The sequence below is a fragment of the Canis aureus genome, chromosome 25 (assembly GCF_053574225.1).
Source record: "Canis aureus isolate CA01 chromosome 25, VMU_Caureus_v.1.0, whole genome shotgun sequence".
NCBI lineage: Eukaryota > Metazoa > Chordata > Mammalia > Carnivora > Canidae > Canis > Canis aureus.
Genome location: NC_135635.1, coordinates 33,909,013 through 34,034,092, shown reverse-complemented (window position 1 = coordinate 34,034,092; position 125,080 = coordinate 33,909,013). Strand labels below are relative to the sequence as shown.

Sequence of the window (125,080 nt, the reverse complement as noted above, 5' to 3'; positions counted from 1 at the left end):
TCAATAGACAAACAAACAAAAACCTTCTCCATAGCAAAAATCACCATAAGCAAAATAAAAAACAAATCATAAACTGGGAGAAAATATGACCCATACATATGACAGATAAAAGGCTACTAACTCTACTATATAAAGAACTTTTTAAACTTTAAGGGAGAAAAGAGATAAAAATTACTATAGAAAAAGAGCCAAAATTAAGGAAGAGGTGATTCATGAAAAGAGACATATAAATGGCCCTAAATATATGAAAAGGTGTTCAACTTCATCTATAGTCAGAGTAATGCAGGTTAAAACAGCAATGAGGGGGCACCTGAGTGGCTCAGTGAGTTAAGTGTTTGTCTTTGGCTCAGGTCTTTGGCTCAGGTCATAATCCCAGGGTTTGGGGATTGAGCTCATCGGGGAATCTGCTTCTCCCTCTCTCTCTGCCCTTCCCTACTCCCCCTACACCACTCTGCTCGTGCTCAAATAAATAAATAAAATCTTTAAAAAATAGAACAGCAATGAGATATCATTTTCTATCTGTCAAGTTAGCAAAATTAAAAAGCTGGACAATATATTCTGTTGATAAAGCTCTGGGGAAATGGCACTTTTTATTCATTGTTGGTGTGAATCCAGAATGGTACCAGCCACAAGGAAAATTGGCAACATTAAAAAAAATTATTTATTTCATAAAAGATACACATACCGACACAGAGGCAGAGACATAGGTAAAGGGAGAAGCAGGCTCCCTGTGGGGAGCCCGATGTGGATCCCAGGACCCCGTGATCATGACATGAGCCAAAGACAGATGCTGGAACCACTGAGCCACCAGGTGCTCCAGAATTGGCAATATCTAATGTTAACAAAACTATGTGTGCATTTATCCCTTGACCACAGAAATCCTACTTCTAGGAATTTACCCTGAAGATGCGCCTCCAACAATATGGAAATATATATGTACAAAGTTATTCACTGCAGTGCTCTTTGTCATCATGAAATCCTGGAAACTACCTGAATCTCCAAGTGGAGTATTTGACTTAAATATGGCACATACAATGGGGTACTGTGCTGATGTATAAAAATAAAAAACACCAAATGAGGGAGATTTCCATGAACTGGTATAGAATAATTTCCAGGAAATATTAACTGAGATAATGGCAAGCACAAGAGAGGATATATACTATGCTATCTTTTGTGTAAGAAAGAAGGGCAAATAAAACATACAAATATTTGCTTATTGTTACCAAAGAAACACAGAAAAGATAAACCAAAAAATAATGAGGTTGATTACTTACTGGAGGGAGGGGATGGAAGTGATTCAGGAGGGAGTGACACTTCTCTGAGAACAGTGTTTTTTGTATAGTTTTGACTTTTGGAAGCATGTTAATAAATGTTATACACATTCAAAAATAAAATTAAAACAAGATGGGGAAGGAAAGAAAAATCTAAGATGGAAAACAAACTGAAACAAATGAAGGCAATTGTATTTCATATAAACACTACAACCACACTGAAGGGGGAAAAGGAATAGAAAGATCAAATGCAAGTAACTCATGGCACAATGTTTGGCTACTTACCTTCTGTTTTGGATGAGGTTGAGTTGGGGGAGAATTGCAACCACTCCTGAACTCCTTTTAGTAAATATTACTTAATTCATCTTGTGGTGCATGTGTCAGGCAGTTTTGAAACATTTTGGATATACTGGGACACTGGGCAAATGGAAATGTGTTAACGCTGTTGGGAGCTGAATTCCCAAATGAGAAAGTGACATCAAAATGTAGAATGGGAGAAGGCAAGAAGGAACCTTATTGGTGTAGACTGGACTTAGAGGCATCAGTGGAAATATATGCACATACACACATATATCTATATAAATACATATGAATATATATGTACATATTTGTGTGCATGTGTGTATAATATGTATGTGTGTGTTACACTTGTATGTATATATGGAAATACATGTATATTTTTTCTAGTTTTGTCTACTTGAAAGGGCCTAGAAGTAAAGACTACCCACTAGCAGTGAGCACCTAACACTCAAATCTTGGCCTCTAATATCAAAAGGTCCTCAAAGAAATAGCCAATCCCAGAGATGGGACAAGGTAGTTACAAGATGAACTTTGAACATTAGTCCAGAAAGTAAAGTAATGCTTGAAAAAAAAAATGATGAGGGGCATTTCACAAGGGCATAGCAGCCACCCTGAAAGGATCTCTACTGGTTAAATCTGGTACAATTTTTTTTGAGCACCAAAACAATTAACTACAGTACTGAATGATAAACCATTGGAAGAAAACGGGAATCAGTGGGTCTATACTGATAGGGATAGGTACACATACAAATAAGGAACAAGGGAAGGCTCTTGCTTACTGAACAATGCAAGGAGCTGACTAGTAAATGTGGAGAGCATGCTGGAATTGAAAAAAATCATCATTTTGCAATTATTATGGAGCCCGTGGATGTTAATTTATGTGCCAAAAGCAAAACAAAACAGGTTTCAACCCAATCATTAATGCATGCTCAATATAGGGGAAAATTTTGATGAGAAATAGGCTATATTCATGGTCGTAAAGTGCCTCCCTACACATTGCTCATTAATTGCAAGGGAAAAAGTAACTGTACAGTAGAGAAATTAGATAACCCTTTGGCCAGGTGATTAAAATTGACGACCAACAACAGGCAGATGGATATCATGCATTTCTAGAGGTGAGACCCTGAGAAGAATATTGCATCGCTTATGTAAGATTTGGGTGGCAACTGTATGAGATGAGCCTAAGCATGAGAAAACATTGAACAGATCCAAAATGAGTAGCAGTCTATTAAAAAAGTTGGACTGTATTCTTTAAAAATGTCAATGTCACGAAAGGCAAAGAAAAGCTAGGGAAATAGTCCAGATAAAGGAAATTAAAGAGGCATGACAATGAAGGTCAATACCTGATCCTGGCCTGGATTCTGTCCTAGAGGAAGAAAAACTTAAAATAAAGGACTTTATGGAGTCAACAGACATAATTGGAAATCTGATGGTTGATTAAAGTATTATATCATTGCCAAATTTATAAAAGTTGATAGCTGCATTACCCTTATGTAAAAAAAAAATTTCCATTCTTACAAAATACACAATAAAGTAGGAGCAAAAGATTGTGATGTAAGGAATTTGTTATTGGGATGTTTAGAAAAATTTAAGTATAAGAGAATAAATGATAAAGCAAATGAGGTAAAATTGTAACTATAGGTAAATTTGGGAAAAGGGTAAATGACTTTTTTGTATTATACTTATTTGTGCAATTTTCCCATACATTTAAATTATTCCTACCTTCTCCCCAAATAATTACTAAAAGTGTCTAGAGATCCCTAAACAATTCTCAACTATGTTTTGGGAGTAGATATGAATATATCCAGACCTGGTGTTAGATCCTTTTGTGACCAGGGCTTTTGTCCAGATGTGACTCTCAGTCTTAATTTCTATTCATGTTTTGTTTATTCTGTTATTGCTCATTAAGGAAAGTGGAACGACTGTTTCTCTAGTTCCACCTGGTTCATTTATGGGGGCAGCGAATATACCTTACTCATCTCTGAAACTCCCGCGGTGCCAGAAACACAGATGCTTGCTCAGTTCTCATTTGCTGACTTGAAAAGAGTTGAATAAGACCAGATTGTTCTGGTATCTGAAGCATCTGTGGGCAGATCTGGAGAAAAACCTCTTCAAAGTCCAAGAGAGTAGCCTAGGTAGCAACAGCTCCAAGATCTTCCCCTTTGGATCTGGTGACAGGGGTATAAACAGAACTGAGTGCAGAGTTTAATAGAAAAAGTCCTTGTAGCAGGCTCAACACACACTCCTCCACCCACACCTCCCCAAATACTCCCATCCTAATCTCTGGGGCCTGTGAATGTTAATTTATATGCCAAAACCAAACCAAAACAATACCAAAAAAGGACTTTGCAGGAATGATGAATTTAAGGACCTTGAGATGGGAAGATGGTCCCAGCTATCAAGATGGACCCTAAATGTAATCACATGTATCCTTATAAGAAGGAGGCAGAGGGGAGTCTAGACACACAGAAGAGGACAAGGCAACGTGGCCGTGGAGGTGGAGACTGGCATGATGTGGCCACAAGCCAAGGAATCCAGCAGCCACTGGGAACCGGAAGAGGCAAGAAGGATGCTCTCTTGAGCCCTCAGAAGGAATGCAGCCCTACTGACACCTTGCTTTTGGCTTTAGTGGAACAGCTTTCAGACTTTTGGCCTCCAGAAATCTGAGGTAGTAAATTTCTGCTGTTTTAAGGCAGCCACAGGAAACGAATGCAGTGGTAGAAAAGGAAATTACTTTGACTTTCATCCTCACCCCCACCTTATACACAAGACTCATGGGAAGGCATATCTTCTCTGAGCCTTGTTGCTTTTAATTTATAAGAGAGACATTGAATACGTAGGGGTTCTGTGAGTAAGGAGCAAAGGTCCAAAAGATACCACCTCTTCCTGCAAGCCTCTGTTGCCTGTGATACATAGAGATAGGTGGTTCTCAACCTTGCCTTCCTCCCCTGATCCATTCAGACATCACAGGCATGACATGATCCAAGCCAACTAGATGAATAATTCTGCCTTTTGTCTTTTTCTTTCTTAATCCATTGTTTGGCTGAGAAAGAATCCAATTCAATGTTTTTTTTGTTTTTTAAAATTTTTTATTTATTTATGATAGTCACACAGAGAGAGAGAGAGAGAGGCAGAGACATAGGCAGAGGGAGAAGCAGGCTCCATGCACCGGGAGCCCGACGTGGGATTCGATCCCGAGTCTCCAGGATCGCGCCCTGGGCCAAAGGCAGGCGCCAAACCGCTGCGCCACCCAGGGATCCCCAATTCAATGTTTTAAAGAAAAAAATCCAGTTGCATATACCGATTAGTCATATTCTCCTTGATTAAATTCAATATGTTCAAACTCCTCATGAGTTATAATAATAATATAATATTCTGTCATTATTAATAACATAATGCAGTACAGTATAATGTGATGTAATACACTATAATATTGCCTACCTAGTATCTATGGACTACTTACAATGTTCTGTGCTATGGGCTTTTTTGTCATTGTCTCAATGAACAGTGAGGTGGGTTTATTAACATTATTTTATCCACAAGGAACCTGAGGAGATGACTATACAGATTGCTGACCCTTGACCTTCTGATAAGTTACAGCAGGACTGCAGTTTTCAGGGGGAGTTCTGTGCAAGTAGAAGTACCGTGGCCCGGACACAAATTCTGTTCAACTTACTAGGATGACTGAAAAACATGGCAGGAGTTCAGAGAAGGTGACTCTCCATGGAGGCAAACTGAGAGTGGACAGGCTTGCAAGGGAGGGATTCCAGGGGAGTTTGGGGTCTGAGTCACCAGTGACTCCAAAATAACTGCTAGTTTTGAGTGGTAAGTGCTCAAGCATGTCTGCTCAAGGTTACAACCATCTCTGGCACAGTGTGGCTTTGAGACAGCCCAGGAATAGGAGTTTTCTCTAATGTAGGTCATTTCCAGCTTGGCTTTGAAGAGTCCAAACCATCTGCCTTCTCTACTGGGTGAATGATAGAATTTTTAACATTTGGATGTGATGTTACTCACGTGGCAAATAATTTAAACATGCATGGATTGCATTCCTACTTGTACTCAAGACTGTTTATAATATTCTGGTTTTCCCTCTTGATCCAAGAAGTTGCTGGTACTATGGGGAAGAATAATGGGCTAGATTGCTCTAAGTGAAATGGAGTTGCAGGGTCAGCACCAAAACTCTTAGATAAGTCATTGAAACTCTGGACAAATCTCTTTCTTCATCTTTAAATTTGTTAACTTAAAAAAAATTTTTTTTTATTTGAGAGAGAGAACTAGAGTAAGCATAAGCAGGGTAAGAGGCAGAGGGAGACACAGACTCCTCATTGAGCAGGGAGTCTGACGTGGGACTCCATCCCAGGATGCTTGGGGGTGAATAAAACCTTCTTTCTTGCATCATAAGACTGTCATCAAGCTAAAATGAAAAAAAAAATAAGCTTAGGAACTTTGGATTTAGACAGATCTTGGTTCAAATCTATTTCTTCCTTACAAGTTGTGTATGACTTTAAGCAGGTTTATTCAAAATCTCTCTGGCCCTGAGTTTCTATATCTGAAGAGTAGAGTTAATAACACCTCCCTCATAGGGTCTTAGAAAGGATTAAAGGAGGTAACAAATACAAAGCATTTAACAGTGCCTGGCACAGAGTCAACATCTAATTATTGGAAGCTATTATTATTAATAGTCCCAATTGACATAAAAGGAATTTCAAAGGGTAAAAGAAAGTGTGCCATATATTAGCTAAAGTAATAGTGAATGCAAGGCTGTGAAACCTAAAAATGCCTTTGAAAATATGCAAGTATGTTTTTATTTCCTAATGACAGTGAGCAAGGCAAATATGCTGGTTCAAACCATTAGCTGTAGACATAGAAGTATGACCAAGCCCTGATGATGTGCCCCCCCCAACCCCCAGACATTGTCCACCTCTACATAGACTTCATGTACTCCCATTAACCTTGGCATTTTGTGAAGCATTTTATACCATGAGTAATTTGATATGCATTTTCTCCTATTTCCTCTTAAGACTATAAATTCCTTGAGACTAAAGACAGCATTTTCTCTGTGACCATAAAGACCTGCAGGGCTTGGTGAGGATTGCGTGGGTGTTCAATATATAAGGTACTAATTGGTGCCCGAGTGCGGCAAGGATTGTTATGAACTTTTCCACCCAGTGTGATTCTGGGGAGTTGTGGATAGTGTGTGTGTGTGTGTGTGTGTGGCGGGGGTTGGGGGGGGTAGTATTCAGGGAGAGGTTAATGATTTGCCAGGAAAGCACACATACTTCTCTCTTTTGGGCCTTACATCCACAGTGGCACGAATTAAAGTAAATTCCAAAGCAAAGCAAAGAGGATTGGTTATGCGTCCTTTCTTTCTTGTTCCAAGTACTGCCTTTCGTTAGTTTAGACGGAGGTCTGTGTGAGCTCTGACACTCCCCAGCCGTGGGAGCTTGGCTATGTCATTAGGTTCCTTTGAGCTTTAGTTTTCTTACTCTTAAAATAGGGGTGACGATATCAGTTGTATTTACTTCCCAGGGTTGTTATAGCATCTGATGAGATAGCACACATAAAAGCTATGCACACTGTAGAGCCTGATCCACAAGCTTTGGGACACACAGGTACTATTATGATGTCACTCACCTAGGGGCATGGGTCCTTATTGGTGGCTCTTTGCCGAGAGATGACAGCTATATTCAAAGTATCACATGCTTCCTCAGCTTTCAGGAGGCACTGCTGTACAGAGCAATTCAGGGGATGTACTCTCCCCTCCAAGTGGTCCTAGTTCTGTTCACAACCTGGGCTGTCCATTGCTCCAAAACAACCCAGACCCAGACCTGGCTCTCCAGAAGCAGACAGGGATGTGCTCAGATATGTTCCTCTCACTCCAACACTCGTGTGTGTGCACTGACTCGTCCCTGTTTTGCCCAGGGCCCATGTGGCTATGGGCGGGCATCTAGGTGGCAACTGGTTGTGTTTGGGATGTGTTGAGGACCAGAACAGAATTTCCAGGTGGGAAGGTGACTAGTCCCTAGCTGTTCTGGCTTCCTGGGGGCCTTCAGGGTCTCCCAAAAATATATCTACCCTGATGCTTCCCCTCTCATTCCACATTTTTGCCAGATTTTTCCTTCTAGGTTCTTTGATTTAACTCACCATGCGGGTGACCCACTTGTACACCTGGTCCATGGAATTTGAAGTGTGAACTAACTTATGATAAAATAAGCTGCTGATGCCACACAGGCCTCTTGTCTGTGCCTTTTCAGACCCCTCAGGAGAAGGGACACTATCAGTTGTCACCTTGCTTCTCCAGGAGATTTCCAGAAGAGGGAGGTCAGTCTGAGGTTGGTTTTGCCTGTCCCCCCTGGCGAACAATAGGCATGGAGTGTCTTAGGAAACATCTAGGGGCTTCCCTGCTTATGTTTCTCATGACTTGATTCCTTTTCACCAGCCCGTCACCCTCATGGGTAAATTTCCTTCCTGCCCCTCTCTCCATCTCCTTTCTTTACCTGGAGGACATTCCCTGGGCAATAACCAGAAGGGGCCTTGGGACCATGGTGCCCTAGAGGTTTCATGTGGACAGTTGTGCATCCTGAAGCTCAAAATGGTGAGGCGATTTTGTTTAAGCCCCGGAGCCAAGCAGGAGACAAGGTGACCCCAGCCCAGGATTCCCTGTTTTCCTACACTGCACGGAACAGAAGCTCCTCTTTGTGAGCATCAACATGTCACAAACCAGAAGGAACTTGAGAGAGAGCTTTTGGCCTTGGTCTTCGGATGGAGGCAGCATCTGCCTGGCACCCAGACTGCATGAGGCTTTATTTACTTCTCTTTTTCAGATGACTCTCTTTTCTGAGATCTCTTTCCCTCCCTCCTTCTCTCTTTTTTTCCTCTTAATCCCTCCTTCCCTCTAAACTGTAATTCAAATAATTACTTTAGTCCCTAGCTTGCTGATGGTGATGCATTTTCTTTAAAAAAGATGTATTGTGTTGTATTTTCTTTCTTTTTTTTTAAAAGGTTTTATTTATTCATGAGACACACACACACACACACAGAGGCAGAGACAGGCAGAGGGAGAAGCAGGCTCCCCATAGGGAGCCTGATGCAAGACTTGATCTCAGGACCCCAGGATCATGCCCTGAGCTGAAGGCAGATGCTCAACCACTGAGCCCCCTCCCACCCCCCTGGTGCCCATGATGTATTTTCTTTAAAAAAAGGAAAAACACAAAACAAATAGAGCAGCAGTGCAACACCAAAGGACAACACATCCCCAACCAACACTATTTCCCCCAGGCACATAGGGACCCGGGGCCAGGTCCCTGCCTGTCCCTTCCACCCTTCCAGTCTTCTGTTTATTTTGAACTTAGATTCCTTCACCAAGTCTTCTGGGCCCCACAGAACACCCTGTTCAGAGAGCTCAGTCACTTCTCCACCCTGCTGCCACAGGCCCTGGAATTCCAAGTCAAACAGAACTTTCCTGCCTTTTCCATTCAGCGTGACATTCCTGGGCTCATTTCCTTTGCTGGTTGGAGCTCACAGACAGGAAAGTGGGGCAGTCCTGGGAAAGAACAGGCTCAATCACCACAATGGAAATGATGGAAAAGTAGATACAAAGTGTAATCCTTGTAGTTACAAATCATTACTAGGATTACTGTCTCAAAAAAAATCTTGTCTATGCAAATTTAAAAATAACATGCTTGGAAATGTTTTAAAACCTACACAAGTCATCTGGAAGCTTAGGGGCTGTGTTCCCTCTTTCTGGTGACCAGTAATTTAGACCCGAAGCAGGATTCTTGAGAGTGAGAGGATGTGTTATTAATAAGGACACCAGTGGTCTTCTAGCTTGTACTCAAACTCCTTTGCTGGGACTAGGTAATGCGTTTGTCTTTGCAGAGCTCTGAGCATTAGCTAAAATAAGCTTCATTGCCCTTATGTAAATTCTTCCCTTGGGAACATCAGGCAAGGTCTCATCCGTCTTCCCAGGAGAACAGATCAGGTATCTGAGGATAGCTCTTCTGTTTTCTGAGTCTGTTCTCTAGGCTAAATATGTCCAGTTCCTTGAGCAATTCCTTATTTGGTATAGTCTCCTGTTCTTTCAGCATCCTGCCTGTTCTGAATGAGTTCCACATGGTCTGTATTTGAAAGTGTCTGCCCAGAGCTAGCTCAGTGTGGTCCTCCTTCCGCCTCCAGCAATGAGAGCTCTCCATCTATCCTTACACAGCAGCTTCTTAGACTCGAGGAGCAAAGGCTCAGCAGATACCCCATTATTTTCTTGAGGTTTCTTTTTACGTACTTTCCTGGGCACTGTGGATAGGCTTGGTGTTCACCAACATTGAGACCAGAGGTACAGAACGCAGGAGTATGGGGGCTCTATTCCCACCTGAGGTGGTCTTTTATGAAATGGACAGGATTACGTATGTCACCTTGTCTCTCTTTCTGGCAAGAGCTTAGTTTCCAGAATTAGACTACTTGGATTCAAATTCTGTTGTATCACTTACAAGATCTTCACATTTGAGCAAGCTACTTAATCACTCTCTTGTCCCAGCTTCCCCATCTGGAAAATGTAAAATAAAACTGTTGTCATCAGGATTAAATGGAAGGTACTGAGAACAGCATTTAGCCACGTGGTAAGTCTCACCCATGCTGTTATTATTATGAGAGTTTTTGCTCTTCAGCCCTCCTTTCCACCCCCCCCCCCTTGGAGCTGTTGGTCACTCTTGGGGAGGTTTTCTGCAGCAGCAAAAACTGCATGTCAACTGAGTGCTTCAGGCTGAAAACTCACCTTCTGCCCTCGAGATTGTAGGTGTCTCTGTGGGAGGATAATGACACCCAAAGCCTGTCATTAATCCCTTTCAGGTTCCCAGGACCTTTCATCCTAAAGGATTCCAAGGCCCTTGACTAGAAGAAGCAAAAGCACTCATTAAAACATTAACATTTGTGTGGCAGGTACAACAAGTGATTCGGATACAGCACTGCATAAAATTGCTTGTTATCTGAAAGTTTGGTTTTAAGAGGTGAGTTATTTCAAGTAATCTCTAAATTTCAGTGTATTTAATTCAGAACTTCACCCTGAGTTCCCCCAACGTTTCTTTTCCCTCCAGCAAACTGGAGACAAGGCTCTGAACATCCCCTCGAGCTCTGTGTCCTCAGAGAGGGCAAGTAGAAGGCACAGGGCAAAAGAAGAAAAATGCAATAACAAAGGATTCTTGTGAATAATAGAATAAATCACACAGGGTGAAGAGAATCGGACCTTTCATCTTCAGATCACAAAGCTATTTCTCCTTGACATATCTGATATCTGCTGCCTGGTATAATTGCACTTAATTTATAGAGAGAGTATTTTGACTTGCCCAAGGTTAGAATTTCACCTCTTGGGCAGAAACAAACAACAATCATATGTTGGTTCGTGCAACCAGTCCTATCGTTCCTGATTTTTTTTTTAATTTATTTTTTATTGGTGTTCAATTTAATTAACACTGCGGTGTTCATTGATCACGGGTGTGCTGGAGGTCTGCTCTGGTGCCTTCTCTGGACAGTGTGGTTGGCACGGGAGTGACCTGGTAGCAAGGAATGTGGGGGTTTGTCACATGCACAATCATGAAGGGCAGAAGGCTGGCTCGAAGTCTAGCTGGGTGGCATAACAAATCCTTCACGTACTGGTGAGCGAAAGTGATGGCAAAATCTGTTTCTGATGTCCCATGCGAACACTCTCAGGTGTGTCATCTGCTGGAAATAACCTGAACCTATCTGCACGGATCTCATCACAGTGCAAGCTTTTAGAGGCAAGTGTTTCCATCTCCAGTGGCAGCAGATGGCTTGGGTTTTCCTCTTGCCCTTCCCCCCATGCATGGCTGGCCAGTTTGGAGGTGGCAATGGACCAAGCCGGCTGTGGTGTCTCACTGTCTCTGACTTCTTGGGTTTGGTGGCACATTCTTAGCTTTAATTTCCGGTTCGTTTAGGGAGAAGGGAAAAAGAAGTGAATGGACATTCAGTGAATGCTTATGTTGAATCAAAAACATTACAAACGTGATTTCACTTAATATATGGGGTTGTAAAGTTACCTGAAAGCCCTGTTTTGTTTTTTGAAAATCCAAGTGAAAGAACATGGTGGGTCATGAGTACTTCAGACCAGAACAGAAAAGGACAGAAGATTCTCTTTGTAGGGCCTCTGCTATTCTCTTTACTCATAGGAGATGAAAATACTGAGATGTCAGATTCTAACATTGATAGACTTGCACATGTGGGCGCTTTTTGAGAGTGCCAATCCTCACTTGCACGTTTGTGAAGTGATAGATTCATATTACTTTGTGGGCTATCATATCCAATGACAGTAGCAGTTTGGATTTGTACTGGGGACTCTGTAGAAACAACTTAGTGTATTTAGCATAACTAATTGAGAGAGCCTTCTCAATTCTTTACTAACCATGTGTCTGAGATATGTAACCACTGGACAAGGAGGCCATGACCAAGGTACCTCTACCACCCTGTATGATAACAATCTTGGAGAAAATAAACTGCCTGATACCACAAATGTGTATAATGATGGCAATAGCATAACAACTATTTGTAGTATTGACTTGATTTTGGTTCTTATTGCTTTAGTTTTGCTTGTGCTCAGAAGAGTTATTGCTTGCTAGACATAATAGCTCAGAATTTAATTTCATTAACATCTTTTTGAAATAGAGGCCATGCTTTGTGGCCCAGAGATCCCAGGAGCAGGGCAAAGATTTGACTATTTCCTGTGGGTGGGCAGACGATTTGTTCCACATGACAAGTTGCTGGAAAAAACTTGTATGAATTATTGCAATTTGCTTTGCATGTATACATAGTTAAGTCTGTGTTTAATAATACACTTGATGCAAATATCTTATGAACATATTAATTGCTAAATCAGCCTTTTAGATAAGTCCAATGGGCTGGCCATCCCATGAAGAGTTCTTATCAGCTTGTCCTCTCTTCAGGCTATAAAGCCCATGTCACAGAGACAGTAAAACTGATGAAAAGCAATTAACATTCTTTCCTCTTGACTTTTCTTAAGCCTCTCATGGTAATAGGTATGTAGAACAGTGGTATATGAGACTCAATCAATTTACAAGTGTTCACTGGTCATCTTTACCATAAGTATAGATGCCCGATCCAGAAGAGGTGGGAGATATGATTCCTGTCATCAAACACTAATAATCAAGTCAGGGAGCTAAAAATAACAGTCAAGAGGTAAGCATAAACATTTTTGACAGTATGTATAAATTATATGACTAACCTCTGTCCTGATACCTATTTGAGAAGGTCAAAATGGAGACAAATATGTAGGGAATTGAGGACGTTGTAGAGTTTGTATTGTTAATAACAATGATTAGTAATGGAGCACATTGGCATTTACAGTGAACTCTTTTTATAATCCCTGTACCATCTCTCTGAAAGAGGTAGTGGAAGGAATATAAATTGTTGAGTAAATATGCAAAGTGGTCTAGATGATACCTACACGTGAAGTGGGTTACACTAGAGAAGAGGAATCTTGAGCTTAGGAGACCCAAATCTTTTATAATGGGCAGTAAGCCTTCTTGAATTTTGTTCCAAAGGGAGACTCTATCTTCCAAATCTATTCAATATACAAATTACCTTGAAAAGATAAATCTGGAACAGACTAGTCAGTGCCTCTCTCATAAGACATGTGAACTTAGGAGAGACTCATGGAGAGTTGTCTTTTAGCTTGCTCAAGGTTGCTCACCTAGTTAACATCAGGGCTATGGTTAGGAGCAAAGTAGCCAGATAAATATAATGATCTCACTGGTCCCTTGTTTAAGACATCAAACTCAAATTTGTCCCAACACCTGGGACCAGCCCTTATCCTGTTTGCTTCTGGCTCATATGAGGCATCCATCATAAGTGATTGGGTTCTGTCTTTGTCCCATGGGCCAAGCCCCAGTCTTGGGCTCCATTCTTGTGATATTTCTTGTCTTGTTGCTCAGGGCTGAAGTGCCTGCCTTGGCCCTCCACTGAGTTCCACTGTCCCAGAAATTTCTTTGCTGTATTCTGAGTCACTCTTGGCCAGCATCATGCCCAGACCTTTGTATCTTCTATTTCACCATACATGATCCAGTTGTCACACTTGCAGGAACTTCTTGGTGCTGATCTGCCCACCAAGACATTGATCTGTCACTCCCTCCATAGGCCCAGTTGAACTTCAGATACTTTCTCCTATAACATCTACTCCTGTATGCTTGCATGAGCCATTCATTCATTGTGTTTTGTTTCTGCGTCATGTCCAGTTGCTTACTTGATTTCATTCCAGTAAGAGAAGGAGTTTGTTTTGGGAAGAACAAGGATAAACGTCCTAAGCGGAGTGCTGCAGGGGGATGAGTATAGTGTATCAGCCCCAAGGCCAGTGTGATTAGAATGGGAGGAAGAGTGGCCCAGAAGAGACTCTGGCTGAAGAATACCAATAGAACAACCAACTGAATCATAGAAAATCACAAGGCTTCATGGGAATGTGCACAAACTGATAGAACATGGGTTTGGGGATCAGATAAAACTGGGTTTGAATCCTGGATCTGCTATATACTCGAGCATGACCTTGGAACTTTTGGTCTATGTCTCAGATTTCCTCATCTATAAAGTCGTGGTAATAACATGTACCTCATGGGGCTGTGATGAGGATTGTTAATAATAAAGATACGACATCTAGCACTGTGACTTCAATTTTTAAATGCTCAACGAATGGTAGCTGTTATATATTTATCATTATGGAATGTTTGCCCTGGAATAGACTATAAATCTTCATCTAACTCTCTAATTTTAGACGTGAGAAAAAGGAATGAAGCACAGAGTGGTCAGCAAAGTAACCCATTTGCCCAGCCTTCTTAGCTAGTAACAGAATCTTACTCATGGAACACTTATTTATCAAACAGTACTTGATACTATGCAGTCAGACATTTATTAGTTGGTGACTTTGCTGCAAGCAGTCGGGAGCATCCTTGGGAGGCACAGACTCTGGGTTTAATTCAGGCTTGCCCTATGCTGGGGGAACTTTCCTTTTTAGCTACAGACTGTCTAGATCCTCAAAACTGCCTCACTCTTTGCTGCCACTTTGGACCACTTCATTCAGCTTATTCCTTTTTTTTTTTTTCATTCAGCTTATTCCTACCCATCCTACCCATTCCTACTTAGTTTAAATGCCACTTTCTCAGGGAAATCTTCCCAGATCTCCCCAGTGAGGCAAGGCTGCCAGTCATATGCTCCTATAATGCCTTGTGCTTCTCTTTCATGGTGTTCCTTGTGCTCTGCTGACCTCATCAATATCTGTCTTTCCTCCTAGAGATTTCTTTAAGAGCTGCAGTTAGTGGCACTTATTCTCTGGGACATTCCCAGAGCTGGACAGAGACCAGATGCTTAATGCATGTTAGTTAAATGATTAAATAAGGCTTGCTAGCTGCAGTTATTGTGCCAGAATTTTGGAGGTGCTGTTTAGAATGTAAAACATGCTCTAAAAATGGGACAATACTGGTCTCAGAATAAAGGAGAATTTTTCCCAAGAAAGATATTAGAAAAATTATACTGATATGTACATATTTATGTAAGACACCTGCATACACACGAGCATTTTGCAGTGCCCTTATTTTTCTCATTTTACCTTCTAGTGACACTTCATTATGGAGTCATTTGGCCTGAGGACTAGCATTTGGAAACTACTATGTTAAAAGTCAGAGTCATTAATTAACTGTAGCAATTGCTATTGCTCCACATTGCTAAGGAAAGCAAACTTCAGAGTCCTGAAGGTTTTCATGACAAATGTACCAAATATACATCCATCTTTTATTTCCTCTTGGTACAATTTTTATCCCTATTTGTACTTTTTTTTTTTTAAGTGAAAACTCCACCTCATCATGATGGCTTATTTAGTTTCAGGGCAATGCACACAAGGGAGATAGTGGCACATAGAGAAAAAGACAATTTCTCTGGGAAGTTCCATTTAGCCAAAGTAGAACATGACCCTCCTCTAGCAGCTGAAATCCCTTTGTGGGTTTATGGTGTCTTCAGATTGTCCCAGTCCTGCCTCAGGATGAGAACAAGGGAAGCATGCTTAGGAAATGGGATATAGGGCCACCATGTATAGCTGTGCAGTCTGTGGCCTGCCAAGAGTCCCCAGCTGAGAGAGGTGGGCTCTCTCATGAAGCTATGCATCCTGGTGGGGACTGGCTGTGCTAGGAGGTCAAGGCCACATGTCCTAGGCCACGAGGAGAAAGGGCTGGAGGTGGTGGCATTTCAGTGAGATCATAGAATATTTTGGTGTAGAGGACATGAGCTTTGCTGTCAGAGAGACATGGATTTAAATCTCTGCTCCACTGCTTACTGTGAGCCTTTGGGCAAGATTGTAAGCCTTGGTTTCCTCATCCATAAAACAAAGATAACAGCACTATCTATTTCATAAGATTGTTGGAAGGATCAAATGAGATAATGTGGGTGCCACTAAGCAGAGTGGCAGGGCCATATTTAGTGCCTCCTGCACCTATGTTGGTCATTGGTGGTATCAAGATGCCCATGACCATCTGGGACATACTTATGGACAGAGAACTCATATATACTTTGCTCTTTTCTCCTTAGCTCACCACCCTGTCTCAACTTTGCCTCCCCTTAATGTCCCTGCCAATCTCATTTACTAAAACCAAAAACCCAAATGCCATCCTAGACTTTTCTCTCTTCTTCTCCTTCTGACATTGAGGTGGTCACTAAAGTCTATCAATCCTACCAGCTTAATCTCCATCTCCATCCCTTATTTCTGCTACTTGTTCCAGAACAACATGCAATAAATTCCTTTCTTGGACAATGGCAGCAGCCTCAATGGACTCCCATCCCCAATCTTTCAGAAAGGCACATCTGATCTCATGTACTCCCTTGCTTAAGACTATCTCTGTTTATCTACAGGATAACACCCAAAGTTCTTTGGGAATAATTATGGCTCTGCAAGACCTGGCTTGTCTCCTCACTGCTTCTACCTTGATTTCTGTGTTCCAGAGATACTTTCTACAGACTCAATGGCTTCACGGTTTTTTTTTTTTTTTTTTATCTCTGTGCCTTAAACATGTTGCTCCCTTTCCCTGGAATGCTGTTAATAATGATGATAATGATGCAGTGAGGGAGGATGATAATAACAGCCACCATGTATTGGGAATTTACAATATACTATTTTCGGTACTTGGTGCTTTACGTTCATAATCTGTCTCTCCCCAACCTTAGTCACCTGAAGGTTGACCTAAGGTGGATGAACTAATCAAAACCAATTACAACTTTTTAAAATATATTTTTAATTTATTCACACAAGTGCTTTGTTTGTAATCCAGAGGGCATGACTTTGCCTGTGTCTCTTACCTACAGGGGGAACCCACATTGGCGAGTGTGGTAGCTGGTGCTATGCCTCTTATTCATTCTTTTTTTTTCTCTTTTAAATAGACTTTATTTTTTAGAGCACTTTTAGATTCACAGTAAAATTGAGTGGAAAGCATCAAGAGTTCTCATTTACTTCCTACCTCTCCTTTTTTGCCTCTACTACTATCAGCATCCTGCACCAGAGTGGTACAGGTATTACAATTGATGAGCCAACATTGATACATCATTATCTCTCAAAATCCATGGTTACATTAGGGTTCATTCTTGGTGTTGTACATTCTATGAATTTTGAGAAATGTATGATGACATGTATCCATTTTTGTAGAACCATATAGTATAGTTTTACTGCCTTAAAATCCTCTGTGCTTTGCCTAGTCATCTTTTCCTCCCACCAACCCCTGACAACCATTGATCTTTTTACTATCTCTATAGTTTTATCTTTTTCAGAATGTCATAATGGAATCATACAGTATGTAGCATTTTCAGATTTTTTTTCACATAGCAATATGCATTTAAATTTCCTCCATGTCTTTTCATGGCTTGATAGCTCATATCTTTCTTTCTCTCTCTCTTTTTAAAGATTTTATTTATTTCACAGAGAGACAGAGAGACCACGGGCACAAGCAGGGGGAGCAGCAGCAGGTAGAGGCAGAGGGAGAAACAGGCTCCCCGCTGAGCAGAGAGCCCAACACGGGACTCCATCCCAGGACCCTGGGATCATGACCTGAGCTGAAGGCAGACACTTAACCAACAGAGCCACCCAGGCATCCCGAAAGCTCATTTCTTTTTAACATTAAATAATATTCCATTGTTTGGATGAACCAGAGTTTGTTTATCCACTCACCTACCGAAGGGCATCTTGGTTGCTTTCAGGTTTGGGCAATTATGAATAAAGCTGCCATACACACCTATGTGCAGGTTTCTGTGTGGACATCCATTTCCAACTTCCTTGAGTAAATGCCAAGGAGTGCGATTGCTGGATTATTTGGAAAGAGCATGTTGAATTTTATAAGGAACTGTCAAACTGCCATCCAAAGTAGTGGTACCATTTTGCATTCCCACCAGCAGTAAATAATGGTACCATTTTACATTTCTGTGGCTCCATATCCTTCCCAGCATTTGGTGTTGTCAGGGTTCTGGATTTGGGTCATTCTAATTGGTGTATAGTGGTATTTCATCGTTGTTTTAATTTTCAGTCACCTAATGGCATATGATGTTGAACACCTTTTCATATGCTCATTTGCCATCTGTCTATCTTCTTTGGTGAGGTGTCTGATCAGGTCTTTTGCCGCTTTTAAAAATCGGGTTGTTTATTTACTGAATGTTGAGTTTTAAGAGTTCTTTGTATATTTTGGATAGGAGTCTTTTATCAGATGTCTTTTTAAATATTTTCTCCCAGGCTTGGGTTTATCTTCTCATTTTCTTGAGCTCCTACTCATTTTTAAAGCACAGCTCAGAGGTCATCTTCTGTGACACTGGGCCTATCTCTTCTCCTACCCAGCAGTTGGTCTAGATTGACTTTGCACTGTCGCTGTGCCTTTTACAAACATCCATCCTCATGTAAATATTTACACAGCAGACTGTGGGATTCTTGGGGAGAGGGTCCCATGACTCATTTTTGCATTTCCAGAGCAAAGCAGAGTGTCTGGCGCGAATGAAGCACCCAATATGTGTGTGTGAACTAAATGAGGTGCCAGATGAGGACATACATGCACAAGGCACCCTTGTCTCTCTCAGAAGCACGGGGTGGGGTGGGTACTATTCCTTTAGCAGCAGTAGTGAGAAACACGTTCTGCGAAGAACATTTTGGTCTAGGCTACATTCCGTCTTCATCTGAGCACAGGTATTTTTCCCAGATTCCAGATGCAAGCCATCCAGTCCCCACCAGAGAAGCTGCAATTGGGCAAGAAACTGAATGCCCTTCCCACTCACAACAGGAATGTTTGTAAAATGCTCTGAGGTGTTCTGTGGGCAGGAAACCTGTTCCTCGGAGGCATGCAGTCTTTCAGAATGTATCCCAACTCAACATTTCCCGCTCCTCTTTCCATGTCTGCATGTCTGTAAAGCTAGAACTCTCACTCTGAAGGAATGATTTACCATTCTGTCTGCCTCCAGAAAGTCTCTTCTGGTTTCCTGAACAGAGCTCCTTGTGCATGTATATGTGCATGCCTAGGTGGCAAAATTCCTTGTGAATTCTTTCACGGGTCAGAATGCTGCAAACATTAACATCAAAACTCTTTATTTACTCTCTCTCCCCACCGCACCCCCACCTCCACCTTCCTTCTGCTTTTCTCACTTCTCAAATGTGCTTCTCTTTCCTTTGGCTTGCAGTGTTTTTGTAAAACTCTCCCCTGTCTGACCCATCTAGTCTTTGGTATTTAGCTCAGAATGTGTTCCATTATGTTTAGGAACAATTTTCTGTCAATGGGGCTTCTATTGGGAGCAGACTGCATCCAGAGTTGGGTGAAGCCCTAGGGGAATGCAGTTGGGAGAAGAAAGAACTTTCACATGATTTATAGGCTTGTGACTGTTTCACTCATAGACATAAATGCTGAGACATTCAGATGAAAAGTAGAGAAAAATCCTGTAAAAGATCACCAGATGTTTTGTCTGCAAGACTTCAGGCTTTTGATGTTAGGAGGGAAAAACATGTGAATTCCTGACTGAATTTTGCAATTTTCACAGGGCATTTTAGGGATATTTAGATTTTAGTCATTATTAGCATTTCGGATCAATTTAAGGAAAATACAATGTGATCAAGGATTGCAGGCTTATTGTAAACACTCCAAGTAATGTAGAAGTCTATAGACTAGAAGCGGAAATGTCTTCTGTCTTTTCTCCTTCCCTCCAATTTCACTCTATTCTGAGTCACGAGTTGAATATGTATGCTTTTAGGCACTTTTTCTGTACATTTGTATACAACATAGTTCTATTATTATTTTTTATGTAAATGGTAATTTTATACAATGTATTTTGTAATGTCTATTTTTTCTGTGAACAACAGACCTTGGAGATCTTCTATGTCAGTATAGACAGCACTACCTCATATCGTGTCACTGCTGAAAGGGTTCTGTCATTTACTTAACCATTTCCTCAAGGAGGGGTGTTTGGGTTGTTTTTTTTTTCCATTCCTTTCTTATCTTTTCTATTTTCTATTTTAAACAAAAAAGCAATAAATATCTTTACACATATATTTTTTCATGAGTGTATTTTTGTTGTATGTTATCAAGCTTTAGAAATTTTTTTTAAAATTTTTTTTTATTTTTTTAATTTTTATTTATGATAGTCACAGAGAGAGAGAGAGAGAGAGAGAGAGGCAGAGACACAGGCAGAGGGAGAAGCAGGCTCCATGCACCGGGAGCCCGACGTGGGATTCGATCCCGGGTCTCCAGGATCGCGCCCTGGGCCAAAGGCAGGCGCCAAACCGCTGCGCCACTCAGGGATCCCTAGAAATTTTTTCTTATTCCAAATGAAATTAAAAATCCTCTTTTATACATTTAAAAAATTTCAAATTGGGGATCCCTGGGTGGCGCAGCGGTTTGGCGCCTGCCTTTGGCCCAGGGCGCGATCCTGGAGACCCGGGATCGAATCCCACATCGGGCTCCCAGCATGGAGCCTGCTTCTCCCTCTGCCTATGTCTCTGCCTCTCTCTCTCTCTCTCTGTGACTGTCATGAATAAATAAATAAAATCTTAAAAAAAAAAATAAATAAAAAAATAAAAAATTTCAAATTGTTAATTTTTTTACTGTTCTTGAGAGTTATATGTATTTTAAAATTCGTTTTAGGAGTCTTCCCCCAACATTTTATTATGAAAATGTTCAAGCACACAGAGAAGTTGAGAGTTGTGCAGTTTAGGGGTGCCTAGGTGGTGTAGTCAGTTGGACATCTGACTCTTGGTTTTGGCACAGGTCATGATTTCAGGGTCATGACCTCAGGGTCATGACTACGTTGGGCTCTACAATCACTGCAGTCTGCTTGAGATCCTCTCTCCCCTCTCCCTCTCTCTTTCCCCCTTGCTCTCTCTCTCTCTCAAATAAGCAAATTTAAAAAAAGGAACTGTGTAGTTTAAACATCCATATACCTATTATCTATACTGATAACATTTTTCTATATTTACTTTATCATATATCTTTTCATCCATTTGTTCCTTTATTCATTTATCAATCCACCTTATTTTTGTGCATTTTGAAGTGAATTGCAGATATCAGTACACTAAATATCTCAGTTGCTTACCAACAACAGGATTTAATGTTTATTTATAGTCTTTATTATTTTTTGAGGTAAAATTTACATACTGCAAAGTGCACACATCTTAAGAGTATGATTCAATGTAGGGAGTTTTTATATATTAAGATTAGTCATCTTTCTCTCTATATATATATATGTCTTGCAAGTATTTTCTCCCAGTCAGCCTCTTACTCTTTAACTTTGTTATGATAGCTTTCACATATGGAAATAGAAAATTTACATAGCCAACCTATCATTAATTTTCTTTATGCATTCTAGGTTTTATGTCTTGCTTAGGAAGACTTCTCCCACCTAATATTACTTTAAAAGTTCTATATTTTTTTAGTGCTTTGATAGTTCTAGTTTTAATTTGTAAATCCATATTAAATGACATTTTTGTGTGTGTGTGTGGACCCTAAAACCTAACTTTTGCATTCAGAAAATCAGTTGTCCCAAAGCTAAACACTCTTTTTAGAATTATCTCCTATAATCTTTGGCTGACAGTTTCCTTCAAATCTTGGAAGAAACTGGGAGAGCAAAGAGAGAAAAGGCAGTAAGACTAAGTAGGCAGGGGAGAAGGGGATAGAGAGAGATAGGATGACATTTGTAGTGAAGATTCTAAAGGTCTTGCTGCGATTTTTCTGCAACCACCGAATGAAGTTATTTCTGGCATAAAAGAAAGTGTTAAGTCAAATGTTGGTTTTCAACAATATCTCCCCAATAATATTATTTTCTAACCAAAACAATATGGTAAGATGATTCAGGGCTTGGGAATTACATAAAGAGCAGTTTCTGGATCATCTTAGCCGGGACATCTGTGAAAAAGTTGGAGTCAAAGATAAGAAGTTTGTAAAATACGAGCTGCAGCATTAGTGATTGATGAGTCTGTAATGAATGGAATGAGAGAGAAGGCAGCAGTTGAGAGCAGGCAAGTGGAGGATCTGGTTTGCACCTTGCTGACTCACTTTTGCAGTAGGGACAAGCCAGCCTTTGGCAAGGGAGTATGACTTGGGGTAAGTGTTGCCATTTGAGAAACAAGGGAGCAAAAGCAATTTGGATATGTAGTTCTTTTAAGAACATATCTGGAATACTTCATTCAGTCTTAGAATGTGTTACTGTTATGTAGGGAGACATAGTGAATCAGAGAAAGAGAAGAAATTACTTGTAAGGCTACATGACAGTAATATATGCACAAGCATTTTGTTAATTACATTGTGTAAAACAAAAGCAAATTCTTTCAATTATTACAATAACTTAGAAGAAAGTATAATTTTTTTTGTTCCATGATAAACCATTGTAGGCATCAAGAGAACTGTATGTAAGGGTTCATATATATCATGCTTTTCTCCTAACCCATTATCTATTTGTTCAGGATCTACTCAGAAGATAATATTATACCATAAGACCTAGCCATTTCACTTCTTGGTATTTATCCAAGAGAAATGAGAGGTTATACCCATGCAAACACTTGTACATGGAAATCCATTGTAACTTTATTTGTAATATCCCCAAATTGAAGCAATTGTCCATCAACAAGAGAAAAGATAGGGGGCACCTGGGTGGCTCAGTCCGTTGTACCTTCAGCTCAGGTCATGATCCCAGGGTCCTGGGATTGAGCCCTGTATTGGGCTCCCTGCTTGATGGGGAGTCTGCTTCTCTCTCTCCTCCCTGCTTGTGCTCTCTCTCTCTATCCCTCTCTCTTTCTCTCTCTCTCAGATAAATAAAATCTTAAAAAAAACAAACAAACAGTGAGAAGATAAATAAATGTGATATATCCATACAATGGAATACTATTTAGCAATAAAAAGGAATGAACTCTGATACACTCAACAGTATGGAATAAATCTCAAAATAATTTTACCAAGTGAAAAAATCCAGGCAAATGCTTGGGGGTAATGGGTATGTTCATTATCTTGATTAGGGTGATGGTTTCATGGATATATATATATATATATATATGAAAACTTTTCAAATCATACAATTTAAACAGTGTATTTTATTGCATGTCATTATATCTCAATACAGCTGTTAAGAGAAAAGGTGATATCAGAAGGTGGCATTTTCACCTTGAAAAATATAATATTTTCTAAAAATTCAAAATTAATTTTTTTAAGCAAGTGACATTTACTACTGCTCTTAGTCCACAATTTGATGTAAAAAAATCTAGTTTATACCATATACTTTTAAAATAAAAGCTTTTCAAGAATTTTTCTTAGAGTTGAAGCAGTCTGTGTTGATCATGTATGAGACAAAAAAAAAAAAAATGAGTCAGAGAGAACCATAAGAGGTTTATAAAGGCATCTGTTCACCACCACACTCTTAGGGTTAAGGAATTAGTTTCTCCAAAGGGAAATTATAGAAGCTCCATTGCCATAGTCAAGAAAATCCAACTGAACAAAGACTCAGCTTAAGAACAGAGCTCAAAACTTGTAAATGCTTTCATCCAAAGATACAAGCTTTTTCAAGCACCAATTAACCAAGTATCACAGCATGCTGGGACCAGAGGGGTACAATCATCACTGCTGTTACAGACCGAGAGTTAGAATTCAAAAGGGCTCAGCCAGCCTGCCCGAGGTCACCTGGTGTGGCCCCTGCTGACTCAAGGGTGAGGCCTGAGTTCTGCCTCCTGGTTCCCTTACTTACTCCAACCAACAAAGAACTCTCTGGCCCTAGACCGGCCTGTGGAGGGGGAAGAAAACTTAAGTCTTAACCAGTTTGCTTTGGAGCCAAGATGGTATGAGAGGCACACCAAGGGTGGGATCCAATGGTTCAATGCTAATCTCATTTCCTCACTTCCTCCTTATTTTGAGCCAGTTCATTGCTATCTTTATTGCGTTCTTTGTGAGTGACAGAATGTATTATTGAAGGCTAAATGATTTCTTGGTAAACTTGAAATCAGGTTTTTCACCCGTTTGCTTTGTGTTTTCAGAGAGCTGTTTAGCACAAAGTAGAGATTCTTTCCACTCCAGGGAAACTGAGAAATTCTCAATCCTACTGAATTGCTTATGCAATAAATTTGGAGTCTTTGGGACCCAGAGAGAAAGCGTGTTAGACCCAAAACACCAGCAAATGGGAGATCCATTTGGCATATCCTGGGAGTGGTTTACTTGTGAATTTTGAGAAATATTATAGTCAGGGGCTCCCCATCCTTCACCCTTTTCTGGAATGTGAGCTCTGTTGGCTTTACCTCACAAGTGTGGAGGAACCAGTTAATTTAGATGTGAGATCCTATGATCAGCGGCAATCTTTTCCTGGATGACATATGGTGAGAGGTTCTAACCCAAGTAAGACTCATTTATTATGAGTTTCTGTTGTAGCTTTCATGGTAATACTTGACTTATCTGGGAATTACTCATTTAGCAGGAGCAGCCATCTGAAGCACAGCTGAGAAACCAGAAGGAAGCAAAAAAAGCCTTTGTGTGGCCAGTATGGGCATCAAAAATTCATAGAAGCTACTTTGCCTTTTTTACTTACTTTTATTTCAGGCATGACCTAATAAGCTTAATTCTGATTTAGAGCAGATTACAGTCAGTGCATTAATTGGGCAGGGAGGAAATTTAGAAACCTAGAGAAGAAGTTGGCAACTTTACAGTGAAGGAGGAGACAGGAGAATTGTACGAATAAGAATGCAAAAAACAATCTGAGATGAGGCCAAAGAGCTCTTTGTAATTCCAAAGCCCAAGAGTTCATTTGTTTCGGACAAGAAAGTCTGATATTGGAGGTTATGTATTTGTTCTACAAATACGTATTGAGAGCCTGAGTACTCCACCAGATACTGGGTATTAATGCTAGAAAAGGTTCTGTCCTTCCAGAGGGTAATAAAATACGTTGGGTTAGTTTAATTTAGGAAAATAGCGAATAACACAACGTATTTAGAAAGATTTCCATAACAACGAAAAATGTTTAAATGATTTGATTCCCCAAATTTTAGGCTCCAGGAATCTGGGAGGATCAATTATGTAGAACAGTTCATTCCCCATTGGACGTAATAAATGAAGCCTTAATTATATTAGCATGACATTGTTATTAGTTTTATATTAAGAGCAGTATGCATATGTGTTATTTTCTGAAGACACAGATGTCTGCTTTACCCTTTAATTATTGCCAGCTCCTGTGACATTATTTCAGCTCAATTAAGGCAGCCAGCTACTCCTTGGGGTGAGGACACTGGGCACAAACTCGGGTGTTTGATGATGAGTGGAGGTGACAGGTTTGAGGGAGGAGAAAGTAAAGAGGTAAAACAGAGGTGCAAGGGGCCCTCAAGGTTCATGTTTCTAGAGGACAGTCATTTTGCCAACCTGTCTCCTTACCTCTCTTCCAGTCCCACATTCTAATGGAGAAAAATAAAGCTCCAAAGGGAATAGATTTAATGGAATTAGAACAGGGGGTGGGGCTGCCTGGGGATGTACTGTGCATTTAAAATAAAACAAAACAAAATGCCTCTTGATTGCCAAGTCCTTTTGACTGCCAAGGCAGGAAATTTCTGCCCAACTGGAAGGGCTGGTTGCAGAAATCCTTGAGGGCCTTTCTGGAAAGGCTGGAGGAGGTGTGACTGAGGGAGAGCTCCTCTGGGCATCCACAGTCACCTGTAGCCTGGTCGAGGTAATGAGTCAAGTATACCAAGGGTGTCAGGGCTGTGAGATGAGTCTGACCCAGCAGAGGGGTCGGGTCAGAATGTGACCATGTTCAGACAGGATCATCTCAGTGTCAGAGAACTGGGCCCAGGAGGCCAAAGATGATTGAATTAAACAAGTAGTATGGAATCAGAATGAGAGCCAGCATCAATCCACAGGTGAGGCCTCTCCTTATCCAATTTACTTTGACTTCCACCTCTTCTGTGTGTATTTCTCATCATTGTACCCTTAATACCTGGAACAGCTCCTGGCATGAGGCTCAGCAATGTTGAACGAATGAATGAACTTAGGTTCATTCATTCATTGCTACCCTCTTTGCTACTCTCTTACCATTATAATAAACTATTTTTCTGAAACTACTTGCCATCCCTGATTTAAAACACACACACACACACACACACACACACACCAAGAAACAACGGAAACAGTTCTCTACCCTGCTTAAAATTTCTCATACAATTAGATCCAAGGAAATTAATCAGATGCTAAAATTGGGAGAAATTGGGCAAATCATCCCCACATTATTATTGCTCGTTACTTCACAAAAGTTTCCGGAGAATAAAAATAAATATTTACTGTTGTCTTAGTAAAGAGTTTGGTGGTTTACCCTTAGTAATGAAGTGTACACTCAGAAGTTTATGGTTAGGCAAGTTTTACCGTGAGCAGTGAGCAGTCTAATTATAAGGAAGACAAACAAGCATAAATACACATAAGTGCCTCTCTCATCAAAACAACCTCTAGGCAGAGCTTCTGTTTTGAGGTTTCTGAATATCCCCCATCTTTTAAATATGGTATCTAGGATGTCAGTATGTTCTAGGTCTCTGCATTTATGGAGGTAGAATGATGGCTCTGCCTCCTTAGAGCCTAAACTCTGAACTCACAGGTAAGCAGACCCTATCTTTCCCTACTGCTCTGTGGACAGCGCTACTCAAAGAGTCCACAGAAGTCAGTCCACAGATGACTACTAGCCCATCACCAGTGAGGAACTTGCACCAAAGCTTAAAACAATGGTGTCACAAACCACACTGTTAGGTTCTGTTAACATTCTTGAAGATGACCTCTAGATCAAAGGTTGACAAACTTTTTCTGCAGAGGGCCAGAAAGGAAATATGCTAGGCTTTGCAGGGCAGTCTCTATCACAATTACTCAATGTTGCTGTTTAGTAGTGCCAGAACAGCCATAGAAAACACGAAGGGTATGGCTGTGTTCCAACACAACTTTTCTTTTTCCCTCCCCTTCTTTCTTTCTTTCTTTCCTTCCTTCCTTCCTTCCTTCCTTCCTTCCTTCCTTCCTTCCTTCCTTCCTTCCTTCCTTCCTTCCTTCCTTCCTTCCTTCCTTCCTTCTCCTGTGTCTTTTGACAAAGATTGTCACAGGTGTGAAATGTTCAGTGGGGGAGATGTGGCTTGGGGGTGGGGGGAGGGGTTGTAATTTAGCAACTTCTGTTCTAGATGAAGGAAGCTATTCGTGATTATATTCTAGTGCAGGTTTCTTGAGTACCACTGGACTGGACAACCTATGAAGAGCCATGTCAAGTAGGATCCCAAGTCCATCCATCTGTTGTCCGTGAGACCACTAATGCAGGTGTCATGCGGAGGGTTATAGTTGCTCTTCATGGATAATGGTTTTATAAGAATAAGCATCTACCCCTTGGAAACATTGCATTTTCTTCCAAACTCACCAATGGCTTGACCATCACTGCGAAACTTATAACTTCATTTAGTAAATGTCCACTTTCCCTTTGCCCTATCTCCTTCTTAATCTACTTCTACACCACTACCTACCTTCTTGCTTCTCTCTCACTTCCAGTTTTCTTTTCTGGCTAACCTAGTTTTTAGCCAGTCACCCCAGCTTTCTTTCTCCCACCAACAGTTCTTCTATTAATATCTCCTGAGGCAGATGCTCTTTTTTCCCACTTGTAGTCACAAAATGGTCAGGGCCAGGTTTTTTGGGTCATCTTTCTTCCTATTTGGGTGTCCATACCCTTTCTCTGGAGTTCTATGCTATTTAGATCTTCTATCTCTTTTTCCTCTGGGCTCTAGTTCTTAAAAACTTTCTGCATTTGCCAACAAAAGGACCCTTATCTCCAAGAGTAAGTTTCCATGCTGTGCTTCTTATTCTTACATTTTTCTATCTAGTTTCCACCTGAGCTCACCTCTACCATTTCCAAAATTGCTCTCCTGACGTCTTGATCTTCTCTTCTGAGTTGCCATCAAAAAGCATCAGTGGGGCAACCCGGGTGGCTCAGTGGTTGAGCACTGCCTTCAGCCCAGGGCGTGACCCCGGAGTCCCAGAATCGAGTCCCATGTCGGGCTCCCTACATGGAGCCTGCTTTTCTCTCTCTCTCTCTGTCTCTCATGAATAAATAAATAAAACTTAAAAACATACGACAACTTGACTCTACCCCCTCTGAGTCAATTTTAGAGTGTGTGTGTCTCAAAACAAACAAACAACAAACAAAATAAAACAAAAAACCAAAAAGCACCAGTGTTTTCTCTGCTTGAGAAATTACCCAACCACCCTTCTTGTCTCTTTATTTCTTGTCCCATTCAGGTTCTTTGACATTGAATCTTTGCTTTATACTCTCATAATCAATACAATGTCCACAGTTATTTTCTAGGAATCAGCCTCCCCTGACAGAGGCTGGCTTCTTTAAAACTTGGACTCAAAGTTGTCTAGCTACTACCTGGTATCTGATGTATGTTCTATAAATTTATTAGGCTGGGCTAGAGATTGTACAGAGCCATGATTTCTTGCTAGGCAAAAGCACTCTCAGAATGAGCAGTGGTAAAGTTTCAGAGGAGTTGTGGGACCTTGGTCAGCCAAGCTCTAGACAGTCTTCTGTCTCTAAGTGGATCTTTCCTCCACTGTTACAATATCTACCTTATCTTCTTTGAGGTGCCCACTCGGCCTCCTGGACTCTTGCAGATTCTACGGGAATCTCCCAGAAAGGCTGGATTGCAAATATCAGTAGAATGGCTTCATGCACCTGACAATGGCAGAGAATTGGATTGGAAGGGGTAGGGAGGCTCTGACTTCTCCCCTTTCCTCCCAATAGTAGGATGCTCTGCATAGAATATGAACTTCTCTATCAGATTGCTTGTCAGTAATGGTACCACCATCCACCTATCACTTAATCCAGAAACTCAGATGTCCCCTGGATGACTCCCTCTCACTCATTTGTTCATATCTGTCATTGAATCCTGCTATCATAAACCTACTCCCCCCCCCCCCGCCACTTTAATTCAGGTGATAATGGGAATGATAACAAGCTTACCTAACTCTTAAGGTTGTTATGTGGATCGAATAAGTTAATATGCATTAAGTATGTAGAACAGCATCTGACACAGTAAACACTATAGTTATTATCATTGTTATTTTCATTGCTATTTTCTTTTCCAGTGTGGGGTCAGATAATAGCTAGTATATGCTAATTAGTATTCTATTTTAGCACTTTCCACACCATACTGTACAGTCTCCTGTTACTTGTGTACCTGTAACACTGTATAGTGTCTGACCCAGAGCAGATATTCAAAGAAATTTCTTGAATTAATGTATGAATATAAAGTGAGGATTTTTGGTTTCCCATAAAGGGAGGTAGAGGGAGGCGATAAGAGGAGAAAGAAATTGAAACAAACAACCAGCACCTTATGATAGGCTTATTCCTCTCCTTACCAAAGATATATCTCCTTACCAAAGATGTGTCCTCTGCAGCAGCAGCTGCTGCAGCTCATTTTCTTCCTGACTCAGCCAAGCAGGCATCTGCTGTCATCTTCAGGTCCCTGTCTCTCTGATCTATTATGATGGGTGTTCAAAAGTTGATTTATCCACTGAAAAGTTTTTCGTTGTTTTGCTCCATCATTACTTCCAGGTTCACAGCCATTCTGAGCATTCCTGAAGGCTGGCCTCTGGATAACTGAGACAGTAGAGACAGTTCTCAGGATCATAGTTGAAAGTGAAGTGGACCCTCAATTTCTCAAATTCTAATAGCAGAAAGCCAGTGTTATGAGTTCAATAATGAAAGGCTTCTGATTCCTATAGCTAAATTTATTGGTGGTAGTGGCAGTGCAGAATTCATTAAGTTCCCTGTCACTCATGGTGCCACAATGAGCACTCCCGACTGTCCTAGTTTCTTAATAATTGGATTTTGTTAGACATTTTCTAACAAAGCAGGGAAGTGTGTTGCTTTGCAAAGTGAATAGCTCTTGTTTAGGTCCCTTCAAAGATGGGCTCAGATGAGAGTTTGGAAAGGGTATTGTAGAGGTGAGTGGAGTGAGACAGTTTCCCTCAGACTCAATTTAAGTAGTAGCCAATGGGAAATGCTGGAGCCATTCAACTTTTCTTTCAACAAATGTTTATTGGGCACTAACTGTCTACTAGACACTGTGCTAGGCTCAGAAAACCCAAAATGAATGATATGAGTTGCTGTCTTTCAGAAGCACATAGCCTGGAACAGTCTGTCTGGGACAATTAGAGAAGTCACCACGTGATGCTATGCAGAGGAGTCACATTTCATTCAGAGATTTAGTCCAAAGTCAGCATATAAAGTGAAATAACAAATAGTCAAGAAAATCGCCCCCACAAAAATCCCTAAAATCAAGTCTAAGAAACTTCCTTCATTTTTTTTCAATTTTAGTGAGTACTTCCTTAAAAGCAATTTTTTAAAAAGATTTTATTTATTTATTTGACAGAAAGAGAAAGAGAGCTCCAGTGTGCGAGTACACAAGTAGGGGAAACAGCAGAGAGGGAGGGAAAGGCAGGCTCTCTGATGAGCAGGGACCCTGATGTGGGATTCAATCCCAGGACACTGGGATCATGACCTGAGCTGAAGGCAGATGCTTAATTGACTAAGCAACTTAGGCACCTCTAAAAATTGTTTTAAAAATTTTATGAAGCTATATTTTGTAGAGTGTTAGGAATAAAAATATGTCTTTCTCTTTTCTCCTTCTTTTCCCTCTTTCTGTTTACTGAGCACGTGTAGTTAAATCCATGCAAGTCAAATGTACATATGATACAGCCCCTTGGTTATCCCTAAAATGGAAGTTCATATGACTGTATAAAGTGCTCTGAAAGCAAGGGGGAAAATGTTCTAACTTGGCCTGAGGAAATCTAAGAAGGCTTTATTGAGGAGGTATCATTCCAAGTGGTAGAAGGTTAAGGCTTTATAAACACACAGAAGAGCATGAACAGAGGCCTGTAGCTATAGGAGAGCATAATTTCTTTAAGGAATGATCTAGAATTTATGTTTGGGGCAGGCCTGATGATAGTGGAGAAGGTGAAGAGTGATGAGAAAAGAGGTTCATCACAAGATCACGAAGGGACCAAAACACACCATGGCTGGCACAGCTGGAAGAGTGATTGGAGACATTGTGTCCACTCTCTGGCAGTCCACCTTCTCCACCCTCCCTTCTCATCACTTGCCACTTCCTCCTACTGTTCACTACTTCCTGAAGTGGCTTGATGCACCATTCTGTGCCTCAGTTCTGTTGCGCCGGATCTGACTCACGGAGTGCTGTTTTCTAGCCGAGGACAAGGATGAGTTTCTATTTCCTAAGCCTCTTTTTATCCAAGGATCACCAAGTCATCTGGAGACATGCATCATTACTGATTTTGATTGTGGCCCTAAATGTAGTGGGTTTCCTGTGTCTATTTCATAGTTCGACTGTGGGATAGCTGCTCTTGGCAAACCAGGGAACCAGAATTTGGCCTGGATGGGAACCCAGATGCTATTTCACTTTCTGCTTTGTCATTCATGAGATGGGCATCTTCAGGGACCATGGGAATATTGTCTTCTTAATTTCCCTCAAAAGAAAGGGAAAGTGAGTTCCATATTTAGACACCTCCAGAGAAATTAAGGAAATGACAATGGAATTTCTGGACTAGAATTTATTCAAGATGGCTTTGGTGTTATACCTAAAGCCTGGAGAAATGCTTTGTCAATTAGGATCAGATAAAGTGACATATAACAAAGAAACCAAAATTACAGTGTTATAAACAAGATAGAAATTTATTTTCCTTTCAAATATAAGATGTCTAGAAGTAAGCAGTCTAGGATTGGTACAGTCATGCACAGTCAAGGGCTCAGACTTTGGTTTTAATATTCTGGTATCCTCTGTATGCGGCTCTCATCTCATGGTCTTGGGTGGTTACACAAGCTCTAGCCATCACATCCACACTCTAAACAGCAGAAAGAAGGGAGGGACAATTAAGAAGGGGAAAAATAGCACTTGACAGCAGTCTTATAAAGAGATTTCCTGGAAGCTGCTATGCATTGCCTCTGCTAATCACACATTGGCCAGAACTTAGCAGAGGCTGGGAAATGTCATTTCTCCAGTTGATGAGGTAAAAAGATACTGCAGTAGGCAGTAGCAGCCTCTGCCATAAATCCCATGAGCAAGAGCCCAGAACTGTACATGTGATCAGAGTTGACAGGCCCTTGCCCCTTTCCTTTCCTTGATAACCAAAAAGTCTGTATCTCAGAGAATCATGTAGCTGTAGGGACCCTTCTAGAGAGTTATTAACTCCTATCCTTGTGTGTGTGGTGTGATCAGCACTGGCATTATTTAAATGCTGAAGAAGGGAGACGTCTCCTTGCTTGCCAATTCACCAGTCCCCCAGGTATCTTGAGAACACCAATATGGGTGAATGGATGTCCTCGGCCTCCTGGATGGATGAATCCTGCCTATTGGTGTTTCATCCACATAATACCCATTGTAGGCAGAGCCACAAATGTCGGGGCCCATATGGAAACATTCTCTCAGATTCCTTACTTGTCCTCAGGCCCTCATCTGTTTAAATGGTACACCAGAGGTACCTGGGATCTTTCTGCCAATTGTGAACGTGAATTTCATCTGCAACTAGGCAATACATAAGTGGAGCCTAAGGACACAAGAGAGAAAGAGGAGGAGGAGAAGGAGGAAGCAGCAGTTCAAGTAGAGCAGTAATGGGTGGAGAGAAGGAGGAAGGAAATAGGTGGGGCCAGCCCAGCCCTGTACAAATATGTGAAAGAATCCAGTTTCTTTTTAGGGTCCTTCCGTATCTTTGGACATAATCCCCTTTACTTGTCCTCTGTGTCCTCACATTCCTCTAGTCACCCACCCTCAGCATCCTCCTTAGCGTGCAATGAACAATCTTTTCCTTCCTTTGTCCCCATCAAGCAACATTTGCTGTACTATGTCTTTAGGGAGTTGTGTAGGTGATAACGCTTAAATAATGGCTAATAAATCAGACTCTCAAAACATGTTATATTTATCCACTTTCCCCAATAAGTCAGAGAAGGTTATTCACTTCCATAATGATCAAGATAAGAATGTGCTCCTCCCAGAAGTCGTATTTACATTGTAAGAGAGATTTCTAAGCCTAAACCCGGAGATATATTCATCATCTACAATAAAATTTTATTAAAGGGAAAAGAATTAGGTAGGAGTTACCCCTGTAGGGCTGGGGCTGGGGTTCCCTGGCACTAGCAGGAAGGAGGAAGAGGGGAAATAGAGCTCATTTCCAGCACCAAATTGGTGTGTGCCTAGCACAGTGTCAACTCCATACTGAGTGACTGATCCATAAGGAATAAAAATGTGAATGGAGGTTTAATGAAAGGACAACTTACAAAGCTGTGGGATATGGTTTAGAGAACCAGGAAGGGATGGTACAATGTACAGGATGAACATGAACATGGTGGAAGACCCATATCACCTCTCAGTCTGAAGGTGTCACGGGAAAAAGTGGCTATCAGCCTTGGAGAGGGCTACGGCTTTTGGGGAAGGGCCATTTACCAGGAGTTGTGGGGTTTGGTAGAAGAACACAGCCACTGCCCAAACATGGCCTAGCAGCTAGGAATTAATTCTCCAGAAGATGCTCTTTTCCCATCCTCCATTTTTCCATCTGTACTTCTCATTGGAGAACCCACTGGAAGTTAATGATGCAAGGGCAGAACTCAGCCTCCCAAGAGCAGTGTGGAGAAAGGAGAAGCAAATAGAAATAGATAATGTTTTAACACATTAGCCTTTAGCAGCTTGTGCTTTAGTGGGAGACAGGCTGAGATGAACATAATTTATGTACGAAGCAGCCATCAAGTTCAATAATAGAAGTGTATTATCTGATTCATTTTATAAAATAAAAATTCACTGGCTGTTGGCAGGTCCTGAGTAGGATCTGGAGGTCTCCAAATCTTCAAATCAACTATAACTCTCAATTGAAGCATCTTTTCTGTCTTCTTTTCCTCTCTCTCTGCCTCCTTCCCTTCCTTCCAACAGGTATGACCTGAGTCCTTCATGTGTGGTAGGACTTGTGCCTGTCATCTGCTCCTTGTTGGCTTCTGTCCTGGGAGTGGCTCTTGATCACAACTGCCCCCCTCTCTCAGTCCTGCAGACTAGCCTTTCCATACCCTTTTTGAGGGATGGTGATGCTTCATTGTTGCCTGGGGCAGTAAGAATTGTGATGTGAAAGTTTCTCAAAAGAAGTAAGCTGTGAAGGATTTTTTTAAGCTCAATTGTAGACTGGGGAGCAGAGGGAAAGACTGGGATTCTGGAAATCCTGGACTAGAAGGTGAAGGCTGCAGGGCAATGGGAAAGGGGAATAGCTGGGAGATTTAGTTCAATGTTATAGGGGGCATGTAGTAAATGATAGCTTATATCCCTTCCTTTTCACCCCTTCCTGAAGAAATCAACACAAATACAGAGGAAATGTACTTCAGTGGGTGGAGGCAGAGCCCTCTCAGCTCATTTGACCCAGGACTGACCCTTTTTCAGACCTAAACCAGGAATGCAGTGTACAAGACCCATTCAAACAGTCCCAGAACCATTAAGAAATGGAGACAGGCTCTTGGACACTTGGCATGAGTTTCTGGCAATTTCCCCTCACCAACATGGCTCCCTCACCCTGTCTGTAGGGGCCTCCCTGTTTATCTAGTCCTCATTCTGTCAGTGGTCACTGGCCTGACTTCATATTTTATTTTGAGAACGACTTTTCAGTCTTTCTCCTCTGTCCCTTGGGCCTCTGTTTCTTTGGCAAATCTGTTCTGAAGTATCTCTGAGGCATCCCCCTGGATTTTATTGAGTACCTATGTATCTGCTAGACCATGTATGTTATTGCTTTTACAACCTCTCCTTCCTCCCCTGATGAGTCTTCAAATGTCAACAAGGCCTCCATCTTGGTCTCCACTTTGTACAGCATAGTGGTCAGGAACACTGACGCTAGACTGCCTGGCATTGAAGTCTGCTTCTGCTATTTGAGCAACAATGTGTGGGATAAATCACCTAACCTTGTTGAGACTTAGTTTCCTCATTTGTAAAATGGGAATGATAACAGTTTTTTTGAAAGATTTATTTATTTGAGAGAGAGAGAGAGAGAGAGAGAATGCACAAGGGGAAGTGATAGAGGGAGAGGGACAGGGAAAGAACCTCAAGCAGACTCCCAGTAGAGTGTGGAGCCTGACATGGGGCTCCAACCCATGACCCTGAGACCATGAAATCAAGAGTTGGTTGCTTAACTGACTGAGTGACCCAGGCACCCCAGGAAAAATAATAGTTCTAAGTTGTGGGGATTAAAGAAGTCAACATCTATAAAATGCTGGGCCCCAGGTCTGACCCATGTGAATCCTCAATAACAGTAAACTTTTATTACTATGAGTGCTAGATTATTATTATGGCCCAGGGCACTATGGTATGAAGCACTAATTTCATCTCTAAATTGTGTTCTGTGCTCAGTTATAAGGGTCTTCTAAGAATAGAGATGACAACAGTTCTCAGGTTTATCTCCATGTGAAACTCCATCTTCTCAAGAGGAGGAGACCAAGGTAGGGTTCAAGCTCTGGTCATTAAGACACCTGGAAGCTTTGTCTAGAGCTTCCTTACAATCAGAGTCAATTTTTGTTGGGGCTGAAGGTCCCTAGAGAATTGTTAGCCCAAATTGAGAGTTGATCAGTTGAAACAACCCCAAGTTACGATCTTGCCTAAGACCATATAGGGACTCAGTGGTGGCCTGGGCTAGGGCAGCCTCCTAACTCTGAATGCAGCATTTATTGTATATCAGCATTCATTCATGTTTTATATATTTTAACTGTCTACCTGTCTGTCTGCTCTATTTGGACCTTATTCCCCTAGATTAAATGCTTTCCAGAGTTCCAGTTTATGAGGAGGGAAAGGGAGCTGTTCTAGCTGGGAGAGGCATGGCCTTGATCCCTGCACACTGTCCTTTTTTTTGCTTTGTGCAGGGGCCCTTGAGACAGCCTACATTGCTATCTTATCAGTACCTATGCATCTTTTTCTTTGATATGGTGTCAAATTCCATTTTTCTAACCAGTTTTTCTGGTATATGGAGTTTTTGAACATATTACAAGGGTGTTGTCAGCAAATGCTCTCTATATAATATGTTGTAAATGGAGAAGTTTTTGGATTGATCACCTTGAACTTTGGTCTTTGCAGGGAGCCTGGAAGCCAGCCTGACTCTGTGACATTGGCCAAGGTTCTGGAGGATGGGAAGGACCCTAAAACAAATAAGCCTACACCCCACTTTTATAAACCCAAATATGTCTGTCTTCAGCTTGCAGCACACCCAGAATCAAGTTCCAAAAATTCCATTTAATTTTCTTGGCTTCTATATTCACTCAGTTACAACTGGACCAGAAGGAGTCTTGGCACTAAAAGCTTGCAAGGAAAAGGCTGTTTCTTTGAATGTTGTTGCCCAATTTTGCAGACATTTTAGGTTCAGATAAGGTTTTGGGTGGCCAGTTAATTCTTCCTACATGTTGTTCTGAAATGAACTCAAACTCTGCCACCTTCCGAGATTCTCTGGTCAAATCATAGGAATGATAAGCTGACATTCCTGACTCTAAAGCCAACTTTTCCTAAAGGTCATTTCTCCTCCTTCTCTGAGAAGTGCTCCTTCTCTGCCTTGCCCCTCTCTTCACCCTCAGGTCAGGGGGAGGGTTGTCTGAGCCTCTTCCTCTGGCCCCATGAATGGCTGCTTAGAGGCATCTGTGTGCGTGCTGTTGTTGTTCCCTTGAGAAGATAAGAGGAAGATTTCTTGGAAGCATCACCCCTGCTTTCTCAGCTATTGCTTATTTTTAAACCACCATCTCTGCCCTAGTCAATTGAGCCTCCCACTGTAAGAGTTATGACAGTTAAGTGTATGGTTTTGTTCTTTCTTTCTTTGCTCTTTCTTTCTTTCTTTTTCTTTTTTAAAGATTTTATTTATTTGAAAGAGAGAGAGAGAGAGAGAGAAAAGCGAGCATAAGTTGGGTGAGGGGCAGAGGGAGAGGGAGAAGCAGACTCCCCACTAAGCAGGAATTCTGATGGGGGCTGGATCCCAGGACTCCAGGATCATGATCTGAGCCAAAGGCAGACACTTAGCTGACTGAGCCACCCAGGCACCCAAGTGTATAGTTTCTTTCCTACTCAGCTGTGTGTATGATGTGGAGTGTATGTGTGTGTGTAAAAATGAGAAGGGGCAGCATAAGGATCTCCATTATTTTCTAAGCTCCACCAGATCAGGGAACATACCTACCTTGGTTACTGCTGTATCTTCTTTCCCTGCCACATCCTAGTGGTACCTAGTAAACACTCAATAAATATTGCTGGAAGGAATAAATGAACATCTGCCTTCCCGTATTAGTAGACCTTTTTGGCCTCAGAGTTAAAAAGTACAACAACCTCTGAGATCCAGGATGTGGACTTCAGTGGATTGTCTGATTATACTGTGCAGATTGTGGTGACTTATGTTGTATGTTGAAGAGTGTTGGTACTTCCTAATGCCTACAATAACCTCATGTCTTAGGGCCTTAAATGCAATTCGTTCAGAATGTTATTTGTTATCTGTGAGAATGCAGATGTTCCTGGCAGGATAGCCTCTTTAGATTTGTTGGAAAGTTGTGGTGGGTAGAACAGATTCTGGAGTCAGATGAGCCTGAGTTTTAACTTCAGTTTTGCCATTTACCATCTGTGTGACTCAGATACATTATTTGACCTCTCTCAGTGGGTTTCCTTATCTATAAATTGAGGATAATAATATTTTCTTCTCAGAATTATCAGCTTTAAATGATATTGAGTATGAAAGGTGACCAGTCACATAGTGGCATGTGGGAGACATTCAAATACTAGGAAGTCTTTCTCTTGCTCTTCTCCTTCCCAAAAGCAAGGAAGAGGTGTTGGAGGGTGGGAGGTAGGAGAGGGTGGCAAGAATAGATCTTGTCACAGACTTAAAACTGTCTGGGAATAGTTCCATAGACTGATATTGCCTAATTGGCATGTAAAACTAGTAAACATGGAAATAGGAGACTTTTTCCAGTTATATAATTTTATTGGAGTAAACCTAATTGTGCCTATAGTGCCTCTGCGCAAATTAGAAAAATATCTCCATGGGGCTATCAGCCCTCTGGGCATATGTGACTTGGCAATCAGACTGTGCCTCTGGACACATTTGAAAAGGGGCCATTTCCTCTGGGCAGATGCAGCCCTGAGCTGGGGCCCACAGCTTGGTAGGAAAAGTTCAGGCTAAATACCAGTCTTCATCTGCCCCTTCAGCCATTGCCCCTATGCAGTGAACTACTTGCCCAACCATATGAGATGGGCTTACCAACCAGAGACAACAATTTGCAGTAAACTTGGACTGAATCATCAAATATAGTAGAAATTTGTGGAGGAAAACCTATTTGAGGCAGAAGACCTGGTTCAAATCACTTCCACTTCTAAGTCTTTAACCCAGGGTGGGGTTATGAAGCAGGTAAATACTTCAAACCTCAATTTTTTCATCTATAAAACAGAGATAAAAATACTATATTGGTTATCTATTCCTGCATAACAAATTATCCTAAAATTTTGTAACTTACAAACCAATAAGTATTTATTATCTCACATAGTTTCTGTTGCTCAGGAATTCAGGAGCAGATTAGTTGGTTGGTTTGTGCTCAGAATCTCTTGTGAACTCAAGATGTTGGTAGGTCAATCAGTGTAATTAATGTAATACACCAGAATAAAAATAAGCCACATGAGCATTTCTTTGGATTTAGAAGAAGCATTTGGCAAATCTAATCCCCTTTCATGATAAAACACTAACAAATTAGGAATAGAAGGGAACTTCCTTAACTATATGAAGGGCATCTATGAAAAACTTACAGTTAACATCATACTTAATGTTGGAAGGCTAGGTAGGTACTTTCTCCTAAACATCAGCAAGAAGACATGGATGCTGCTATCACATTGTATTAGAGGATCTAGCAAGTGCAATTTGGCAACAAAAAGAAATAAAAAGTCATCCAGATTGGAAAGGAAGAAGTAAAGTATTTTTAGATGACATGATCTTATATATAAATAATCCCTAAGGAATTCTCAAAATAACCCCTAAGGAATTCACAAAAATGATTATAACTAATAAATAAGTTCAGCAAGTTTGCAGAATATATGTGCAATGAACACTCTGAAAATGAAATCAATTCTATTTATAGTAGTATCAAAAAGAATGAAATACTTGGGAATAAATTCAACAAAAGAGGTGCAAAATTTATACTCTGAAAACTACAAAACATTGTTGAAATAAATAAGCTGTAAGTAAATAGAAGTCATTCCATGTTCATGGATCAAACAACTTTTTAAAAAAAGATTTTATTTATTTGGTAGAGAGAGAGAGCGAGAGAAAGGACACGTGAGTGGGGAGGGATAGAGGGAGAAGGATAAGCAGACTCCCCACTGGGCAGGGAGCCATACAATGGGTTCAATCCCAGCACCCTGGGGATCATGACCTGAGCCATAGGCAGACACATAACCAACTGAGCCACTCAGGTTTCCTAAGGATCAGAAAACATAATATTGTTAAGATGGCAATATTCCCTAGATTTGTCTATAGATTCAATATAATTCCCATCAGAATTCCAGCTTGCTTCTTAGACAAGCTGATTCTAAATTCATACTCCCAGAATAAATAAATAGTCCTGAAAAAAAAGGAACAAAGTCAGAGGACTGATATTTCTTAAATTGAAAACTTATTATAAAGCAACAGTAATTAAGACAGTGTGGTACTGGCATAATGATAGACATGTAGATCAATGGGATAGAACTGAATGTCCAGAAATAAATCCACGTTAACTGATTTTTGACAAGGGTCCCAAGACCCTTCACTGGGGGAAAGAATCATCTTTATAACGAATGGTACAGAGACAACTGGATAACCACAGGCAAAAGAATGCAGTTGGACCCCTATCTCACACCATATACAAAAATTGACTCAAAATAGATCAAAGACTTAAGTGTAAGAGGTAAAACTATAAAACTCTTAGAAGAAGACATTGGAGTAAGTCTTCCTGATCTTGAATTTGGCAACAGAATCTTATTTATGACACCAAAAGCACAAGCCACAAAAGAAGATATAGATAAGTGGGACTTCATCAAAATTAAAATGTTTTGTGCTTCAAAAAACAATGTTAAAAAAGTGAAAAGACAACACAGAGTTGAAAAGAATTTGCAAATCCTGTATCTAGAGTCTAGATATCTAGATTGAGTGTATATAAAGACCTCTTATCTATCTAGACCTATAATATCTAGAATATATAAAGACCTCTTACAGCTCAGTATTGCAAAAACAAATAACCGAATTAAAAAAATTGGCAGACTGCTTGAACAGACAATTCTCCAAAGAAAATGTACAAATGGCTATTAAACACATGAAAAGATGCTCAACATCATTAGTCATCAGGAAAATGCAAATCAAAACCACAGTGTGATGCTACTTCACACCCACTAGCATAGCTCAATTGTGCAGCCCTGCTTGTTAATTCAGCATTTGTCTCCTCATGGCTTTATTGTGTGGTTAAAAGATACAACAAAGTAAATTGCAAAATTAACGAAGAGAAGGAGAAAAGAAAACCAGGACTGGGACCCAAGAAGAAACAGGGTTTCTCTGAGAGATTGTCCAAGAAAGGCGTTCTGTCCCCCAATTTATATGGAATCTGGTCCAGCTTCAGGCGGGCCCCAGGGGTGCGGTTTCAGACAGGATGGAGAAGAGGGTGTGGTAGGACTGTAGCCAGATGGCTGTAAGCGGCCAGTTCTGTCCCTCCCATGTTTACGGCTTCCGGAACACAACACTCCTTGTCTCTAAAACCCTTGATAGCAGTGGATTTCAGGCTGTCTTCCCGTGTCCTTCGGTTGTCCTTCTATCACAGGCAGCATGTAGGCTCAATAGGATTATAAAAATATGATCTCAAGTTCATAAGTTAAGAGCAGAATCTGATTATTTAGGTAGTTTCCATCACTGGCTTGGATGTATCCTTCCAACTTCCTGAGTGTTATCCTTTATCTCCAGAGACTTTCTTAGAGGTCTAGTCTCTCTGGTTTACTCCCCTAACTTGCTTAGAAATCTATACTCCCACCTTCCAGGTACCTCTCTCATAATTTTATAAATATCAATTAACATCTGGGTTAGATATTACCAGAATGTTTGGTTGTCTTATCTCACTTAATCATCCATGTGACACTGTGACATAGGTAATGTTACCATTGTTTGAAAGGTGAAAAAATGAACACATGAAAAGTTGAGCAATTTGTTTAGTAGCGCACAGCTAGCAACTGGTACCCATAGCCGGATTCTCTGGATTTTCTTCTGACCCTATGGCTCCTTTCTTCAGCCCCAGACAGTAGAGTTTCCCTTAACCTATAACTCCTCTGCTCTTTCTTGGGGAAGAGAGTGGTCTGATATAAGAAACTCACAGAGACAAAAATAATGCTTTATACATTCTCCCTAAACATCCAGTTCTTTTTTTTTTTTTTTTTTTTTAAACATCCAGTTCTGATTTGGATCATTCGCAGGAGTTCCTATCTAGCCCATTTAGAAATTAATGAGAAGACAGTGAGTTCTGGGAAGGACCAGGGAAGGACCAAGGACCTGGGAAGGACTCATCAATGAGCTTACAATAACTCAAGATTAAGGTCAGCCTTGAAAGGCCTAGATAAATTCTAGAATCCTTCTTACCTTTAGAGGTTCCTCCAGATTCCTGGCACTGGGCTCCATTCTGGTGTGGATTCCCGCTTTGTGTTGAGGTAAGAACTGGACCATCTTCTGTGGTGATGAGAGGGAGGACATATATGTCTTATGAAGAGATCTAATGACCCCACTCATCTTGGGATACTTCTTAGCACTGAGCAAATACTCAATAGATGTCTTTTAATTTAATCACATGGTAACCAATATTTGGGTTTGTCTTTTTCCCCCTCCAGGAAACCTATTCTACAAATGAAATACACTTAACTGCAATTCCTCCCTCTCTCCCTCCTTTTCGTTCCCTCCACCTCTTTCTTTTTTGTTTTCTTACCTCCTCCCATGCATTCACCTATATGGAATGTTAACGTTTTCAGACTGTCTTCTAGTCTCTTCAAGGCCTATACAGAAGAGGGCAGAATATAAACAGATCATGAGCCTCCCCAAATAACCTCATTCCATTTGTACATTTCACCACTTTTACTCACAATGCATCTCACATATAAATGATCATTAATTCATCCCACCCCATTTTGTTCCATTTTATTTTTCGACTTCCTGTCCTAAGAAGTTATTATCCACAATCCATCACTCCCACCTTTGGAGGGAGAAAAAAAAAAATCCTCTTGTTTTCTGTGGGTGGCCTGTGAGGGTTTCCGAGCAGATGTTCAGGGAGTTGGATTTCAGCATCTGTGAATTTGACTGGATCACTTTGGTAAACTGTTAGTATTCCATAAGCTACCACCTGGGTACACCCCCTCTCCCCCCAACTATTACCTTTTTTTTTTTTTTACCTTCAGTTCAATGCTATTGTTTAAACAAACTCTTCTAGTTCCTGAGCATGTATTTTCTTACAGTAATGAGTGCCAGCTGCCTGATATCCAGGGAAGATTTCAAAATTATTTAGAACATACATAAATTGATCATTCTTTTCTCAGTTCTTTTCTTTCTTAAAACTCCAGTTCAGGGATTTGAAGGACACCAAAAAAGTGAGATTTAGCAATTAGCCCCTAAGAAAATGATACATAATCTCTTGAGCAAGCTCCACAGTTTTTTTTTTGAACAACCTTCCCAAAGTTTGCAATGCAGAATGCAGTAGTATTGGAACAATTTCTGCATATATCTTCTTTGAAAGGAGACAGCATGAAAATGGCATAAAGTGAATGAATTCTCAGGCTTATGTAGGACAAATAGCCCCTTATGGCAAGTGTTAGAGAAATCAAATCACTGGATTGAAAACACAGTTCTTGATATGATACTTATGTTCAGGGAATAAGTGAAAATTTAAATTTATCAACCTGGTTGAAAGTGACTATACATTTATATATTATAAATGTATGATTCTGAAGGACAGAAGGAAGGAAACCAGTAGGAGAAAAAAGAATGATAATCAATGAACTGGTTTCCACTAGCTTAAAGGGTCCCCTGGGCAGGTTTTTTTTTTTTTTTTTTTTAAAGACAAAGAGGTCTAAGAGAACTGCTTGTTTCATAAGAAAACAATATGGCTTTAATAACATAAGAAAAAAGATTTTGATCCATGAGAAAGCAGGGAAGGGTAGAAAGAAATTAACTTGGCAGGGTCAAGGGTTGCTTTAAAATGATCTCAGAAGTAGAAGTTCACCAGGCAACCAGTGAAAAGAATGGTCAAAAATTGAAATAATTTGCTGAGAAAACCAGAAGAGCTAAAGCAGGAAATGAAATGCAACTAGCAAAAGATATAAAGAGAAACAGGAAAAAAATTATTTAAGTATTTAAGCCATGTATGAAAGATACAGAAAAATATTACCCTTCATAAACGAAAACAGTTAAAATATGGGATACTTAAATGCCAAAGCTTTAAAAGTTTTAAATTATGAAAATTAAATTTAAATTTAATTTAATCCCTCCATTCATGCGAGACCATTTTATAAACATTTTTGAAAACCTTTTTGGTACATTTTCTTCTAGACCTGAGTTATATAATACTTGAAATATGGCTAGTTCAAATCGCGATGTGCTGTGTCAAATACACTGGATTTTGAAGATTTAGTAAAAAAAAAAAAAAAAAATCCCATTAATAATTTTTATATTGATTACATGTTGAAATTGTTATATTTTGGATAATTGTAAGTACATTATACCATTAGAATTACTTTCACATAGTTATACACGTGGGTGACATTATATTTCTATTGGACAGTGCTGTTCTATTCTTTATTTTCTATATACAGCAATTAGGAAGTCTTTGTTAACCTAGAATCAACTGAAGTTAATCAATTGAAATGAGAATCAAATTTCATAAGTAGATTGTGATTTTTATCTTGAGGATACAATAAAAATTGTACAAATAATGTTATTATAAACCTTTAAAATAAAGTTTAGTTTCAAAACTTCTGGGTGGCTCAGTGGTTGTGTCTGGCCTTGGCTCAGGATATGATCCTGGAGTCCTGGATGGAGTCCCACATTGGGCTCCTTGTGGGGAGCCTGTTTCTCTCTCTTTTTGTCTCTCATGAATAAATAAAATCTTTAAAAAAATTAGGTTCTACTTGCAACTATATACTAAATCTTAGAAAAAAAAGTCAATAAATAAAATGATGGGGGAAGAGAATATGGGATGATTTTTTCTAAAGAAAATGAAAGATAGCTTAATACTACATCTTTCACTCTACGTTTGATTATTTTATAGCACAATTATAAAGAGGACCAACTGTGCAAAGATGTTTGAAGAGCTGGTCAGTGTCCTGAATGGCCTCTCATAATACTTTAATAGATTATTTTCTTTTGCTTGGTCCATCTTGTCATCATTCTTGCTAATTTTCTCTTTGATTTTTTTTTATTGATTGAACTTTCAAGATTTTTATTTGCTAGTGATTTGTGCAGCTCTCCAGGTGCCCTCTCCTTATTTCATTAAATCTTTCAACTACAGAGACTTAGATAATGAATATATAGATAATGAGGACCCCTGTGTATATTTATGTTGCGGGGGCAGCACTGTAACACAGGTCTATGCCCTACATATCACTTAATATTGCATCACAGTCATTCCTCAGTATTTTTGTGAATGATTGATAAGTGTCATCAGAGGTGAAAGACTACATAATAGTCTACGTTATAGGTAAACCATAATTTATAAGTTATTGAAGCATTCCCTTATTTTGGATATTTATGTTGTGTTTTTTTTCTTCCTTTTTTGGCTACTATTATGAACAGTACAATAAATAACATCTCTGAACACAAATCTTCATTACATTCCTGTTTTTGTTTCTGGTAGATATCTGGAGGTGTAATTACCAGATTAAAAAAATGTGGACATTTTTATGCAAACTGCCAAATAGGTTTTTTTAGCTTATTGATAGTAATTTATAGCTTACCAGCGTCATATGAGTGTACATGGAATCACCTTTGCCAACATTAAGAAAAATATTTTTTCACATATTAAGCTAATATGTGAAAATAACATCAATTACTCTTAATTTGAATTTATTTGATAATGGTTTTTTAAATGTTTATTTATTTTTTTAAATGTTTATTAATAATACTTTATTTTCTGTAAATTTTCTGTTCATGTTATTATTTCATATATCTATTGTGGATGCTTTTGACTTCATTTACTTGCAAGAGGTTTTTTATATTAAAGATATTAACCTATTGTTTGGTATATTTGTAACAACCTCAGCTTTTACTTCTTATTATTAAATATTTCAACATATAGAAATGGAGAATATTTATAAGAATTCTTTATACTCACCACCAGTTTTAAAATGTTAAATTTTGTCATATTTGGCAAAACAGTAAAAAAATAATTGGATTCCCTGTGGAACTTCACCCCTACTTGCCACTCTTGGCTTGCCTCAACCCCTACCCTCACCTCAAGAAGCACTTTCTTATGCTTGTTTAAATATTTTTTTCTTTTAAATTTATTTATTTGAGGGGGGGTGTGGGGAGAGAATGAAAGAGAAACAGACTCCTTACTGAGCAGAGAACCTGGCGGGACTGGATCTCAGGACACTAAGATCAGGCCCTGAGCCAAAGGCAAACACTTAAACAACTGGGCCACCGAGGCACACCTTTTTTATGCTTCTGATGGTCATTTCTTTTTTTTATCTTTTTTTTTTTAATTTTATTTTTTGTCCTTACCGAAGTGTCCCTCTTTTTTCTTTTTAAAGATTTATTTATTTACTTGAGGAGAGAGAGAGAAAACATGAACCTTTAAGCAAACTCTCTGCTGAGCATGGAGCCCACCTCAGGGCTCAATCTCACAACTCAAGAGATCATGACCTGAGATGAAATCAAGTGTCAGAATGCTTAACCAGCTGAACCACGCAGGCACCCGATTGCCGTTTCTATGTATGTTTTTGTATTTACTACACATTTATGTGACCATAAATTACACAGAGTATTGTTTTTCATGTTTTAAAAATGTATATAAATGGTGTCATACTGTATGTCACTTAGGAGGTGGTTTCTCTTCCTTTTTTTTTGATCCAAGGTAATTTTTTGGATTAATCCATGGCAATCCTCTTTAACTGCTGTAGATATGTAATCGTAACTATTCACTCTTCTGTTCAAGTTTTGTTTTGTTTTGTTTTGCTATTATAGTTAATGCAAAAAATTTAAAAACAAGCTTTCCTATGCACTTGTGCTATAGTTTTTCTAAAGTGTATATACCTAGAAGGAGAATTTCTGTCCTGAAGACTGCATACCCTTAACTCTACTATGTATTTCCATATTTTAATCCATAGTGGGTTGTACCAATTTACATTCTTACTAGCAGTTTATGAAAAGTCTTATTTTTCTGCATTTTTGAGAGGATTTGGTACTGAAAAACTTTAATTTTTTGTTTTAAAGATTTCATTTATTTATTCATGAGAGACACAGAAAGAGAGCCAGAGACCTGGGCAGAGGAAGAAACAGGCTCCCCACAGAGAGCCCTAGGCAGATCTCAGATCCCAGGATCATACCCTGTGCCAAAGGCAGATGCTCAACCACTGAGCCACCCAGCCGTCCTGACAAGTCTTAATTTTTTAAAAAAACTTCCATTTTCCTGATTCTAATGAGGTTGAGCATCATTTCATAAGTATATTGGCCATTTGGGTTTCTCCTATATATTTACTATTTGTATCTTTTGACCATTTTCTATTGGGTTATTCTTTATTGAATTAAATAAGCATTTCATATTTTTTAGACATTAATCTTTTGTTGATTATATGCATTGAAAATATAGTCTCTCAGTTTGTGATTTATCTTTTCACTTTGTTTTTATATTTGTAATGCTGCAGAATTTTAGAAAAATCCATTTAATCAAATCAATCCATTTTTTTTTCATATAAAGTTAATGCTTTTTTGCTTGTTTAAGGAAATCTCTACCTTATCATGAAGACATTCTCCCAATTTTCTCCTTATCTTTGTAAAATTTTCTTTTCCAAATTGTATTTAAGTCATTTGGAATTTATTTCTGTGTTTGGTGGGGTGGGGAAGATAAAATTTTGTAGGTAATTCATTATATCAGGATTATTTATTAAATAACCCATCTTTCAAAAAAATCTCCACAGATTTTTTTTTTTTTAAGATCCTTACTCTTGGGATGCCTGGGTGGCACAGTGGTTAAGAATTAAACTCAACACCATAGAAACAAACAATCCAATCATGAAATGGGCAAAAGACATGAACAGAAATCTCACAGAGGAAGACATAGACATGGCCAACACACACATGAGAAAATGCTCTGCATCACTTGCCATCAGGGAAATACAAATCAAAACCACAATGAGATACCACCTCACACCAGTGAGAATGGGGAAAATTAACAAGGCAGGAAACCAAAAATGTTGGAGAGGATTCCCACCCTCTTACACTGTTGGTGGGAATGTGAAATGGTGCAACCACTCTGGAAAACTGTGTGGAGGTTCCTCAAAGAGTTAAAAATAGACCTGCCCTACGACCCAGCAATTGCACTGTTGGGGATTTACCCCAAAGATACAAATGCAATGAAACGCCGGGACACCTGCACCCCGATGTTTCTAGCAGCAATGTCCACAATAGCCAAACTGTGGAAGGAGCCTCGGTGTCCATCGAAAGATGAATGGATAAAGAAGATGTGATTTATGTATACAATGGAATATTACTCAGCCATTAGAAACGAAAAATACCCACCATTTGCTTCAACGTGGATGGAACTGGAGGGTATTATGCTGAGTGAAATTAGTCAATCGGAGAAGGACAAACATTATATGTTCTCATTTATTTGGGGAATATAAATAATAGTGAAAGGGAATAGAAGGGAAGGGAGAAGAAATGTGTGGGAAATATCAGAAAGGGAGACAGAACATAAAGACTGCTAACTCTGGGAAACGAACTAGGGGTGGTGGAAGGGGAGGAGGGTGGGGGTGGGGGTGAATGGGTGACGGGCACTGAGGGGGACACTTGACGGGATGAGCACTGGGTGTTATTCTGTATGTTGGCAAATTGAACACCAATAAAAAATAAATTTATTATTAAAAAATAAAAAAATAAAAATTATCTGTTTTCTCTAGCTCTTTGAAAAAAAAAAAAAAAAGAATCTGCCTTTGGCTCAGGTTGTGATTCTGCATCCGGCTCCCTGCAGGGAGCCTGCTTCTCCCTCTGCCTATGTCTCTGCCTCTCTCTCTCTCTGTGTCTCACATGAATAAATAAATAAAACCTTTAAAAAAAAATCCGTGCTCTCATACACCAAGTTTTAAAATCTGTTTCTGAGCTATTTGGTTGCATTGGCTTATTTGCCCATCCCTTACGAATACACTCTTGTCAATGATTCTACTTTATAGGAAGTCTTGATCTCTGGTAGGGTAAATCTTGTTTCTCACTCTGTCCACTTCAGGAGTATCTTGGCTATTTTTAGCTCCTTTCCCTTCCATGTGAATATTAAGATCAAATAGTATCTGAATGGGATCATATTCCTTTTATGGATGTATTTAGAGAGAATTGATGTTTTGCAGTTTGAATATTCCATTCATGGACATGTTTTATTTCTCCACTTATTCAGGTCTTTTCTTAAGCATTTTATTTATTTATTTATCTATTTATTTATTAATTTAATTTATTTATTTAAAAAGATTTTATTTATTTACTCATGAGAAATAGAGAGAGAGAGGCAGAGACATAGGCAGAGGAAGAAGCAGGCTTCCCGTGGGGAGCCAGATGTGGGACTCCATCCCAGGACCCCAGGATCATGACCCAAACCAAAGGCAGACGCTCAACTGCTGAGCCACCCAGTGCCCTCTTTTTCTTATGCATTTTAATATTGAAATTCTCTAAATAAAGATTTTACACAATATTTGTTAGTATTCTAGGCACCTTACAGATATCATTGATTTTGTGAATGAAATTTCTTCCATTAAGTTTTCTAATCATTTATTATGAATAGATATCTCTCAACTTTTTGATGCCTTTACTGAGATGTAATTCACATACCATGCAGTTCATCCATTGAAAGTATAGAATTCAATGGTTTTTGGGATATTCAAAATATGTGCAACTGTCACCATAATTTTCGATCATTTTCATTACCACAAGAAGAAACCTGGTATGTTTAAGCTATTCACTTATCCTTCCATTTCTCCCCACTCCACAAGCCCCAAAAGGGCATTAATCTACTCTCTGTCTCTATAGATTTTCTATTCTGAATTTTCATTTGACTGGAGCCTTATAATAGGTTGTCCTTTGTGACTGTCTTTCATTTAGCATAATGTTTTAGGGTAGCTCCGTGAAGCAGCATGTATCAGTACTTCATTCCATTTTACAGCTGAATACTGTTTTATTGTATGTGTATAGTCTATTTACTTTTATATGTCGATTTTAAAGAAGGATATTTCAGGATGCTTGTGTTAATTTTATTGATATTCATTCTCTATATGGATTTTCTATAGATAATCATATCCTCCATCAGTAGTGGCAGTTTTGTAAATTCCTTTTTATTTTGTATACTTATTTCTAATCTTGTCTTGTTTCCTTGATTAGAATTTCTAGTACTGAATGGAAATGCTATAACAAGCACTCTTGTCTTATTCTTGACTTTAAAGTAATTGCTTTTAAGATTTACCATCAAATATATTATGTATAAGATCTTGATGAATAGGGATCCCTGGGTGGCGCAGCGGTTTGGCGCCTGCCTTTGGCCCAGAGCGCGATCCTGGAGACCCCGGATCGAATCCCACATCGGGCTCCCGGTGCATGGAGCCTGCTTCTCCCTCTGCCTATGTCTCTCTTTCTCTCTCTGTGACTATCATAAATAAATAAAAATTAAAAAAAAAAAAGATCTTGATGAATAGACTTTTTGGATGAACACATTGTATTTTATTCTTTGTTAAGATTTTTTTCATGGCCAAATTAAATTTTGGCTGATTGTTTTGTATTTCTTAAAATGATCAGATTTTTCCTCCCTTTAATCTGATTTTGTGGTTTGTTAATTAAAAGATTTTCTGATGAAAAAAAAGATTTTCTGATGTTGAATTTCATTTTATTAAACAATTCTTCAATCATCTACCATTATTTTTTAAAAAGATTTTATTTATTCATGAGAGACACACACAGAGAGAGAGAGAGAGGCAGAGACATAGGCAGAGGGAGAAGCAGGCTCCATGCAGGGAGCCCGACTTGAGACTCAATTCCGGGTCTCCAGGATCATGCCCTGGACCCAAAGCAGCGCTAAACCACTGAGCCACATGGGCTGCCCCATTTACCATTACTGATCGGATACCTATTATGGTCAGGTGCTATGTTAAATGTAAAAATGCAAAGATAAATAACAGACAATCCCTTTCTTTAGAAAGCTTACCATTGCTTTAGGAAAGTAAGATGAAAAGAGACTAGGTGATTAACAAGTATCCATGTTTTCTATGTGCCGGGTACCCTTTTAGATACTTTAGAAATGTGTTCTGATTTAATTCTCCCAATAATCCTGTAAATACAGTGGCTTTATCCATTTTATAGATTAGGTATCTGAAGCTTCCAGAATTAAATAAATTTACTCCAAACCAGGATTCAACCCAAAACTTTCTAGCTCTAAAACTCAAGCTCTTGCAATGTGTAAGTGGTAAGCATAGTGGTTGTTGAGTGCATGGAGAGCCATTTTTAGTTGGGATATTTATGGTTCCAGAAAATAATGGATTTAAATAGTCCGTCCAGTGGTAGCCATAAAGTAGAGAGGAGCAGTAGATGGCAATTGAAGCACATGCGGAGGTAAGCAAAGACACAGAGTCAAAAAGCACCAAATAGCCCAGATATCAAAGGGTCGACCAGTGGCCTGTGATGCACAAGTTGTGCAAGCTGGTCTTGGGAAATAAATCTAGATAGGTTGGAGTTTTATCTCATGAAAACTCTTGTGATGACTTGCAGCACAGATTAGAGTAGGAAAGCCAGACTTAGGTAGGAGGCCTTTGCTATAGTCAAAGTGAGTAATAGTGAAGACTCTTCATTCGATCCTCATCAATTTTAAGATGGAGTCCAAGCAATTAACTTACCCTGATTGACCGGGGCTGACATGGTTTTTCCCCTCCTTTCCTAGTCTCATTTCCCCCCTTGCCCTTTTAGCAGAAGCCTCCCTGGCCTCTTTCAGTTTCTTGAACCTACTATGTTCCTTCTGATCAAATAGCATGAATAAATTATTTCATCACTGAGCAACTCTCTTCCTTCTCTCAGCATGTTACATCCATTTTTCTAATCAACTTCTACTCATACTTCATGTCTCAAACCTTAATTGCATTCTTCTCTTTCAGAATACTCATTTCAATTTACAGTCATATATTCATTAATGTTTTATTGAGCAATATCTGTCTCTCTTACCAGACTGTAAATTCCATTGCTGGAACAAGGGTAGTCTGTGTTTGTTTCTGCTTGCCTGGTTCCCTGCACAGAGCCTGGCACAGAACAGGCACTTAATGCACGTGTGTTAAATGAATAAATTAAAAAAATGAATTTTCTGAATTAGGGAAGGTGAAGTCAGTATGAATGAAATGGATAAGAAGAAAAGGAGATTGCAAAATTATTTAGAAAAAAAACTGACTTGACTTGGTAATTGACTAAATATGGGGATGAGAAAGGTAGAGGAATTAGGAATAGTTCTAAAGTTCAGCACTTCAATGATGAATTAAGAGGGAAGTTGTGTTATTAATGGAAGCACAGAACAAAAAGATGATGAAATTAATTTTAGATATATCAAATCACTATAAAGATCCTGAGGAAGACAACATTCAATTGGCAATTTCAGGTATATGGAAATTAAGATTTTGGGCATATTTTCAGAATGAAACTAACAATCATCTAAAAGAGTAGATGAAATTAACAAGGAGAAGAGAATAAACAGAATAGCAGAGGCCCTGGGAACTAGATCCTAACAAATGACTATATTAAGGAGCCAGTAAAAGGAAAAGGTCTTGACAAAGGGGACATGGAACCAGGCAGAGAGATGGGGATGTGAGGTTATGCATGGCCATCAAAGTCATGGGGGGAGTAAATCCCACTGAGTGGAACATCCATACTACAGAGGAAGAATGAGGACTGAAAATTAACCATTGATCTTTAGATAACACCCTGGTGACCTTTGGGAGTCAAGTTTTCATAGAGCACAAGGTAAGGCAAAATACTGATTTTAGGAAAAGAAAGGACTGCTTTTACAGATCACTGATTTAAGAAGTGTAGCAATGGAAAGAAAATGAAAATAGGATTGTAAATTGAGTAAGAAACATCAAAGAACATTTGTCAAATTATCAGAAATCTGAACATGCTCATAAGTAGAGGAGAAAATGTCTGTAGAGAGGAGAAATTGAAGGGGCTGCTGAATGGGGTCAGCCATGCTTATTGGGGATAAGGGGAGCGTTTGGGAAGAAGTGACCAAATGGGTGGTGTGGTTGACTTTAGTAAAAGAGAATACTCTTTCTGAAAGGAGCAAAGTCTTGAGATGGAGGATATCACTCTCAGCTGGAAAAGAGATTATTATTTCTTGTCAAGACTGCTGAAGATATTGGAGTCAGAGGGTGAACTGAGTGCTCAAAGGACATAGGAAGGACGTGTCCACATTCCCAATATTCTCCACTTCCATAAACTCAGACTAAGAAAAAAAATGAGTCGTTGCCCTAGAGCAAGCTGCCTGTTGTCTAGGCCAGTAGTAACATGGCCTCTTTAAAATGCTCCAGAAGCCATGAGAACTCAAATTAGGGCAGGGCGGGAGAAAAAAGCACCTAGAGGGACCTACACGCAGCAGCAATCACAGTGCATTCTGGGATTGTGCTCACATCTGGCTCCAGATATGACCGGCCTCTGCCAAGCCCCCTCTGAGGACTGTGGGAAGGGGCTCTTTCCTGTGCACACAGGTGGAAGAGACCACAGTTCCAATGTCCAGCCCTGTCTGTGGCCCAGCCCAGCTGCCAACACCCTTCCTTTCAGCTGTGAACTCTAATGCATGATCAAGCAGCTCAGAGGTAGTAATGAAAATCTCTTGAATTTCCTCTCAACAATTTCAGAAGGGTTTTCCCAAAATATGATCTCATTTCATTCTCATGGTGCCATGGCATTATTGCCCTCAATCTGAAGATGCCAGTTGTTAAATGTCTTGAGTAAAGTCACGCAGCTAACATGTAGGGAAGTCTTTTGATTTGAAACTCCTAATTCTTTTCAACCACCCACATGTCTACACCTGATTGATTCACTTTAGTGGTGAGGAGGTGGATTCTGGAAATTGGGAGGCAACAATGGGAAAGAAAAAAGGGGTGGATGGCAACTCTGGGTGGCATTTATCACTCAGCCTGAGTTTGCCAAGGATAGCCACCCCCTTCTGTGGGTCAGGAAGCCATTCCCATTTCTGCTAGAGGAAACGAATGGCACCTATAAATTTAAGATCTTCTCATGGAAATAAAAGGCTTAGTGAGTTCTTAGAAGCAGTAGAGCAGGCAATTTATGTGTGTTTAGCGACCATGGCGGTGGTTGGGACATGGACGGGAGGCAGAAACATTGAAAACTATACCTGTCAATGTTAGGCAAACCCCATTACTTGAAATACAAGAGGGAAATGGCCTGCTTCCTCCTCCTTCACCTTGGATGTGTGCTGGTCTGCTCCCAGGTGAAGGGCACGGACCAGATGTGTGACCCTGGGCAAGTCGCTTCATCTCTCTGGGCTTGGGCTTCCTTTCCTGGAAAACAATGGGCTTGCGCTAGGTGATTCCTAAGATCTGACTGACTGGAACAGTCTCTGAGTCTATGGTTCTTAGAAAAATGGAAATCATGACAGTAGGAGGAGAAAAGTTCTTCATGAGGTCTTCCTGTTCAAGGCTGTTTTCTGATTTCCCTTACGGGCAGTGAAATCATTAATGAGCCCATGAAACTCATTTTCTAGGTGGTGGGCTGTGCCCTTGTGCTATTTGTAGAACTAACTAATTAACCGACCAATCAACTAATCAACTAACTGTCTGATGGCCTAACACATACCTGGGCAGCAGCCAGGGAGCCGGGAAGGAGCCACTTTGAGCATCTCCTGCTGTGGAAAACAGTGTGTGGTGCTGGGGCCTCCTGTCAGCACACCTGGCCCTGCAGCCTCCCACAGACCCCAAGTGTGGACAACAGGCCTTAAGTGGCCCACTGAACTGGTCCTTCAGCCAGGCTGCCGGGCCTTAGAATCAATCATTTCCATTTATGAGTTTCCTCTAAAGCTGGAGTGGCTGGATGGCTGCTTTGGGTTGTTTCCCGACAGCAGACCTGTACCTGGCTGGTGCTCCTCAGCTCCCAGGGCACCGGTGATTTTGGTTTCACGAGGCTGTGCCAAGTGTGGAGAGGCCCCGTGTGCACTTTCTGTCACGTGACCCAGTGACTCAGGCCCTTTCTGGTTCATGCTTGTCGGAGTATGGGAACCAGGGAGAAAAGGTGAGAAAAGCCTTCCCAGTAGTAGCTCTCTGGGAGGGTCTAGGGTTGAGTAACTGCTGCTGTTACACAGGTTGTCCTGAACCTTCTTTATGTGAGTATAATAAAGTAATCCTGGAGGAGCAGGATTGCTGTTTTCAGGTGATGTTTCTAGAGCCTGCGTCTCCAGTGGGAGCAAGCCAAAATCATCCAAGGGAAAGAAAAAAAAAAAAAAAAAGAATCTACGTTTCACCACTTCCTTTAGTGAAAGAGTTTGGTATTTAACCACCTCATCACCAGAGATTTTTTTTTTTTTTTTTTTTTTTTTTGGTCTATTTAACCTGAATCCACCCTGCCACGTTTCAGCATGATTCCTCTTACTCTGGGAGACAGAGTGGAAAATTCATTCCGGGACAGGAGGAATGTCTAAGTAACTGTAAGGGAAGATGCTTATTCCTGCTTTATTTTCTCTTCCCTGCCAATCTAGAGCCCTCTGTTCTTCCTTTCTTTCTTTTTTTTTTTTTTTAAGATTTTATTTATTTATTCATGAGAGACACACAGAGAGAGGCAGAGACACAGGCAGAGGGAGAAACAGCTCCATGCAGGGAGCCCGATGTGGGACTCGATCCCGGGTCTCCAGGATCATGATCTGAGCCAAAGACAGGTGCTCAACTGCTGAGCCAGCCAAGTGCCCTGAGCCCTCTATTCTTTCACATGTGTTTCAAAGGTCTCCTCGTGTGAGGAATCTTTCTGTTTTTATTTTATTTTATTTTATTTTATTTTATTTTATTTTATTTTATTTTATTTTATTTTTTTATTGGAGTTCAATTTGCCAACATACAGCATAACACCCAGTGCTCATCCCGCCAAGTGCCCCCCTCAGTGCCCATCACCCAGTCACCCCAACCCCCCGCCCACCTCCCTTTCCACTACCCCTTGTTCATTTCCCAGAGTTAGGTGTCTCTCATGTTTTGTCACCCTCATTGATATTTTCACTCATTTTCTCTCCTTTCCCTTTATTCCCTTTCACTAATTTTCATATTCCTCAAATGAATGAGACCATATAATGTTTGTCCTTTAGAAATGACAAACAAATATCCACTATTTGTTTCAATGTGGATGGAACTGGAGGGTATTATGCTGAGTGAAATAAGTCAATGGGCAAAGGACAATCTTTCTCTTTCGAACCCTTCCTTTTCACAGAAGACACCAGAGCACTCAAGCTCAGAGTTTATTTTATCACCCATTAGTTCTCACTAACAGTCTATTTTGAAAATACTTTGAGTTGATTTCAAGGCACAGTGCTCTGTACTCCCAAGTAGGTTCGATTCTCTTTAATGCAACTATGATGTGAAAAATGCCTGGGCTTGGAGGTAGAAGTCCTGGACCTGACACTGGCCAGCTGCTGCTTAAAAGGCTCAACCTCTGAGAGACTCAGTTTACTCATCTGGAAAACTGAGAAAATGAGGCTTTCGCTTTTGGGGTCATGGTGATGATAAATAAAGGACTGTATAAAAAAGTGCTGAGGATAATGGCTTTCACTTAACAGGTAACCCACAGACACTAAGTCATATTCCATAAGGGCAGGGCGTATCTATGACATCTATGACTTCTGTTTCTATAGTTTTTCTCCTTAAGGCCTCAGTACGCTGCTTGGCCCACAGGGTAAGCTTCGTGGGTGATGCTCACTGATCATCTATTTGATAGCTGAGGACAAGGAAGTTGGAAAGGATTTGGGGCCATTTTGAGGTCTGGTAAAGTCTGGAGAAGTCCAAGATTGAGGGTCCCCGCTCCAGGTGGGTTGAAGATGGGGAAGACGGTTTAGTGTGTGCATCTGAGCTGAGGAATGAGGCGAGGCAAGACCCATGGCATAGAAATCTAGGGAAAATAGAAAAACTGAGGATTTGATCCTAAAAGAGAAATCTGGTGCAGGCATATGTGGCAGAAAAAATGGGCCAGTCATGTGCTCATTAAAAAGAAAATCTGCCTCTTGTAACTTTACTGGCTCTTTGAGTTTACCTTTGTACTGCCTTGCCTGGATTACTGTGTCATTTCAATAAGTCCACTCCGATCCTTATCTGTGGTAGGTGGGGTTTCTTTATCTAGGTGCGTAATTTATTACCTAGGAGGGTGTAGAAGTAAGCTTTGGGAATCATTTCCCCCAGAAAGCACAGATCTTGCCTTCATCTGCTTCCTTAGTTCTTTTGCACAAGGGCCAGAGACCCTTGAGATGGCTGCAGGGCCACCCTGGTGAGTACAGGGACAAATGTTGGCATGGCTCCAATGTGACCCCGGGTGAAGTGGGCATTCACTGTGGGATTGAGCAACCCACTCTAAAGGATTCTGTTGAAGGAAATGAGATTTGGGTGGGAAACACAGCCTAGAGATCAATGAGGGTCAGGGAGGGGTTTATTTACAGAAGGTGAGGACTTCTCTTTCTTTCCATGAAGCCTGATGAATGGAGATGAGGGAGATTGCTGGAGGGTCAAGGACAGGAAAGGTGACATCCACTCCATAGCTCACTTCTTTGGTCAAAGCAAGTGATGCAGTCTGGCAGCTGCTGCTCATTGATTTTTCTACCATGAGTGCCTTGACTCAGGATAGGATACCAGATGGTAGAAGGATGCTGAGGCATTGTGGGTTTTGGTTCGTGGAGCCTCAGATAACAGAGAGCTAAGAGGAACACATTCTTTAGTTTGTATGGCATTCTGGCTTTATTTCACTATTTGTTTTTCCTGTTCATCCCTGATCTTCATCCCCAGTTCCCTTCTTCCCCTCTCTCATTCCCAATCTCGCCAACCATCAACCTCCAACACACACGAGATTCTCTAACGATAGGACAAGTACACTTTTACGCATGCTCCTATGGATCTCTGCAAGAGCTTCCCTGAGCATATACCCAGCATGGGGGGATTGTTGGACATAAGGTACATGCTCACTTAATTTCACTAAATACTCCCCAGTTGCTTTCCAGAATGGCTGTGCCAGTTTAAGGATGCCCCAGAAATGCATGCATACATCTACTTCCCTGAGTCTTCTCCATCACTTGGTATTACTAATCTTTGTATCTTGGATGTATATGAAGTAGTATATCACTGTTTTAAAGTTTGTATTTCTCTGATTTCCAGGCCTTCCTAGAAATACATATCTTATCTCATACTTGGAATCCATTCTCTGAACTGTGTATTATTACATGTTTTGCTCATTTTTCTTTTGGGCTTCTAATCTTTTTTCATGCTGATTTGTAAGGGTTTCCTATATATGTTAGACATGTAATTATCCATGTATGGATACTGTGACTTTGTTTTGTGTTCCTGTCCTGTTTTGGAATCAAGGTTATACTTATTAGCCTTATAAAGTGATTGATAATTTAATTTCTAAAATGTCTATTTATCTATGAAAACTTTTAATTAATTCCTTTCCAATTTTGATACTTTATAAATTCACTGTGTCTAGGTGTGGATGGTCCCATTTATCTATGTTATATAACACTCTGTGAGTCTTTTCAATTCTACTTCTCTGTGTCTTAACATTTTATTGTTCCTTTTTTTTAGGAAAAAAATGACATTTACTGTGCTTGTTTATTTATTATTAATTAAAGTGAGTCTCATAGTATTTTCTCACATTTATTTCTCTTCTTATTAGAGTACTTCTTTCAAGAGAATGTTAAAAGACCTTTTACATATGCCTGAGATATCATTAAGTTGCCCCAAATTTTAAAAATAGTTTAATCAGTGTTAAAATTCTAGGTTGATGGTTCTTGTCTTTCAACACTGTGGAAAAACTATTCTTTTGGCCAGCATGTATTGTTAATATTGAGAATTCTTGTTCCTTTTCAGATCTTCACCTTCTCTTTGGAAACTTTTAGATTTGTCATTTTTATTTTTGGTTTCTTGAAACACACATTTATTATTAATTTAACCTTCTGAGCCTCATGACATGACAGCAAAGGAATAAAAACTGGTATAAACTACCAGCAAAACCAAAACAAAACAAAACAAAAAACCTACCAGCAATGAAGAGATTGTGGAGAGGTCATTGGAGGATAAGCAATTGTGTGATGTATGGATTGTAGGAAGTAGGAGGAGGACCGGGAACTGATGAAGTGAGGTAGACAGAGGAAGATGCAGTAAAGAATATACATAGTACAGGCAGTTGTCAAGAGCAACTGTTCTTGCACATTCCTGGAAAGGCTCAGGTCTCAAAATCTCTAGATTTGATGGTGAGCAAGAGGGAGATTTGGGCTGAGAGAAACTCCGGATTTCTCCATCCTATGGTCATGGGGGAGGATCGTTTCTCTCTAACAAAATTGAACAACTTGTTAGCTTGGGAGCTAATGCCACTTCTACTCATCTTGAAATGGAGCCCAATACTCAACCAATGCCTGCTGGTTGAGTACACTGAGTTGGCTGTCAGACTTGCTAATCCCGTCAATGGGATTTGAGGGAATTGTGGTACATGAAAAGGAAACATTGCGAAATAGAGAAATGATCCCATAAAAAACAAGAGATGATTCAAGGTAAATAAGGCGGTTGAAAGAAATGAACTTGTATCCGCAGAGATATTCATGAAGACATCACATCAATTAAATAAGAAAAAGATGCTGTGAAATACCAACTAAAAAGATAGGGGATAAAATAGAGAAGAAAGAAAAGGAGTATAATATGACCATTATCAACAAAAAGTAACATTTAGAATAATCCAGGAGCTCAACATCCACCGAGAGAAGAGCTGCAAAGAAAAATATGTAGGAAGGAATTATTAAAGAAGCATTAAGAGAATCTCCCAGAGTCGAAGGATGCAAAAGTTAAGAAAGAAGTATTTCCTTAGTACCCATCATGATGCAACATAAAAATTCAGAACACTAATAATGAAAGAGAGATCATAAATATTTCCAGAGAAAGAGAAATGAAGAAAAATGAACAACAATCCACAAATAGGCATCCAAGACTTGTAAGAGCAATGCTAGGTGTTAGAAGATAATAAAGCAGTGCTTCAAATTATGAAGAAAATAACTTTCATCTAGAAGTCTATATCCAGCAAAAATCACTGTGAATTTTGAAGGCAGAAGAAAAGATATTTTCAGACAGATGAGATGTGGAAAGTCTTAATGCTACATGTCACTCTAAGGAAGTCACTGGAGAATGTACTTCTGCAAGACAAGGGAGTAAAACCAGCCAAGGAGGGGGACTTGGGTTCTGAAGTAGCAGCCCCTCCAGCCTTGAGCAGCTGTGAAGGAAATGCAGATGACAGTCTTGCTGAAGGCCTAGGGAGAGATCAGTATATATTTTACCATGAAGGAAACACTAATTTGTATCCTTTGCCACTTATGAAGACATCATAAGCACAGAAAGGTTAAGTCAATTGGCCAAGATCACACCGATAGTAAGCCGTTAGTTAGCAATTTGGACCCAGCTAGAATGACTTCCTAGCCTGAACCCTTACTCTTATATCATATTTTGCTTCTTCTCATCACTGATATTAAAGTGATTAAAAGTTTCCACTGGCAAAATAAAAATAAAGATATGTTCTATGTGTGCCAAACACTCATTTATTAGAGTCAGAAGGAAAATTAAAAAAAAAAAGAAAAGAAAAAAGAAAAAGAAAATAGGAAAGCCTATGTAAAATTGATTAAATAAGAAATAAAGCAAGAAATAGTTTCTAGAGAAGGGAACCACCAGGAAAGAAAATTTAAAAGGGGTGATTTGGTTGAGGGAGAGGGCCTGGGAGGGAGGAGGAAGAAGGTGAGAGATTGTTTCATTGCATTTGAAATCTTCTGTTCTTTTAAAAACGCACACGTTTTACTTTAAAAAGTTTACATTTTTATTTCTTTGTATTTTTAAAAGGTGAAATAGGGCTCGTTCGGGAGATAAGCCAGATGAGGAGATAGGGCAGTGGACCCAAGGAGCCAAGAGCTCAGGGTGGACACTGGTGTGCCTTACAGTGCGCCACACTGCAGGGTAGCTGGGCTTGACAGGAGAAGCTGGAGATGACTCTGGAAAAGTAGACGAGGGCAAGGCTGTGGAAAGCATTGAATACCATGCTAAGAAGTTTGGAATTTCCTTTGTTGGCAAGGGGGCGGGAACCATGAGAAGTTTTGAGCCGCGCGACTCCATCTGTGTTCTAGAAGGCTCTTCCTTATGGTGACATCCTGTCGGTAGGATATGAAATGTGGAGACGCCAGGAAGCACAGGCGCGGAGTGGAGACTGTCACAACAATCTTAAGAGACTTTTGAGGGCCTGAAGGAAGGCTTTTGAGGCTTTTTTGTGAGGAAATGGAAGCCCCATACCTGGGACTAGAAGAGAAAATCTCGGTGCCACGTTCACTGCCGCCCTGGGGTGGACCCTGCCCAGGGGCACAGGGGTGGCCGCTGGTGGGCCACTTGCAATCGCCCCACCTCTTCACATTCAGGAGCCACTTGGAGCCCCCCCTCCACACTCCCCCTCCCCAGGCAGCATCTTATTTTAGCTTTTTAAAACCTTAGCATAAACCCTTTCTTGGCCACTTTTCAAGACATGTTTTAGTTTTCAGTACAGGATTTTTACCAACTTCTTTTCACTCCCCTCCACACCCTTTAATGATTCCCTTGGTTTTTATAAGCAGTTTTTCAGTTTTTTCCTCCTGCTTTGCCAACTCCTCTAAGAAGTAGGATTTTTTCTTTCTCCCCTCCTCCCTCTTTTATTAGTATCTTTAAAATAATAAAATGGAAAAAATGAATGTTTGTAAACTTCTGGTCTCCTGCTTCCTAGGTTCACACCCACTGGACCCTCCCTCTGAGGCTCCTAACAACATTCCTCCTTGCTGGGTGTGCGTGTCTGTGTGACCACAGCTCTCAGATGGCTTCAGCCCTGTCTCTCCTGTTCCATTATGTCCTCCCTGCCTTCTGAGCGACTCCCATTCCTCTGGTCCTCCTGCCCTCTGGTTGCCAGGCAACACAGTGGGGGGGGGGGGAGGCGGGGAGGCAAGAGAGGCTGGTAGCCGGTGCCCCTTGGAAACAGCATTGGTCTTTCTCCCTCCTGGAGCAGCCTGGCTGGGAAGTGAGCACCACGCTGAAGGTCAAAGGCAACCATCCATAGCTGTGGCATTCTCCACTTGGCCTGAACCTGACTCAGGAGAGGAAATACTCGAAGGCAGGGAATGGGGTGAAGTAGGGCAGTTAGTTTTCCCTTCACGCCCAAAGGCCATGTGGCTCCTGCCTTGGGACAGGAGAGGGTCAAAGTTAAGCTGAATAGGTCTTTGTGCATTTCAGGAATGTGAATTGCATTTCTTTCTACACCTCTCTTCCCACTGCAGAAATGGCAGATTCACTTGCTGAATTTTTGGGTTGGGGATCTACTTTCCTAGTACCCACCATGTCTGGGGACAGTGTAGGCATCACCTGGGATTGTTAGAAATGCAAACCTCTGTCCCACCCCAGACCTGCTGAACCAGAATCTACATTTTGTCAGAATGGCCAGGTAATTTATATGCACACTGAGAACCACTGATTAAATACTCTACTGTCAACTTAGAATGACAGGTGTGGCTGACATCAGGATTCATGTTCCAGAGACTTCTGCCTTTTTGTTCTCAGTGGTGCACCGTAGAGCAATAGCTTTGTGTTTTCCCTTTTCTCCATCAATCCTTATGTTACCCAGGGTGTGAGACCAGGCATGTTCACTATATTATCTCACCTTATCCTCAAACAGTTTTATGGGATAACAAAGCATATTCATTGATCTGATTTTCGGCAATAAACCCCCATTTTATTGGTGAGGAAATGACTATCATATTCAGAATCATAGAGCTAGGAACTGGACTCATCCTTGTGATTGCTGAACATCTCACTTCCCACCTTCCTTTTCTGTAGACCTAGGCTAGAACTTCCACTCCTTTTCAATATGAAGCTCAGAAAAGTAATTACTATAGAAAATAAAAGCAATCAGAAACATAATGTTGGGTTTGGTTTGAGTCATAAATTCCACCATGTAGGGACAAAACTGAGGACTTTTTCCTGAGCCTCTGCAAATGATTTCAGTAGTTCAGAGGCCCTTTTGAACAAGAGGTTACATGGATTGAGTTTCAAAGAAAAGAATGTCCCCCCCCCACACAAAATCTGTCCAGATGCGAATGGTCTCCAGATGTGCACATTGCTCTTCCAGATGTGTGGAAGACAGGGTGGGGGAGGGGGGCTGAGATGCCTCACATGTCTGCAAAATGAAATGGAAAAAGCGCTCTCAGCCACGGGGGAAAGTAGGACAAGGGGAAGAGAAACGAAATGAGAGAGATGGAATCCAAGTTAAACTCTTCAACGTGGGGCCAGACTAATTCGAAGGAATTGTTCCCACGTGGGCTGACCTTTTAAATCTGCGCCGCGCATGGAGGCCACACCTCAGAATGTGCTGCTGGACAGCAAACTCTAAAGGTGTTTGGGTTGGGGTTAGACCTGAGTGAATCTGATTGGGCCCCTTCGAGGTTTCCCAGCCCAGGCGGCCAAGCAGGCAGGACCGGCTCTGGGTCTTTGGGGAGAACAGAGGTGAGGCCAGAATGCGGAAGGCGGAGAAGCCAGGAGCTACCGGGCCTCTCCTGCTCCGGTTCTGAATCAGCAGCTCCTTCTTTTGGGGATCTGCTGGTTTGTTCCTTCACAGTGGTGAGAAGGTCCCAGGTTTCTCAGATGAGTAAATCTGAAACCACAGAAAACTGAGGTCTTGCAGCCACGTCATCACGGCTTGTCACATCTCTGAGAATCTGAGCCATTGTCAAACGCCTGGCTGCATGGCATAAAACTCCTTTCTTTCCCTCTGTTGGCTGGCATCTGTGCCTTCTCTGGGCAGATCTGTGAACTGCTGCTTCAGGGGTATGTCTCCCCACCTTCCCACATGTCCCTACTTTGTTTTTCTTCTGTGCACTGTCCTGAGTCTCCATTTCTGTGCCACTCTGAAGTATGATTTTGATTCCTACTTCTGCCTATGTTTTTTCACAACACAACTCACTTTGTGCTGGTTTCCTTTCTAGGAGGAGGGAGGGGGAGGTTCACATTTTTATTTCCCTCTAGAGGTTCCCAAGATCTAAAGAACACATTCCAACAAAATGAGTAAATTCAAGTTACTAATTACTTATATTACTAAAACATGTGCATATGCAAGTGTCTACATTTTGATCACACGCACACATACTTGTACGCACATGCACGTGCATGCATGCATCCCTATATTATCTCTGGCCAGTATGCTAACAATATCATTACTAATTGCTTAGTTGAAAAGTTAATTAGCTATCGTCTGTTTTCCTTTGTGGGACCTAATCTCCTGTGATCTGTAGCCCAACACATTTCTCAAAGGTCACACCAATCAGAGGTAAATGATCTAATTGGAAGGTACTGAGATCGTTGAAGGGCAAACCCAGGATCAGTGCACCCTGGATACATAGATACATGTCATTACTCTAGGAATCAAGTATCAGGAAGTACAGTAGTTTCATTAACAGCATCATTAGCATCATCACTATTGGCTAATTGTGAATTCTTTCTTTTTGTTTTGATCTAATCAGATTCGAATTCTCAAGCTATGGTTTGATTTTAGGAATATTTTGATATTCCAGTGAGTACGTGATTCAATTTTATGAAATTGATTCTGTCCTGGCTCACTAGGGTGCATATCTTTAAGTTTTTATACTTAAGCCGACTTGGAATTGGTTTAAAGTTTAGACGAATAAGTAAATGGTTTAGTTCAATTATGTGCTCTGAAAAAATGTAAATACTTCACTCTGGCTTTTTTTTTTTAAGGATTATTTATTTATTTATTCATGAGAGACAGAGAGAGAGAGAAAAGCAGAGACATAGTCAGATGGAGAAGCAGGCTCCCCACAAGGGGCCTGATGCGGGACCTGATCCCAGAATCATGCCCTAAGCCAAAGGCAGATGCTCAACCACTGAACCACCCAGGTGTTCCCTATTCTGGCTTTTAACTACAAACTTGGTGTGTTTCACACCTCTGAATTAGATTTCTGCCTGACATTTGTGGTGGCAAAGGTATATTATTTTGTTCTTGTAAGTTGGTCATATTCATTGTTATTTTGAAAAGGTTCCAGAGAGCCCTGTGTTGCAATTAGCCTATCTTGCTCCAAAATGCTGCACAGGAGGACTTTAATCATTGCATTCTGCTCGGGCATCAGGATTACAGAGATTTTCCTTCTTGTATTTCTAGGCTTTTCCCATGCCTCCCAGTCTGGAGTCACACATCTATGGCAGGAGACATGGTGTTTGGGTTCACTTCCTTCCCTGGTGCCAGGAGGGCTTTCCAGAGAGGGTGGAAATGGCCTTTCTCCTGTCACAGCTCAGGCCCCTGACGCAGGGACTTCCTGCCTGAGAGGACTGCACCATGCACTCCCCAGCTCATTGCTCCTCAGCAGTGACTAAAGCTCAAAAACCCAGCCCCTGTCTTTGGATTCCAAAGGTGTAATTTCTTGTGGAATGTTCCTTTCTGTTGATATGTTCTCCACCTTTCTTTTCACCTGTCTGTTATGCTTAGCTCTACCCTCTTGCATGTGTTAATTTAATCCTTTGGTGACCTAAGCTAGAGAAAATGTTTCAGCAATGAACTTTTCTCCATCTAGGAGTCTTCTCCTGCATGTTGTGACACCTATTCCTCTAATGTTCATATTTTAGATTAAATCTACCATTTATTTTATGCCTGGGTTCTAAGCAATTATATTTATCATATTTATTGTTACTAACAACTCAATCAGTTAGGTAGCATCATCCCCATTTTACAGATGAGGAGACTGAGGCTCAGGGAAGCTGAATGCTTCACCCAAAGCCCTGCAGCTGGAAATCAGATAAATCTGGTTCATCCAACTCCAGAGCCTCTTCTTCGTGGACATCTAGTCTGGTTCAGGTTACCCCAAGAGGCCCTCTGTGATTTCAAAAAATTCTAAAATTCCCAGATCAAATTTATTTTCATTCATTTTATTTAAAAACAACAATGCCTGCATGTTTCATAGGTGGTATAATGAGGTGAAAAGGAGAATACAGTGTTGTAGCCTGAAAGGTTGGAAATCAGCCCCTCAACCTTGAAAGGAAGATTTCAGGTTACCAATAAGTTTCCCTCAGAATGACTTTTGCTGAAAGTGCGTGAACCTGCCACCACCTGTTTCATTTGGTGAATTGATTTAATTCTGTAGCCGAACCTGCTTGCAGAGATTCCTTCCAGGTTCATGACCCTGGTTGTGGAAATGCAGAACTTTAGCTGGTAGGCCCTGGTGATGGAGCACAGAGCTGGAGGTATCTGGATGAGATACAGCAGGATGGAAGACTCATTTTATCATCAAACGATGTAAAGTGCAGACTTTCATTCTAGAACTTGTAACAAGATAGTGTTCCTATTAGAAGAAAATATAAGCCATTTCCCTCAAGTTTATATTCTTATGCATACCTTGATACCTTCAAGAACAACCTCTCTTGGCCACCAGGGGACAAGCCCATGTCTGCATAGAGTAGAAGTGTGGTCAAGTGTAGACTTATCCCCTTCTGACTCCTTCCCTAGAGCATTTGAAGCAGTAGGGCTATTTTATTTTTTGGTGATGAGACTCCACACATTTGCCCTGCTTCTGGAGCCCTGCAGACAATTCTGAGGGATCAAACAAGTCCTCTGACAGAAGCACTAAAGCTAAAAGTCACAGTATAACTCTGCAGTCTTCTCATGGGAGATGGTATTTCTGGAGGATGCACAGAAGACTTTTCCTGTGGCTTCAAGAAGACTATTAAATCCAGAAAGACTACAGAGGAAAGGGTGTAATTTGTGAGCATTCAAACTTTTAGGAAAGTGTTTTTCATCTTTTATTGAGTGCAAACAAAGGAAAGAAGGCCATACCCTTCCCAGGATCCCCTCTTGGTCATTTTTTATTTTTTGTGCCAATAATGGATGTGCTATTAGAGGAGGGAGACAAAAGCCTCTTGTTCCTTAGGTTATATGTGATGTTTGCACAGGAAATATGAGCAAACATCTTGGAATCCTTATCATTATATATAAATGGCCTTATGGGTTGATTCTACAGAGACTATCATATTTACAGAAATACAATGATACCCCTGTGGAGAGCCTTTCATCATAGGATTTCTTGGCTTAGTCATCTTACCCCTAATTTGCAGAGATGAGAATAAAACCCAGGAGAGGTCACTAGCTGTAGAACAAGCAAAACACGTTGGGAGCTCAGCCTCCTTCAATCTGCCTGTGTAGCCAAGCCCTGGGTTCAGCCCATGAGCCTCCTCTGTATTCCTAGCCTTTGATATGTACCTTTTCTGCCATGGACACATGTAATTAGTGGAATAGAGCAAGTCTAGTTGCTGTTGAATCAGTTGCAAATTCAAGGTCAGTTAGGTTTCCTTAATTATAGCCAATCCTCCAACAATGATATTGAACATCTATATGCAACATACTGAGTTGGACACCAAGGAGAGGAAGCAGGAGCTATGACATGGCAACATTTAACTGGTACAGAAGAAAGGGGAGGAACAATATGCTTTTCCTGAGAGAGGGGGTCACTGAATAAACATGAAGCCATTGGAGCATGACAGGGGTATTTGATCAAAATGGCAAAGAAAAGAGCACGAAGGGAACATCAAAGGAATGAGCATCAGGCTCCCAGCAGTGGAGCCAGGCCAAGGCTTGAAGGAAGGATGGACAAAGACTGGTTCAGAGAGAAGGGGAAACAGTTTGGGAATGTTATTGTGAAGACAAAGGAGTGAGACTCTTCAAGGAATAGAGGGCTGGATAAGAAATAAACCCAGCTAGGGACGCCTGGGTGGCTCACCGGTTTAGCACCGCCTTCAGCCCAGGGTTTGGTCCTGCAGACCAGGGATCAAGTTCCACATCGGGCTCCCTGCATGGAGCCTGCTTCTTCCTGTGCCTGTGTCTCTGCCTCTCTCTCTAAAAAAAAAGAAAAGAAAGGAAAAAAAAGAAATGAACCCGGCTAGAGCCATAGGGCCATGTTGTATGGTAGTGGAGTATGAGGGGGTTGAGGTGGGTGTAGGGAAGGGTGGGAAAGTAAGGAGCCATCTACATGTCCTGAATTGAATATGAAATGGTCTTTGAAGCTGGTTATTCTGAGGAGTTTAGGTGGTATCAATTAACATAAAAAACCACAGAAACCAAAGAAATCTCTAGGAAGACAGACCTAGCAATCTAGCACTGAGAAGCTTAAAAGATGAATTAATGTTGATACTTTTGGAATGGAGAAAAAAGACCACAAAACAGGAAGTAAGGCAGAGGAATGATTAACAGGACACAGCCAAACAAACAGAAAAGAAGCTTTGGTATTGGAGGAGTGCTGTTGAATGTATTTATTTTTTATTTTTTAATTTTTAAAAATTTTCATTTAAATTCAATTTGGGTAATATATAGTGTATTATTAGTTTCAGGGGTAGAATTTAGTGATTCTGATTCATCAGTTGCCTCTAAGACCCAGTGATCATTCCATCCAGTGTCCTCCTTAATGCCTGTCACCCAGTTACCCCATCCCTCAACCCCCTTCCCCTCTAGCAACCCTCACTTTGCTTCCTAGAGTTAAGAGTCTCTTATGGTTTGCCTCCCTCTCTGTTTTCTCCTTATTTTATTTTTCCTTCCCTTCCATTGAATCTTGGAATTTTTGAATTGGAATAGCCCTGAGTTCAATATTCTTCCTTTGCAAATTAAACCAAAGGCCTAGTAAAGAAGCTGTTCATGCAGAGAAAAATGTGGGCTAGCGAAGTTCAGTTAGGCCTGGATTTAATTTAGAAAATGACATAAATATATTTTGAGCTTCAGACATATTGGGTTTGGGCTCATGATGTCACATTCTGATTCCAGAAAACTTGACCCCTGAGAAGCCCTGATCCTCAGAGACCTTTGTGGGGACAAAAGAGGTACTTTGCACCTGGGGCTAATACGGGTAGAGAGAATTGGGTTTGGAAAGCATGGTAGATAGAAGCCTGGTGGGATCCTGCAGCTACACCCTGCTTCTGGGGGCTCTGAGATCTGGGAATAGTCAGGCTAGTTTGAGGGACTGGCGCTCTTCCAGGGTGGCCCATGCTAGTCTGGGTCACCCAGCTCCCACCCAGACTCACGTCAGCTTCACGCACTGTGATTATCACACTTCAGCCAGCACCATCTCTCTGCACCATATTACATCCAAAAAAACAAACAAAAAAACTTTAAGAACTTTCCCAGGGACTAGAATATGTTTCATCTAGCTTCATTTAAAATACATTGCTAGAACTGGGCTCTGCAAATCTGTCAGATACTATAAATATGTATGAAGTTGCAGTGGCCTCCCACACCCATGGAGAGGCCAGTTTGTGGATGGATAACAGACAGGGAGAATTTTAAGTACATCCTGTTCCACCAAAGCTGACTTTTTCCCCCCATTCTGCTCTCCCTCATTCTTCTGCTCTCTGCTGCTCATCAACACCCTCCTTCCTCAACAGAAAAAATAATTGCTATGAAGGCTGAGCCTCGGCAGAGGCAAAGATTTCTTATTTCTCTTCCTTAAAATGTTGCAAAACCTTAAAAACTGTAAGAGAATAATGCCCCCCCCCAACACACACACACACACACACACACACACACACACACACACACACACACCTCTCCTCCAGCAAACAGGAAACTCTCCCTGGGCTGTGGGACTTCTCAGCCAGGAAACTGGTCTTTGCTGCTCTGGCTACCTTCCCCTCAGGTTCTTCCTGGCCATTCAACAGAGTTAAAAATAGTAGCCACCAAAACCAGAAGAAAAAGATGATTTCATTGTCTAACTACTGCAACTTGTGGCCTGATTTGGGTGGTAGCAGATGCAGCTAATCCTCTGACTCTGCACCTTGAGAATTCTTTTAGGGTCAAAGCTGGTCCCTCCCACGGATTTCAACACCCTGGTGCTCCTAGAGGAGCTAGCCTCATCTCAGGAGGGCAGAGAATCAGGCTGGGCACACATGTGCTCAGGCCCACACGTGCAAAGGCATGTGCACACAAATACACACTGCGGTTGGGACAGCCGTGGAAATCCATGGTCTCTCCGGGTACAACCTGGGCACAGTGCAGGCAGCTCATGCCCATTCTGGCTTGGGAAGGCAGAGCAGGGGTAAAACCTGTCTGCCTTCCAAGCCAGTCACCCCTGCTGTGGCCTGGGGAATGTGTATCCTCACCCAGACCTGGCAGGCACAAAAATTTGTACAACATGCTGAATTCCATTCCTAGCAGAGGTAGCTGTCAGAGTGACAGGTACAGAAAGAACCCAGTTGTCCTCCAGGATGAGGAGAAGAGAAAACTAATTTGGGAAGGTACAAAGGGTCACCAGCAGTTAATCTGAAGGAATGAAGAAGAAATCAATTTTTACCATGAAGCACTCCAACTCTAGCCCTGCCATGTAACTTAAAATTCTCCAAACAGAAGTAAATTCACAGTGACAAAAAAAATCCACATCCCTCAGTTTATTTTGCTACTCAATCAGGGAAGTGGATTTTAAAATAACTTCTATGTTCCTGGCACCTCCAGACATGTGTGGGGATACGGAAGATACATAGGATCTGTTTAGTATCTTTGAGGACTTTGTAGTTAATAAAAGAGAACAACTAATTCAGTGGAAGTAACTGGAAACAAAACACGTCACTCTTTCAATCAGTAAATACTGAGCACCTGCCAGACACTGCTGTGGGAATGCAGCTATAAAGAAAACCAATGCCTGTTCTCAGGGGGCTTGTGCTCTACTGGAGAAATAAGTAGGTACATAGTATGTGGAACAATAAGGAGATAGCTTAGGAAAACAGCAAAGCAGGGTAGAAAGTGTCGGGAAGGGTTACAATTTTAGAACAGGTGACCAGAAGGATTCTTACTAAGAAAGTGACATTTGAGTAAAAACATGAAAGATGCAAGTACTGGAGTTGCATGGTCCAAGCTGACTTAAGTACTTAGCGGAGGGGATAGTCAGTGAGTAGCCAGAGGAAATTAATGCAGGGCGTGAAGTCAAATCTAAACCTTGGAAAGTTGAAAAAGCTTGATCTAATTAGAAGAAGGGATGAAAGGGACAAAATTGGTATACTGAAATTCGGTAATCAGTACACTGCTGTGAACGTGTTCTCTGAGCTGGGTCCTGTATGTTACACACTTTAAAGAAAACCAATCCTACTGCCTAGCATCCCCTTTAGGCAGACATATCAGCATCGAGACATTTACCAGGAATGTCCAAGGGTCTGGAACTTGCAGGCAGCGCGGATGCGGGAGTGTTCCTTGCTCTAGCAGTGTTCTCTAGAGAGGTGGCGGGGGTGGAAGAGCAGGTGCTCTGCCCTCAGCTAGGAGCCAGGGGTTCAAGCCTTGCCTGGCTACTTCCTAATCTTGTGACTGGATAGGCTACTTAATTCCCTGAGCCTCAGTTTCCTTATCTCTAAATTGGGAACGCTACATTTTTTTTTTTTTAAACAGGGCTGTCATAAGGTACATATAAAGCATTCAGAAGGTCATACCCATTATTATCATTATCAGGATATCACATAATGCTGTGAAATAAAATGACGGGCACCCTGTGGTTGCTGTGGGATCTTGTCATAAGTCCGAGGGGTACCAATAGCAGTGAAGCTCAGATTTAACTGTGGAGCTCTCTGCATGTGGTAGATGACTAAATGGGGGACACAGAGAGGTTAAGTGATGTGTCCCTGTCATGAGGTGGGAGTGTGGTTGGATCTCATCCTCTGACCTGCGCCTACAAGAGCACATCAAGGGCCTGAGGGCTGCCGCTGGGACAGGGGAGTTGGGAAGAGGCAGAGAGGGTGGTGTAGGACTAAAGCAGACATCAGCCAAGGGGCCAGGAGCTCCTGGAAGCCTTCCTTCCTACAGAAGGTACCTGCTTACTAGCATCATGAATTGCAGATAACCTACCAGTCCTTCCCTGGGAGTGTCACTTAGAACTGGACCTTGGGAGAGTTGGCTCTGAGACTTTTGCCCTCTTTATGGACTATCTCTTCCTTTTTTTTACTGATCTTGACTGCTCACCCATGTGAGTGCTCAAAAGCCGTGTGATAAAAACCTAATGAAACTATGACACTATGAGAGTTTCAGGTATTTAAAACTGGCCTGAATATGACCTGAGGAAGTCAAAACTTAAGTGAGTCAAGAAGGCCAGGAGGCACTTGGAAGGTTGGGGGGAAAAAGCGTGGGGCCAAGGAAGCTGAGTGATTCAGGGCAAATTAAAAGTCCATGATGTGTGATAGAGGCTAGCAGTCTGGGTGATAAGAAGACCAGGACCTAAATACCACATTCATCTTTTGGAGTGTTTAAGATGCTTTGCCACTGGGGCATGCTCATCTCTGAGCTCAGGCCTGGCTCTCAGCATAGAGGACAAATATTTCTGGGGCCTTCTACACTGACCTTTCACATACCATCTAGAGTCTCTTTCTATCATGCTGGTGACCTGGGCCTCTCTTTGCATCCCAAGGTCCAATAGACAGCCATTCAAACCCTTGCTGATTCTTTGATCAAAAGGCAGTTACTAGAACTTCTTAACCCTTAATTTATTTTTTTTTAACATTTATTGAACACTTATTATATGCTAGGCACTGTGTTTTACCTGCATCATCTTGTCTTATTGCCATAAAAACTTTATGAAACCTGTACCCTAATTATATTTGTTTTGTAGAGAAGGAAACAGAGCCTAAGAGAGGTTGCACAATATGCCTAGGCCTCACAGTTAGTAAGTAATATGGCCAAAATTGAAACTTAGCCTCTGTCTAACACCAGTGTCTGTGTGCTTGAACACAATGCTAAAGAGCCTCACATCTACCATCACTTAAGTTTTGACTTCACTGTCTGTAACAGTAAGTTCCTAAGGATAGGAGATGAGAGGTGCTTGGTGACTCAGTCAGTTGAACATCTGACTCTTGATTTTGGCCCAGTGAGTGGTCAGGGAGCAGGGCTGCAAGGGCTTTGAATAAAGGGTTTTAAAACCCTCAGTTACTCTCCATCTCAAATAAGAAAATACATATTATGCTTTCATTCTAATGTTATTAGTATCATACTTAAATTCAAATGGGTATTTCTAACTTTCTTATATCTGATGCTGATTGAGTATCACTAACGGAGTCTATGGACATTCCTGAGAGACTCTGTGGCCAATACCGTTCAAGGTTTCCATGTATGTCATGTCATCCCATCTCCCTCTCAGCCTTCTGGGATGCATTTAGTTATCCTCATTTTTGAGTGAAGATATTGGGGTTCAAAGAGGTTAAGAACTTGCCCAGAGTGACAAAGCTGGTATTCAAACTAAGCCTGGTGTTATTTTATTTTATTTTTTTAAGATTTTACTTATTTATTCATGAGAGAGAGAGAGAGAGAGAGGCAGAGACACAGGCAGAGGGAGAAGCAGGCTCCATGCAGGGAGCCTGACGTGGGACTCGATCCCAGGACTCCAGGATCCCACCGAGCTGAAGGCAGACGTTCAACTGCTGAGCCCTACCCAGGCGTCCCTAACCCTGGTGTTCTTGGTGAAGTCCCATCATAGACTTTTGATGTTTTTTGTGGTGTGTGTGTGTGTGTGCGTGTGTGTGTGTATGTATCTGTGTGTAATTCTTTCCCTTCTTACTCACATGCACACTTTATAACTGTGTGTTATAATCCAAGTCCTTTAGAAAGCTCATTTTTGTACTCTCCAATTCTTGTAAGTTAAATAAGGGTTGCTGGTTGTGTCAGGTACTGGAATAAAGATTTTGTAGTTTGCAAAATGTTTGTACCTAGGCCACCCTCATTAGATCCTTGTATCTTCCAGTGAGGTGGGAAAGACATTAATATCTCCATTGCACAGGTCAGAAAACTGAGGGTCAGAGAAACAAAAGTCACACAATTAAGTGTTGTGGTTTGCTCTTGGTCCTCTGAATGTACCCTTTTCCTTTTTATTGTCCTTTATTGACTGCTTTCAGGTGACAAATGGCATCACATGATAATCTTTGGTGCATAGAACTCTGGGGAAAAAAATGGACCCTCTGGCTGTTTCTATTTCTTTTAAGACTTTATTTATTTATTTGAGAGAAAAAGTGAGAGAAAGATAGCAAGAAAGTTATCCTCATTTTTTTATTTGAGTCACTGAGTGGGGAACCTGACTTGGCTTGATTCCAGGACCCCAGATCATGGCCTGAGCTGAAGGCAGATGTTTAACTGCCTGAACCATCTGGGTGCCACAACCCTCTGGCTATTTCTATCTTCACGTCCAATCCGACTCATTCCAGAAATGCTGCACATCTCTTGTCTGGGCACTGGATGCTAGAAAATGTCCAGCCCAGCCCTTAGGGAGTGAGTGCTACTCACAGGGGCTGGACACAGTACAGCTAAAGGTGAGAGGATGTGGCCAGTGCCATCCTAGAATTATGTGCAAAATTCTCATTACTCACTCTGTTTAGGGTGGGGTGGAAGGATGAGGAAGGCTTCACTGAGAAGGTGACATCTGAACTGGCTATGGAGGTGGAACAGCATTGCTTCAGGGACAGAAGGGCAGGACAACAGTGACAACAACACAGGGATCACCTGTTAAGCTCTTGCTATGTGCCAGGCCCTGTGTTAAGAATTTTACAAATATTACTTATTTGTTCCTCCCTGTAACCTCATGAAGTATCAACTAGTCTTATCTCCATTTTACAGATGAGGAAGGCTTAGAGAGGATTTGCACCTAAGCAGTCTGATTCCAGCATGTTCTTTTGACCACTACAGCACATGGTCAGGCACTCAAGCTAGAGAACAGAGCTTGAGCAAAGCCTCAGAGATGGGGAAAGTGCCCAGCACACTCAAGGTGCAGGCTGAGAAAAATGAAGGCCTGGGCTTGAAAGGTGGATGGAGCCAGTGTGTGATAGGTATGGAATGTACACCATGATTTTATTTTGCCAGCAAAGTTGGATTGTAGTCATGTGATTCGATTTGATGAGCTCTGTGTTTCTTACAGATAGCTCCAGTGACAGGACAGAGGCGGTACCACAAGCATCCATGCCTACAGGCCCATAAGCCAAAGGAAGCAGGCCAAGGAGGAAGGAGGGGGATGTCCCTGCTGGAGGGTGCAGGCTCCATGCCTCCAGCTCCCTCTAGCTCATTGCAGCCCTATGGAAATCAAGTGCCTTTGTTTCTAGTCACTGTGATTTTTAAAGAAATTGTAAAACCAAAATTTTATTTGAAAAGTCCTGATTTTAAAATGTAGGAAACTAATTCATATTATTTTTAGAAGATTTTCAGGGCTAAACAAATCATGTATGTGGGCTACTAGTTTGCCACCTGTGCTATGGAGGATGGGTTGGAAAGGAGAGTGCTCAGAGGCAAGGAGACCAATGTCAGGAGGACTCTGTAAGAGTCTAAGCAAAAGAAGACCCAAGCAAAGAGGAGGGGTCAGGCCTGAAACACATTTTAAGTCGGTTAACTAGGACTTGGTGACCTTGGACATGGAGGGTAAGAGAGGGAGAAGTCTTGGTTGAGTGGGTAGATGATGGAGCCATTAATTTTGTTTAATTTCTGGACAATTACTTATTAACTACTTACTATATATGCAAGATACTGTGTTAGACGCTGAGATACAGCAAGGAATAAGACACAGTGCCTTGGTGTGAAGGAGCTCAGAACTTAGAGAGGAGGTCTGTTGGAAGGCAGGCACAGAGAGATTTGAGGGTATGAGGGGGGCACGTCTCCCAGGCTTGCGAAGCAGGGGGTCAGGGAAGGCTCTGCTGATAAGGAATACAGGAGCACTGCGTGTGTGAGAGAGATCATAGGTCTGATTTTGGATTTGTTGACCTGAGCCTTTATCTTCAACCCCGCTGTTGCTGTGAACTGGTACACTCCGTAATGCTTTTCATTTTGTGATAGTTAAAAGTCCAGATGGCTTGCTCACTCATATGTCACATTTCTTTCTTGTTCTCCTGTTTTCCCTTTGTCCCTGTTTTCCCTTTGTCCTTTGACTGAAATGGTCAGCATAAGTTGGTACATGGTTGGGAGTCTTCCCCAGGTCCCTTCCCATTAGCTGTTCACCTGAGGCGTTGCAATGTTTGTAAAATTAACCTGGGCTTGTTTTTTGTTTGTTTGTTTGTTTGTTTGATTGTTTATTTTTAGCTTACTCTTTGCTATTGTGGTAAATGATTTGCTTTCTTTCAGGTATTATTACTTTATTATTATTACTGTCTGGTGGGTTAATTAAGAGATGTTTTTAGTCACTTCACCTTCTTCCTGAGAGTATCCCATATTCTTTTTTCAAGCCTAGGCAAGGTTTTGCTTCATTCATTCAATAAATCGTTATCAGGCACCGGGAACTGTTCTAGCTGCTTGTGATGCATCTATGAATAAGTATGGACTCCTACTCTCATACAGCCTCAGTATTTAGCAATAATTGATTTCTGTATTGTTCTTTAGGGATATTCACAGATGAGTGGCCCCCTCCCAGCCAGAAGATTATTTCCTGCAGCCTTCACACAAGTGGGGTTGTGTTCTCCATCATGTGAGCCTCTTCATCCTCTTAGCGTGGATTGTCCACAGCATAACATCTCCTTACCCTGGCAATTGGAGCTCCGCTGTCCCAACTAGATGTGTTGGGATCCCATAGATGGAATTCCATAGATGGAAGCTCCTCTATATGCCCTGAAAACAATTTTTGTCGTCTTTTTAGAAGATGTTTTGACTTTAAATTTTGTCAATAATCTAACCAGATATACACCTTCTGTCATAAAGTCCTTATAACCTTAAATTCTTTGTCCTCAAGTAAGAGTCCTTTCTGGGGGAAAGTCTCTGGATATGGTCAAAGGGTAACTGGAATCCAAGCTTGTGATGGTTCACTGAATTTGGTGGGGCAAGATACTCAGGGAAGCTTCCCTAGGGAGGTTAGTTATCACCAGCTTTATGGGAATGAAAGATAACCCTGGGATGAGGAACTTAGAAGCCATTGCAGGGGTCATTTGGGTTCAGTGAATTCTCCACTCAGAGAACATGGATGAAGGGATCTCTTAAAGTCATAAGCTGCTCCATGAACGTCTAGGAAGCTCCAATTTGGATAGCACCCAAGTGCAGTAGTTCAAAACCACATTACATATCTGGAAAATCTTCACCTTTTTTGGACCATTCTGGATCTTCAGCAGAATTCTTATAGCTTCCATGAACTACAGAAAGGTAAGTAATATAGAGGAAAGAGGAAACTTACAGAAAACAAAGAGTTAAAAAAAAAACCCAAAACCCAAAACCTAAGAAAACTAGGTGCTGTTCTTCAATAGTTCTGTGACTTTGACCAAACAATTAGGCCTCTCTGAACCTAAATTTTGCCCTTCTGATAATGTAAAAAAAGAGGTTAAAATACAAGGAATGTATGCTCATAAGGTACCATGTGAATGTAAGTCTTTACTGTTATTATTTTTTTTGTTATTATTATTTTAAAATTTTATTTATTTGAGAGAGAGCGAGTGAGAGCACATACCCAAGTAGGAGGGAAGGGCAAAGGGAGAAGGAGAGAGAGAGAGAAGCTCAAGCAGCCTCTGGACTGAGCATGGAGCCCGATGTAGGGTTCCATCTCATGACCCTGAGATCATGATCTGAGCTGAAATCAAGAGTTGGACACTAATCAACCAATCCACCCAGATGCCCCTCTGTTCTTATTATTTTTAGCAAGCCTCCCTTCTGAAGTTTATACTATGAAGGCCTAATCCTCAGAATTGTGCCAAGAGCTCTCCTTCAACAGGCTGAAGACATCCAACAGCCAATGCCTAGTGAGCCAGCCCCTGTTGCATCTATCAGGCAGTCAGCACTGGGCTGAGGAATCTGTACAGCTGTCGCTTTCTACCAGCTAGCACGGAGCTTGCATTTTATTGCTTCTGAGCTAAGATTGGAAATTCCTTGGCAAAAGCTTTACCACCACAGACTTGTTTGTTTCAGTGCACCTAGTTTGCTGAGAGAATCCCATGGGACCAGGAGTTCATTAGGGATGGATCACTAATGCACCTCCTGCTGCCCCTCTGAGTTCTGTGTGACTCTAGCCTGTGGAGCTGACGAGGGTCATATCCTGAGCCATGGGATTAAGACATACAATGAGGGTGAAATGATGCCATGAGCCTGGAATTTTGGGAAATGGGTGTGTTGTGTTGAGAACACTAATGGAGCAGCCCATGGAGATTTAGCCAGAACTAAAGAATCTTTTAAATCTCAAATTCCTGGCAATCACCCAACTCTATATCTGTAGAGTTAGGCAGTCCTATTTGGCTCCATGTTCTCAGATGAAAGATCAGAAGGACAACAATACGAATTGTCAATTACTGTTTTTATCTCAAGAAAAAAAGAGAAGGAAGAGGTCAGAGACAGCTGGTTGGCATCCATTTATACATGTTTTGTATAAGTTTTTAAAACTGGCAAAGTGACCAAAAAATGTTGACACTAGAAGAGACCCTAAAAATCATGAGGAATAGGATCCAGAGAACTTAAGTAAGTTTTCTTAGATGTACACAATTAAGTGATAAAATCAGTACTATGTGCCAGTGCAATGAATGAGGGACACAATATTTAAAAAGATGGCAAATATGCATTATGTGTACAGATATGTAACATAACAAGAGTTTCACCATGGTATTGTTTATGGTGACAAAAAAAATCAAAGCAACACACATATCCATTATGGTAGATGCACATGATGGAATAGTTTGTAGCCATTACAAATAATGAAGTAGATCTTTATTATTGACATGGAAAGCTGAGGGGAGGAGCTAGAGGGACCCTTGTGACTTTCTTTTGTGTGATGATAGCACATGTCAATGCAGCATGTATGCCATCTGGGGTAAAATTTTACATATATATATATATATATATATATATGAAAAAATATTTACAATAATTGTCTCAGAGGTGAGGTTTTGGATAATATTAATGTTCTTACATTTTCATGCACTGTAGGAATTTTGTCCAAAGATCATGTATTATTTTTTATAATCTGAAATCAAACAGTAAAAGGACATTCTCCATTTTATCACAGATATCTGTTTGCAGTTTCAGAGGTTTTCAGGATGGTGGGAGTGAATTCCAGAGGTTTGCAGGGAACCATATCTGATTCATTTATAGTTGCTTTCCCCTCAGCGATCGGCAAGTGCTACTTAACACACAATCTAGAAGGAAGGACATCATGGAGCACATGATGCCTTGGATCTTCAAATAGAAATTGTTAGTACAAAGGTACATTAAGATATCCCTACAACATTAATAAAATGTCTCTGTTTAAGAGTAAAAATTAGGAAGAACAGAGTGGTTGATTTGAGACTCTGTGGATGTGACCACCCTGAACAAACAGGTGGCAGTGATCAGAAATCCCTAACTCTAAAGAAGATGCTTGAGTGTAGCCACATGTAAGTATAACTAAAGCAAAAATATAACAAGCAAAATGAAACTGAATTAGTCGCATTGGATAGCACTGTAATTTGCCTGAAGGCATCGTGAGCTAACGAAGGCTGAAAACTCAGTATAGGGTTGGAAAAGGAGCTTTGCGTATTTGTCAGCATTTACCAAGCCTGCTAGGGAAGAACGGTTGTGAATCCCATGGCCACAGGCTCTGCCGGGTTCCAGAGCCTTGAGAGACCTTCCTACATACCACCCACAAAGAGTAGCGTGGACCTGGCATCCGTGTGTTTAGAATGGCAAAAGCCATCTTGTGTGTGTACATGTGCACACTCGTGTGCGAGTCTTAGGGATTTGAAAGATGTCTGTTTAGTCCTGTAAGACTTGAAAATATTCAGTCAATTATCCTAAAATTTAACTGGAGAGGATACTCCATTTTCCAGTGAGGCTGAATAATGGAGTCACTTTACTTAGCGTTTGTTTGCTTCCACCAAGAAAAAATTCATGTCCTTGAAAGTGTTAACTTGGTCTCAAGATCATTTCTAGAGTGTCACTATGTCTTGTATGCTCTGCTGACCACACAGTCCCAGTAGAGCCCTAGGCTGGGCTGTCTTGCCTTGTGCCCCCTTCCCTGGCAATTTTCCTCAGGCAAATGTAAAGCTATGTGCTAACTGCTTTCTCACATCTGTGGAAGCTTAGCCTTGGGGTGCTCTGATTAGCATCCGAACTGGAGGGGAAAACCTTGAAGGAGGACAGGAGATTCTTTGATTTGGGGATCTGACACTTCATTAATTAAATGTACTAGGTTTTAATGGAATAACTGCTATGTAACCAGCCTCTACTTACTGGACATACTCCCACTACTGCACGCAAAGGGTGGGATAGTCACTCTTTAATTACTTACAAATATCCAGTGCTTTACCTGAAATGGTCTGTTAAGCAGTAGTAATAATGCATTCAGTAACATGAGGGGCAAAGTGAAGAAGGCAACATACCTTTAATATTCACCTTCTGGTACTGCTATTGCCATCAGCTGGAGAAAGAAGTTTCCACTTTCTGTTTTGATCATCACTTATTTGTTTGCTAGTTAGTCTTCTCTGGCTTTGAAGCTGCAGGGATACGGATACGGCTCAGGAGTTCTGTTCTTTCAGTCATTTCCAACATCCATACACATCCCAGCTGCCCATAGAATTTAAAGACAGTAATTAGTAGCAATCTGGTAACTGTCCAAGGTGGCAGGGTTGGCTCCTTTCCCCTGCCAAGTTCAGATGTCTTCGACAGCCCTTCCTCTTCTACAGCATCACACCGCTGGGTTGGCGAGATTTTCCACTTGGCTGGAAGTGCCAGGCCGAGGGCCCACATTCTTGGAACGCTCTTGGAGTTTCATGAATTTTATCTTTCAAAAGCAGTTTCGGGACAAGCTCACTGAAACAAGAAAGGGGGAGCCTAAGAGGGTTTTAGAACCTTCCCATTTTGTGGGATTATATCAGAATGACATGTCACTGAGAAGGATCTGAGAAAGGAAACAATCCAGGCGGGAAGAAAGTTCTCTCTGAAGAAGAACTAAGGACAGAAGTGTGGCAGGAAGGAAAAAGAGAAGAAATTTCTGGTAAATTCTCAAGTTTCAAGTAGGAGTAGCAAAGAACAAACACTCATTTGATTTTGGAAGACACTATATATCTTTCTCTTGACTTAGTTACCTCTCAAGTAGTGTTTGCTAATATTAACACTGACATCCCCGGCATGTAAAATGGCTTTGGGGTACGTTGCTGAGATTCCTTTTGGCTAAGTGCGTTTGAGCAAAAACATGCTTAAGTTTTTAGCAGTTTTCTTTTCTGGGAGCCATAAGGGGCCAGACCTACCTTTGGAGATCTCTCCTTGTATCTCGTCATTAAAAGCCCTTGATTCATACATTCATTAAAAGTGTTTACGCCAGTTCAGACTTGAAAATCTGCCCCAAATGGCATTGTGCCCAAAGTTGATTCTCATTGCTTCAGAAGGAGGGAAAGATATTCTTGTACTTGAGGGTAATGCAGTGGCACTGGGCAAGAGGGGACATTCCTTCCCAAGAATATATGACTTTACTGAGGTCAAATGAAACTTTGGCCAGTTCTTTACCCATGCAGAAAATGAAAGGGTCTAACCTACCCTCCAGATGAGGGGCACAGAGCAGAAAGGCAGATTACCCCAAAGTGTTTGAAAAAGATCTGTGCAAATAGCAGAGAGTTGCATTCTCCGGTCCCAGGTGTTTTTAGACTCCTGACCTCTTTCTATCCACAGTCTTAAGCTCATGGCTGTGGAAAGAATCAGACTGAACATGATAATCACATCCAGAGGCATAGTAAGCTGGAGCTTCAGCCAGAACAGATCTGATTTCCTTCCCCGACTTGATAACTTTGTTTTATAAACTAAATTCAGTGAGATTTCAAGGGTTAATCATGAACCTTTAGAGATCCTGGTCTGGCATTTATCTTTTAACAATATTTACACAACTTAGCTTTATATGACACCACTGTGTGTGTGTGTGTGTGTGTTTTAAGAGCTTAAAGCATTTAAGATTTTTCTCTCCAAACACTAAACATCTGCAAAAGTGTACAGGCAGGTGAGATTCATTAGGCCTATTTGGAAGGCTAGGACAGGCTCACTTTACAGTTGAAATACAGGAGGACAGCTCACTTGGTCACCCGGCTGCCAGGCAGTGTGGGAGAGGAAAAGTAGAACCCCTGTCTCTAGGACACCCCCACCCCACCCCAGTGCACTGTCTCTCCCTTTTCAAACCCAGTGTGGGCATCCAGAAGGTCCAAATGACTCCTCTACCAAAATTCCTTAAGAGAAGTTTCTGCCTTTCTCCTTTGTTAACCTGAGAGGGAAGCAAGGGAGAGAGTGCTTCCTCTCCAATGTTTCCTGGCTCCAGATTTCTCTATAAAGAATACAACCAGACCACATACTCCTCAGCATCCCAGCACTCCACTCCCCTGTCCCCAGACCGTCTGCTTCATATGCTGCGGGGAGGGAAGGGGACGGGGGGGGGGGGGGGGCGGGTGGTGTGTGTGCAGAGTTTGAAACTGGCCAAGGGCCTTGGAGGTGAAGGCTGGCAGGTTGCAGCTCCAAGAGGATGTGCTGGTCATTCTGCCGTGACAACCCGAGAGGATTCTTGGGCCTCACCATCCTCCCCTCCCGGAGGGTTAGGCTGCTCAGAGATCACAGGGCCTCTTAACCCACTCCTGGGAGTGGCTTTTCTCAAACAGGCACGTTTATTATCAAATGAGTGATGGGGGAGGGGGAGGGGATGAAAGATATGAGAAACTGATGCAATCTTGTGTCACATCACCAGTTTTTTTCTTTTTAAAGATTTTATTTAATTATTCATGAGAGACACACAGAGAGAGGCAGAGACACAGGCAGAGGGAGAAGCAGGTTCCATGTGGGAAGCCTGATGTGAGACTCGATCCTGGGACTCCAGGATCACGCCCTGGGCCAAAGGCAAACTCTCAACTGCTAAGCCACCTAGGCATCCCACATCACCAGATTGATTGATTGATTGATATTTTATATATTTTTTTCACATCACCAGTTTTTTTTTAATTAATTAATTAATTTGTTTGTTTGTTTATTTATTTATGATAGAGAGAGAGAGAGAGAGAGGCAGAGACACAGGAGGAGGGAGAAGCAGGTTCCATGCTGGGAGCCCAATGTGGGACTGGATCCTGGGACTCCAGGATCGCGCCCTGGGCCAAAGGCAGGCGTTAAACTGCTGAGCCACCCAGGGATCCCCCTCACATCACCAGTTTTTAATGAAAAACCTACACTGTCTCAGCCTTCCAGGGACAGACTTCAGTTCTCAGGGACTTGGGAAGATACAGGAGCAAATCGGTGTGTGTGTGTGTGTGTGGTGTTTTCTCCAGCACACACTTCAGAAAATATTCTCCTCTTTCCTCTTTAAAATATTTTCCCTAAAAACTGAAGAAATGTAGGCTCATTGAAAAAGATTTGGAAAATACAGATATGTGACCCAGAAGAAACTGAAATTCACCTGTAATTTTGCCATCTAATTTTATCAAAATTTTGGTAAATAGCCTCAGTCCATCCCCTATTCTTTTATGGAATAGAAGTTCTAGGAGGACGGGGATTGTGCGCTTACCTCTGGGACCTAATGCTCTGAGCAGTGCCTCATGCGTGGCATTGTGCAGATGTATTGGTTGAATAAATGCGTAACTGTAAAAAGAATATTTGAATTAAAATAGGTTGTCACAATGCAGCAGAGAACAGAAATAGAGTTGCCTGGATGTGGCCGACTTGGATCCAAGCTGCCTCTGCTAATTCACGGTGTCTCCTTGGATATGTCATATCCCCTCTCTAGGCCTAAGTTTCTCCTTCAGTAAAATCATCATAGTTAATACTTATTGAGCCCTTCTGGGTGCTGAGCATTATTATAAGCTCTCTCTATGTATTTCTAACCACAGCTCTGTGAGATAGGTATGTTCTGCCCTCATTTGATGCACAAGGAAACAGGCCTGGGGAGGTCGATTTGCCGCAGCCACACAGCTAGTGAGTGGAGAGCAGGGCTTGAACTCAGGCATCTGAGCTCTTGTCTCCTGGGAATGCCTCGGCTGTAGGATTAGGTGACTCCCAGGGCCCCTCCCGGTGGAGCCCAAGTACCGAGCAAGGTCCAGATGATTATTACAAGGAGATCAGAGAGCAAAGTTCTCAACTAGAGCACTTGCTCCAGGATGTGAGGAGTCCACATGGGCATTCACTCACAGAGTATAATTAAAGACCAGCACGCTGTTTTACCAAAGCTCCATCATTCAGAGGCAGGGCTATGAAGGATCTCGGCTTGTCCTCTTCTGGACTGGTTCCCAGGCCTTGTCTTACAACTGCCCATAGGACAGGGCACCAGGATTAGGTGGGGAAGAAAATCAGAAGTAAATCTGATCATTCCTGACAGTGGACAGCCACCGATGCATTAGATGGGAGAGGAGGAATGAGGATTTCCTTTGATGATTAGCTAGGATTTCAATGGGCAGGGCCCTGTCCCCCTCTCTCTCTCCCCCTCCCCAAGTGAACATTTGGACAGATAACTTCTGTTTTGCCTATGCCCATGGTAACCAAGTCTCCTTTTTGGTGAGGAGGAATGGGCTTCGGTAAACAGATCTATTTGTGTGACTCCTATTACTCATTTGAAGCAGTGTCACTCCTTTTTCCACTGTGGTCTATGTGTGTGAGTCAGAGAGAGCCTAAACAGGCTCTTTGAATTGATGGCTCACTCCCAGCCTCTCTTGACCAACTGCCAACCTAGCAGGGCGTAGCTTTACCAACAAATCTTTTTTTTTTTTTTAAAGTCAGACTGATTCATAGAAACTCCTTTAAAACAGAGTGAAAAGAAACCACCCATCACACACCCCAGCACACCAGCGCTGGAAACTTATAACCTCGGGAGGCACGTCCCTCCCCTCACTGCGGTCACATACCTCCAGAGGAGCGGACCAGGCAGCCACCAGCTCCGGCCACTCAGGGCACATCAGTCCCTTGGATCCTCAGGTAGGAAAGCTTTCAAAGCTGCGGGGAAGCTCAGCAAAGTTTCGCTTTCCTTCTCCGCTGTCCTTCCGACCTAGTCATCTAAGCTTTGCTTTTTCTTTTTTTCTTTTGCTATTTTTTCTACGATTCTCTGAATTGGACTCTTGAAACTTCTGGCTAAAAGTGGATACCCAGACAGACTTTTTCTATGAGGTTCAGACAAATGCCTTTTGACGGGGGTTGGGAGACTCATGCAATTCAGCAGGACTGGGCTGCGGTTGTGCTTTGCAGTGACCGGGTTCTGCTTGGGAGCAGGGACTTTGGAACCCACCAGGTTATGATAGTCTTTATGGAGGAAACACTACATACCTTTGAAAGGGCATCCTGACTTGCCAGATGTGTTCCAGGTTGTCCGTTTTGATTCAGATTGCTTCAAGACTGGAGTTGTTTCTCTTGTTGGTTGTTTGCTGGTCTTTTTTGGATGGTGGTGGAGAGATAAGTGCTTTTCAGTTTACTTTTGCTGTTGTTTTTACAGTTTTTTACTACTCTTTCAGCTTGTTCATTCACTTCTGCTTAAATTTAGATCTTTTTTTTTTCCTCCTGGAGAGGCAGGAGGGAAACTGGATTTGGAAGAGAGGGTGGGGTGGGGGAACTTCATCTGCTCCCATAAAAAATAAAAAAATAAAATAAAAAAAATATTGAATGGCTTTGTGCTTCCACCCCCAGAAACAGCTGAATTTTAGTGCTGAGTGAAAAGATGACATATTAGAAACAATAAGATAATTTTTTAGGTGGATGCGGAATTTTTCCGCATGGAAGGCGGTGATTGTTTTGGACTATTCATCTTCTCACTTTTCCAACATGTGGTTGTGCAAATGCAAACACTCGGGCTAATCATAAAGTGAATCTGGAGAGAAAGGAAAAGGAATGATTTCTATTTGCTTTTGTTTTACATTAGCATTTTGGTTGAGGTGTGGCCCATTTCAACATAGATACTGGCTTTATTTTTCCCTACATAAACAAGACGAGGGGAATGACAGGATTCAGCTTGTCTGACAAAATTAGGCTTTTCCTTTAGAAATGCCGTTCGTTAGAAGAGAAGATTTAAATGTAATCAGCCTGTGTACATTGTACAGACAAGGCGCCTCGTAAACCTGCCCTCGAGGGGATGATTAACTAAGTGCAAGGGAAACTTTTCAAGATGCAGGGAACTCCCACATTTGCTTAAAATGTTTATTATTTCCAGATTACATGGATGTGGATGAAGGGAAGCCATTATTAAGTTGATAGTAGTGGTATTCTATGAATCTAGTACGGACCTTCTTGTAGTTCTGTGCAAGTTAAAACTATAAGCAATATTGAACCAGTCGGCAGGCAGAAAATACTGACAAATCTGAGGATATAGACCATCCTGAATCGCATTTTTTTTTTTTGTGTGTGTGTGTGTGTGCAACATTTCATGTTACACTGTAGCTCCCTAAGTGAGGAAATAGGCTGTATGTTATTTCCTGGAGTTTGAGGGCAATTTTGAATTCCTGCTTTCCTTGCTGCCTCAGAGAAAGAGTGAGGGAGCTCCTTAGCTGCAGGAGTTTTTCTGGATTTCAGCTGTAAGTCTTTGAAAACACTGAAATGTGAGGGTTCTGTTTTCCCCCTGCTGCCTCCCACCCTCAGAGGCAGATTGAATTCCACCAAAGACTCAGAAGAATGGGGCGGGGGTGGAGTGCTGTCTGGAGGGCTGCAGGACATCCGGTCTGGCGTCCTGGTCAGAGGACCCCCCAGATTTCACATTGTTTGAGGGCACTACACTGTCCTGGAAGTTGGCAGAGGGCCATCAGGGGCCAACCCGGAGCAGACCACATCCCAAACAGATGCTGGCTGCCTCCCAGGAGTACAGGGCACATCTCTGAGGAAAGGAAAAGCATCCCTTCCACTGACCAGAAAGACTTACTGTGACTTTCTCAACTCTTCCTGCTTCCCTCTGGAGACCAGCTTAGGCCCATCCAGGTCCTGGGGGGAGAAAGAGCGTTCTAGACCCCAAGGGGCCTTGAGTAGGCTCTATAAAGACCCTGGAATGCAGACCCTCTTGGCTGTGTCTGGGGGCTCTTAGGGCCTCAGTTGATGCCAGATGCACTGGGATCAGTGGAGAGAGAGCAGTCAGAGACCTAGAAGGCTTACATATGAAGCAAAATGTTTTTCTATAGACTCCTCAGAGCCTGGTGGGGAGTATATCTGAAAAATGGCCACAGGAAGGACACAAGGCAAGTTTAGTTATGTTCTATCTTGAATTTCGTGCATCAAATTCTCAGTTCGGGAGGGATTCTCAGTTTGAAGAACGATTTATTCATTCTCCTACCACATGCAGAAATCCTATTTTTTACCTCTCCTTGGACAGATGGCCACTTTACATTCCCTTAAAATATCCAGAATAGGGGAGCTCCCTACCTCAGAGTGTGCCTCTGTGCTCCCCCACGCCTGCCCTGGTGCCACATTGCTAGATAGCTCTAATTATTAGAATTTCTTAAATTCAGCACAAGTGGCATCTCTGTAACTTCTATACTTTGTTCATACTTCTGCAGTCCTGGGCGTGCAGAAATGATCTATTCTGTATTTGTAGTTTCTCTACCCAGTGCCCTTTATCCTCTAAACACTTAACAATATTTAATGGTAAAGCTTGATGGGTCAGTATTATTATTATTAATTTTATTACTATTACCTAAGACTTAGAAATAGCAGGAAGTGTTTTTAAGGCTTTGAAACTATACATGTGTCAGCCATACACACATGATTTGATTCTGAGGTATTTCATTTTCTACACACATGAATATGGCTTTGTCTTTCACTTACCACATGTATGTACATGGCTGCCTAACACAAAAGCTTGGAGACATTTGGGACTCTTGGATGTGCATACTCAGAGGGACACACCCAGTTTGCTACCCACGAGGTCATGGTTAAATCAGTCCAATACCAGAGACGCAGGCTTCTAACTTGGCCCTGTTGGGGTGATCCTATAACTTGGTTTATGGTTCCTGTAGCTCACACCTTCACATTTTTACCATTTTACCATGGATCCCCTGTCATGATAACTACGGGAACAAGCCGACAAACCATTGTAACCCCAGACTGATTGCTGGCCTGCAAAATGGGTCAGTCCTTGAGAAGAGCTCATAATCTTTAGCTAGTGTGGATCTGAAATTTTCTGATCATAAATTTCTCTTTTCCAGTTCTCTTCCTAGTTTTGCTTAGATGATCCTGGACTTCTGGTCAGTAATCAAAGGAACCCAAATATGATTCTGATTAGAAGTTTACTTGAATTCACAATTCCCCAGCCCCCAAACACATATGTCTGGAGACCACTCTTTGTAATACTTCAGTCCCCAGTGTCCTGAATGGGTAAAATAATTTCTTTTAATTTAACTGGGGCATCCACTGACATAAGCATAAAGATAAAAGTACAAACCTTTGTGGAGATCGCTGTTTCTCTCTCTTCCTTTTTAAAAATATTTGGGTCAGCGTTTTCTTCCCTTTTCTGGTTATAGGCATTTTCCTAGAACTAAAATGGACTCCTTTGCTCTTGGTGCTGGGTTTTATGTGGATGTGGCAGCTTTTGTATTTCCTGAGTCTGTTTCATGAATTCTCTCTTCCAGTGGGGTCGTTAAAATTGAGAACATAGGCATAGGTTGAAAGTGGTGGCAAGAATCTCAGGGCAGACGCAAGATGGCTGAATAGGGAGATGGAAAGGGCACAAGGCAAGTTTGTGGTCTTGTCCTGACTCTGCCTTAGGAGCATGGGCAAATCCCTTGTCTTCTTGATTGAAGGCACTGAACTGGATGGTCTCCAAGGCCCCTCATGACTTGGAGATTCTAGTGTTCTAGGATTTTATCATTGCGTTTTGAGAAATCCCTCGGCTCACGCTAATAGTTTAATCTATAGGAATTGGTAGAAAAGTTAAATGAGGCATCCTGTTGCATTGCAGGGCATTTTCCAGAGGATTGAGGGCCCAGGCAGCCTCCTCTGCTCATCCACTCTGAGATTCCTTAGGCCTTATCATCAGATAGCAATGAGCATTTCACCCAGCTCTTGGAAGACAAGGAAGAGGTTTGGTTAATAAAACATCCAGGGTGCCAGCTCTGATGAGAAGAGGAGGCTGCCTGGGCCTTTATATAAGCCTGTTAAGATACCGACAACAACAAGAGATTCACCGATGACCAAACCAGGTTCAGAGAGAAACTGAGCTGGTCCTGGGACAGGAGCTCCACCCTCTTCTCTGAGAGGGAGACCCTGCAGCAGGAGGGTGTGGCAGTAAAGGTGTGGATGAGAACGAATAGGAGGGGAGGAGAGAGGGATCAAGTGCAAATGCTTGGGTTTCCTTAGGCCCGAATGTGGAGGGAGAGAAGAGGTGCCCCTGGAAAACCTTAGAAGAGGGAGAAAGAGTGAAGTGGAAAATGAAAGGGAGAAAGCCAAAGAGCAAAGGAGAAGTATGAGGAGGATTCCACTCTTATTCCTCCTGCCCCCGTTTTTTAAGTAGACCACGCCCAGTGTAGAACCTAACATGGGGCTTGAACTCACCATCCTGAGATCAAGCCCTGAGCTGAGATCAAGAAGTGGAAGCTTAACCAACTTATTTCCACTTATATCCTTCCCTTCTTGTCTGGGGACCCCACCACCACCACCACCCAGTGTTTCAGAACAGTCCGTAGTGCCAAATATTCTTTTCCTCGTCCCCTTTGAAGAATCTTTCTTGCCCAAGGAAAAAATATTGGTCAATACATGCTCTGTGTCATATGAATTTCCATTGGATATTTATGCCAATAGAGCAGTGATCTCCCTTGATGCTTTCCCCCCTTTCAGAAGAGTCAGATCAGAGCTAGGAGCAAAATGAAGTCCTTGATCCTTTGACTTCTTTCAAATAATCAAAGGTCCCTCCCTACGGGGCTGATGATGGGGAACTGGAAAGAGGTTTGCTACCCTGAAACAGTGAGTTGGGCTGGCGATTGCGTTCCATCTTCCCTCTGTGGGATATGGCTTTGGTGGGGAAGGGACCCTGGTGCTGAGGGCGGGGCCAGGGCAGAATGCTGGAAGCACATCTCAGAACTTGCACTGTGGGGATCTGGTTTGGGCTTTTTGGTGGCCAGGTAAACTGGCTCTGCTGGCGGGCCTCCTCAGCCGTATGACAGAAAGAAGCAGCTGCCCTTGGCACCTTTTTGAGGGGCTGTGTTGACCCTCTGATTGACTAGGAGCTGGTGGGAGGAAGAGAGTGAAGGGTAGCTCTGGTAGAGGTTCTAGAATGTCTGCAGAATCCTGAGGCCAATGCGGGAGGGAAAATCATGCTGGAGTGGAAGAGGCCCCGGTGTGGAAGATGGGAGATGGTAGGCTTGGGTTCTGATTCTGGTTCAGCTCCAGGGAAGGTCCATTCCCTCCTTTGTTCAGGGAACAGACTAAATAACCTCGATGCCTCTAAATCCCTAAATAACCAAGTGCCCTCAAGAAGAGCAGGAGCCCCTGCCACCCACCCAGAGCCTCTGGTGGCAGGCTGCCTTCCGCCCAGCTCCACAGGCTGCCAGGCCGCGGCTTTGCTGGGTGAAGCATGTTGTCGCCACCTACTGTCGACCCACCCAAGCGCCGCCAGGCCTGGGACACACCTTGATTTTCCTCCCAAACCCTGGTTTTTGTCTTGGCAATCTCTCCTTTGAAGACGTCCTGGTGGCCAGAACACTCCTCTGGTGTCAGAAGCAGAGGACAACTGCAGCTTCTGTCCTCACCCTCGGGGGACACCACCCAGTGGCCTGGCCAGCTGCGGTCTGGGGGCGTGGGCTGGCAGAGGCATGAGGCCCAGGTCTGGCCTGAGCCTTCGCAGATGTTGCCAGATCCACCCCCTCCTTGGACAGGAAGGAGGACAAGGGGGAAATGAGAGAGAGAGAGAGAGAGAGAGAGAGAACGGTTATTCTCCTTGGGAGCATTTGCAAAAACAAGGTTCATTCCACTTGTTTGCCTTTAGCATAAGTGTTGGACCTCAGATTCTGCCAGAGAAGCTAAAAGCCCATTTTGCTGGCCTGGAGCCTCTCATTTTAAAGGAAATCAAAGAAAAAGCAACAACCATATAGCCTTTGCTCATCAGTCACGAATCCTCACACTAGCCCTCTGAGGTCGATAGATGGCAGTTAAGAAGTGTTGGAGTCAACAAATCCCCTCAATGTATACTTTAAATATCTTACAATTTTAATATGTCAATTATACCTCAACAGCACTGAAATGAAAAAAAAAATGGTGGTTCAGGATTTGAACCTGGCACCCATGCTCTTTACTACTATGTACTCTTATCTCCGTAGGAGCCACCAGCCAGAGGTATGAGATTTTCCCAGAGTCAGCAGTAACTCAGAGGCAGAATTTTTTTGAGATTTTGATTTTCTAATAGGTGCTTCTCTTCCTTCCTTCCTTCCTTCCTTCCTTCCTTCCTTCCTTCCTTCCTTCCTTCCTTCCTTCTTCCTTCCTTCCCTTCTTCTTTTTTTAATAGCAATCTTGTTCCCACACTCCCCATCCCCTGGTTCTTCATCCCTAACTATGCGAGAGTCTGTGCTAGTTTATACCAGTAACAGATACACACTACCCTTTCTATAATACCTCCATTTATTATTGATAGACCACATTTGGGAGATGGAATTCCCTTCTCCGAAGACCATGAAAAAATAGTTGTTTTCCCTGGAACAATGTAGTTACTTTTGTGGCTTGATGCCTGATATTTCTCCTGCTCATAAAAACTGCCCTGTACGTAAAAACATCAGGCCCCAGGGTGATGTGGATATGGTGAGGTACAACCTGAAATTCTTTCCTTCCATACCAAACATCAGATATTCAGAGGCAGGAGGAAATGGTCCTTTGGGATCCTTTCTCTCCCCCTGTTTCCCACGGAGAAATTAACATCCCCTTCTCCTACCCCTACGTAAAAACAATATTTAGAATGGAAAGTACGCCCGACAAAAAATAACAATAACAATGGCCAGAAAAGCTCATCCAAGGTCTCATCCACTCAACCTGCTTTTAATCCCAGCCTTTTCCTCTTCCAGATACATCCTCTCTGACTGCTCCCAAAAGAGAGTGTTTCCTTTTCTGCTTTTGTGTTTAATGGACATCCACTTTGCCAACCCAAATGATCCTCGATGGGACACAGACACATGAAAAACAAACTGACCAAAGCAGAATGATACTGAGGTTGAGACCATAGAAAGGCGTTGGTGCTGCCACTCTACATGGTGTCCTTAAGGAGAAGTGGCAGCTGCTGGGTGTCACGCTAGGGAGATGGCACAGAGATAGGGGCTGACTCATGGAGCGCATGTGATCAGGGGCAGCTTTGTCTCTCATCTTTTCTCGTGCCTTGAAGAAAGCACCATGTCTTTGGTCAGATGGTGTGAGACAACTTTTTTCAAAATTTACAGTTTTCCAGAAAGAGATGGAGATTTCGTAATCGGGAAAATATAAATCAATGAGAAGAGAGAGTTGAATAAAATCTAACGGTTGAATAAAATCAAGACCATGTTATGATGTGATTGAGATTTGGGGATCTAAGGTGATGTCTTTTGGGTAATTCTCTGGTAACCTGAAAGTTCTGCTGAGAAGGTGACCATTCTAGGAAAGGTGTGAAGAGGCAGCTTTAGATTAAGGGCAGAACTAAGATCAAGAGTATTATTTGCCAAGAGCAAATTCTGATTCATTGTCAGAAGGACTTTCTGGTGGGAGGGTCTTAGCAAGTAGTGAGCGCCCTGTTATTGGAGGAGTTTAAGCATAACTTAGATAGTTCTGTGGTGTAGGTTTGTAGTTGAGATTCATTTATTAGGAAGGAATTTTAAGGCCCCTGTTCTCAGTCCAATGATTCTATAACTTAAAGAGATAGAAAAGTTAAATCTGCTGACAAATTAGTTTTTAGAAATTTAAGGTTTTTTCTTTGTATCTACTTATTTCCTCTTAAATAAAAGGCAATATATATATATACACAATATATATACACACACAATATATACAATATATATATTGTATATATATATACACCCTTGCGTATTAAAATGTCAAAGTTACTCAGGAAATATTCATATGTTTACAAAGGCATTTATATAGGAATATGTAACACAGAGTTTGCATTTAATAAGATACAATAGTAGTGATGTATAAATAATTTCTACAGAAATAATGTAAGTGGTAATATATAATTTCTAGTAGTAATTCTAAATTAATGTATAAATAACAAGAGTAATGTATAAGTAATTTCTAAAAATTTTAAGGACTAAAGTTCATGTATGTAAGAAAAAATTGCCTTCTTAATAACATTTATTTGCTCACCGAATGGATGTTTACTTGGTACCTGTCATAGATAAGACTCTCTCTTCAGAAACTTACAATCTTAGGGGTTGGTAAGCCAAATATTTCCATAAGTAATTTTGTTACCAGGCAGGCTGCCACTAGTGGTTTTAGTAATATGATAGTGGGGAAAATGACTACTTCTGACCTATGTATCTGGGAAGGCTTCCTAGAGGAGGCAGGATTTGAGTTTCCTTGAAAAAAATTTGATAGCTCCTGGAGGAAGGACACTTGACAGCAGGGCTGTCTTTGGAAACTTTGGAAACCACATTATCAGCATTCCCAGGGCTCGAGTAAGGTGTTTAGAGCCTCTTGCCTAGTGACTGGTGGAGGGGGTGGTGAAATGTTTGGAGGATTTTGAGCAGAGGAGTGACAAGTTCAGATAATGCAGTGGCGTGGAAGATATGTCAGAGAAGGAGGAGCTCAGAAGGAGGATCCTGCGAGAGGCTGATGCTTGGGCTAGGTTAGGATCTGAATTGGGCAAGGACAATGTGAGCAGGAATTAAGGAATAGATGAGGGATAAATAATAAAGGAAGAACTCATGACCTGACTGTGCTTTGGGCAATAAAATTGGGTTGAGCGGAAGGAGAGACGGGGAATTTGGCAGCTGACTATTACTGCTCTCTTCTCATCAGAGAAGATCGGGTTATCCAAGGCGGTCAGGAAAATGACTAAACTGTCTTCTATCTAGCCAGCCGATTCACATGCTCTCAGAAGGCTCTCTTGCACCATCTGGTAGAGGATGCTCCACTGTGCCTTTGGGAGAATCTTACCCACTCTCAAATGAGTCATGAACATTTGAGCTCTGTGAGACTCCCCCTCTGCTCACACAACCCCTGCCCTTCCCACCCTCCACCTCCATTTTTTATTATGTTTTACCCTCAGGTTCAGGCTACTTCTTCAGCGATTCAAGCCCAGGATTTCCACTACTTCCTTTGCTGGAGAAGTGGGTTTTTGATTGTTTTTTTCTGTTGTATTGTTCCCAATTATTGTGACCTAAACCACTCTTAAAGATATGTATCCCCCAGACTCTGGTAGTGGCTGTTCAGTAAACACACATATTCTGTGGCAGGAAGAAGTTATCTGATCCTAGCTTAACAACTATGGAGCTAAATTACGAACATCTAAACTCCCCTACTGTGTCTTTAGAAGTCCATTATTCTCAAGGTCTGCGCAGTATTCGGTACTCACCAGAAAAGGAAAGGTGTTCACAGGGTCCTGATTGATTTCTCAGGGTCAGAGTACCATACAAAAAAAAAAAAAAAAAGGCAAAGAGGAAGTGCAAGGCAGTCTCAGAACTACGTTTCTTTGATTCTTTCATATTTTAGGGGAGTAGGAAGGTTTTAAGTTTTAAGTGAATGGAGACAAGTGGAGATGACAATTATTCCCCCCCATATTATTTAGTCATTTACACCTCCAATCACCAGCAATTGTAATTCTCAAGGTCATTTCCACTAACTATAATGATTTTCTTTGGGCAAAGAACTGAATCCAAATCTAGAATGGTCAGCGATTTTGAGGTTTGCATTGGGACTAGGAGCATAAAGAGACTGCTTGTCCTCTGTGGGCTGGGCAATTCAAGAAAAAAAGGAGAAATATGAGCAGGAATAAAAAATGGTGGTGGTGGAAAGGGAACTGGCTGGCCTGTGCATTTGGAAGAAAGAACAACAGAAAAGGGATATCAGAGAGTTGAGGTGTGGCTCTAAGTCTCTAACTTCCTTTTCTCTTTATACTCCATTTCTCTCTAGAGTCAACATTCATGCCTCCTATACTTTTCTGTTTCTCACCCAGTCCAATGATAGCCCTGAGCACTCCTCTCTCAAGAAGTCCTATTCTGCTTACAGTGATGGGTGGAGAAATGTGTTCCTGGCACCTCACATAGAATAACCAGTGGATGTCCTATTCTTCAAGAACCCTGTGAATGGACTAGCTCTGTGGGCTGGAGTCTGAGAGCTGAAGTACCATAAATGACGTTATGGGAGTTCCCAATAACCAACTGACAAACTGGGACTGCCCAGTGCACCAAATGCTCTGAGGGGCAGGCATTGCACCAAAGTATTCAGGATTGCAATACTGTTATTTTGTACTTCCTGGTTTGAGTTGCCCAGCTGTGACTAAGGGTATGCTTTCCACTGGAGAGTGCCATCCAAAGCATTTTAGAGAGGTGTGAGGAAGGAGCTAATTACTGTTTTAGTGAAACAAATTGCCAAGAAAGAAAGTTGTAGCAGCCAATACTTCCAATGATATGAATGTGCAGAAATGGTCTCTTTTCAGTGCTTTTGTATGATGCAAGATACAGACCAGGGTAGGGAATGAGTCTCCCTGTAAGTTATGCTGCAAGTAGTGGGTGGGTGGAAGTTTCAAGAGCCTGAGGCCTTCTTTTATCCCTATTATGTTCTGCTATTCAATAGATCTCTAGACATTCACCTATTAGGTAGTTCTCATGGTTATCTATAAAGATCTCAAAAACTTGCCCTTGTACCCCACCTCTCGCTGAGAGTTTCAATCTGCTGGGGACTCTTTATTTTTTATTTTATTTTTTTGGTAAATTTTTATTTATTTAATTTATTTATGATAGTCACACACACAGAGAGAGAGAGAGAGAGAGAGGCAGAGACACAGGGAGAGGGAGAAGCAGGCTCCATGCACCGGGAGCCCGACATGGGATTCGATCCCGGGTCTCCAGGATCGCGCCCTGGGCCAAAGGCAGGCGCTAAACCGCTGCACCACCCAGGGGACTCTTTAGTATAGGGTCTGGCTCACTAGGAATAATAATCTAGGTCAGAAATTTAAGAAGACTGTTCATTCTGTTTCCGAAGGTGTTGGGGAGGGTCACTAAAAACAATGGAAGCACCTCTAAGCTGACAATGGATGATACTAATAAAACCTGACAAATTGGGGGCAGTGAAAAGATGGAGAAGCTACATACATTATGCACTAGCTCCAGCTAAATAGCCCCTACTTCTGGCTGGATGCAGCAGCCAAAAGCAGAGGGAATTATGTGTTCTGTATTAAGAGCTCCAGCTAATCCAAGACATTTTCTCCTTTCCTTGGTAGATAGATGTGACACAATCACAGGAACCTAAGATGAAAGAGAGTTACTTCTTTGCTTGCTTCTCCCACCCACTCCTCCAGCCGGCAGCAGGCAGGGGAATAATGATCAGGTGGGGCTTCGGTTTAGATCAGGAGTGAGATTCAGCCTTGGTTCTTGAACGGTGGCAACGGTCTCATTTCATAAGCAGACCAGAGCACACTTAATTAAAATGTGCCACATTCAGCCCAGGGATCAAACAGTTCTCATGTCAGGCGAAGAGAGCCTCCTCAGACAACTGGCCTGAAGGATAAAGTGGCCAGGACAAAGCAGCAGAGCACATGCAACACACACGGGGAAGTGCCAGGCCCTGGGTAACAGGGGACACTCCACAGCAGGGCACTATCGAACCTCTCCTCCGTAAAGCCATTACCCTCTAGATCAGGAGTGAGATCCAGAGCCTGGGGGTGCAGTGGATGGGCTCAAGTGAGCTGCAGTAAGAAAAGGGTGTGTGGAATGCAATAACAATCAAGTCATCCCAATAGAAAGGGCGAGCAGGAATGAAAGCAATCAGAGGATTACATAGCAAACCAAGGAGACAGAAAGTGCTGCTGAATTCCCAACAGCATGTAAGGCAGAAAACTCACAGCATTTCTTCTCCCTCATTTAAGAGGACTCACTTGGTGTATTGTATTCTGTTCTTGGCCTCTCCATCACTTCCCTCTATTAGGAGGAGGATGTTTGTCAGTTAGAAGCCAAAGGAATAAAAAAGACATTTATAAGACCAAGGAAGATCAAACATATAAATTGTTATGTAATATTTGTAATTCCCTAGAGTCAGCCTCTTTCTTTCCCCATGAAGGGCAAGATCAGGATCCAGTGATGTTGTGAATTTTGGGGGTGTAGGGAGGATGGTCAGGATAGGACTGAGAAGAGTGAGATTTCTCCTTCTGATTCTCGAGGGTGGATTCTTAGTGGTGTCCCCACTCAAAGGGCAGGGATTAGACATAATGGCAACTTCTAAGAGGACCAAAATGGTTTATACATACTGCCTGGTGAAGTATGTAGCGGGTATCCTATTACTTGTATTTAACAAGGGGTAGCCTGGTGACTAACTGACTTGTTATGTTGACAACAGCTACTCTCAGTTTCACAGACTAATAATGGTGATACTAATAACCACAAGCAAAGCAGCCCCATTAGTACCTGCCATGTGGCAGACACTGTGATAGTTTCATGAACATGATCCATAACCCTTGTATTTCCCTGTATGATCAGCATTGTAGCCCCTACTTTATATAGGAGGATACTGAAAATGGAAGAAATGGACTAGATGATTCTAACTGAAACTGTTTAATTCAAAACCTCTTTTCACTGTACATTAAAGTCAAGCAGAAAATTGTGGAGGTACGCGCGAATCTGCAGAAAACAAAAATGAATTTGAATATTTGAATGCGCAGGGAGATTATTAATAGCAGGCATGAAAGCTCCAAGCTCTCCCCTGAGGTGGCAGGATAAACTTCATGATTTTTGTCATTCACAGTGAAATTGGACAAATTCCTACAAAGTAGCCTGGGGTGGAGGGAAATACTGGGACTGGAAAGGAAGGCAGGGGCTGTTGGTACAGGTTGGGATAGACGGTGGAAGCCAAAGTCTGACTCTAATTCTTGGCCTGTAAAGAGCAGGACCCCTTCATGTACGTTAGGACATTCTAGATTTTTTTTTTTGAAAGAGCATTCTTAATTTTGAGTACCTGATGAGGAAAGTGATAGGAGATAAAGGCACTTGAAATGTTGGGATGATAGCATTAGTGCTTGCCACTAGATACCCGGGACAGTAGGAAAGTGGCTCAAACATGCTCAAAGCTTCAATTAAATTAGGTGGAGTGAGGGGAGAAGCGGGACAATTGCAGGATGTGTCCAGCCATCTCCTCCCTAGGTGGGGACATCCACACATCCACCCCGGTGTGAATAACCTCCAGCTCTTTCCTTTTGAAGTCCCTTGAGACTGCATTGCACCGTAACTGTAACTATCTTGGGCATGAAGAAGCACTCCCTCTGCTGTTGACATAAGTCGGAATAGGCACTCCCATGTGCATCCTTCATACTTTCTTAATGATCAGTGGACTCCCTTCTTCTCCTCTGCTGAGATTATGGCCGAACAGTTTGGTTTATCTATGCCCACTCTTAATCTGTATTAGTTCCCAATCCTCCCACCGTGTGATTTATGCATTTGCCTATCTTCTCCACGGAGTCCTGAAGGATTGGACTTTGTGTAAGTGTCATGCACAAATAGAAGGCCCATATAGTGGTGTTTCAGGCTGCATACTTCTAAAGCCCTGGAACTGACGTATTGCATCAAAGAAAATACAGCATTTTGCCCTAGACCAATAGCAGAGTCCCCACCATGAGGCACATCCAGCCAAAAGGCTCAGGTGCAGTAATACAAATCTGAAATGTTTAAGCAGTAGGTAAGCAGACCATTATGCCATAATTAGGTGGTTATAATTACTGAATACCAAACAGCATTATAAATAACAGAAGTTGTGGCTCTCACATTTTTTATATCACCTGGGATCAAATTAGTAGCCTATTCAGTCTATGGGCACTGAGTAATAGCTGCTATTCTGCAGAAGGCATCCACATCTATTAATATCGCTGAATGTGCAGTTTGATAGAGCCACGGACACTTCCCTAGTGGAAAATGGGGATTTATATGACATTGTCACACAGAAACCTGGAAATTACAGCTGTGAAAAGGCCTTCTAAAAACCAAGTCTTATTTTGGTTTTTAAAACACAAACAAAATAAAACAGTAACAGTGATTACATGTGTTTTTAAAAAATTTTTCCCCAAACAGGCTGTATTAGAGAGATGAGTATATAAATACTTGAGAAGCAGAATTATGTTTATATTTATATATATATATATAAATAGATGAATAGGCATTTAGGAAACTAGGTTAACAAGATGTTTTTAGGAATTTATAATGAAATTGTGACATGGTTTTTATTGCAACTCCTGATTTTAGTGGACAGTCCACATGTGTGGGAAAGCTGAATTGTCTGATTGAATCTGACAGTAACCTTTTTTTGCCTCCTTTATCTTCTCTTCTTTTCAGAACTCTCATTGCTCTTTGAGGCATCAAAAAGCCAAGATGTTGGTACTACTGGCTGGTATCTTTGTGGTCCACATCGCCACTGTCATCATGTTATTTGTCTCCACCATTGCCAATGTGAGTAACATGTTCTTTTGTTCATTCATTCACCCAGAAGTTATTTGAATATTTACACAAAGTGCTACCAAGTACTACACAATCCCTACCCCTCATGAATATACAGTTTAGTTGTGGAAAAAAATAAACACACACTTGCACTTCAAACAAATAGCAGGAGGATAAAAGCCAATGTCTTTGGCGAGTGACCAAAGCCCTTGCCAGGGCTGTAGGCGTCGAGAGGCTGCAGAAGGCAATGAGACTTCTTCAGTCTCCCGCAGAACCTTCTCGGGAGGTAGAGCTTGGTGGATGGGCAGATGGGAGGGGTCTCTTAGCAGAAGATGAATCCTGGAAGGAGCACAGGGATGCATTCTGGGCAAGAGTGCTGGCCAAGGTCCCCTGGGGAAAGGGAGAGGCTTTGTTCAGGGCAGAATGGGGACACCTATGTGGCAGGAGCAGAACTTCCTTTCCTTCTTCTGGGAACCTTGATTAGAAGGATAGATGGGAGAGAGATGATGAGAAGCTTTGGTTGCCACACTGACCCATTCAAATTCTGAGCAGCGAGTAGCATATGAAGGTGGAATTTTGAAAGATTAACCTGGTTCCAAGGAATTAGCTTGAGTTCAAAAAGAAAAGAAAAGAAAGAAAGAGAAAGGAAGGAAGGAAGGAAGGAAGGAAGGAAGGAAGGAAGGAAGGAAGGAAGGAAGGAAGGAAGGAAGAAAGAAAGAAAAGAAGTAACAATATGAAGGCAGTAGTAGCTTTTTCTCTCTGAACCTTGGGCTACTCTGACCTCTAGTGGTAGTTTATAGCATCAAATTTGCCTTTGTTGTGCTTTTCTCAAAGAAACAAGACTGCTCCTTGCAGGCAAAAATCAAGGCCAACAATCACTAGACGGGGAAACGGTGGCTCTAGGATCTGTTCAGGTCCATGTTACAACTAAAGGACTGATGTGTTTTGAAGTTCAGATAGGAGAGTTTTGCTAACGTTGGTGGATGTGGGTCACGAGCAAGGCTAATTTAAGAATCTTCGCCCATGAGGCCTCCTCCGGACCTCAGGTTAGCCTTTCTGTGCACCAGCCCCCAAGTCTTTCAGGATAGCAAGCCTGAGAAATGACTTCAGACTGTCCTAGTGGATGCTAGAGTGCTGAATACTGAATTTTCAGCCCCTATATAGGGCTTGGCATACAGTTGTTTACTGAATTGAGAGCAGGTGATCACACATCCTTGGCCCTGTCTTTCCAGCAATGCTCATTCTAACAGGTGCTCTGTGTGGACAAGGCAGGTGTGTGTTTCCCAGGAGAATAATTGCTTTTCTTGGGCTGGGTGGGAAGGGACAGTGGCACCACAGTGAGCCTTGGGAATTACATCTCGATTACTCTGCTACTTTCAGGGGCCCCCACCTCCCTCTGTTTAGATGGAAGTGGCTTCTTGACACCCAAACTCACTGCTATTTTCTTAGTGGTCCATATGCTTCCTATTTGCCTCCAGATGAGCTTTTTTTTTTTTTTTATAACACCCATAGTCCCTTACATGAAATGGTCTTTTTTTTCTTTTAATATTTTATTTATTTATTCATTAGAGACACACACACACAGAGGCAGAGACATAGGCAAAGGGAGAAGCAGGTTCCCTCTGGGGAGCCCAATGCAGGACTCGATCCCAGGACCCCAGGATCACGACCTGAGCCAAAGGCAGGCATTCAACTACTGAGCCACCCAGGTGCCCCTGAAATGGTCTTGATAGAGCGTATGGTTGTGCATACTTAGAACAAATCACCTCATCTAGTGTTTCTTTTACTTAGAACTCAGAATTTTAAGCCACTATGATTGAATTATTTCATTTTTTTCCTAAGTTACAAGGGATGTGAAACCCAGAGATGCTAAGTGATTTTTTAAAAAATGATTTTATTTACTTATGAGAGAGAGAGCGCGCCAGAGACACAGGCAGAGGAAGAAGCAGGCTCCATGCAGGGAGCCTGATGTGGGACTCGATCCCAGGTCTCCAGGATCATACCCTGGGCCAAAGGCAAGTACTAAACCGCTGAGCCACCCAGGGATCCCAGCTAAGTGATTTTTCTTTGGCCACACAATCCTTCATCTTTTCTCTTGGGACTTACGTGACTTCAGTTTTAGCCAGATCTCATTTCCGCCAAGAGATGGGGGGCTCAGCCGTATTTGTGGCTCATTACGGGGTATTGCTTAAGATTTGATCCTGACACCAATCTGATAATGCTATTTCTTTTTCTTCAGAAGCAGAGGGTCAGCTTTTGAACAACTGCTTGTTTCCTTTTGGTTGCAGGTCTGGGTGGTTTCAGATTTTACACAAGCATCAGTAGGTCTTTGGAAAAACTGCACCAGTAATGGCTGTGCTGATGTCCTGTCCTATGCCAGTGAAGGTATGTATGGAAGGACCGTATTCAGTACCGACAATTCGCGTGATTGGGGAGGCAGGCAGCCTGCCGGGGACGGATCTGTCTAATAACGCTGTTCTCATCCTGTATCCCCAGACGCCCTCAAGGCAGTGCAGGCCTTCATGATCCTCTCCATCATCTTCTCCGTCATCTCCCTCGTGGTCTTTGTGTTCCAGCTCTTCACCATGGAGAAAGGAAACCGCTTCTTCCTATCCGGGGCCACCATGCTGGTGTGCTGTGAGTATCCTAAGGGGCAGGCTCTGGTGTAGGCAGGAAAAGCTTTTATGTAGGTCTTACCATGGGCGTTTCTGGCCATTTGGACAGATGACCACATGGCTTAGTGAAGCTGCTTTGGACAATTTTCTCCTCTGATTGTTCTCTTTTTGAGCCCCCCTGCCAGTGTTTGGAATAAGTACTGTCACCTGCTTTAAACAGATGGCCATGTTTAAACCTAGGGCTCCCTGGTAGCTACCAAGTGGCTGGGCCACATCCGTTGCTAGTGGTTGTATACAAGACACTTGAGGGCAGGAAGATGAGAGTCCTGAGAGAGACAAAGCCACTGCGACAGGGCTTGCCAGCAGTGCTGTTCTCATTCTTCTGCCATTCTTCCCAAACACATGCCATTTGGTGAAAGGCTGTGTTCTCTTGCATTCTGGGCGGCCTGCCTACATATGCTGGGATCCAGAAGGAAAAGCTGGTTGAGGGACAGGAGGGTCTGTGTTTTTTACTCTACACTTTTAGCTACACAAACCAGTGCAGATGTGAGACCCCAAACACCTCTAGTTTATCAATACAACTATCGAGGTTGGTTCAAGGCATATCAACAAGACCATGGTTTGGGGCTCAATGGCCAGATTTTATTTTCCCAGTGAAATTTCCCATTTTGCTAGTGAGGAAAACAGGATCTTTTAAAAGTTATACAATTTGTTTTCTTGGTTTTAATGTAAAAAAAAAAAAAAAACCAAACAAACCAAATGATTTTTTTTTTTCCTCTTGCAGGGCTGTGCATTATGGTCGGAGTATCCATCTATACTCATCATTATGCCAATGGTCAGGGAACTCAGTACCAGAGCAGTCACCACGGCTACTCCTTCATCCTGACCTGGATCTGCTTCTGCTTTAGCTTCATCATTGGCGTTCTCTATCTAGTCCTGAGAAAGAAATAAGGCTGAACAAATTCACAGGGATCTGGGGGGTGGGGAGAAAGAAGCCATTGGATCTGGGCGGGAAGTGGAAGATACTATGCAGGAAAATCCAAGAGCGGGGAGGGGGGGCGGGGAGGGGAAGTAGGGTGGGAGAGGCTGAAATTCAAACCATTCTTGAGGAGGTTCTCTACTGTCGAGCCCCTGCCCTTGGGAGAAAGTAGTTGGCTAGTACTCTGCTGTTCCCTTGATGCAGCAGGAGAGCCTCTCTCCAGCCACCAGACTTGGCCTCCAGCTGTTCTCAGTTACACACACTGCCTGGGGCCCCATCGGCTGCCACACCACTGACTCCACTCCTAAGGCTGATTTCTGGGTCTTGCATTGAGGTTCTCAGACCCATTGCATCAAGTTAAAATAGCGGTACAAGTTCCAGCAAGAGCAGATATTGTTTTTGTGTTGAATATGCTAAGCCTGCCTGGAAGCCATCCCGCCTTTCTGACCCAAAGCAAAACATGACATTCCAGTCTGAAGGACCTATACAAGGGCTTTGACTAGTGAGCCATTATCCCTCTTTAGAACAGATACTTAACTCTGTGGAACTCAGTGGTATTTGTGACGAAATGGGAGAAAGAGATATAGTCCTAAAGCCAAATTAGTGGGTTAGTGAAGCCAAGAAAGAACTTTTCACAGTGGAGGGCCTGGGGGATGGTCAGAACCCAGACCAGACCTCACACAGCTGTCCCTCATGGAGACCTCTTGCTATGGACTTTGCTAGGCCTCTTGCTTAAAACTAAAGCAACTCTTCTGGCATTTTGGTAAAGCCACTAGTGACCAATTCATTGGTGAAAGCACCACACAAATTACAGGACCAAGGGTCAATCTTGTGACAGTGCTACAGTAGAGTTACGTTTTTAGGACTCCCTGTCCATGTAGTCAGTGTTTCTTTTAAGAACATATTGGGAGAGAGAATGGACATGGTTCCTTGTAAGATGATTTATTACTCTCCCTCTAATGATAACTCTTGAGTACATTTTTGTTAATTATCCACATTGGGGATTAGGACTCTTAGGCTCAGTGGCAGTTCTCACTTTGACATGGGCTAGAGCCGTTGCCTTTCAGGGGCCCTGCCTATCCCCTTTCACAGGTGAGGCAGGGTAATTTTGGAAGCATAAGAAAACACACACAAACCAAAACCAAATTGATCCTTTGGTGAAAGGTGCTATATAATTGTCAAGTATTAAGTGTACTAGATTCCTGTCATGATTAGAACAGAGTGCCTGCATTCCCAGGAGAATCAGAAATTTCCCACAAGATAAATAAAGATATAGGTGACGGGCAGATATCTTCTTTAAGAGAAAAAGTAAAAAGCAAAAACTCTTATGGTGTCCAGTCAGTTGGTAATTGGGCTGTCTGTTTCCATAGGAGCATTTCTATATAGGATTTAGTAGCAGTATGCTATTCCTGGTTAAGCAGGCATTGCTCTGGCCTGGAGCAGCTATTTCAAGCCATCTCAGATTCTGTCTAAAGGGGTTGGTTTGGGAAGACATTTCCTTTATTACCTGAGAAGATCTACCCCAGGGAGAATCCGAGACATCTTGCCTACTTTCCTCCTAGCTCTCCTTATCCCATTTCTTGCATACCTTTCCTTTTTGGGGAGTTGTTATGCCATGATTTCTGGTATTTATGTAACAGGACTATGACTAAGTATATTGCTCTATGTTCATTCTGGTTAAGGGAATATTGAGGGTAGGCCACCAGATTACCTGGGCTGGGGGTAGAGAGATGGCAACAAAAACTGTAGGATGATGAACTTTTTAATTACGATTTAATTATCACATGATTATAGAAGGCTGTTTTATGTTCAGAGGTATACTTACATATCAGATATACCCCAAAGAGATACTCACATTGTGTTGAAAAGTCAAGCTATGACTGGAACGAACCATGTATTCCCTTGTCTTTTACTTTATTTCTGTGACATTTATGTCTCATGTAATTTGCATTACATTGGTGGGTTGTTCTAGTACTGTATTTGGCTTTTTCTTTAATAGATTGATATTTCATATACTATAATTGTAAATATTTTGATACAAATGTTTATAACTCTAGGGATATAAAAATAGATTCTGATTCCCTTCCCTGTGTGAATGTTTTCTTCCTAAAAAATGCAGGACAGTGGGGATAATAATGACATTTATACCTAATGAAGTTGTCAAATCAGTGTGATTTGAACAACTTGGCATTAATTTGAGACATTAAACTACTTTCTGGTAATACATTAGGCATTTCTACAATAACTCTTTCAAGCAAATGAATGTTATTAGGTATAGTTTTAGCTTACTTTAATTAAACCTCTAAAGCAAAAAATAGAACTTCATAAGCTAATACACCAGGAAGATGTTATGGTCTTGAATCAGAATGACTTATGACATTAAGAAATGAGATACTTGTAAAATTTCTTTGAAATAGCCAACACCTCTAATGTGTCTTCAAAATACAAAGCAATTCACAAAGGTATGCATCACATTAGCTTTGCGGAAACCCATTCATTGCATAAATTGGGCATATCTGTATGGGGCAATGAGAAAAGGAAAGCTTTACTACTTTCTGCGAGCAATAAGGACTGGAGTTAATGGTGGAAAAGCAGAGTGGATGCTGTGTACCCTAGCATCATATAAAAACCAAGATCATACAAATGGTTTTAATGTGGATTTGGTGCTTTGTCAGTCCCCTGTGGTTTCGGACAATATAACTGCACAGTAATTACACAAAAAATACACAATGGAACCTGAAAATAAAACTCTAACATATTTTAAAGTCAGTTAATCAAATTGCATTGATTATTGATACCCTCTCAGAGACCTATGTGATTTCTTAGCCCTCTTCTGGGATACTATCATAAGAGGCTACTTCTTTCCCTTAGTTCTCCCTGGGATTCATTTCCCCTTGTCATTTGCCGAGTCATGGATCAGACCTCCAGAGCATCCTTTCTTCCTTTCCTTCTATAGATCTTTATTTTTTATTTATTTTTTTTTTAATTTTTATTTATTTATGATAGTCACACAGAGAGAGAGAGAGAGGCAGAGACACAGGCAGAGGGAGAAGCAGGCTCCATGCACCAGGAGCCCGACGTGGGATTCGATCCCGGGTCTCCAGGATCGCGCCCTGGGCCAAAGGCAGGCGCTAAACTGCTGCGCCACCCAGGGATCCCGCCTTCTATAGATCTTTAATCAGAATCTCCAATAAGGTCTCAAAACTACTCAAAGTTTCTCTTCTGCCAAGATGAAATCTTCCATCTCGAAGATCTAAATGGTGAATGGCAGTGTCTTACTCCAGGATTCTCCGCGGAAATAGGACCAATAGGATGTATAAATTATACATAGAAGGAAATTTATTTTTAAAAATTGGCTCACATGGTTATGGAGGCAAGCAGGTTCAAAATCTGCAGGGAGGATAGGGCTGGTGGGCTGGAGACCCAGGTAAGAGGTCCAAAGACTATCTACTGACGGAATTCTCCCTTGTTTAGAGGGAAGGGGTGGTCAGTCTTTTGTTCTATTCAACTGATTGAGCCCACACACATTATAGAGGGCAATCTGCTTTACTCAAAGTCCACTGATTTAAATGTTAATCTCATCCAAAACACCCTTACAGAAACATCCAGCAGAATGTTTGGCCACATGTCTGGGCACCATGGCCCAGCCAACATGACACATAAAATTAATCATTGTGGAGGAAACATTCTAATTAAGAATAAGGCACCAGCTTACCAAACATTTTCAGAAATAATTTAAAGGAAGCTTAAACAGTGGAAATCTTTATGTTTACAGGTGATACTTGGCTCAAAGATGATCTTGGATATCCTATAAAAAGACAGGAAGTTGTCATAGTCCCTTTTATAGAGCAGCTTAATAAATATTTGTTAGATTCAATGTCTTAGATAGGGTCAAATTGAATTAAGGTGGTTAAGAAAATATTCTTAAGTGAAACTGGCTCAAAATCATGAATATAGGGAAGATGAGCTACAGAGCTCTCCATTACTATGTAAGAATGAGATGTGCAGGCAAATGACAACTTGTTTATTTATATAAGTGATAAACATGAGGTGCCAAATGGTTAATAGGAAGCTACAACATTCTGCATTGGACTCAGCCATTACAGTCCCAGTGCAAAACCCTACTGGCTTTAAAGCACACAAGAATATTTCAGTAGGGCCCTGAAGGAAGGCATATGAAAACTAAGAGGATATTGTACAGGACTCCACACTTAAACAAAAAGAGAAGCTCTCACCTATGTTTACCAAGATATAGTCAGGATATACCAAAATACAGATAAAATTCCCTAGCAAAAAAAATATACCTGAACTTAAAAGAAGGCTAGATTTTGGGGAATAGAGAGGAATGAGGTAGAGTGGTGTGGGAAGCAGGATGAAAAGAGAAAAGCTTGTTGGAAATTTTGGAGTAGATTCTGAAGAGGATTGATTCATTTTAAAGAGGTATTTTTAGTCCAAGAGCGCATGCAGTTCTTGAATATAGAGCAGGTAGGGAAGGATGTACACTGATCACGTGGAGTCCAAGGAAAGGAGTGTTTGGGAGTTCACCTAGTCCTGTTTCTGAAAGAGAAACATGTGGGGCCTCCTCATGGGGCAGGAGGGCGAACATTAAAACTTGTATTGATAGGGGATCCCTGGGTGGCTCAGCGATTTAGCCCCTGCCTTTCGCCGAGGGTATGATCCTGGAGTCCTGGGATCGAGTCCCACTTCAGGCTCCCTACATGGAGCCTGCTTCTCTCTCTGCCTGTGTCTCTGCCTCTCTCTCTTTCTCTTTGTCTCTCATGAATAAGTGAATAAAATCTTAAAAAAACAAAACAAAACACTTGTATTGATAAACCATTGGGTGCTAGGTGCTGTACCTAGAGGCCAGGGAATGAAAAATCAAGCAGACATGTTTTCTGTCTTCATCTCTTTTACAGTCTAGCCTGGGGGTAAGACTCATACCTAAAGAAAATGGAAGGAGATCCTCTGGGAGCACAGAGGAGATGGAAACACTGCCACTTAGGGGAGGATGGAAGATTTTCAGGTCTTCATCTCTTCCTCATGGCCCTTATCCCACCCCATGAGCAATTAGCTGACAACCCTTATGGATTTTACCTCTGCTGCATCTCTTACCTACCCAAATCTCCCTGCCCCAAAGGCCATTCTTTTGGTCTAGGCTCTCATTGTCTTCCATCTGAATAACTGCAGGTGGGAAACATTCCAGTGGCCTCTAGTCTCCACCTACTCTCTCCAACTTTTCCGGATGGCTGTTGATGGATGCTTCTCTATCACTGCCAGGGAGCCAGTCCAGGGCTAGGAGGACCAGAATTCCCATGTAGGATGGCCAATGTTTATGGGAGGTTCATAATCTTCTGGTTAACTGATGATGATCAACAAGGGCTATAGAGTGAGTCTCAAATCAAGAATGACTGTCTTCATATGACAAATGAGGGACTTCATTATTTTAAGAGATAAACTGAACGAGCAGTGGGGGGTGGGGAAGCAAGAACAAACTGTTAAGCCCTTCCCAATATAGGAATGGGTCAGGTTCCAAAAGTTGTTTTCCTAAGTCGGTTGTTGGTTAAACTCAGAGCGTATTTTTCCATAGAGACAATTCAGAATTAGTTTGCTTATGATACGAGCTAAAAGACTTTTGAAACCTAGGCTGGAAATAAGTTTAATAATTTTTGAACTATTATTATTTTCAGTGGGACTGAGTTAGTTTATATTCTGAAATCTAGAATCCTCTGTTATCCTTCTAAACCCAGGAGTATATCTGATGGAGAGTGGAATGGAGAATAGATATGGGTCCATATTCAGAAGACAAGGCAGCCTGTTCCCTTTACCCTAGCCATGTTCAGAGTTTGCCACTGAGAGTAGGAGAACATGGAGTTTAGTATGACTCTGTCTGGCTATAAACATACACAGCATATAGTTTTTAAAATTGGGTGTTAAGCTGGAACGGCTTGCTCCACTGTCTTCGTCTCATGGCTCAAAATCAATCTTAATTTTCACACTTGTGTTATCATATCAATGGCTTCGATCCAGTCTATCCAGACCTTTGGAATGATTCTAACTCCTTAGTATAGTAGTCAACATGCCTTTGGGCATTATGAAATCTTACTATTTTAGTTTGATTTAACAACTTCTCCTCCCTCTTACAAAATGCTGACATAGGGAAGATATATTTATAAGTTTTAAGGTGAATCAAGATCCAACCTGTTTTGAGTATTTGGGTACAATTTTGCAATTGCTCTTGAGGTAACTAGACATTGCAAAATCAAGTTTGAGAATTATAGTACTGGATTTATGAGGGAAGTAGATTATACTAATTAATCTGACATTTAGTCATCTTGTTTTTAAAAAGTTAAAATCTTTCTGGCAGTAATATTCACATCCAGATTTCTTTCCATAAGCCAAATTACCAACTCATTCACTTCAATATGGCATACTTGCACTGACTGCTAATTTCTTTCTTCGGAGTAATTTATATTCTTTACTTCTCATTGTATTTAATACTTGTCTGGAAGGACAGATAAAAGGTAAATGCAGACAACACTTAAAGGTTCAACTTAAGTTCATTTCAGCTACCCATTCCCATGACCTTTCCCTGAACATATCCATTCCAAGAGTTGCTCTTCCTGACTTGAAGGAAGGAATTCTCCTCCTTCTTTCTGTGGTGAATGCCCATCACCACCATTTTGTGAATTTCATACTCTTTTATTTCCTTGGGAATGCTTTATAGATGCTTTCTTTCTCCCTGTATCTCCAACTTCTCTCTTTACTGGAAATTTTCTTTTGTGGGTTAAATAAATGTGAGTTTATCCCATCATAAGTAAAACAAAACAAAACAACTTTTTTCTATCCTAATAACTTATGTCTCGCTGTCTCCTCACAGGCATGCTCATTGGAAGTGTGGCTTATTGTCTATGTCTCTACTGGACCCCAACTTGGCATTTATGGGGTCTTAGGCAAAAGTACAAATGGAGGGCTGTGCACTACATGTCTAAATATTTAGAAGTTATATATCAAGTTAGAGAACTGCTAAATAAATATGTCCTATTGTTCCACCTTGATAAGCATATGCAGAAAGTCAGGATCAAATTTAGTATTCTCAGAGTCCTTGGAGTTCTGGGCTAGGCATGGTTTTGTAGGGGAGAGTTGGTCCTAGGCCTCCAGCTCATAGCTTGCTTTCCTGGCTGTTCACTTCTGGCTCCATCCCTCATCATGAGAGACCAACAGTGCATAAATATGAGAACCCCAGCCCACATACCTATGACTAGTCCTCATTCCTTCCCAATCCTGCAAATGATTGCTCCTCAGCCATTTCACTCTGGGAGTGTGCACACCTGTGACATGTTTTGACCTCTGAATAAACTGGACTAGGCCCAGGGGAAGGAGGCCTAAAAGCGAGCATGGGGAATTTGGGGTCCTAGATAATCAGAATAGAATCTTGAAGGACAGTGTGGGCTACAGTAGGTCTGCTCCTTGGCCCCAAGCCCAAGGACTTTTAATCAATGGACAGGTGTGGTTAGAGGAGAGTCAGAGCTGAGCCTTGAAGGCACAGGCCTAGTGAAGGCCCCCTCACCTGGTCTCTAAGGGCAGTGGCCTATCATTTCACCTCTTACTCATTCTTTCATGGCCCCATTCAAGCCAAGCTACTTCTACTCTCACCATTTGCTGCTCTCCTACAGTATCTTTAGATTTCATAGCACAGTAAATACTCTTAATCTGTATCTTCTTCCTCTCCTCCTCCTGCTCCTTCTTCTTTTCTTGACCCTCTAGTCATTTATCACTGTATTCTGCACGATGACTTAATTAAAACTCATATAATTAATCACCACTTATCTTGTAATGAATCTAAAATTTGCATCTTGACTCAGACCAATTTTCTGGATCCAGGCCCATAAAAACTACAAATTCAACTGAACCCATTAGGTCCTGCCCCTTTCTTTTGTATTCCCAGTCTCAGAAAATAACCACCTATCACTTAGATGCACAGGCCAGAAACCCAAGTATCATTCACGATTCCTCCTACCTCATTCTTCACATCTAATTAGTAACTGTATCTTGTTGATTCTAACTCCTAAATATTTCTAGACTTTCCTCTACCTTTCCATCCCCTTTGCAGTATACCAGTTTTGACTTTTAATAGCATTTAAAAAAATAGCTGAATAGTCTCTTAAAAATCCACTGCTATAATTCATTTTCTACTCTGTTGCAAAAATTATTGTCCTAAAATGCAAATATGATCATGCCCTTCCTCTGCTTTTAATCCTTCATTGGGCCTTTCATGATAAAATTCATGATAAAATAATATGATAAAATAAAATGATAAAAAAAAAGTTCATGATAAAATTCAGAGTCCTAACCCGTCTATTGCAATCTTTTCTCCCCATGCCATGCTATCCTTGAATAGAGAAATACTACTCACACCATGCTTTTGGAAGTGTTACTCACATACTACTTCTTTTCTCTGAAGATCTTTCCTTCCTCTGGTATTTGGCTACCCTCTTCTGATTCCTCAAGATTTAGCACATTCCTAATTTCTGCAAAGGTACTCCGACTATCCCAAACCCTACTGGGATACCTTTCATCAATGCTTACAAAATACCCATGTGCATGTTCTATCAGGATATTTTTCACAAAATATTTTAATTGTAGCTTTAATTGAATGTCACCATCACTTGAATGAGCTCCACTGGGTCAGGGAACTCATCTTTCATATTCTTTCTTTCAGCATTTAGAATTATGCCTGGCAATTAACAGATGTTCAATATAATTGTGTGAGAAGTGCCAGGGAAGGTGCTGGGGATATCACGATGGGTGACAGAGCCCATCCCTGTGGTGCTCACTGACTAGAAGGCGATTAGACAAGGGGCTCCAATGTGGGCGGAGTGTTGCTGATACTGAGAAGGAAGAAGGTAAGACAACTCTAAGTAGGTGTTTCTGTCTTTTAGGGTCATTAAATTTGATAAAGCTATCTCTGCAAAAATGTAAATATATACATTATATATGTATATATAATTTGTTTCATAAAATTTAGTATACTCACGAATTCCCCTGGAGCCATCCATGGATTTCCTCAGTGGGACACCCCTTAGATCTGGGCAAGAGTGGCCTCTGCCTTATAGCAACCTGATCTGGTCCTTATCCAGCTGTGTCCATGGGCATATGCATTTCAGGAACATCTGAGATGAACTCAAGGGGTGGATACAATTTTGATTTTGGATACATATGGGAGGAAAAGGGAAGCTAGTTCAGAAGGATGAGCCAGAAAAAAAAGTACAGGGATGGAAAAGCTAGCCTGGTCCAGTGATATGTTTGGAGAAGTAGATTAGGGTCTACAGTATGCCCTGACTCTCTGAATTAGGAGTTTTAAACTGACTTGGTGGGATCATGGGGGAGTCATTTAATGTTTTTGAGGAGGACATGATATAATTTGGCAGATTATAAAGTGGATTCTAGGGGAAGAAAAGGAAGGCAGATAGAGGGCTGGGAAGCTGTTGCGGTTCTTGAGGAAAGAAGTAAAATGGAAGTAACTGGACAAAGTGGTTGGAATGGGACTGGAAGGGATGAATACAAAAGACCTAACATATGCCACATGATTCAGCAAGAATTTGAAGAGGAGGTATCAGAGAGTATTCTGATTTATAAGACTGGATGGTGGGAAACTGGCCATGTTGTTAATGAAATAGGGAGGCTGGAAGAATAATTAATTTGAGGGGGAAGAGGATGAACTCAGATCCAGACATGCTAAGTGTAAGGAGCCAGCTGGACACCAAGGGTAGCTCTCCCCTCCAAGTCTAAAATATTCTAGGATAATCTTGAAGGGTCCTATTCCAGAGTGGTCCTGGAGGTCCTTGAAGCACTCCAAATAGAAATCCTTAAGAGGCTGCATATTTCTCATGTTTGAACTCTAGAGAGTTAAACTTTTCTGGACACATTCATCTCCTGTGTCAACTCACTTGGAATTGACCCTTACATTTGTTTTAATTCAGCTGTTTTCTCATTTAAAATTTTACTTTTAAATTGTTTTATTGCCAAGTTTAGCTTCCTCAAATTAGCATCATATTTTCTTGTTATATTAGTTCTGATGCAGATCCTGTAGCCCTGTGGAGAACAAGGCATGGGGTGGGATGGGCATGGAAGGATGACAAGAGGACAGGACATGGAGTTGGGCCACACCTGGAGTTTTAATTTGGTATCCCATGAAACTTCTTGTTAAAATGTGATTTGCTTAAATTTGATTTTCAAAAATGTTGCCTTTTACAAAATTTTCCTTTTGAACATTTTTAACGTCTGCTTTTGTTTTAAAAATGGTTATTTTTTAAAGACATCTTTTACTTTTACCAAACTTTCTTACCCCGCCCAAATAAGGACTTCTTTTGGGCAAGCTATTTTGATAGTAAACCTCTGAACATCACTCTCATAAATGAGAGATCTGCAATGATGTCTGGACACAGGTAACAGCAACCTGGCATGGACATAGTCAGATGATTATGACAAAGCCCTTGTGATTCTAGGAAGGATGAAGAAATACGAAAATGAAGGGCAATAATTTCTTCATGTTCTGAATTAGTCAGATTATAGTCTGAATTAGGGAACGACTCAGGGTTGGTCACTACTGTTCAAAGGGATGTGAAGAAATTGGAGTAACTGTAGATACAGGCAACAAAGATGATTAAAGGGTTGGAAAAATATGTTCCAGGATGAAAGATGTAAAGGTTTTTGATGTCTCAGGAATGGAAGACAAAGGTAGGACATGATTATGAAAGGTGTTTTAAGGGGATGGCTAATGGAGAGATAGGACACTAGAATGTATGATAAAGGAAGATTGTGAACAAACCTAAGAAAAAAATTCCCTCTTTTAGATAATTTAGGCCAGAGTCAACTTTTTACCCTTTCCTGTACCCTTGACAGACATTAATAACTAATCACAACTCTTTTCTGCAGTTTGGGTCAACCCTCAAAAATCCTCAACTCACAATTCCAAGAAGCCTCTACCAGTCCTTTGAAACATTTACATAAAAAAAAAATCCATCTGCTAGTCTCACTTTAGACATTTCACTTTCTGAGGGCTTGAGGTTTTACCAAATGATTTCTCAAAGATTTTTTGCAGAACCATGGCTCTACTAAATAGTTTAGCTTCATGAGTTTCATAAGGAATAGACTTAACTTATAAACAATAATAGATCTTGATCCCTTGAGCACACTGGGACATCTTTGGAATGCTTCTAGTGAAGGAGTGGCGGGGGGGGGGGGGATTTTGCTACTAATTTAATAGATACAATTTAGTTGTCTTCTCAAACAAGCTCTTCAGACAGCCTTGAAGATCTCATAATACTGGTAAACCTGAACAAAAATAAATATATACAGATGGACCTAGTTATAAGGGAACAGTTTCTACTAGGAGGTTCTCTTTATTTTATTTTTCTTTAGAGATTTTATTTATTTATTTATGACAAACACAGAGAGAGAGAGAGACAGAGACAGAGACAGAGAGAGGCAGAGACACAAGCAGAGGGAGAAGCAGGCTCCATGCTGGGAGCCCACATCTCGATCCCAGGACTCCGGGACCACGCCCTGGGCGGAAGGCAGGCGCCAAACCGCCCATCCACCCAGGGATCCCTTGGAGCTTCTCTTTATTTAATTAATTAATTAATTAATTTATTTATTTTTAATAAATTTATTTTTTATTGGTGTTCAATTTGTCAACATACAGAATAACACCCAGTGCTCATCCCGTCAAGTGCTCCACTCAGTGCCTGTCACCCATTCACCCCCACCCCCCCGCCCTCCTCCCCTTCTACCACCCCTAGTTCTTTTCCCAGAATTAGGAGTCTTTCATGTTCTGTCTCCCTTTCTGATATTTCCCACTTATTTTTTCTCCTTTCCCCTTTATTCCCTTTCACTATTTTTTATATTCCCCAAATGAATGAGACCATATAATGTTTGTCCTTCTCCGATTGACTAATTTCACTCAGCATAATACCCTCCAGTTCCATCCACGTCGAAGCAAATGGTGGGTATTTGTCGTTTCTAATGGCTGAGTAATATTCCACTGTATACATAAATGAATGAGAAAGAAGAGATCACTACCAACACCAAGGAAATACAAACGATTTTAAAAACATATTATGAACAGCTATACGCCAATAAATTAGGCAATCTAGAAGAAATGGACGCATTTCTGGAAAACCACAAACTACCCATACTGGAACTGGAGGAAATAGAAAACCTGAACAGGCCAATAACCAGGGAGGAAATTGAAGCAGTCATCAAAAACCTCCCAAGACACAAAAGTCCAGGGCCAAATGGCTTCCCTGGGGAATTCTATCAAACGTTTAAAGAAGAAACCATACCTATTCTACTAAAGCTGTTTGGAAAGATAGAAAGAGATGGAGTACTTCCAAACTCGTTCTATGAGGCCAGCATCACCTTAATTCCAAAACCAGACAAAAAACCCACCAAAAAGGAGAATTACAGACCAATATCCCTGATGAACATGGATGCAAAAATTCTCAACAAGATACTAGCCAATAGGGTACAACAGTACATTAAGAAGATTATTCACCATAACCAAGTAGGAGCTTCTCTTTAAAATTAACTATTTGACCCAGGAGAAAAAAAAAAAAAAAGGGCTCTAGGTTGACCGTTAATGTTAATTGGCTGAAGAAGGCATTATGATGCACTAATGAAGCTAATTCAAATCTTTGTTTTTTTTCTGTAGTTGTTTATGTGTTGTTGTGAGAAAAACCTGATGAACAGTGGTATTCTGACACCGAGTCTTTGGGAGGTAAACAGTGATAAATGGCAGATCAGAAAGTTGAAGGGCAGAAATCAATACTTGCTGTTACTTGGTAGTAAATTACGAGAAGCTTTGGATGAGAGGGACAGATGTTTTTCAAATCACACTGTTTGAACTTCAGTTGTTTATAAATTCTTCTTTCCTTGCAGGTCTAAATTTCCATCTTTGCCTTATATACCCTAAACATATGGTGATATATATGAGGTCAATTAAAAAGGTGGCAGGTAATTCGACCTATTAATATTTGAATTTTATTCTCTACTGTCTAATTTCTCCAGCTTTTCTAGTGATGACTAGCAGAGCTGCTTTGTTAAAGTAAAGCTTTTGGATCACAAAAATGGATTAAAATAAAATTAAAAGAATTAATTGTGCTATTAAAAAAAAACCCTTAAAATTTCCTAATACTAAGTTTCAAGGGCAGCATCTTTCTTGGTGCCACTTGGCTCAGGTTTAAGACTCCATTCTGGAGTCACTAAATTTGAAATACAAAAATAAGGCGGATTTTTAAAAAGCCATCTCTTCCAATGAGGTCAGCAACAATTTTCACTGTATTTTATACAAATTTACCATGTTCCGCCAAGTCACACATTTACATATACCAACTTGAAATTTCATCCCTGAAACATAATAAAGAAAAAAAAATCAGTCTCCAAAGATGTTTTAGCTGTTTTTTTTTGTGACAGTTGTTGAGTTTTAGTGCTTATTGATTTTCCTATCTTTTCCTTATTTATAATCCTTCTCTCCCTTTAAAAAGAAGAGTGGAGTAGCTTCTTGAAATCTGAGCTTATAAAGCTGCTGTCAGGAAATTCATTATTTTATAGTTGCCCATGAGGCTGATAGGCCAAAGAAATGTATGCGACCCATTGGAAGAGATGTCTTGCAGCCTGTCACACGGGTATACGGGGTTTTTATTGCTGTTTACCTGGGGTAGCTATCAGGTGCTTTCTTGGACAAGCTCAGATGGGGTCTCTAGAGTCAAGATCACAGACGGAATATAGCTACCACTGTGCCCCAGAGGCGCTGTAACTGCAGAGGGAGGCGGTAGCTCTTTTTGCCCCCATATCCTGTGAGTCTGTGGACTGCAGGCTTTCCTGACCAACCTTTGAGCAGAGCTCAGAAGGAAGGGAAGCTTCCTGCCAGACTTGATGATGATTATTTTGAGAAAGAGTGTGTGTGTGTGTGTGTGAGAGAGAGGGAGAGAGAGAGAGAGCAAGCAACCAGGAGAGCCTTACAGACCTCAGTGTTGTAAGGCAGAGAAATGAAAAGATGTCAGAGGAGCTCTGACTTAAGGCCAGATCATAAATATTGCTGAGACATGATCAATTAACACCAAGAGTACTACCTTTGACTGTAAGTACCTTGACTGTAAGTCAAGGCTTGAAGGCTTGTTCCAAAACTTTTTCCTCCATTATTTTCCCAGATCCGACACATTGCCTGGCTTATAGTGGACACTGAGTAAACATGCAGTGAACAAGTTAAATAAGAGAATAAATAAACACAAGATCTTAGCTTAAAGTGAAGGAGAAATGGACTTCCATTAAAGCACCAGAGATATGGGGTATACCTGCAGGGGAATTTCTTGGCAGGGAATATTATTGAAGTCTGTTATTGGTTATTGAAGAAGTTTCATATAATCTAAGGAAATGCACAATAGAATTTCTACAATTCTGGGAGGAGTTCAGTGGGCTACTTGGAGGAGGGCATGGATTAACTATTCACAGGGTCTTATCCTTCACTTGACTTTGATGGTTCTGGTTCTTAGGAAGGTACCCCTTTCTCTGCTCCCTCAACTGGCTGTGTCTACTTTCCCAGCTGATTCAAATTTCTTTACAGTCACTGAAGTACAGAAGCACTCATCCTGAAGCATTTTTGAGAATATGGAACTGGCAAATACTTTTTCAGAGCAAAGATGATACCTTCTCAAACAAATAAATGGTGCTCATGAATGCCTAAAATGTGAGATGGCCCAATAGCCTCTCTGCTGAAAAATATAGTGTATCATTATGTCTTGTTGTTAGCTAGCAAGTGTTAAAAAACAGAAGTCAGAAGCTACTCCCACCCTTTTTTTTTTTTTTGCATTGGCATCTGTTGACCTATATTGTGCATTCTGTGTAAATCCCATATGCCAGAGAAATTCAAGAGTAAAAAGGTCATGTGAAGGTAGAGTGTGGTTTGGAGAGGACCCAGAATAAAAGGATCTGGAGTAAGAAGACAGTTTATCAAGATATAAGCAATGATTTCTGATTTTTTCAACCTGAAAATAAATAAAGCCCAGAGGATGTTATATATCAGTCTTGGATCAATAAGGCACATTTTACAATAAGAAAAATAATGTATTTCTATCTTCTGGGTACGTCTTTGCTCCTTCTATCTTGGGGCTACCTGTGAGTTGGCAAAGCCTGCCAGGTGCTTACTGATGGACCTTTTAGGGCTTTGAGATAAAAAAAAAAATCAACCCTTGAGCAGTGCTGCTTGTCAATCCAGTTAACAAATAAGATTGATGTCCTTGCCCTAATGAGTGGCTGGTTTCCAATCTGTTATTTCACTCTTTGACACTAGATGTCAGAGAAAGACTTAGCCTTCTAATTTGTAGGTCTCCCACAGCTTCAGCAGAAAGGAAGGCTGCCTTGTGAGAGAAATCAGGTATTGAAAATTGGCAGATTTCCCACTGTGAGTCACTGGGGACACCAAGGTTCTTATGCCAAAACATCACTAACCCTACTCATGTCCTGTTAGACATACTTTTGATGCTATTAAATCCCATGTACAGAATGGGTTAGATTCAGGTCACTTCTTAGAAATAGAGTTTTTTTTTGAGAGGTGGGGAAATGAGAACCACCAATTTTCTCTTCCAATTTTATGATAAAACATACTCAGTTTACTTGGAAATAAAAGACAGATATAACACAGCCATGTTCTTATAATCCTTTTTATTAGTGAATTAGGAAATAGCCAAACCAATTAAAAATCGCATGAAAGTCTCAGAAGATCATTCCAATATCCTGTGGTAGTTCCTTTCATTTTGTAAAAATGGCATTTTGTTTCAAATGATATTAAGTAAAAATGTGGTTTTATTAGAGTTATTATTTTAGTTATATTGCCAGATTCCCAAGGCTTTCAGTGCCTTAGCAGGCTTTCTGATGTCATAAAAAAAATAGTGTGCTTTGGATGGCACATTCAAAAAATTTTTTTCTTTGTTTTGTTTTGTTTTTGACCTGAAAGAAGGCAATGCGAATAAACTGGAATCAGGAAGGACAATGGTTAAGGACAAAGCCAGAAAATGATACACGGTTTTCCTCATCATGCACATTCCTCCCCCCACCCCCCCCAATTCTGAAGGGTCATGGCCACTGTGTTCTCAACCATCCTTTGGAAATAACTAGTCATCTACCCGCCCAAAGTTAAAAATAGCACTCCTACAGTGAAAGGAGGGTTCACTCAGATGTGGTGTAGCAGCCCCACCAGGTTTCCTCTTGGTGATTCTAGAAGCCATTATGTCATCATCAAAAATAGCATTATTAATATCGCATGGGTGTGTCCTTTGTTTATTTGTGAGCTGGGGGCTGTGCAAGGCACAGGGAACAGAAATGAAGACACAGCACTTCTCTGAAGGCTCATGATGGAGACAGGAGAGAAACATGCCATCCAATCATTCTGACATCCACGACAATATTTACAGTGATTGCTGGTTGTCATGGTCAGCAACCTCGACAGCTCCAGCTTCTTGGAACTTTCAAATAAAAGTTGATGTGGACAAACAATAAAAACAATTTCCCTGCATAACTCAAATTAGAGGATAACTCAGGAAGGATTAAAATATGGAGGGCTGTGAGTACCATTAATTATTGATTTATTGATTTTATTATTTAAAAAGATCACTCCTATGGCACATACTATGTGCCAGACATCATTCTAAAAGTGTTGTGACTATCAATCCATTTCATCCTTAAAATAACCCTACTAAATAGGTACTGGATTAGTCCCATGTTACAGAAAAGAAAACTGAGGTACAAAAAGGTTAATTAGCTTGCCCAAGTATTGACAACTAGCGCCAGAATCCTGGGGTTGGTAGGGGGGCTGTCTCACTTAACTTTTTTTCTACTGAACCTGAACTCCTACCTAATAAGCTGTGCCCCCTGATCTTCTACCCAGAAAGAAAGCACAGTAGAGTTAAATAGATTATGATTTTGGAGTTAGTCACACCTGTGTGTGACTCTTAGCTTTGCTACTTGGTAGCCAGGAGTTTGGGACAATTTTTAAGCTCTTTGAGCTTAGCCTTTCTTATAGGGAATAACGATAACCATTTCCTACAGTTTTTGGGAGAATAAAAGGAAATAACATAGTAAGATTACACAGATTTGATACATGCTCTTACTTCCTATAGGAAAACCAGCTCCAATCACCCCCTCTGATTCTTGCCTCCTGATGATCACACCCAGTTTGTTTCCTCCCACTCCACACTGGGTTGACCTATGTAAGCAGTAGGATATTACAGAAATGTCAGAGTGACTTCTGAAGCCAGGTGCTAAAGGACATAGCAGCTTCTGTCTGGCTCCCTCCTTGATCAGCCAGTCTGGGAAGAGCCAGCTGTCATGTCCAAGGCCCCTCAAACAACCCCAGTGGAAAACTCTATAAGGTGCCAGAAACCTCCCACTGACAGCCAGCATCATCTTGCCAGCTGTGTGAGGGAGCCGTTTTAGAAGCAGACTCTCAGCCCTGGTTGAGCCTTCAGGTGATAGCAGCCCTGGACAAGATCTTGCTTACAACCTCTAAAAGACCACAGCCAGAACCACTCAGCCTAGCTCCTTCCAGATCCCTGACCCACAGAAAATGTGTGAGATAGTGTTTATTGCTATCTAGGCCACTAGGTTTGGGATGGTTTGTTACGCAGCCATAGGCAACTAATATACTTTCCCTCACCCATTCTTTCTCCACTATGTAAAGCTAGACTCTTGTCTCCATTTCTCAGAGAATATTCTGCTCCAGACAAATTTAGTGAATAGGGTTTGTCCTGAGAGCCCACCTTTTTTTTTTTTTTTTCTATCAATGACCAATGTCCCCTCCCTGCTGATAGCTGGAAGGTTCTTGACATCCTCATGTGGTCAATCAGTCTTCCACTGGCACTCAGTTGCCCACAAGGCATTAGTGGATGTGAACTTTCATATGTCTTTTTATGGAGATATTAGGATTGTAATAGTGGATATGGATGATAAAAAGCCTTAACAGCATGGTGAGTATCTGTCTTAGGGTGAGGTTCTATAGATAGAAGTGGTGGAACTGATAATTTGGAGGAAACCCCTATTAGGTAGGTCCCTTTTAGGAAAATGATTCCTGAAAGTATTAAGGTGTATGGATGCCTGTAGGTGCACAGTGTGGGATGTAAAAGGGACATGCCTGGGAGTTTGAAAAGCCTGTAAAACTGAAAGCTTTCAGCACTTTTGGGGTGGATATGTTCTGTGTTCCTATGTGAATTTTCTTTGGCCAGCTTTCAGTTTAAGCCTGGAGCTTATAATGACTTAGGTGTTGGCCCGGAATATCCAACCTATCACCATTTAACTCCCTGTGCTTGTGGGATATCCAGACATCTTAGATTTGGTGAACCCAAGTCCTGAGGAGATCTCACTAACTGGAACAAACATGCTTTGTGGAAAGAGGCAGGAACCTGAAATCAGATGGACCTGGACAGTATCCTTTTAGACCTGAATAACCAAGGTGTCTATCCTGGGCCCTGAAACTCAAGAGGCTTCTGCTCTGGAGAGAGTCCAAGGGACCAAGGAAACATTCTTTCCTGGAGCTCAGGCCCCTCCTAGACCACACTTTGGGTACTAGGATCCCAGGATTTCCTGCCTAAAGATATACAAGCACCCTTTTGAGGTTCTTCCCAAGGGTGCACTACTTCACTTCCTTGGCTTGAAGGGTGAGCAAGGAATGGTTGTTTGATGTAGGAGGGAGGACAGAGCTTGGACCTAAGGGCTACAGTGTTCATACATATGAGTGTGAACTTCTTTGTGGTGCAGGATGGAGCAGAATGGGAAGAGAAATATGGATTGAGGCTTCCCTTTAAACTCTTATCCTGGGCCCTGCAAATGTGAGGTATAGGTCTGGACCCAGGTTTGAGTAATTCCTTAAAAGTTAAAATAAAATAGAAATTACTGGTAGTAGCCTTTGGGATCTGGCCCCACCTACCTCTCCAATTCATTTTTACCAATCCTTCCTTGTTCACTGCAACCAGCCCAATCAGGCCTTTCTATCCTAAGAGAATGTCAGAACTAGTCCCCTCTTGAGGCTCTTGCTACTGCTGTTCTCTCTACCTGGAATCTTCTTTCCACAGGCTTTCACTTGATTGGTTCATTCTCATCACTCAGATTTCAACTCAGTGGCAGCTATTTGGAGAGGCTTTCATTGATCAACCAGTTTAAACAAGTCTTCCTACCTCATCTTCCCTGTTATACTTTATGATACCTGCATGCTCTTATCTTAATAGCATTTATCACAACCTGAATTGTCTCATACATTTCTTTGTTCACTTGTTTTTTAATTCTTCCCCCATCTCTCATGTTAACATGTGCTTCACAAAAGTAGAGTTGTCTTGTTCACGCATTGTATCCCAAACTGCTTTGAAGAGTACTTGGCATATAATAATTGCTCAAGAAATATCTCAGTGAATGAACTTCTTAGACTTCATTTTGTTGGCTATAATTGAGCCTATGCATAGTCATCGTGTACAAATCATGTATAGATTTGAAACAAGAGACAATGACCCAACCCACATTCCTGGTATGTATTAGGTACCCTAATAAATATTATTTTTCATTCTCTCTTGCTCATATTGCAAATTCATCTCAAGTTTGCTAAAACGGTAAGAACTCCAGGCCCTAATCCCTCTGGACTACTTTACTATCCCCCACCTCTTCCCATTCCTGTTCTGCTCTAATTTCTGGTGCAGGCCCTACCTGGCCTGGTTCTTTTCTGATGTCTTCCATAGTTGTTAGTGTAAGTGTGTCCCCTGGTGGCTATATCAGATATGACACATTGTGGCAATCAGGAGGATACTCATGAAGGAGAGACCTATTTATGAGTCATTCTCAAGCAGTTTCAAGAACCCCTAGTTCAGATGAAAGTCAGAGCCACAGAAACTATGGTCTCCATATATACTCACTGTAAAATACACATCGACCTCTTTGATCTCACTGCCTGCCTCAGTTCAGGATCTAGCATCTTGTCTGGATCATTGCATCCTTTCATCTGAGAAACCAGCTCTAATTGACTTCCCTTCCACATATTCTCCTTTTTCTTTTTTATTTATTTATTTATTTATTTATTTATTTATTTATTTATTTATTTATTTTTTATTGGTGTTCAATTTACTAACATACAGAATAACACCCAGTGCCCGTCACCCATTCACTCCCACCCCCCGCCCTCCTCCCCTTCTACCACCCCTAGTTCGTTTCCCAGAGTTAGCAGTCTTTACGTTCTGTCTCCCTTTCTGATATTTCCCACACATTTCTTCTCCCTTCCCTTATTTTCCCTTTCACTATTATTTATATTCCCCAAATGAATGAGAACATATAATGTTTGTCCTTCTCCGACTGACTTACTTCACTCAGCATAATACCCTCCAGTTCCATCCACGTTGAAGCAAATGGTGGGTATTTGTCATTTCTAATAGCTGAGTAATATTCCATTGTATACATAAACCACATCTTCTTTATCCACTCATCTTTCGTTGGACACCGAGGCTCCTTCCACAGTTTGGCTATCGTGGCCATTGCTGCTAGAAACATCGGGGTGCAGGTGTCCCGGCGTTTCATTGCATTTGTATCTTTGGGGTAAATCCCCAACAGTGCAATTGCTGGGTCGTAGGGCAGGTATATTTTTAACTGTTTGAGGAACATCCACACAGTTTTCCAGAGTGGCTGCACCAGTTCACATTCCCACCAACAGTGTAAGAGGGTTCCCTTTTCTCTGCATCCTCTCCAACATTTGTTGTTTCCTGCCTTGTTAATTTTCCCCATTCTCACTGGTGTGAGGTGGTATCTCATTGTAGTTTTGATTTGTATTTCCCTGATGGCAAGTGATGCAGAGCATTTTCTCATATGCATGTTGGCCATGTCTATGTCTTCCTCTGTGAGATTTCTGTTCATGTCTTTTGCCCATTTCATGATTGGATTGTTTGTTTCTTTGGTGTTGAGTTTAATAAGTTCTTTATAGATCTTGGAAACTAGCCCTTTATCTGATATGTCATTTGCAAATATCTTCTCCCATTCTGTAGGTTGTCTTTGAGTTTTGTTGACTGTATCCTTTGCTGTGCAAAAGCTTCTTATCTTGATGAAGTCCCAATAGTTCATTTTTGCTTTTGTTTCTTTTGCCTTCGTGGATGTATCTTGCAAGAAGTTACTATGGCCGAGTTCAAAAAGGGTGTTGCCTGTGTTCTTCTCTAGGATTTTGATGGAATCTTGTCTCACATTTAGATCTTTCATCCATTTTGAGTTTATCTTTGTGTATGGTGAGAGAGAGTGGTCTAGTTTCATTCTTCTGCATGTGGATGTCCAATTTTCCCAGCACCATTTATTGAAGAGACTGTCTTTCTTCCAATGGATAGTCTTTCCTCCTTTATCGAATATTAGTTGCCCATAAAGTTCAGGGTCCACTTCTGGATTCTCTATTCTGTTCCACTGATCTATGTGTCTGTTTTTGTGCCAGTACCACACTGTCTTGATGACCACAGCTTTGTAGTACAACCTGAAATCTGGCATTGTGATGCCCCCAGATATGGTTTTCTTTTTTAAAATTCCCCTGGCTATTCGGGGTCTTTTCTGATTCCACACAAATCTTAAAATAATTTGTTCCAACTCTCTGAAGAAAGTCCATGGTATTTTGATAGGGATTGCATTAAACGTGTATATTGCCCTGGGTAACATTGACATTTTCACAATATTAATTCTGCCAATCCATGAGCATGGAATATTTTTCCATCTCTTTGTGTCTTCCTCAATTTCTTTCAGAAGTGTTCTATAGTTTTGAGGGTATAGATCCTTTACATCTTTGGTGAGGTTTATTCCTAGGTATCTTATGCTTTTGGGTGCAATTGTAAATGGGATTGACTCCTTAATTTCTCTTTCTTCAGTCTCATTGTTAGTGTATAGAAATGCCACTGACTTCTGGGCATTGATTTTGTATCCTGCCACGCTACCGAATTGCTGTATGAGTTCTAGCAATCTTGGGGTGGAGACTTTTGGGTTTTCTATGTAGAGTATCATGTCATCGGCGAAGAGGGAGAGTTTGACTTCTTCTTTGCCAATTTGAATGCCTTTAATGTCTTTTTGTTGTCTGATTGCTGAGGCTAGGACTTCCAGTACTATGTTGAATAGCAGTGGTGAGAGTGGACATCCCTGTCTTGTTCCTGATCTTAGGGGAAAGGCTCCCAGTGCTTCCCCATTGAGAATGATATTTGCTGTGGGCTTTTCATAGATGGCTTTTAAGATGTCGAGGAATGTTCCCTCTATCTCTACACTCTGAAGAGTTTTGATCAGGAATGGATGCTGTATTTTGTCAAATGCTTTCTCTGCATCCAATGAGAGGATCATATGGTTCTTGGTTTTTCTCTTGCTGATATGATGAATCAGATTGATTGTTTTACGGGTGTTGAAC

At 41.3% G+C, this 125,080-nt stretch overlaps 1 protein-coding gene and 1 long non-coding RNA gene across 2 annotated transcripts; one reads left to right on the top strand and one right to left on the bottom strand.

Annotated features, from left to right (window-relative positions):
* Window positions 1–29,498: 29,498 nt before the first annotated feature.
* On the bottom strand, window positions 29,499–86,219 carry LOC144297193 (uncharacterized). The gene is made up of 6 exons (XR_013364281.1): window positions 84,809–86,219; window positions 83,064–83,137; window positions 79,918–80,347; window positions 42,093–42,159; window positions 41,753–41,839; window positions 29,499–29,714 (listed from the first exon to the last, which is right to left on the bottom strand). It is a non-coding gene; the product is annotated as an uncharacterized LOC144297193 (long non-coding RNA).
* Window positions 84,283–104,722, top strand: EMP1 (epithelial membrane protein 1). The gene is made up of 5 exons (XM_077870999.1): window positions 84,283–84,463; window positions 98,941–99,054; window positions 101,331–101,427; window positions 101,539–101,679; window positions 102,442–104,722. The coding sequence occupies exons 2-5, from the start codon at window positions 98,977–98,979 to the stop codon at window positions 102,606–102,608; spliced, it is 483 nt and encodes a 160-aa protein (XP_077727125.1). The 5' UTR covers window positions 84,283–84,463; window positions 98,941–98,976; the 3' UTR covers window positions 102,609–104,722.
* The last annotated feature ends 20,358 nt before the right edge of the window (window positions 104,723–125,080 follow it).

What these genes read in the sequence shown, in the direction of transcription:
- EMP1 (XM_077870999.1), top strand. Translation starts at nt 98,977, where the DNA reads ATGTTGGTACTACTGGCTGGTATCTTTGTGGTCCACATCGCCACTGTC. An exon ending in TTGTCTCCACCATTGCCAAT is followed by an intron (nt 99,055 to 101,330) that starts GTGAGTAACATG and finishes TTTTGGTTGCAG; the next exon opens with GTCTGGGTGGTTTCAGATTT. An exon ending in CCTGTCCTATGCCAGTGAAG is followed by an intron (nt 101,428 to 101,538) that starts GTATGTATGGAA and finishes CTGTATCCCCAG; the next exon opens with ACGCCCTCAAGGCAGTGCAG.